The sequence below is a fragment of the Papaver somniferum genome, unplaced genomic scaffold, assembly GCF_003573695.1.
Source record: "Papaver somniferum cultivar HN1 unplaced genomic scaffold, ASM357369v1 unplaced-scaffold_18, whole genome shotgun sequence".
Lineage (NCBI taxonomy): Eukaryota > Viridiplantae > Streptophyta > Magnoliopsida > Ranunculales > Papaveraceae > Papaver > Papaver somniferum.
This window is the reverse complement of record NW_020627707.1, coordinates 6,354,627-6,498,805: the sequence shown is the minus strand read 5'-3', so window position 1 is coordinate 6,498,805 and position 144,179 is coordinate 6,354,627. Positions and strand designations below refer to the sequence as shown.

Here is a 144,179-nt window from a genome sequence, read left to right as displayed (position 1 = left end):
TGTGTGTTGCCCCAAAAATCAGAAATTTCGAGAAAAACTAAAATTTTCTAGTATTGCAACAACTATATTCGAAAGATAACGTATTTTCCTAAATCTCCGAATATAGGTTGGCTAACCTTCTATGACGGCCTTTTGAACCACCTAGAGTCATGTCATGGTTGGTTTTGAACCTGTCACATTCGGAAGTTCCAAATTTACCAACCTTCCGATTTTGCCAATTGTACAAATTCGGAAGCAAAATATAGTGCATAAACTCCCGAATGTGATTCAACATTACACAGTTTCATGTTGTTATATTTGACTCCAATATAAGTCATCCATAAAATCATAAAGATAACTAAGTGAACTCAAATATAAAAATAGTCATTCACAAACCATAAACGTAATGTACGAACTAAAAATCCGATCCAAACCACATAATCCAACACAAATATAAACACACATCTAAGTTAAACCAAGTCATTTATTTTTGTTCCCTTTGATTTTACATGACTTGCTCGGGTTTGACGGCCACCTTCACCTTCACCTTCAGCACCTTCACCTTGAGCTCCAGCACCTTTACCTCCAGCGCTCGATGAAGCTCTAGTTCTTTTAACACCCTTTTCTGTTGGTCTCTTTTGTATCCTTTTCTACCCAAACTGAGCTGCATAATCTTCATTATCAATATTATCAATTAGGTTTCTGGCCTCTTTTACCTTCACAAGGGGCACGGGCAGTCCACTCCTGATGCATGCAATTAACATCTTGGAAACACACTTGAAACGATTTTTCTGCTTTTATACATGACATAAGATTTACAACCTATGATTTATAGCATAATTATTGAACGAAAATAAAATAAGAATACGCACCAGTCTATCGTAACCACTTGGCTTGTCTTTGATGATACAATTATAAGTTGCCGCCTCAGAAATAGACTTTGATTTCAGTTCACGGATTAACAAAGAGATGGGATACCGAACGATACCAAGGTGTATATCCAGGAGCATTTTCATAACCTGTAGTGACAACTCTTTGACCAGGGTTGATAATGTAGTCGGTCCTCTTATCCCAGTGTTCTGGTACGGATGGTGGAACTGAGTGAACTATCGTCAAAGTGTCACCACTAGAGGAACATTCATCCAACTCCAGACGACATTGATCATCCTTGACAGCTTCCATTGGTACTTTTTGGACATAAACGTTTTGCTGCATCACCCTTGATGGGTTGTACATCACATACCCTATGGGGTGCCACAACGGTCCAAAATAAAGGAACAAGTCCGACCGACCGTTTATATGTCCATTAGCTCGGTCTTCCTTATATGGATCAAAGCATACATCTGAGGCCTGCATTTGATCCAAAACCTCCCTCATGCGGACCAACTGCGGTTCTTTTGACCTAGAACAGTTGTCTTCAAACATCCACTTTGTTCCACTAGGAGTACCTTTGCGCCACTCAGCTATCTCGGTCGCCAACTTTAGGATAGGGAAGTGAAAAAAAGATCCATGTCTGTATACATACAAAAACAACTATTAGGAAAGTGAATCTAACAATATTGTTTATAATCGAAATCCGAATACAAACATTCAGAAGAAATGTAACTAACTCTCCCACCGAATACGACATATTCAAAAGATAATCATATTTCTTTTCTACCGAATCTACATCAAATGTAACTCAGGAAACTCTAGTTTGAACTATATATAATCGGAAGAAATGTCAAATACTGGTTCCCCGAATGTAACATATTCAGATATATAAAAAAAACACTAACCTACCGAATGAGAAACATTTGGACACAGAAGAGTCTGAGTTTTTCGCCGTATATAATCGGAAGCAAACACAAAACATGTACTTACGAATACTCAACATTCGGAAGAAAAATAAAAAACTAAACCTACCGAATATGCAACATTTAGACACAGTATATACTGAAGTGTTCAACCTGAATAATCGGAAGATAAGTTTAACGATAAATTCCCGAATACATCATATTCGGAAGTAAATGGAAAACGTATATGACGAATACTCACATTCGGGAGACCTAAAGATATGTTTTCTACCGAATATTCCTTATTTGGTAGACAAAAAACTCTAAGTTGTTAATCATATTTTCTACCGAATAAACATAATTATTAATGGAGTAATAGAGACGATAAAAACCTGCAATAGAGACACGTTCCCTCCAACTTGGATGGTTGCTAGCCTCGACGCCTTTCTCAACTCTTTCATCAAATATGCAAGGCATGTCGTGCCCCAAGAGTAATCACCGACTTCATGGAGAGGATCAAGAAGTTGTATAAGGTTGGCGTCAATACAATTTCTAGTAGTATTGGGGAAAATGACACATCCCAATACACAAAGGAGATAGGCGGTGGACGCTTGGTTCACTTTCTCATCGGTTAACGTTCCCTTCTTTTCTTTATCCAAAATGCCTCGGTACATACTCATCAATTGGTTAATGTTGATCTGTCTTGTTTTGTAAGATGCATGCCTCATGAACTCAGCTGTTGTTGTCTCCTCATCCCAACCTAAACACTTTTTAGTTAGAACATAAAGTTGTGTCCAGCTTAACTGCTTTGTGTAGTTTAACTTGACAGCTGTGCCTTGGACAGGGAGGTTAAGAATCTGCACAACATCATCCGGGGTAATCGTCATTTCCCCAAAAGGAATGTGGAAGGTGTCGGTCTCGGGATACAATCTCTCCATAAACGCAGATATAGCCACATGGTCATGTTCCAACAAAGAGTTCTCGAAAGCAGGATACAACCCCGAGTTGTTTATAATCGTCTTGAACCTTTCACATTCACCGGATAAAGGCCATTCCAACATTTTCTTTTTGGGGCGGCGGGTTTGAGCCGACGAACATCATCTTGATGAAACTATTAAAAACACGACAAATGTTTAGAGTAAATATTACGATAGAACACATAGACAATACGATAAAAAAAATATACGATTATTATTACCTCGGTTTCGTATATATCTTTGGCCCAGGAGTCTTTGTATCCAAATAACAATCTTCCTCCATCCTACGGTAGCCCAAGGATTACGCCTTTAGGAATATCCCGCACCTTCAAGTGGTCAGGGACAAGATGTGATGCTTTCTTAGCAATATCCTTCTTTTCACCTTGTACACATTTTTTTCCTTTCTTGGTACCACTAGGTTCTCCTCCTTCTTGGGTGCTACTTGGTTGTCCTTCTTCTTATACTACTGGAACAATTTCATCTTGTGGTTGTGGAGCACTTGCTCCTTGAGTGCCTTGTGGAGCACTTGCTTGTGGAGTGCCTTGTGGAGCACTTGCATCTTGACTTGTATTTTGAACTTGTAATGTGACCTGTGGAGCTTCAGTTTCTTGAACTTCTTCAGTGCCTTGTATTGCACTTGGATCCACGACTTGTTGAGTGTCTTGTTGACCACTTGGTTCTACACCTTTATCTTGAGCACTTGAAGTTTCCTTAACACTCCTTTCTCTCCTACCACTAGCCATGACTTTCTTTATTCCTTTTACACGAGCCCCTAGGTCAGGTTGCTTAGCTCGACTTTGCCTAAACAACAAAATAAAGAACAATAGTTTTAAAAAATACACAATCGGAATACAAAGTAAAAATACAATACCCGAATGTAAACATTCGGAAGCAAAAATAAAATCATTGTCCCCGAATACACAACATTCGGACGGTAAAACATAATATTATCTACCGAATATGCATCAATTGAAGTTCAGGAAACTCTGAATGAAAAAGCGGTGGTATAACAACCACACCCAATATTTCGATTAGCAATCTGTATGGACTAACTCCAATATACTTTCTAGAAAATCAACTAGACAGTCAGACTCAATCTAGAGAAAAGTATATCAAGGAGTTAATATCTCTTGATTTGATTTTACTCAAGAAAATATAAATTTGTGAGTCTTTATCAAATACAAGGATAATAAACTTGGATGTTACCAAAGACCAATATCCAAGGATCAATAAATATCCAATCAACAACCAAAGGTTGGATTTCACAATTGATGTAGTTTTGAAAGTGGTAAGTAGAGTATCGTTCAAACTCGGACTTGTAAGATTCGATTTCAGACTTAATAAAATATATACAATAAAGTTGTCACAGTATCGAGAGGTACTGAGACTCAGGATTCCACCAAATTCCATTCATGTGATTCAAATAATAATTCCAATCAATTATAGATCAAATATTAAAAATATGGACTCTTATTCTTTGCCAAAAATAGATTTTTGAAAAGCAATGACTGTAAATCAAAAGCATGATGTATCAAAAATACATAGACCAAGCATACACCATCAAACGAAATCACACCCATTCAATAAAAATCATAAATCGATTAAAAATCAATGCAAATAGTCATAAAAGAATTATTAGAATTACCACATGCGTGAAATAGGGCTTCCTCCGTCATCCCAGTGTTGGGGTTTAGCTTCTCATATCAAAAACAGGCTCAAAAGAATAAATCATGGCTCAAAAGTTGTTTTTATTGAAGGGATGATATGATTCAGTGAATATGCGACGACGTACTGGCGTTACAGAGTTCATTGTTACAGGAGGTGTGGCTAACTGAAGATAAATGTGGCTGTTCAGTTGTTACAGAGAGAACACTGTACCAGTGTTGCGAATTTGAGACGCTTTTCTTCGTTCTGCAACGCTTGTTCTTCTTCAGCAGCAGCAGAGACAGGTTTCCTGTAATCTCTGATTCTCGCCTCCTGAGATCTCCTCTCGACCCCAAACTCTCGACAGATTTCGATTATTATTTATGGGACTCGACCCATCCTTTTATATCACTCAGAAACCTCCCGAATTGAATTAAATTCCTTTTTTTGTTTCTTGGCAGTCACGAAAATAATCTCTTCTAAAAATTGTTTCACGCGTTTCTGGGATTCCAAACTTATCTCAAACTCTTCCTTAGATAGATACCAATCTTTGGGAAGTTTTGTAGCACTTTAATCTCCCTAGAATTCCAAAAATAGCTCCAAACAGGGACCCGTGTGTAACTTAACCTTGATTTCCTTTTTCCGGCTATTCTAGCCAAATTCAGCCCATGAAATCACCCATATTAGCATTGTATATCCATATCACGTCCATCCCATGAAAATAGGCCATTGAATCTCATTAAAACACGTCCAATAATCCAACCCTAAATCTGCCAGAACTGTTGTAACTTTTTCCCGCCATTTTTTGCATTTGAATTTTGAAGAAGATGACCTCCCCCTATCCAGTTTTGGTGTCCCTTTAGCACATGCCCGAAATGGGTTACCCCTTATCCAAAGTGAGAGTCAGTATAGTAATTTTGTCCCACGAGCACAAAAACCGCTTTTCGAGCCAATTTCGCCGCAAAAGCTTATTTCTCCAAAATACCTATAAAGACATAAAATAACCAAAATAAGTACAAAATCGAGCACTAAAAATATATACAATTGAGATCATATTAGACACAAAAATGTGTTTATCAAATACCCCCAAACTTATTATTTGCTAGTCCTCGAGCAAAAATAAAATAAAAATAAAATCCTAACTCACTAACGCAGGCACCGTCGATCGCATTTAGCGTATGCAACAAGCCTTTAAACCCCTAGGTGGCCCTAGTGGCCGAGTTATAGTCTCGGGAGGGCTTACAAGAGATATACCCACAAAACCTTTATACTCCAGACCCTAGCTATCTATACAGAACCTTGGAAGGCACTAAATAATCTCCTTGGTTGGCATACTTATTGACTACAGGAGGAAGTACCCTGATGCGAAATTCCAATTGTTGTACACGAGTTTGCACTCAAGCATACTAAAATTCATAATAAGTGACAGATCTCTACTCAGATAGTCGCACTATGGACATCAATATCCGGAGTCAAAACTAATCACATGGATAGATTAAGAGTTGGGTATAGAAAAACGTAGATGGTTTTGATGTTTACTAAGTGAACGGCGTTTCCCATATCTGTCTGAAGGCCTCCGACAAAATGAACCTATCCTAATGGATTGAGATACTAGTCTGACTAATATCAACACACTGGCATATACAAGGGTACCAGTGGTCGACTTTATTGAATTTATTCCTTTTGGTCAAATGGTCTGGTCTCAAAAAAAAAAAATTTCAACTTTTTGGTAACTACCATTTTTTTTCATCTCTCTTTTTCTTTTTCAATTTTTTTTTCATAGTATCTCAATCACTCTAATTCACCCTAGCATTGATAACAACTTGAATCGTGGGCCCCACCTATCACTTAGAGAAACATAGTTTAAAAACAAAATAAAATAAAAATAGAAGTGAAAAGGACTCAACGAGATATGGTGAAACTATCCTTATTTCTAACACCTGAGCTCTGTGCTTTTATGAATAGACTCTTCTAGATGTTGCCATCTAATCAGATTGGTTCCTCAACTCCTACAACCAAAATTCTTCCATCCACTTAGATTGGTTAGTGCAATCCTAAATAGGCATAAATTTCTAAGCTTTGTAGTTTATTTATTCATACTGCAACTAAAAAGTTTCTCCCATACCCCCAAACTTAAATCTAACATTGTCCTCAATGTTCTAAAGATGAAATTAAAAGCATGAACAAGGAAAAAATGTTACCATTTGAAGCAAAAGAGATAAGGAAAGATATTACCGTGTCGCATGAATATTGGGTTACCTCCCAAGAAGTGCTAAGTTTAAAGTCTTCATCCAGACTAAGCAAGGATTAGTCACCACGTAGAATCATATAGTAGTAGCCGAAATAACTGTGGGATCAAAAAGTGTTACCCACAAGAAGAGGAATCTGTAACATACCAAGAAGATACCGAACATACCCTTGCTTAAGACAACTACATCTAGTTGTGGTTCAGGTTCAGGCTCTATAAAAGGGTCTAAATAAAAGGTTTTCATCGGTTGTATTCCCTCAAAGCTAAGATCCGGTTCAGGTATTAGAGTCTGGAAAAACTCAACTAAGAACTTAGAAGCACATAACAACAACCTGAATAATTGGGGATCCTCTAAGTCAATTAGATTTGACTCACAAAGTTGACCATAATAATGGTCATTCTTAAGAAAATGTGTCGACCCTAATATCCTAAAGTAATTAGGTTTAGTCTCAAAACTTAATATCCGACACATCTGAAAATCATATGTTCCCACAATTGGAAAAAAAGTTTTTGGTGGGAAAACAAAGTCAATCTTGGTATCATAGCCTGGGTTAACCACATCAACCAGAGGATGGGTTTCTAACAACTGAGCTTCTCTATGGACATCATTAGGTTCAGTAAAACATGTATGAAGATAATCTTGTAATATGGTTGAGGCATAAATGTCAAGTCCTACACGAGGGAACTTTCTAAAAGTTAAAGCACATGGAGAATGATAATCACCCCCAAACTTAGAGTTTTCTGTATCTCTAGAAAGACTAGTCACAACTTCCCTAATTTCTAGGTCATCAGATTCCTGGAAATGGTCAATTGATTCTTCTAAGTCAGGTTCATCCTCACTCATCTCTACGAGTTCATCTTCTTCGTCTAAGACTATTGTTTCTAAATCGCTAGACTCTAAAACATTATTCTCAGAATAAACTCGTTCCTCTAAATCATTATCGGCTTTGTAAACAGGAAATACTACATCGTCTAAAATGAGGGTATCTCTAGTCAAATCCTCGTCCTTTTGAATAGGTGAATAATTATTAAAATTATCGGGATCTGAACCAGAAATAACACTATCATCATAAATTTCATTTGGAGTAACAAATTCCTGATCACTATGCCTACATATTTCAAATTCTTCATCAACACTATCCTCGTCATAATCATCATAATAGCATGAAAATGGTTGAACCTCATCTAAACAAGTAGTGTTACCAATTTTATCCTCGTCATCTTGATTATGCAAATAACTATCCTCATTTTCAAGGGTACTATTGGAATCACTGTATTGGAAAGTAAGATTATTTCGAGCAAGTCTTTCGTTCGTCTCAGCCATCAGCTTGAGGGATTCCTCTATAGAAAGTTCACTCATTATTGTAGTTCTTTCGTCTATAATTACACTATTCATCTCAGCTAACTTACGCGTCGACTCAGCTAACTCCCTGAGGGACTCTTCTAAAGGAGGAATAGGAACAGAGGGATCATAAAAAGGACTACTTTTCAATAGTTTGATTGTATCCTCTAGAGACGAAGAACTAGTACTATAATCTTCTTGCTCGTAAGACTGATGTATGTGTGGATAGTAATTGGGCTCACCAGGGTATGACCCATATCCTTCCAAAGGATGGCGTTCCCAAGCACTATTCCCAACATGGTCATAAAAAGGATGATGTCCATATTCAAATTCAGGTCGATAACCATTGTATTGGCTTCTATCATACCAGTTCGACATTCTTAATTACAAGGGAATTCTACACAATCACAAACAAGGCTGACTCGACCAAAACAAACCTAAATTTCTAGCAAACAAAAAGCATGATGGCTCCACTTAGATTGTCACTAGACCAGCTTCTATTCTTTCGAAAAGGAACTCGTTACAATCTGAGCAAACCCCTCTGGAATCAATCTGAGTCAAAGTAAGTTGAATCAAGGCGAGGAAGCTCAGTGGAGCTTTGATACCCAAGGCCTCACCGGTTGCAAGGCGGCGCAGTCACGCATTCAACTCACAGAAACCGTCAAGAACTTCGAAGTATGCTCAAAAGAGTAACCAATATTCTTCGAACGACTTTCCTATTAAGCTCGTTACCCTATAGGTCTCGTTCTAGTAAAAAATTTAGGCTTAGGTTCGCGTTTGGTTTCTTGTTCCTAAGGCGGGCAAGAAGAGAACAGTGATGAAATCTGAACCCTTATCTTGTATGGCCAGTCCTTGCCCTTTACTAGGAATTAAAAGCAACCGTATTCAAGTCCTCAACATATATTCACCTTAAGGAATACAATAAACCCGCTGACAGGGGATTCGCGGGTGTTTCGAAAAACTTACCTCCCGTACCAGACGGGCGAAGAACCGCTAAAGTCGACTCGGGCCACAACTCCCATGTTATGTACGAACTCGAGGGGCCGAGGTGATATCGTAATCACCGTCCTTCCCTGCACACAGTTTGTATTTAAACCAACCCTTCCTTAGGGTTTAAAAATAATAATGTCCAAAGTCCAATGTCCAAGTGTCCAAAAAGAAAAGAAAAAATTACAAAAATAGCAAACCCTAATACAGTTCTCTCTCTCTCTTTTTTTTTTAATAAAGAAAAATAAACAAACCCTAAAAAAATAAAATATCTAAAAATAAATTGTCTTCTTTTCCGTTCTTTTCGCTTTAATCTTTTGCTCCAAGTCTTTATGCTTCAAGTTCCAGTCTTTACGAAATCACCAAACTCCTTGGCTCAATTCGCTTTATGATCCAAAACCTGTAGACAAAAGACAAATACCCAAAAACGTAAAAAAGAACAAAAATAATAAAAACCTAAAAAATAAAAAAATAATTAAAAAAATAAAAGAAAACTAAGTCTAAAAACCCTAAAAGCAAATCCGCGTCGGCGGCGCCAAAAATTGATGTAGTTTTGAAAGTGGTAAGTAGAGTATCGTTCAAACTCGGACTTGTAAGATTCGATTTCAGACTTAATAAAATATATACAATAAAGTTGTCACAGTATCGAGAGGTACTGAGACTCAGGATTCCACCAAATTCCATTCATGTGATTCAAATAATAATTCCAATCAATTATAGATCAAATATTAAAAATATGGACTCTTATTCTTTGCCAAAAATAGATTTTTGAAAAGCAATGACTGTAAATCAAAAGCATGATGTATCAAAAATACATAGACCAAGCATACACCATCAAACGAAATCACACCCATTCAATAAAAATCATAAATCGATTAAAAATCAATGCAAATAGTCATAAAAGAATTATTAGAATTACCACATGCCTGAAATAGGGCTTCCTCCGTCATCACAGTGTTGGGGTTTAGCTTCTCATATCAAAAACAGGCTCAAAAGAATAAATCATGGCTCAAAAGTTGTTTTTATTGAAGAGATGATATGATTCAGTGAATATGCAACGACGTATTTGCGTTGCAGAGTTCACTGTTACAGGAGGTGTGGCTAACTGAAGATAAATGTGGCTGTTCAGCTGTTACAGAGAGAACATTGTACCAGTGTTGCGAATTTGAGACGCTTTTCTTCGTTCTGCAACGCTTGTTCTTCAGCAGCAGCAGCAGCAGAGACAGGCTTCCTGTAATCTCTGATTCTCGCCTCCTGAGATCTCCTCTAGACCCCAAACTCTCGACAGACCTCTATTCTGATTTATGGGACTAGACCCATCCTTTTATATCACTCAGAAACCTCCCTAATTGAATTAAATTCCTTTTTTTGTTTCTTGGCAGTCACGACAATAATCTCTTCTAAAAATTGTTTCACGCGTTTCTGGGATTCCAAACTTATCTCAAACTCTTCCTTAGATATATACTAATCTTTGGGAAGTTTTGTAGCACTTTAATCTCCCTAAAATTCCAAAAATAGCTCCAAACAGGGACCCGTGTGTAACTTAACCTTGATTTCCTTTTTCCGACTATTCTAGCCAAATTCATCCCATGAAATCACCCATATTAGCATTTTATATCCATATCACGTCCATCCCATGAAAATAGGCCATTGAATCTCATTAAAACACGTCCAATAATCCAACCCTAAATCTGCCAGAACTGTTGTAACTTTTTCCCGCCATTTTTTGCATTTGAATTTTGAAGAAGATGACTTCCCCCTATCCAGTTTTGGTGTCCCTTTAGCACATGCCCGAAATGGGTTACCCCTTATCCAAAGTGAGAGTCTGTATAGTAATTTTGTCCCACAAGCACAAAAACCGCTTTTCGAGCCAATTTCGCCGCAAAAGCTTATTTCTCCAAAATACCTATAAAGACATAAAATAACCAAAATAAGTACAAAATCGAGCACTAAAAATATATACAATTGAGATCATATTAGACACAAAAATGTGTTTATCAAAATTGATCGATACAAACGCACAACCTATGATATTTCAATTATATAACAAAATATAATGCGGAATAGAAATAACACAGACACCAGAAATTTTGTTAACGAGGAAACCGCAAATGCAGAAAAACCCCGGGACCTAGTCCAGATTGAACACCACACTGTATTAAGCCGCTACAGACACTAGCCTACTACAAACTAACTTCGGTCTGGACTATAGTTGAACCCTAATCAATCTCACACTGATTCAAGGTACAGTTGCGCTCCTTACGTCTCTGATCCCAACAGGATACTACGCACTTGATTCCTTAGCTGATCTCACCCACAACCAAGAGTTGCTACGACCCAAAGTCGAAGACTTTAGTAAACAAATATGTATCACACAGAAAAAGTCTACAAGGATAGATAAATCTGTCTCCCACAGATAAACCTAAAAGTTTTGTTCTGTCTTTTGATAAAAATCAATGTGAACAAGAAATAATTGATAAATCGGACTTATATTCCCGAATAACAACCTAGTATTATCAATCACCTCACAATAATCTAAATTGTATGGTAGCGAAACTAGATATTTCGGAATCACAAACGATGAGACGAAAATGTTTGTGATTTCTTTTTATCGTGCCCTATCGGAGATATAATCTCAAGTCAATTATTCAATTGAACTCGTATGATAGAAAATGGCAAGATCAGATCGCTCAACTACAAGAGAAGTAGTTTCGTATGGCTTCACAATCCCAATGAAGTCTTTAAGTCGTTAATCGACAGGGTCTCGAGAAGAAACCTACGATTAAAGGAGAATCGACTCTAGCAAACCAACTAGTATCACACAGGAGGTGTGGGGATTAGTTTTTCACAGTTGCTAGACGTCTCCTTATATAGTTTTCAAATCAGGGTTTGCAATCTAGGTTACCTTGGTAACAAAGCATTCAATAATCACCGTTAGATGAAAAACCTGATTTATCCAAGCTAATATCTTTCAACCGTTAGATCGAAACTTAGCTTGTCACACACAAATGAATTGTATTAATTTAGGTTTGAGTAACCGTGCCTAAATGTGTACATTGGTTGGTTCACAAATGGTTGGCCAATGGTTAGCCATATGAGTGCTTTCATATTAACCGTATTCATCTTTCTCATAACTAGTTCAAATGACTCATAAGAACTAGTTCAAGAGTTGTTCAATTGCTTAGGTCTTTATACATAGACACAATTGAAAAAAAATCGGTTTGATTCATTTGAATCAATTCATGAACAATATACCCACGGTTTGCAAAGATTGCATTCCTTATAAATTATTATTTTAAGTCCATGAACTACCGATTTGAGAAATAACTAGCTTGGGTATGCGTATGGGTATGCGTACCTTAGCTACCGGATTTTGAGTTGGTTTTAGTTTCCAAACTCAGCAGACTTTTTCGGGTGAAAAAGTTCCGCCAGTACGCGTACCTAAGGTGACTGGTTTTTGAGTTCGTAAACTCCAAACTCAGCAGACTTTCACGGACGTGAATTTTCGCCAGTACACGTACGCGAACACACTATATGCTTACATCCATAGGTGGTTACATATTTTCAACTCTACATTTCAATCATTGAAACATTCTTCTATAATGTTATAACAGTCGCTAGACATAAAGAATCGATTGTCGTCATCAAAGCTATTTTCAAGATTGAAACATCATCATGACTTTCGTCACGGGTAAAGATGAAGATGGTTAAAGCAAAATCTTACCAACACGTATTTCGAGAAAAAGATAGGCGAGTAAACTCGGCTCGAAATAGCAAATGTGTATGTATGAAAACTATCATACTTATACGACTTTGTCTCAAGAGTAGTAGATAGAGTAGATAGACTTTTGAGTGATAAGATGAGTTCAAGTCTCCACATACCTTTTGGTCGGATGAAGTTCCACTGGCTCCTTGAGTAGTTCTTCGTCTTTGCAAGATAATCGCCATGGAGTCTGGAACTCAACTATTCCTAACTATCCTAGACCGAGACTTAGTCATAAGTATACTAGAAATCAAGACATATAGTTTTGATCACTAATATTGACAAACATGCTTGAGATAGCAACGCATGCGAGTTCGACCGAGCAATGCTCTAACACTAAAGTTTATAGCCTATATAATCGGACGTAGATAATTATATTTTCAACCGAATACACTATGGCCCCAAGATGTTTTCAGTTTGAAGAGTTTACATTCGGAAGTATACCACATACGATAAACTTCTGAATATACACCGGACCCAAAATGAGATTTTTCCAAAATCACCATTTTTGACTATTTATCAAAGGATACATTTGGTGGTAACATAATCTCCGAATACTATGCCTCTACATCAAGACATTAAGGAGTAAAAATAAATCTTAACTTTCGAATGTACCAAACAAAAGTTACAGGAAGAAATGGTTCATGACATTCGAGAGTATGCCTAAACAACTATCTCCCGATTGGGTGAGTATCGATCAGAATTGAAGAACACGACTACATTCAGAAGTCTATAAAACATGCATATCTCCCGAATCTGGTTAAAATCAGAAAACCCTAGATATTTTTTTTAGCGATTCGTCGAATTGAAGCGACATAAACCCAAAAATTGTTAGAAGCTTACCTAATTGGAGCCATATGAAGTTGCTGGAGTGTTTGACTTTCAGATTCGCCACCATCAACTACTCCAACCGCTGTAACTCCTTCGCCGTCGTCGTGGCGTTCTTCGTCACCAACAATCTCTTTATTTCTTGCTAAAATTCCAATTTTTGGATCGATACCGCGAGGAACGATTTTAGTTTTAGGTCTGTGGGGTTCATTTTCCTTACCCATTGTTTTATAAATGAATCAACGATATTTTACTTTGGCGATTCACGACGAAGACGATGAATTGAAAAAGAGGAATTTTTTTCCTCCACAATCGGGAGTGAAGGGGGAAGAGCTGAAGAAGAAGAAGAAGAAGAAGAAGAAGAAGAAGAAGAAGAGTTGAAATGTGAAGAAAGGATTTTGATTTGATTTTGATTTTCTTTTTATTGCAAGGGCATTTAGGTAACTTCAATGTGCTATAGGGTATCCCTTAACTAGTTCCCTTCGCTAGGTATAAATTGTTGGCCCCTAAATTCTTTTCAGTGGCCCCTAAAAATGTCAGGATATTTATCTTGGCTTGGTAAATCATAGTTGCACTTGCATCATTTTTCTTCACAGCTATTTATAGTTTTCAAGTTGGTTTAGAATACTGTGATTTGGTTTGTACTTTGTATGAGCATGATTATCTTTTCGGGATAGAAACGTTATGTCCAATTTCCAAGTTGGATTAGCCACCAGTTTCCATATCCACTTAACAAGGATATACTGAACCTGAAAGTCGCTGGAAATTCACTAGTCCTTGGCAGAAAATAAAACCTATGAAGTCCGAAATCTGAAGTTCCATTTGTTTTTCTTTATTTGTGTCTATCAAATCAAACAATACGGAAATAAAATTGCAGCATCATGTAATTCATCCATAACCAGTTAGATTAACACTTTCAAAATGGGCTTCAATTGATTCCTTTATTTAATAATTCGGTTTTTTCGGTTTGAGTTTTTTTCTAGTTTGGAACCGACAATAGTTGACAGTAAGTCGAGGTACCAAAGTTTTTTCTAGTCTTTTCTCTGGACAAAATCCAAGTCGCAAACAACAAATAAACATCATTTTTCTCATTCCCTCCAATGTCAAGAAAAATTTCGAAAATTTGACCTATTTTTTTTTTTGATCAGAAGAGAGAGCATTATTAAAAGATAGAAGAATGTACTATACTACCAGAGGTAACAGCATCTTTAACTTTAACTTTCACTTCCTCGTAGACAAATTCACGGAAGCAACCAAACCCAACATCTTTTAACGATGAAGGTGGTCTTCGACGAAGACAATGGCGATAGAGATAATTGAAATATCCACAAAGCTTACTTACCATGACCTTGTGATTATCCCATCTCTTAACAAGTTCTTGCAACATAGATACCTCATCATTTTTCTCTTGAATAGCTGGTAAAACTTTACAGCTCAAGTATTTCTTATAAATACCTTTGTATCTATCATAAAGCTCTTTATAATAATCGTAAGGAGGTTTCTGAGGGCACATATCGTAAACTGTTGTGTACAGCGTCGAAACAATCTCCCCATCCAGTGGTGATTCAGGGACACCTTCAAGAATATTAATCAACTTTGTTATCCCCTTCTCAATGATTGACCATCCTTCCTCCAACTCCACTAATCTCAGGGCCATCGTGCTCAAATTACCTCACCTCCAAACGAAACTCAGACAATTGTAGAGAGACCGGAGAAGATAAAGAAGAAAAGAAAGCTAATGAGAAAAACTTGGCGCAATCAACTGGTTTTTATAGGGAAAAACAGGGAATCCCTTGTTGGAAACAATTTCCTTTTTTTTGGTAGAGTTTCTAAATTCTAACAAACGTGTAGAGTTACACTGTTGGACTAAAATTAAGTAAACAGAAGAAAAAGGAAATCTTCTGCTAGCTAGTAACAAAATCCTTGTCCCTTTATACAGGCTAGTTGCTACCCCTTGCGTGTTTCTCCTGAATTGAAGACTCAAAAGACGTCATCACCTGTGTCTTGGAAGAGATGTTGCACGCCTATTTCAAAAGGTGGCCTGGGCATCCACTCTTAGAGAAGCATGACTAAAGCTCTCATCTGTAAGTGGTTGTGGAGGTTTAATTAAGAAAGCTCTTAGGAGAAACTCTAATGTTTTTTGATATGGCTCGACAGGTTTCAATGAAGAAACTAAACCTCTCAAGCACGCTCATGGAGGTGGTCTACGGAAGAAAATCCAAAACACTAGCTACTGTTTAAAGGCAACTCCTCTATCAAAGTGGGAGATGGTAACTCGGTGCATGTTTGGGAACATTGGGTCTCAAATTGCCTCGACTAAGAAATAGACTATTTTCAAATGTGCATCAACTGTTAATGCAGATGAGAGCTCTTAGAACTTAGGTCTTAGCAGAAGACCTTTCTCAGATTCAAATAGAAGTTTGCACCTTAACTATACTAATCGAGAACTCTTTTAGTGGAATGGGTGAAGACACTATCACATGGAACATAGATAAATCAGGGTTACTCACTGTCAAAACTTGGAAGAAAACCACGGCACAAAGCTAGATCATGGCCTTGCAACATAGGATTCTTTCTAATGGCTGGTGTACCACACAAGAATAGTCACCGTGGATACTATCTACAAGAGACAGAAGCTGTTGATAAATGGGGTTTTCTTTGTTGCTCGAAGGTGAGTCCACAACTCACCTCCTCTTTCATTGCAGAGCGCAAATTCTCTGCTCAGGTTTGGGACTACTTCGTAAACAGTGGTGTTCCTTCCTAACCACATGTACTCCATAATCCACAGAAGGAGATGTAAGTTAGTGCACCTCTGGTCCCCCTTATCACTACTGCTATATGTTGTTCTATCCGGAAATGCTGAAATGCAATTGTTTTAGAAGACGCTATGCACCAAAGCTAAGGTCGACAAAGTAATCAAACAAGCCAATATCCATGCCTTTTGTTTGGCGAGAAATAGTGAAGCTCTTAAAGGTTCTAGTTGAGATTCTGTGTTAGCTAGATGGGACAGTTTCTAATGAATGCTGCAAATTTCTCAGGTACCTTTGAAGATAATAGATACTAAGCCTACTCTTATTCCCATTGAGATTCTGTGTTCTGATCTAGAACTTCCGTGCATAGATGCAGAAAACAACAAGGCCATAGCTCCAATTTTAACTTCTTCCTGAACAATGGGGATAAGATCACTAGGCCTACTCTTATTGTATGAATGGAAGCCTGCTACAACTAAGTTTGGAGAACACGACTTTCAAATGTTTTACACTCAAGTCCCATTTGTGTCCAGAAATCATATACAGATAACTACTTCTCTTTCTCAGCATACATAACCCAATTCATAGATGACTGTTTAGTGAGTCTGCGACAATTACTCAACTACTTAACATGTGAATCATGTGTTTGCTAAGTTTAGCTAGTGTAGGTGTTGGCTCAAATGCCTTAGACAGCAGAGAATGCAAGACTGTGCCGTGCAACTTCATGGATCCACAGCTTAATGTCTGCTAACTTATGCTCTCTCAACAATTGTAACTAACCTATCATTAAAACTGGAAAGGCAAATATGCATAGGAATAACAATTTACTACTTACTATGAGGGGATAAAGCTACTCAAGCAAACTAAACCCCTGACTTCTAACAGATTATGACAAATTAACAAGAAAAGGAAAATCAGAAAATACCTTACACATTGCAAGTCTCCAAGTTTCTTTCTTCTTTATCAAAAGGACAGCAGGCCAGAAGAATCACAAGCCCCCACTCTAACAACAGAAAACTGACCACTTATAGAGGTTTTAATTTTTCTTTCTCGTCCATGTGAATGGTTTTGAATCAATTCTTCAAAGAAAACACTGAAACTTTACACCTTCAGTTAGATTTTGCAAGAAAATGTATGTACCTCCCATAAACACCATTGCAAAAGGATCCGCATCCATAACTCATTCTCCAACTCGCTGAAGAAGAGACAAAAGCCAAGGAAATTGCAAACTCACAGAGTCACAGTTAGAAAGAAAACAACCTACAAAACCTCTCAGGGTTGAATCTAGCAATTCACAAATCTTTTTAGCAGAAAACCCAACCAATAATAATCTTTGTTTATATTTAAATGAAACAGAGAAAAAGAAACAAAAAATGCAGTATATATAATTCAGATTCAGATAATTTAACAGTTCTAGATTTCAAAATGGGTTTCAAATTTTCAATCTATTACTTTCTGAAATTCAAGACATTTGATTCCACAAACAAGATATTGGATCTGAAATTGATTACTTGCTTTAGAAGATTGATAGAACTACTAATTACATATATAATACCCTGATCCCAAAACAGAAACTACTAAACTAAATCTAAAGAAACCCTAATTTCCTAAATCTAAAGAAAACAGAAAAACACAGATTAAGAACTAGTAAATTTGGTAACAGCTTTGGTACCCTCAGAAACAGCATGTTTGGCTAATTCACCAGGAAGAACAAGACGAACAGCAGTCTGAATCTCACGAGAGGTAATAGTTGGCTTCTTGTTGTACCTTGCCAATCTAGACGATTCAGCAGCAAGTTTCTCAAAGATATCATTAATGAAACTGTTCATGATTCCCATAGCTTTGCTTGAAATACCAATATCAGGATGAACTTGTTTCAACACTTTGAAGATGTAGATCTTGTAAGTCTCAACAGATTTCTTTGATTTCTTCTTCTTCTTATCTGTTGAGGAAGCATCTTTGCTTGGTAATTTCTTCTCAGCTCTGGGTTTCTTTGCTGCTGGTGCTTTCTCAGCTTTCTTTTCTTCAGCGGGTTTCTTCTCTGCCGGTTTCTTCTCTGCCGGTTTCTTCTCTGCTACTTTCGGCGCCATTTGATCGGAAACTTGGACAGAAAATGAAATGCTTTGGAGAGAGTGAAAAGAGAGAGTGAAAAGAGAGAGTAAAGGTGTTGTGTTGGGTGTGAAATTCGGAGGAGAGAGTTGGGTTATTTATATAGGGGGTTGGTAGAATATGATTGGTGCACTTTGTTTCATACGGATCGACAGTTCCACCGTTGATTGTTTTAAAGATAATGAAAGGCTGAGATGTTTTAGGATTACTGAAAAGTTGGGCGGGATGTTCAAAGTTTTGGGGTTGGATAGTTTCACCTCACCCGTTTTTCGCTAGTTGTAAAGTCATGGTTTGCCGTATTATATACTACCACTCCGGTTCTGGAAAATGTGTTATTTTTACTTTTTCATTCTAGCTTAAAAGTAGACTAAATTAAAAAAATGAAAGTAACATTTTTCCAGAAATGGAGGGAGTATGATATTGATGGTATTTGTGCACTATTGGCATATATTGATGCAGCTTGATATTGATTGATACCGAATAGAAAATATACCGGTTAAGACATGTTCAAATTTTAATTTTTATACGATGAAGATGTTTTTTACCTGGCTAGTTTGAAATGTTGAAGATGGTGTCCCCCTAATCCAGTTTGGGTGTCCCTTTAGCAATTTGGGCTGAAATAGTAATTTTGGGTGGAAATAGTAATTTTTCTGGGTTCTTCCAGGACATTTCTGGGATGTTTCCGGTGCACTTCTGGGGTACTTCCGGTGCGCTATCAACGGAGCTCCAAACGTCGCATTTTAAACCAATTTCGCCTCAAAAGATTATTTTTCCAAAAACACCTATAAATAAATAAAACACCATAATAAGTATAAAAATGGGCACTAACAGTATATACAAATGAGATATATTAGACACATAAATACGTCTATCATTTGGCACGACAAGTTTTGATGGACGACTTGAAACTCACCGCTAACCGCCATATGGTACCGGTTGGAGAAGCAGCGGTGTTAAGGCCAACGGGTAGACCACCTACCAACATGGATAGGAAGGAAGAAAGGAAAGAGTTTAAGATTGTAATGAGTACCCAAAGAAACCCGTTGATGAGTAACAAAAAAAACTTTTTTCAACATGAGTATGAAGACGTCAAATATGAAGAGGCGCCGATTCCAAAAAAAAAAGGATCGACCAAATAAGGGGGAAAACGGGACAAGTAGCGCACATCCAAGACAAATGATCCAATCGTTCCTTCACAACTTGAGCATGAAAAGGCACCGGCTAAGAGGAATAGGGGTCGACCAAATAAGGGAGAAAACGGGACAAATGATCCAATCGATCTTTTTCAAAAAAGTCAAGCGCCTACAATAAACGAGGAGCCAAACGATCTCATCATCCCTTCTCAAGAGAGTTAAGTGAGTACAACACGAGTATCAACGATACGTGCATGGAAGGGATAAGCAAGACAAATGGGTTCTATGGTGACTCTAAGGGATGCTCTTGGTGATGGAAGCACGCCTAGGGATGAACGAGGTAGACCCCATCGAACGTTTTACACCATATTCAAGGAGTATTATTCGAAACTTCTTGAATTCATTAAGCCTTATGTCTTATCTACCGACGATGTGGATGCAGATGGGAATTGTGTTGCGTTAGAAAAATAGGTCATATAAGTTTGGAAGACGATGAGAAACTAACCCAATGCCAATATTTTAGAAATACGATGGCCTTACGCCTACAAGATGACAAGGATTTTTACATTTCGATGATGAATGAAGGATAAAGAAGTGAGATTTGATTAAATGGTTGCTACTGTAAATGGCCAAAGAGGAATAGACCAATTACCCCAGAGTATTGGATGAGCATGCCTCTATGTGGTCATGTCTTGGCGGAAACGTGGAGTTGCGTTGTTCATTTATTTGGTAAGGAAACATATTTTACATACGCACCGAAATACACCATTTGGTATGAATAGCTTAAGGATCGAAGAATTATTTTATTCAACTATAACAACATTCATTATATCGGTCTTAGACTACGTGAAGATTGTCCATTACCACCGGTGTGTAGGTTTCATGAGGATTCAATGCCACCAAGGAATGGTGGAAAAAATACGAGCCCAACATGAAGTGGTGGGAGGAGTTGGTCGGGCCGGATCAAATGAAGGGTCTCCAAGTGTTGGAATGAATATTTTCCTTTTGTTAAGATCTTGAACTATCAGATACTTATATTTTGCGGCTTTCATATATTGTATGTTGCAAAATGAACCGAGCTTAATGAATGAAAGTGATTTGTCTTTTTTGGGTACGTTAGACTCATGAAATTTGTAACATAATCGGTCTTCTAATATATTGTTAAAGTACAATTTCGAAGGTAGTAAGCTCAACTTTTTCAGAATCGGTTTAAATTGGAACTATTATAAACCGATTCAGAATACAAAGAGGAATCAGTTTATGCTGCAAATATTATGAACCGATTCTGAACAAACCTGCCTGGGAATTCTTTCAGAATCGGTCTGTGTGGACAATAATGTAATCTGATTCTAGATGAAATAAGTTATAGAAAAACAAACAACTTTTAATTCCATAATCAAACTACATATGGTCCAGCATGATCCGATTGTGGTCCATTTCCACTTTGCATAAACTCTAAAAATTTAAACTAACACGGACTAGACTACCACATTGATCTTGTAATTGCATAAATATAAATTTCTCAATTTCTTAGTGCGAGATTCAACTATCAATGCGGCTTCGAAATGATAAAACGGCTCTCCTCTCCACTTGGTATAAGCATCTTGTGCCGCAAACCTTTTTCTTCTGTGCCTAGCGAGAAACTCGTTGTACTTGGAGCACAATTTCTTAACGTGAATCGTCCTTGAACAAACATAATCGGGTCGATAATCATTATGGCGTGGTTTCTTGTACTTATCGCTCATCTTTTTAACGAAAGGACCCCAACCAACTTGAATCCAAAATATACTCTCGTGTTGATGTTCTTTGGAAAGATACTTGATTATGTAATAATTTTTAACTCATTCGGTCTATTCCTCGACATCCTTCAATCTTTCCCTTAGTTAGAATTGGTCTTGATCTCATTTCTTTGCCTTGAGTACGTCTTTTTCTTTCATAGCAGCACTCGACGATGATGTGGTAATTCGTTTGGTTCTCTTAATTATGTTTTCAATTGAATTGGTAGTTGTTGAGGGGTGATTTTAGTTTTGGTTCAACCCGTCCTAGCTACACCAAGTGACCTCAGCTTTCTAGGAATAATAAGAGAGAGAGTTGCCTTTCCATTGTACCTTGTCCTTCCTTATATAGACTTTCCAAAAGCCCCTTCCTTTTATGACATCATGCCACATGTCCTAAACCTCCTTATTTACTTCTATTTCCATCCCTACCTTAATATAACCTCCTTCTTATTCATTAATCCCTTCCTTGTCCTTTCCACCTCATGGGTATTTTCTCATTGGACTTGGGCCAAGTCCCCATGTCTCATGTTAGGTTTTCCACCCCTTTTGGGGGAACCCTAAGCCCGTTAAGGGGTATTATTTTTCATGTATCAACATTAGTCCCTTACTGTTAGGTTAATTGTAAAATAACCCAATAGTCATGGGATTTCTTTTTAAGCAACCCCCACATTTTTCTGCTCGAGGCAGTAAGAGTGAGAATTCTCTCTTTTTTATCGAATCCACGATCCTGGGTGGCGTTTGACCTTCCCCATCGTGCAAGTTTTTCCTCTCTTTCAGTTTCTGCCGGTTATTGTTCCCTACTTCGTAACCGCCACGTTCGAGCTTCAGGACTCCTATATATAGATCCATCGATCTGTTCCTTTCTTGTCTTTTCCCTTTACAACTTTTCTCCTCTACTCATACCTAAAACACATACACGCGCCATGTCTAGTAGTTCTTCCGATAGCAGTTCATCTGAGGAATCTGATGAGTCTGGGGAAAGCATGAGCGCGGGTTCCGAAGAGGCCGAGTATACAGAGCAGGACGAGATTCTTCTACCTCCTCCAGGAGATGGTCAGACGTATAAAATTGCAGATTTTATCAGTGACTCCGATCTAAAACGCGCCTTAAAGCTGAGGGGGTTCCGCGTAGGTAAGCGCGTTGTTGCTCTTGATGATGTCTTCATTCCTCGTCTTCTAAACCCTCATGAGTTTCCTTATCCACCTACTCCCGGGTGGCTCTTGCAACTCGAGTCAGATACCATGGACGCTTTCGTGTTCAAGAAGGTGCCACGAATGGCCATTCACTGTGGAAACTATGATCTCCCCGCCATTGACATTCGTTCTAAATCAAAAACCCATCCGATATGGCCGAATTGGACATCTTATATTCGCTCCAATCCCAGCCACGCGACGATTCTTCGTAAAGCAGGTATCGACGAAGCCATATCCTCGTCTCTGAAACGTGAAATGAAGAGGTGCAGGCGTGATCTAACGCGACTCTTCTGTCGTTGGGATCCTCCTGTTCATACTCTCTATAATGCATGGGGGGAAGCAACCATAGTCTTGGAGGATGTGGTCGCCCTCACCGGGTTACCTATTCATGGTAGTCATTCATATGACGAGGCGGCAGTTTATGGAGCGCTGCCCGATGAGGAGAAGTTGTTGTGGAATTACCTGTTGGACTCTAAAGATGCCTCTCAGAATGAGATGGTGAGGAAGGAACAGATGCCAGGGAAACAGGAAGAAAAACAGGAGGTTGCAGGCGTGGGCAAGAAAGAAGTACCATCGTCTTCGGCACGTCGGCAAGGTGAACGCTTGCTTACTAGTTCTATCCTGCTCATGAAGAAATTCATGGCTCGTCAGATCCTTCACCGAAGGCAGGTCCTGAATGAGTTGCTAAGACCCACCGACGCGCTTCCTTTCCTATCTGGATTAAATATTGGGCTCCGCGATTGGTAGGAGGAATAGTGCTCCCTTCCAAGCGGAAAGAAATGAACCCTCGTGACGAGTTGGCCGCTTACATCCTACTCTGGCGATGTGTTTGAGTATAGTCCCCAAGATACAATCAAGAGCGAGCTCGTGCCGATGGCAGTGTTGTTATCTCGCGGCGTTTCGTTCCCACTTGCGCCGATGTTTTTGGGTGGCTTGTATCACCATTTGGATTTGTTCTGCCAAGACCTCCAGACAGTTGGTTCGTCCCATAAAACCGAAACCTACATCTCAGCCTCTTTCATGCAAGCGTGGTCTTGGGAGCATGTTTCTCCGTACGCGCCTGATCCTAATGAGTTAGCAATCCACCGCGAGGAAGATGTCGAACATGATGATAGCTCGGTTAAGAAGGTTCCAGTTACTTATGGTTATCCTCGGATGGCCCTTTGGAATGGCAGAGGGAAAGTACCCAAGGGCGATATAGCTCAATTCATAGATGTGGCTAAGGATTTTGTGTCGTTTCCTTATCAAGATGGTCGATCAGGTCCAGCGCATTACGATTTCACCGCGTCTTTTGACACAAATTTGGACTCGACAAAACCCTTGGCGAAGTCATATTTCGATTCAGTGATGACGGTGTTGCCTGGTTATCTTCCTGGTTTCCATGCTGGTAAATTTATTGCCATGTCTTATAATCCCGACAGCACGGCTCGGCAAGTTGGGTTTGACCAGGGAATTCCCCAAAGGTTCCCTCCCTGGGGAAGCTCTGATATTGGGGACGTAGTTTCCAGTTTTGATCATTTTGTCTTCAAAGGGCCAGTACGTTTGGGTGATCAAGGGATCGACTTTTCGTTTAGGCAACCTATCCCTGAGCGCCCTTTAGGAGTCACCGAAGGCGCCCACGAATACCAACTTTTCATGTGTCGTCGAGCTTTGAATTTCCTTTTGCAAGAATCGTCTCCTCCTCGCGACTTATCTTATGAAGACCTTCGGGCACTTCATGCATCTGGCAGGATCAAACTTGATGATACAATAGCTGCACTACATCGCCTCGTTCCCGCTACCAAGGGTCGTCCTTTATAGACTTTGGTGACTACTTGGACTCCTCCCGAAGGTTGTGACCCCATAAGGCCGAAGAAAGGATCAAAGTCATTTTCTGACCGCAAGCCCCCCCGACTGGATGTGCCTAGGACAGCTGTTAGCCCTTGGGCGACACAGGTACTTGTCGCCCTCTCGCCTATTCTTTATTATTATTATATTTTTTTAATTAAGAGAAAGTGCGGGAACCATATTCTCAGGAAGCTCATATCTCCAATCCTGTGGGGTGGAAGGCCCCTTATTACGTAATGGAGGAATGCCTGAACATGACTCAGAGTAATTAGACTGAGAAGATCCTTGCAAAGAACACCAGGCGAGAAGCAGCTAAGTTGTCTGCTCCGCGCCCTGTTCTTCTGCTAATATCTCATCTCTACAACCTCAGCAGGCTCGTCGGAGAAGCGCGTCACAGCCTCCCCGGAGCGTTAATGGCAGTCCAACCCCTCATTTGTAGACCAGTTGAGGAATCTTGGGGTCAATATTTCCGAGGGGACCAGTTGGGTATCCCCGCATCTTCACATATCATCAGTTCACCCTCTTCGGGCTGAGACTCTTCATGCTAGAGGCGGACCTCCGGTGTCTCCTAGTGTTGTTTTGCAATCGATGAGCCCGTCTGGGTCTAACCGGTCAGTTTTTGGTGGGTCCTCATCCCACGTGGCACCACCCGTTGGTGATCCTGAAGGTAATTTATACAACCTCCTATTTAATACGTGTGTTTGTTTTTATCATTCCTCTCCTCTTTATTTCTCTTTTTTTTTATATAAATCTGAGTTATTCTTCGCAATGGTGTTCATCTCTCATTTTTCTGGTTCCGCTAGTGACTCTGAATCATCTTATAGTTCTTCCGCGTCTCGTCCTAAACCTGCTGATTTTACGCTCGATTCATCAATTCCTGAGGTTAGTCTCTTGTCTTTTCTCTTGCATTGTATTTTCGCTTGCTTGCTAAAACTTCCCCCGTTGGTACTAGGATATGGGTAACAAACGCAAAGAGACCGCTAATCCCGCAGGCCCCAACACGGATGGTGTGCGGCGTGTAGTCCCTGGTGGTGACGGGTCTACTAAACGCGCTTGGATGGATTGTAGTGGTTCTTCCACTCCTTTGGAAAAGCAGACTGGTATTCTTGACGTACCAGCCACCCCCATTGTGCCAACAAATCCCGAGGACGCGCAGCTACGTTTCCCTTTAACAGTGAGTGCTGCCGAGGCTGGGGTAGATCCTGCCACCCATACACTAATCCACAGATTTTGGGTGCCAACTGTTTTCACCGCTACTTATAGGGACATTATGGAGCGTGGCGGCAGTCACATGGTGAGGGCATATCTTCTGGACATTCGCACTTTGTGCTACATGACTAAAAAACTCTTGGAAGTCGCCGACCAGCTCACGCGGGTAGGGGATGATCCTGTTGATGCGGCGATAATGCGTGGCTGAGAGACTACCGTGCGGTCAGCAGTCAACATTAAGTTCCCAATAAGGTGGTTGGAGGAACTGTTGGTGAAGGTGAAGATTCGTAATGATCCTCGTGTTCGTCTCACAAGTCAGATTTCTAAGCTGGAGGAGGAGCTTGGGAAGCGTTCCAAGACGACTGTCAGCATGAAGAAAACGCTGAATCAATTGGTCGTTGATGTGGGGGTGTCTAGCGACGAGGTGATTCGGTCTGAAACCGTGGAAGAGACGGTTCGTGCGGAGCTTGAGAAAAAACGACAGGAGTTGTCAGCGCTTCAGATCGCTTAATGCACCGCTTTTATCTTTCTGTTTCTTTGGTTATATTGAACCCTCGTTTCTTGGATAATTTTTCATTGTTGGCGTTTTTATTTTGTTTTGTTGTGGGATATTAAGATTATGTTTGGTTGGTATTAATTTTGAAAAAGTGGGGGTACAACAACCACACCCAATATTTCGCTTAGCAATCAGTATGGACAAACTCCAATATACTTTCTAGAGAATCAACTAGACAATCAGACTCAATCTAGATAAAAAGTATATCAAAGAGTTTATATCTCAATCTCTCGATTTGATATATACTCAAGCAAATAGAAATCTGCGAGTTTTTATCAAATACTAGAGAGATAACTTGGATGGTACCAAAGACCAATATCCAAGTGTCAATCAATATAAATCAACAACGAAAAGGTCGGATATTCTAATTGATTGAACAATGCACAACCTGTGATATTTCAATTATATAACAAAATATAATGCGGAAAAGAAATAACACGGACGCCAGAATTTTGTTAACGAGGAAACCGCAAATGCAGAAAAACCCCGGGACCTAGTCCAGATTGAACACACACTGTATTAAGCCGCTAGAAACACTAGCCTACTCCAACCTAACTTCGGACTGGACTGTAGTTTAACCCCAATAAATCTCACACTGATTCAACGTACAGTTATGCTCCTACGTCTCTGATCCCAGCAGGATACTGCGCACTTGATTCCCTTAGCTGATCTCACCCACAACTAAGAGTTGCTACGACCCAAAGTCGAAGACTTTAATAAACAAATTTGTATCACACAGAAAAGTCTATGATAATAGATAAATCCGTCTCCCACGAATATACCTACGAGTTTTGTTCCGTTTTTTGATAACTCAAGGTGAACATGAACCAATCAATAATACCAGGCTTATATTCCCGAAGAACAACTCAGTATTATCAATCACCTCACAATAATCATAATCGACGCAGCAAAAAAATATATTTCGGAATTACAAACGATGAGACAAAGTTTGTTTGTGATTACTTTTCTATCTTGCCTATCAGAGATATCAATCTCAAGCCAATTATTATAACTGTACTCGTACGATAGAAACAACAAGATCATATCACACAACTACGATAAAAGTAGTATCGGTCTAGCTTCACAATCCCAATGAATTCTTTAAGTCGTTAACCTGGTTTAGAAGAAGAAACCAAAGGTTAAAGGAGAATCGACTCTAGCTTAGCACAACTAGTATCACACAGAATGTGTGGGGATTAGGTTTCCCAGTTGCTAGAGTTCTCCCTTATATACACTTTCAAATTAGGGTTTGCAATCAATGTTATCTTAGTAACAAAGCATTCAATATTCACCGTTAGATGAAAACCTGATTAGATTCAAGCTAATATTTCTCAACCGTTAGATCAAAAACTTAGCTTGTCACACACAAATAAAATGTTCAATTTTGGGTTTATGAACCGTACCCAAACATTAACATTTGTTGGTTCAACAAGTCAACCAAATGGTTAGCCATATGATTACTCTCATATCAACCTTATTCTTCTTCACCATAACTAGTTCAAATGACTCAAATGAACTAGTTAGAGAGTTGTTCAATTGCAAGGAAATCTTATGTAACTACACAAGATACAATTGAAGTAAAATTGGTTTGATTCACTCGAATCGGTTCATGAACTTTATAGCCACGGTTTGCAAAAGCATTCCTTAGTTTATTTAAATATTAGTTCAAGAACAACCGACTTTAGATATAACCTTCTCAAGTTCGCGGACTGGGTTCGCGGACTTAAGCTCATGGAAGGAGTACACAAACTTCAGTAGAAAATCTCGGGCCGAGAAGTTCCGCAAGTTCGCGGACTGAGTTCGCGGACTTGGCTCACGCCACTTCCAACTTCACTTGATCAACAAAATTAGCAAACTTTGGTTCAAGGAATATGAGTTATGCATATATGTGTTTCCACAATAATGCTTATATCCACCAATGATTATGTAATCAAAACTCTCATTTCAATCATTAAAACATTCTCAGAGAACGTTATATAGCCGTTATTCACAAACCATTTTTCGCTAGAACAATTTTCAAAGTGATTGAAACATAACATGACTTTCGTCACTTGGTAAAGATGAATTTGGCTAAAGCGAAAGCTTACCAACACACATTTCGAGAAATAGATAGGTGAGATAAACTCGGCTCGAAATAGCAAATGTGTATAATGAAAGTCTATATATCAAAACGACTTTTATCTCAAGAGTAGGAGATAGCACTAGTGGAAAACACCAATTCCGCGACCGCCAGAACACGTCATATATATGAGTTAAACGACCTGTTCTAGGGTTCTCTGAATGGGTCGTTTATAAAACGTTTTTTAATTGCACGACCCTAACTGCGTGGGTCTCTGAACAGAGACCGTTTCTTACGGTAACTAGATGCTGACCCGCGATGTTGGTCGTAGATTTGAATTATAATATAAAAAAATACAGATTCAGATCAGCTGAAATGTCTGAATGGCTGAATCTGAATTAATCTTACTAGCATTTTAGTCAAACATCCAAGTCAAATTAAGTCAACAGTCAAGTCAAGTTAAGTCAAACTACAGTAAACTCAAATTAATGTCAAACTGAAATTCAAATGCAACCTCAAATTTAATTGAAATTCAAATGCAACTGAAATTTAACTGATATTCAAGTGCAACTTCAAATTTAACTGAAATTTATAATCAAAATGACAATTTTAACATTCATTCATTTTATCCATTGGGTTTAAAATTACACAAAAAAATGATGAAACTATGTGTTCAGAAAAATACATTTCCAAGCTAGCTAACAACAAAACAATAAGCTCATCCGATGATGAACTTTGCCAATACTTCATATATCAAGTAGAGCAATGTGTTGTGTCCCTGGTTCACATACGACGAAGACAATCGTTCCTGCAAAGCAAAACAACATCAGTACAATGACCTTATTCAGTTCTTAATACACGGTAGAACAAAATAAGTTACAGAGTATACTTCATAATCTCTTTTAACATAAGGTCAAGTCACAAACAAAGTGAATAAAGCAGTATGAAGATAAGGCAGTACAATTGCTGGTGGTTAAATTGTTTGCTTCCTCAGTATGGACTATTTTACTAAAGAAACAACAAAAAATCTTTCTAAGGCAAGTAACAGATAAAACTCAAAATCAAACCATTGGCATTTTGGTGTGCGCAAAATTGAACTCCTAAATTAAGACAAAAAACGGCTCACAACTGCCCACAGGGTATTACAGTAACCCCAATGCGGCAGCTACAATTCGTAAGCATCAGATTTGAAGGGACTTGTGTGCAGTGTTCCAAACAAATATGAATCTCAAACAAGAATATAGTTACAACACCCATTAGCACTGCATTCAAACTGAACTAGATGAGAGGAACTTGTGAGCATGATCAAGAAAATTTGAAGTATAGGACATTGGTGCAACTAAATTCATCCCTATATATGGTTATAGGGCAAAAACATGATACAACCACAAACCTTGACCATAAAATGGTTCAATGTGTACCTCTGGTGATAAAATGAGTTTGGTGTTGTAAGCCTTGGAAGTAGCTGCTCATTGCGATGACCTTCTGAGTTCAATGAAAGTTGTAAGAGAACATTTTAGATAATGATTGTATCCAATTATAGATAGATAATTTCACAAAAAAGAAGAGAAAAGTGATTATGTTGTTTTTACCTTGTTAAACAACTCAAAAATTGTTCTTGCAGGAGGAACCCATTCATAGTTGCAAAGTGGAACTCCCGAGGCTTCGTCACCTGATGTTTTGAGCAACAGTAAATACTTAAACTCGTTAATACTAATAATAATAAATGTTATCTCAACCTCACATGCCGGTATCAAAAACTAAGAAAGCTAAATTGATCGACCTTTTTATTCAAGCTCCTCAAGCTCGGCTGCGCTTTTCACTTTGTAAGAGCGAACGCGATTAGCTGTTTCAAAGTCAGGTCTCATGGGCCTTGTAAGAGTAGTGTAGGATACATCTAAAGAAGTCAAGCCGCATCATCCTGGATTAAAGAAAAACAACCAGTTACCTTTTCGTCATCGTATTTCTTGGCCTCGACTTCCTTCTCCTCCTTATTTTGGGATCATCTCTTTCCTTGTTTGCTTCAGATGCTGCTTCATAACTCTGTAACCAGAATATAACATTAACCATGAGAACGATTCTGATTATCCTAAACCAAGTAAAAGTAGAAAATATCTAAGAACAAGCCCTAAGTACTCATGCTTGATACAAGACATAAGCTAAAGATAAAAGAAAAGAAACATAGGATTCACCTTGATATCCACCATTACCATTTCCATCATGGTAACCAGTAAGATGCACTTTACAACCACTGATCAATAATTTAAAAACAATTTCATCTTCCTCCTCATCAAACACCAAATCCAAATGAATCGATTCTGTCAACCTTGCTCAAGGATTTTCACATTGAGGAACTTGTCAAAAGGATCAGCCTGTCAACAAGTTGAAGTTTAGAAAAGGTCAAATGATGCAAATAACATTCCTTACAAAGAGTAAAATGTTGAACTAAGCTATAAGCTATGAAATATGTTGTTTGTGTTGGACAATGGCACACTCACCTATTATCAAATTCATGTAATAAAGATGCAGAATAAGATTCTCACGGCAGAAGCTAAGGTGAATATTTAGGCATCAGATATGGATATTTATCATGATTGACAGACAGAGACCTTAACGTTTATCAGATTTGGACACTACATATGCACATAGGGAATGCACACAGATCATTCATTCCCTAAAATCATTCACTGAAAACAAAAGAGAGACCTAAAAATCCATGGTAATGAAATATAAAGGTTAAACTTCTCATGTTAATAGTTTGAAATATCTTTTTTACATACCCATATGATGCAAGCTTTCTAAATTTATTAAAGTAGTACCGAGAATAAAAAATTTGATACAAAAATGTAACAACTAGTCATACTGTCTACACGGTTTCTAGCTTATATAGATAACAAATTGAACATCTTAAGTAATAAAATCATAAACTAAAATTAGCGAACCACTTTAGATACGCAATATTTATGGTACATTCAATGAAAACCAACTACAACTTGAACTAAAAGATGACAAATTCACACAAAATTACCAACCCATCCCAATATCTGACACCTAACACAGTTTCTATCACTTTTTACTCAGAGTCTTAACATCACTTTGTAATATGATGGATAGAGATGGTATGACCTGCTAAACAAGAAAAATGGTGGGACTGATATGATATATATGAACTAATCAATTACTTATATCATAGCACAGGATATCATCAGTACTCACAAGTGACAGCAGTAAAGGTGGTAGGCTGTAGATATATAGACTTCATAAATCTCACTTTTCTTTCAATAAGAATATGCTACTCAATTCATGAAATCCAAACTACTACAATTACGAAAGCAAGTTTCATATGTTAAGTAAAAATCAGAATATATAATCTACCATTCCAAGTATCTACCAGAGGATCCTTCCATATCAATTGAGACAAAATTAGTCAGCAACTAAATCAGTTAACAACTGAATTTAAACAAACCCCAAATTCAGATAAAACTTTCACATCAAAATCAGTTACAATTAAACATATCCACCAATTACCTAGACCCGAATATAAAATCAAGTTTAATGAAAAGAAAAAAAAATTAAAACCCAAATTTTGTACCTGATGAAGTTTGTAAAATCAAACCCTAATAACCGCACCAAATTGAGAAATCAACCTGAAATCAACCAATAATCGAAATATGGTTAAAAACCATTGAAGAGAATCAACCAAATCAACAAAATGAAAATAAATTTTTTTAAAACTCAATTTCTGTACCTGATGAACCCTAATAACCGCACCAAATTGAGAAATCAACCTGAAATCAACCTGAAAACGAAAAATGGTTAAAACAATAAAGAGAATCTACCAGATCAAAAAATAAATTTATAAGAAAAGAAAATAAGAGAACTTGAATTCAAACCCTAACTCTACCTGATGTTGTTTGAAAAATCAAACCCTGTACAAAATAAAGAGATGTGAAGCTTTCTCGAGTTTCCATTAGGTTTCTATTAGGTTTTCAAGTGAAAAAATTCATGGTGAACTCTGGTTCGTGGTGGTGGTGAAGGAAGAGGTGGTGTTCTGCTGCGGATAAGGTTTGGACGAAGTGAAGTGAGAGAAAGATATCGAGATATATATAGGCTCGATAATACAGATGTTCAATCTTGACCATGCAAAATGAAACGACCAGATCTGAAGCGGAGGTCAAGGGTCGTCGAACCGATAGCTCATTGATGGCAAAATAGTAAATAACCTTTCTAGTTCAGAGACGGCTGATTAGCCTCTCAGAATTTTTCCGTGTTTTTACCAAACCAGAGACCGCTATCTTTGGTCAACGGTCTAACTACAGTCAACGAGGGTCTCTGATGTGGGTTGCTAAATACCCATTTTCCACTAGTGTAGAGTAAATAGACTTTTGAGTTATAGATAAGTTCAAGTCTCCACATACCTTTTAGTCGATGAAGATCCACCAGTTCCTTGAGTAGTCCTTCGTCTTGTATGATGATTGCCATGGAGTCTTGAGCTCAAATACACTTTCTATCCTAATCCAAGACCTTAGCTCCAATATGATAGTAATCAAGACTTATAGTTTTGATCACTAATATTGACAAATATGCTTGAGATAGCAACGCATGCGAGTTCGACCTAGCAATGATCTAACAATCTCCCCCTTTGTCAATTTTAGTGGCAAAACTATTAATACATATGGAATACAAAAAATAAATTAACTTTTGTAGCTCCTATTCCACATGCCTAATCTTCAACATTACTCGAAATCTTCGTCGCTTCCAAGTACTCCAATGATCCCAAAGGTTGTAAGTTTAGCATCATCGTGGTTAAAAATCCGTAGCTATAACAACAAGAAAACAATAGTTCTCAATCATTGTTATACAGTGTCATAATATCATTATACAACGTCAAAGTTCAATTGTATCACAACTTCAACAACAATACTATGGTGATATGTATCATCCCCCCTTAGTCAATACTCCATCTCACATGGAAACCACTCCCCCTTACATAATGATCCGAAAACCATATGTATTTGTAGTGTGAACTACATATTAATTCTCCCCATTTTTGTCAATAAAAAATTGGCAAAGGTACAAGAACGGGATCCTAATGAAATTTCCGAAAGAAACATTTCATGACCAAAAGAAAGAACACACGTCATCTTATTTAGATGCAATCATAAAGCTGAAGATACATGTATTCATCAAGGAGTTTAAAGATACAAGATAACTCCTATAATATTCCACAGACGCACTCCCCACAAAGATTTGGCAATTAAGCGCAAGTTCAAAAAGAACTCTCCCCCATAATATGTCATTCCCAAGGGAACCACAATAGCGACCTTTATTTGGAAAGAGAAAAGAAGGATTTCTTTGGACATAACAAATCACATACAAGTATGAATTTGAATCCAAAATATTAAATTAACCACAAGAAGTTCATGATTAATTTAACCGAAAATGCTCAACACAAGTAAACTTATGGAGACTTAAGAGCGCTCAATTAGATTATTCACAAGTAAACCCATAATTAATCTAATTGAAATATACAACCAAATTAACCACAAAAGTAATCAATTTAATTGGTCATACTCACATAAGAGAGTCTATGGAGCAATGACTAAGTTAAACAAACAACCCAGTCATGAACGCTCAAACATAAGAAGACTTATGGAGTCATAACTAATTAACCAAACAAGATGATTAATTTAGTTCAAAATGCTCAACATAAAGTACCTTACGGAACAACAACAAGGCTAATCATAAAAATAATCAACTTGGTTGTTTCGTGCTCAACATAAGACACATTACGGAGCCACACAGTAATACATAAAATATGGATCAGGGAAGATCAATACTGCAGAATACACAAGGATTCATTCTATTTTCCATCACTATTTGCACAATGACATACATTAGACATAATCCTTGCAAACAAAAGATTTTAACATATCTTCCACCAATAATTGACAATATAGGCTTAACTTTTGTATTTGTCAAAAGTCCATTCATTCTTTTATCAATACATGCATATCGACATACGAAAGACTTTACTTTTGACAAGGTATGAGACAATCATAGTTCACGGACGCAAACACACATATTCCATAACAATATTGCAATATATAAAACCATAAAGATTAATACTGCAAAAATCATCTTCCAAACAACTTTAGAATTCAAACCAAAAAATCTAAAAACATGAAGATGAAAACATTGGATACAACTATGTGTAATCACAATAATGGCTATTCCAAACTCTAGTAATCCTTCTCAAATACAAGAATAAATTCTCATAAGAAATTTCCTAGGCATCAAGACAAACTCGCAATGCAGATATAAGATGATTTGTCCGTAGAGGGTAGAATCAATCTTTTTCGCCCGGATTTATACCAAGAATAGCTACCAAAGGCGTATAAAAATATTTTCTTAACAAAGAAGAATATACAAAGTTAGTAACGACCATGCATCATAGTTCACATAAAATGATTGTGAACATTCAAGAATCCCATACTAATGCGTACTACTGCCCATTCTTGAACTTCCTCCTTTGTGATTCACCAACAACATTCTTGTAAAAGCTACAAATGAGCTTAGAAGAGTACTACTCCATGAATCCAAGTTCCCAAGTCCAAGAGAAGTGGAACAAGTGCGACAAAACGGAGCAAAACACTCAAAAACAAGAGATAGGACAAATACCAATCTTAACTCATCTAAATTCAAGGTTTCTCATCTCCATTTTGAAGATAATTCAAATAGGAAGAGAGTGCAAAAATAATGAGGTCAATCCGAGTTCGGACGAAGAAGTTGCGACCCAAACAAGTTTACCGAATATCGACGTCAAGTATGCATATGGGTTTGCAAACGAATTTTCGTATCCTGGAGCAGTATGCAGACGGGGTTTGCGAACTTAAACCCCTGGATTTTGGTTTTAAATTATGTTATGCATACTTCGTATGTGTACCATGAAGTCCAAACATCCCGAACTAATGTTTTCAAACCTAAACATTTAAGAACCTTAAACACAGATCAAGTTAGGTAGAAATGAACGATAATCAAGGTACATGGATCATTATAAGTACTCAAACAAGTAATAAAAACATAAAACTTGCTCTAGTTTATAGACATACCTTTTTAGAAGAATCCAGTTGAATTCTACAGCCTTACCGAACATAATTTGTGTGCCTCAATTATTGTGCTTCCTCACCGTATACATAGCCATTTCTTGGTGAGGATGCACTTTCAACACAAACAAGTTGTGTTCAGGTGAACAATGTATTTCTCACCATGGCACCAAGAAAGATTTTCTTTCCAACAACTCTTAAATCTTGTAGTGTTGAGAAACACCCAAGGAACTGTTTTTATAAGTTTATCAAAGAACTTCAAGAGAACCCAAAAAGATATGTGTTTCTGATTTCTTGTTTTCCAACTTATAAAAAACAGTTTCTGCAGATAGTTTTTAGTATTGCGAAGGAAAACTCTTTTGATAAAAAGAGACATCCTAGATTCTTCATAAAAGAAGAAAATACTACTATCTTGGTAGGAAGTATCAGGATTTGAGCAACGAATCAATTCATGCTTTGAGGTGATACGCTCAGATGACTGAGATTTAAACTCATCTTGTAATTCGTTTAATTTATCACAACTAATTGGATTACGCAGAGGAGGAGCATTGCTCTCACTGTTTAGTGAATCAATATCAACCTCAGCATGAATTTTATTCATCATAACTTGATTTAGCCTGACAAGAGATTCTTTCTCTTTCTGGAGATGTATAACTCAACATCAAGAGATAAGGTCTCAAGCTTCTTTTCAAGCCCTGAAAACACTTCAAGGGATTTTAAACCTGGTGGAGGTTTAGATAGAATTTCTTCTACAGATTTTATTAAATCAGTCATGGAAGAGAATTCTAAAATCCCTGGATCTAGTGGTGCATTTATTGAGATAACACTTCCGTCCATAGAGTCAGATCGCTACAAACACATACTTATAAGGTCTTGAACGTGTTTGCCTGCTCTGATACCAATTGAAAAAGTGGGGATACAACAACCACACGTAATATTTTGCTTAGCAATCTGTATGGACAAACTCCAATATAATTTCTAGAGAATCAATTAGACAGCCAGACTCAATCTAGATAAAAAGTATATCACAGAGTTTATATCTCAATCTCTCGATTTGATATATACTCAAGCAAATAGAAATCTGCGAGTCTTTATCAAATACTAGAGATATAACTTGGATGGTACCAAAGACCAATATCCAAGTGTCAATCAATTTAAATCAACAACCAAAAGGTCAGATATTCTAATTGATTGAAAAACGCACAACCTGTGATATTTCAATTATATAACAAAATATAATGCGGAAAAGAAATAACACAGACACCAGAATTTTGTTAACGAGGAAACCGCAAATGCAGAAAACCCCGGGACCTAGTCCATATTGAACACACACTGTATTAAGCCGCTACAGACACTATCCTACTCCAAGCTAACTTCGGACTGGACTGTAGTTGAAACCCAATCAATCTCACACTGATCCAAGGAACAGTTATGCTCCTACGCCTCTGATCCCAGTAGGATAATGCGCACTTGATTGCCTTAGCTGATCTCACCCACAACTAAGAGTTGCTACGACCCAAAGTCGAAGACGTTAATAAACAAATCTTTATCACACAGAAAAGTATAGGATAATAGATAAATTCATCTCCGACGAATATACCTACGAGTTTTGTTCCGTCTTTTGATAACTCAAGGTGAACATGAACCAATCAATAATACCAGAATTATATTCGCGAAGAACAACTCAGTATTATCAATCACCTCACAATAATCTTAATCGACGGAGTTTGTTTGTGATTACTTTTTTATCTTGCCTATCGGAGATATCAATCTCAAGCCAATTATTACAATTGTACTCGTACGATGGAAACAGCAAGATCAGATCACACAACTACGATAAAAGTAGTATCGGTCCGACTTCACAATCCCAATGAAGTCTTTAAGTCGTTAACCTGGTTTAAAAGAAGAAACCAAAGGTTAAAGGAGAATCAACTCTAGCTTAGCACAACTAGTATCACACAGAATTTGTGGGGATTAGGTGTCCCAGTTGCTAGAGTTCTCCCTTATATACACTTTCAAATCAGGGTTTCCAATCAATGTTAGATTATTAACAAAGCATTCAATATTCACCGTTAGATGAAAACCTGATTATATTCAAGCTAATATTTCTCAACCGTTAGATCGAAAACTTAGCTTGTCACACACAAATAAAATGTTCAATTTTGGTTTACGAACGATACCCAAACATTAACATTTGTTGGTTCAACAAGTCAACCAAATGGTTAGCCATATGATTACTCTCATATCAACCTTATTCTTCTTCACCATAACTAGTTCAAATGACTCAAATGAACTAGTTAGAGAGTTGTTCAATTGCAAGGAAATCATATGTAACTACACAAGATACAATTGAAGCAAAATCGGTTTGATTCACTCGAATCGGTTCATGAACTTTATAGCCATGGTTTGCAAAAGCATTCCTTAGTTTGTTTAAACATTAGTTCAAGAACAACCGACTTTAGATATAACCTGCTCAAGTTCGCGGGCTGGGTTCGCGGACTTAAGCTCATGGAAGGAGTACACAAACTCCAGCAGAAAATCTCGGGCCGAGAAGTTCCGCAAGTTCGCGGACTTGGCTCGCGTCATTTCCAACTTCACTTGATCAACAAAGTTAGCAAACTTTGGTTCAAGGAATATGACTTATGCATATATGTGTTTCCACAACAATGCTTATATCCACCAATGGTTATGTAATCTAAACTCTCATTTCAATCATTGAAACATTCTCAGAGAACGTTATATAGCCGTTATTCACATACCATTTTTCGTCAGAGCAATTTTCAAAGTGATTGAAACATAACATGACTTTCGTCACTTGGTAAAGATGAATTCGGCTAAAGAGAAATCTTACCAACACACATTTCGAGAAATAGATAGGCGAGATAAACTCGGCTCGAAATAGCAAATGTGTATAATGAAAGTTGTAGTTGCAGGAAATCCTACACTACGCCCCTCACAAGATTTCATTAACATTCAACTCATTTTAGATTAACAATCTTAATTTTATTGATGAATCTTTGAACAATATTACAAGAAAAGATAAAGGAATCAAGAATAACCACTGCTCTAGATTTTCTCTCTCATATTTACTTGCTTCTCACTCAGAAAAGATCTCTCTCTTTTCCTTTACAACTGAACGGCTATTTATAGGGATTTACATAGTGGATGACAGCTAATCTGTCCTTTATTTTCGGATATGGCTTGCGACATTCTCGCAACCTTACAAATGTTAATCTTGAAAACTCTCTAATTTTCACAGGACTATCACATTTTTCTCATGATTTAGCTGACGTCGTTTATTATGTCATTTTTGAAATTGTTCTGCGACACTGTTGTGTTGTGTTGTTAATAATTTCGCTGAGGCATTATTGCTGCGAGATTCTGATCCTAGATCTTGCCTCTTCTCATATCTTCTCTGCGAAGTAGAGAACGATGTGAGAAATGCCGCAGCTGTCCATCTCTTCATATTCTGCATTTATCACACGTATCCTTTCTTCCAACTATTTCTTGACACGTCTTCTGTAACCGCTGCTTTTCAACCGCTCACGTCTTTTCGTATTAATGGTGTTTATTTTTTCGAGTAAAAAAATCTTCTCTATATATTCTTCTTACTCTTCTTTCCATTTTCTTTTTACTTTCTCTTCTCTTTTTACTCCCTCATCTCTGCAACTCTATTGTTCTTCCATAAATTCTGCCATTGCAACTTTTTCTTCTTTCTTCTTCTTTTAATCTTTTTAATTTCTTCTTCATCTCCATACTGTTCCCTCTGTAGATCTTCACTGTTCGTAACTTTCTTCCTTTTTAATTTTTACGAATTAATCTTCCTACTGGTGTTTTCCATGGATTCATCGAGGTTAGTTTTATTTTTTCTTTCTTATGGGTTTTGCTGAAATTGATCTTGCTTACTGCCTTATTTGATGATGCTGTTTATGTGATTCCCATACTGTTGTTATTTCAGCAAAAACGCCTCTAACACCAAATTTAAGGTTCAAAACCCTAATATTCCCAGATCGTAGCATAAGATTGTTGTAAACAAAAGAAAGTGCGCGAATCAGAACGTAGTAAGAAACATTATCCTTTTCTAATAACAATATTATTGCCTCTGTTTCTTATCTGGATTGTAATTCGCAGGGTGATAAGGATGCCAACAAACCTCTCAAGAAATCTCGCCACCTAAAAACCGTTGAAACCTCTGTTCCATTCCACTTACTTATCTCTTCACAATCTCCTGCGACATCTTCGCAAGTTAAATCATTATCTCCAATTCGCGAAAAGGTTGCCTCAGATTTCATTTCTTCAACTAACCTTTCAATGATTGAAACCCCCCTTATTAATCCTTATGTGAATGAAACTTCTTCTCCTCCTATTGATAATGTTTCCCAACCTTCTATCATTGCAAGTTCTCTACCTGAGCCTCTTCCTTTTTCGAAAGAAACTGTGGAAGGAATAGATATTGCTTTCAAAGTTTTGTCTGAGGTCCTGGATGATGGCAAGAAGTCTCCCATTGAGCCTGTCAAGTCTGATATTTGCGAAATTCTGAGTAAGTATTTTGGCTCTGACAGAGCTGCTTCGCAAACAGATTTGGAAAAAGAGTGTAATGCTCTTCGTCTCGAAAATCAAAAGCGCCAGATCGTTTCGCTAGATCGCGACAATCTTCGCAAGAAGAATGATGAACTGAGAGGTATGATTTAATTATTTGTGTCTTCAATTTTCCTTTCTAATGATTTTGTCCTTTCCATATTTAATTATCCTTGAAATCCCTCTTTCGCATGTTAAGCCTTAAACCAGAAACGAATAATGGAGAGATATCAATTTGAATCTGTTGTTGAAGAAGCCCGTGTTGATAAAGAGATTTTGACAGATCAATATAACCAATTAGATAACCTCTATTCATACTCTGTTTATCATATAAATAATCTTACCAATGAAAATACCCAATTAGTTCGGAGGCAATATTTATTAAGTAATGAAATATCTCGCCTCTCTTATTCTTTAACTAAAGCTAATCTAGGGATGGAATCTTTATCAGATGGGAATAAAACTCTATCTCAAGAGAAGCGAATTTTTTTAAATAAGATGGCGATATCTTCGCAACAACTTAGCATCCTTCAGAAAGTATGTGATGACCAAGAACAGTCTCTTCGCTCTTTGAGAAATGAACTTAAAAAAGTAACAGAGTCATCTATCGCTGAAAGAGATACACTCATTCAAGGTAGAATAGCTTTAAGTGTAAAGGCGAACCAACTTAAAGAATAATATTCCAAATTAAAAGAATCTTATTCTTCTCTTGAGAAGAAAAATGCCTTTCTTATTTCTAAAGAGAAAAATCTTCAGTCTTGACTTAAAGGTTTAGTTGGAGATAAATTTGATGATGCGATGGACCGTTGGGAGAATAGTTGTCTGACCTTGATTCAACACCTTATTTCGCAAAAGGAAGGTAGTCATAATAGTTTTACTTCCTTAACTATCTTTTCTTTTTCATATCTTTTTGAGTTCTTCATCTTACTGAAATTTTGTATTCTACTTTTCGCAGAGTCTGAGAAAAATCTTCATTCCTCCATTTCTGTTTTGGAGGCTAAATATGCCAAAATTCGCAAAGAAAATGCATTACCCGTCTATGTCCTTACTGGTTCTCGCGACCGAGCAGAAAGAAGACTTGATTATCTTGCTTATTTTAAGGATATTCAAGATAGGAATCATCAGAGAGCACTTCTTCGTCAAGTTCATCTCCGGGATAAAGTTCTTGTGAATGATATTTTACTGTCCAAATCTCTTCCTCCTACATCAATCGAACCTTTGAAAGTAGATGATGATGAAATTCCTCGTCTTGCTGACAGTGATTATGATTATGAAAGTGGTGGAGAGAATAGTCTTTTGGAAGATAGAGAAGAGATCCCTTCTAAGGAAGCAACTGCTGGTGCTAATCAAGATGAAAACGAAAAAGAAATCTCTTCTAAAGAAGTAATTGTTGGCGACATTCAAGGTGGCGGCGAAAAAGAAGTCCCTCTCAAAGGAATTATTGTTGGTGAAGATCAGAATCGAAATGAAGAAGAGGTTGGCGATAATGAGAACATTGGCGAAGAGCGTCCATTGTCTCCTTCTACTGGAATTAATACTGAAGCATGAGCTTCTTATCTAGTTTTATCTTCTTGAATTGCTTCATCTTTATTATTTCTTGCGAATAGTATTCTTCAACCAACTTTGGAATTAATTGGTGAGAAAGATAATGCCTCTTGTTTACTGATTCCCATACTTTCCTCTCATTATCTTTCTTGCGAGAAATGATATGTTATGAATACTTATAAATATTTTGTTTTGTCATGTGGTCTTATTTTGCCTTCCTAATTAAAGGTCTTATTATGCCACCTCTTGTCATTGCGACAAAATCGCAGGACGTCCTTGCACTTTCATGCAAAAACCCATTGATCTTGCCTTAACTTTTTCTTTTGTATTATTGCCTCTTCAGGAATGTTGCGAAAATATGATAGGCCTAAATATTCTTGCGAAAATAAAGCCCCATTACATTGCCGTCTTGCGACGAAATCACAGGACGTCTTCGCACTTTCATGCGAAAACCCATTGATCTCGTCTTATCTTTTTCTTTTGTATCATTTCCTCTTCAGTATTGTCGCACAAATATGACAATCCTTAATACCCTTGCGAGTAAAAAGCCTCATGACATTTGCGTCTTAAGACACTTATCAGCTCCCTAATGGAGGGTGCCGCCCTTATCTTCCCCCTGGTTGCCCCTTCAAAGAGGCGTACCTCTACCATACAAGTTTGGCTCCTCCCATCCGGTCTTAACAACAACCAGTTGTTTTCGCAGCCTCTTATCCCTTTTACCTATAGGGTTTGTGGTTACGAGACTGCACCCTAAGTGGGGTTTTCTTCCGGCCGAGTGCATTATAAGCCAAGACTTGTCAAGAATGGAAAGGTACGCTCCAGACGCCCCTGGCACTCTTGACTCATCCGTATACCTCGGCGCCTTGATCAGATTCTTCACTCCTTGGGAGAGTCCTTATTACCTTAGTCGCCCAACCTAAGTCATATGCTTAAGCTGAGAATCCAAGGTGCCTCTCCCAGATGGGATTTATTGATCCCAAATCTCCATGACTCAGGTTCCAGGGGCGGTGTAACCTTTTCCCTGAGTCATGCAACATGTACCCCCTTATATGACGTACTTTAGGTCTTACATTTGCCTCTTGCGACATTTTATTCGCGAACTAGGGTGTACGCCATAAAGGTTCGCCCCTTTATTTTATGTCATTGTTCTATGATTATCTCTGCGAAAATTTCGCACATGATGATCTTGTTTTGATATGAATAATCTCGCAACTATTCTTTCAGAATCCACAACTTCTCAAAGCTTCTTATGGATAATATCTTTTTAAGTACAATCTGTTCCATGGTCTGTCAAGTCTATGACCAATATCTTTACCTTCTGGATCCATTAATTTATAAGCTCCTGTCCCAACTATCTCCTTAATGATGTAAGGTCCATCCCATTTTTTCGCTAACTTTCCACCATTTTCTCGCTGATATATTGGTGTCTCTCGCAAAACTAAATCTCCTGGTTGAAATTCGCGTACTTTGACACGTTTATTATATTCTCGGGCTAATCTTCGCTGATAATTCTCCATATGTTGTAAAGCTCTTTCTCTTTTTTCTTCTAACTCATCAAGTTTGCTTAAGATCAAACCCGCACTAAGATTTTTCTCCCAAGCTTCTCTCTTTGTTGTCGGAATAACAACTTCTGTTGGTAACACCGCTTCAACTCCGTATGTTAAACAAAAAGGTGAAATTCCAGTAGCTTCTCTCCTAGTTGTATTATAAGCCCATACTGCATTATGTACTTGTTCGCACCATGCTCTATGATGTCCTTCTAATTTCTTCTTTAATATATCTGCAATTGTTTTGTTTGTTGCCTCTGCCTGCCCGTTAGCTTGTGGATATAGAGGAGTAGACTTTCCACATTTTATTTTAAATGCATTAAGTAACATTTCTATGTTCTGTCCTTCAAACTGTTTCCCATTATCAGATACCAACTGCGCGAGAATTCTGAATATGCAAATGATATTTTCGAATATGAATGTAAATATATCTTTGTCGCGAATATGTTGTACTGCTTTTACTTCTGTCCATTTTGTGAAATAATCTGTCGCGACTATTAAGTATCTTCTTTGTCCAGATCCTGGTAAAAATGGCCCTACAATATCTAAGCCCCACTTTTCAAAAGGCCATACACTGGTTGAAGATGACAATGGTGCTCCAGGTGCATGTATTTTCTTTCCGTGCCGCTGATAATCTTCGTAACGTCTTGATATTTGTTTTGCATCTTCGTGCATGTATGGCCAGTAATAGCCTTGCATTTTTTCTCTATGTTCCAAAGATCTTCCCCCGCTATGATTGCCAGCATCTCCACTATGTAACATTTTTAGCACCCTTTCTCCTTCTTCTCGTGTCAAACATCTGAGTGATGGTCCATTAAAGGATTTTCAGTATAGCATCCCATCTCTTAATTCATAATTTGTTGCGCGACTTTTTAACTTGTGTGCTTCCAATCTATTTCTTGGTGTTTCTCCTTTCGCCAAATATGCATGAAGTTCTATTCTCCAATATGCGATATTGTTCGCTTGTTCTTCTTCTCCACCATCTATTATCATCATGTTCACTTCTTATTCTTCTTCTTTATTGATTGATGGTGACAGAAGTGTCTGTATTTTTATGCATCTCGCAGTTGGATCTGTCATCATGCTTGAGATGAAAGCAAAAGCGTCTGCGAGTCTGTTATCCTTCCTTGAAATGTGCCTCTATTTTATCTTTGGGATTTTCAACGAGCTTTTTGTATTTCTTCAAGGATGGTTCATTTGTAGTGTACTCTCCCTTTATTTGGCGAATAACTAGCTGTGAATCACTAGTGATCCTGGCATTTTCTAGTTTCATATCTATTGCGAATTTTAAAGCATGTATCACAGCTTCATATTCCGTTTCGTTATTAGTGGATGCGAATTCCAATCTGAATGAAAAAGCCATATTCGTTCCTTTTGGCGAAATTAAAACAATTCCAACCCCATTGCCTTCCCCATTTGATGATCCATCTACCAATATCTCCCATATATTTGGTTCTGTTAATAAGTCTTTTGGATCTCCATGTTCTTCTTCTATATCCATCATCTCTTCCACCGCTTCATCATCTTATAAAGGAAATTCTGCTAAGAAATCTGCGACAACTTGTGATTTTGGTGAAGATAATATTTCATACTTGATTTCGAAATGTCCTATTTGTGCATTCCATCTCTCCACCCTACCTGATCTTTATGAATTCTTCATCACTGATTCAATTGGTATTTTTGTTAGCACCCTTATTTTGTGTGCTTGAAAATATATGCGAAGTTTAAATGCGGCGTATACTAATGCTAAAATTAGCTTCTCAATCTTTGAATAAATCCTTTCTGCAACATTAAATGTTTTGCTGATATAATAAATGGGCTTTTCCACTCCTTCATCCGTTCGCAATAACACATGATGGACACATTTTTGTGTCCAATTTGTCTCGATTCTATATATTGATAGTGCTCATTTTTGTACTTATTATGGTGTTTTATGTGTGTGTAGGTATTCTTGTCCAATAAACATTTTGGAAAAATCGGCTCGAAAAGTTGTCGAAAAGCGCACCCGGAGGACACTTGCTATTCGGACTCTCACTATGGATAAGGGGTACCCGAATTACTAAGGGGCACCCTAAGGACATCCCAAAGGCACCTGCTATCGGCACCCCTACTCTGGATAGGGGCACCCTTCTTCTTCACATTTCAAACACATTTTTTTGGCGGGAAAATGAACCCACACACCTGCAGATTAGGGTTCGGAATTCAACAGAGTTTTAGAGAGATTCAAGGTCTGATTTTCGTTGGGCTGGACTTCCTAGAACATTACAGGGTTGTTACGTGTGTTTGGATCGAATGAATTGGGCTGAATAAGCCGGGAGAAGGAAACATAGGTGTAGGAAGTTCACGGCTTGTAGCGAACTTCTGGATTTGGTTTTGTCTGAGATACAATCGTATTTGGTTGTCGCTTTGGAGTCAGTTAAGCCTGTTTCTATAAAACAGGACTGGTAAGTCTGTCAGATTCGATAAAGTCGTGAGATTTCGTCGAGTTCAAGCTAAACAGAGTTTAAGGAAGTTTCGGGATTTTCTTCAACTATAATTGGAAGTTACGTGAAGTATTAACAGTATACTGATGGATATGATTGAGGATATCATCATTTGGAGATTCTGGTACGTTGGATTAAACTTGGAAGACGCGTGCATAGAAAGCTAGAGAGAATTATTCTCGGGACTTGCTGTGAAAGAATAATCAAGATAAACTTGAGTTGTTTAGGGTTTACTTGAGAGTTGTTGCCTATATATAGGTTGGTTGCAAGTCATAGAAGGGTGACGAACAATTTGGGGTAGTTTAGATAACCACAGAAAGCTCAAAATTGAAATTACAGACATTCAGTTCTGCTGGTGTAGGGGAAGAACACGAAGAACATACTACTCCCGGAGACAGTCGTTTCTTCTACAGCAGTTTAGAAGAAAGAACACGAAGAACATACTACTCCCAGAGACAGTCGTTTCTTCTACATCAGTTTTCATATATCGTTTCTGTAACAACTGTTTGTAACGCTTATACACCGTTGCAAACTGTCTGCTTAACTAGTTCTCTTGTTTTTCACCCTTTTGAGCTATGAAAACCTATTTTGAGTATGTGAATAATATGAGGAGCTAAACCCCTTAGCCGAGGCGACGGAGGAAGCCATTGTTCCATGAAAAGTGGTATATTTCTATTTTAATTAATTCTTGCAATTTTTTTTTATGATTATTTGCATGGAACTAATATTGGAAAATTGATTTTTATTGAATGATTGTGATCCATTTTGATGGAGCATGCTTAGTTTAAGACTTTTGATGTTTCATGCTTGATGTATACAATTGTTACTTCAAAAATCTACTAGAGGCAATATATTAGAATCACTTTAAACGCAAAGAATTGCATGAATATTGATTAGATTAAATCACTTCATTGGTCAATGGTGGAATCCTGAGTCTCGGTGCTTTTTATAATCTTGATAACAACTTCATCTTGAGTTTTTATTTTAATTTAAGTTTAAAACAAATCTTCACAAGTCTGAGTGAACGACAACCTTTTACCACTATCTACAACAACATAAAAAACCACATCAACACAGCGCTTAAAGCATGTGATGTTGTCGCAAGATAGATCAATAGTTCTTCTTCTGGTTCTGCCTTTTGTAAAATAAATGTATTCATAAAGTGTTCTTTGATCCCTTGAAAAGCTTTAAGTGACAGATAAGTTCAAGTCTCCACATACCTTTTAGTCGATGAAGATCCACTAGTTCCTTGAGTAGTCCTTCGTCTTGTATGATGATTGCCATGGAGTCTTGATCTCAACTACACTTTCTATCCTAATCCAATACCTTAGCTCTAATAGGCTAGTAATGAAGACTTATAGTTTTGATCACTAATATTGACAAATATGCTTGAGATAGCAACGCATGCGAGTTCGACCGAGTAATGCTCTAACAATCTCCCCCTTTGTCAATTTTAGTGGCAAAACTATTAATACATATGGAATATAAAAAATAAATCTTTTGTAGCTCCTATTCCACATGCCTAATCTTCAACATTACTCGAAATCTTCGTCGCTTCCAAGTACTCCAATGATCCCAAAGGTTGTAAGTTTAATATCATCGTTGTTGAAAATCCGTAGCTATAACAACAAGAAAACAATAGTTCTCAATCATTGTTATACAATGTCATAGTATCATTATACAACGTCAAAGTTCAACTGTATCACAACTTCAACAACAATACTATGGTGATATGTATCACTCCCCCTTAGTCAGTACTCCATCTCACATGGAAACCACTCCCCCTTACATAATGATCCGAAAACCATATGTATTTGCAGTGTGAACTACATATTCCCCTTTTTGTCAATAAAATTGGCAAATGTACAAGAATGGGATCCTAATGAAATTTCCGAAAGAGACATTTCATGACCAAAAGAAAGAACACACATCATCTTATTTAGATGCAATCATAAATCCGAAGCTAAATGCATTCATCAAGGAGTTTAAAGATACAAGATAACCCCTATAATATTCCACAGCCGCACTACCCATAAAGATTTGGCAATTAAGCGCAAGTTCAAAAAGAACTCTCCCCCATAATATGTCATTCCCAAGAGAACAACAAGAGCGACCTTTATTTCGAAAGAGAAAAGAAGGATTTCTTTGGACATAAAAAATCACATACAAGTATGAATTTGAATCCAAAATATTAAATTAACCACAAGAAGTTCATGATTAATTTAACCGAAAATGCTCAACACAAGTAAACTTATGAAGACTTAAGAGCGCTCAATTAGATTAATCACAAGTAAACCCATAAATAATCTAATCGAAATACACAACCAAATTAACCACAAAAGTAATCAATTTAATTGGTCATACTCACATAAGAGAGTCTATGGAGCAATGACTAAGTTAAACAAACAACCCAGTCATGAACGCTCAAACATAAGAAGACTTATGGAGTCATAACTAAATAACCAAACAAGATGATTAATTTAGTTCAAAATGCTCAACATAAAGTACCTTACGGAACAACAACAAGGCTAATCATAAAAATAATCAACTTGGTTGTTTCGTGCTCAACATAAGACACATTATGGAGCCACACAGTAATACATAAAATATGGATTAGGGAAGATCAATATTGCGGAATATACAAGGATTCATTCTATTTTCCATCACTATTTGCACAATGACATACAATAGATATAATCCTTGCAAACAAAAGATTTTAACCTATCTTCCATCAATAATTGACAATATAGGCTTAACTTTTGTATTTGTAAAAAGTCCATTCATTCTTTTATCAATACATGCATATCGACATACGAAAGACTTTACTTTTGACAAGGTATGGGGCAATCATAGTTCACGGACGCAAACACACATATCCCATAATAATATTGCAATATATAAAACCATAAAGATTAATACTGCAAAAATCATCTTCCAAACAACTTTAGAATTTAAACCAATAAATCTAAAAACATGAAGATGAAAAATTTGGACATAGATATGTGTAATCATAATAATGGCTATTCTAAACTCTAGTAATCCTTCTCAAAAACAAGAATAAATTCTCATAATAATTTTCCTAGGCATCAAGACAAACTCGTAATGCACATATAAGATGATTTGTCCTTTGAGGGTAGAATCAATCTTTTTCGCCCGGATTTATACCAAGAATAGCTACCAAAGGCGTATAAAAATATTTTCTTAAAAATAAGAATATACAAAGTCAGTAACGACCATGCACCATAGTTCACATAAAATGATTGTGAACATTCAAGAATCCCATAGTAATCCGTACTAATGCCCATTCTTGAACTTCCTTCTTTGTGATTCACCAACAACATTCTTTTAAAAGCTACAAATGAGCTTAGAATAGTACTACTCCATGAATCCAAGTTCCCAAGTCCAAAAGAAGTGGAACAACTGCGACGAAGCGGAGCAAAACACTCAAAAACAAGAGACAAGATAAATACCAATATTAACTCATCCAAATTCAAAGAGGAAGAGAGTGCAAAAATAATGAGGTCAATCCGAGTTCGGACGAAGAAGTTACAGCCCAAACAAGTTTACCGAATATCGACATCAAGTATGCATACGGGTTTGCAAACGAATTTTCGTATCCTGAAGCAGTATGCAGACGGGGTTTGCGAACTTAAACCCCTGGATTTTGGTTTTAAATGATGTTATGCATACTTGGTATGTGTACCATGAAGTCCAAACATCCCGAACTAATATTTTCAAACCTAAACATTTAAGAACCTTAAACACAGATCAAGTTAGGTAGAAATGAATGATAATCAAGGTACATGGATCATTATAAGTACTCAAACAAGTAATAAAAACATAAAACTTGCTCAAGTTTATAGACATACCTTTTTAGAAGAATCCAGTCGAATTCTACAGCCGTAGCGAACATAATATGTGTGCCCCAATTGTTGTGCTTCCCTCACCGTATACATAGCAGGGCATTTCTTGGTGATGATGCACTTTCAACACAAACAAGTTGTGTTGAGGTGAACAATGTCTTGCTCACCATGGCACCAAGAAACAGTTTCTTTCCAACAACTCTGAAATCTTGTAGTGTTGAGAAACACCCAAGGAACTGTTTTTATAAGTCTATCAAAGAGCTTCAAGAGAACCCAAAATGATATGTGTTTCTGATTTCTTGTTTTCCAACTTATAAAAAACAGTTTCTGCAGATAGTTTTTAGTACTGCGAAGGGAAACTCTTTTGATAAAAAGAGACGTCCTAGATTCTTCATAAAAGAAGACAATACTACTATCTTGATATGAAGTATCAGGAATTGAGCAACGAATCAATTCATGCTTTGAGGTGATACACTCAAATGACTGAGATTTAAACTCCTCTTGTAATTCGTTTAATTTATCACAACTAATTGGATTACGCAGAGGAGAATCATTGCTCTCGCTGATTAGTGAATCAATATCAACCTCAGCATGAATATTATTCATCATAACTTGATTTAGCCTGTCAAGAGATTCTTTTTCTTTCTAGAGGTATAACTCAACATCAAGAGATAAGCTCTCAAGCTTCTTTTCAAGCCATGAAAACACTTCAAGGGATTTTAAACCTGGTGGAGGTTTAGATAGAATTTCTTCTACAGATTTTATTAAATCAGTCATGGAAGAGAATTCTGAAATCCCTGGATCTAGTGGTGCATTTATTGAGATAACACTTCCGTCCATAGAGTCAGATCGCTACAAACACAGACTTGTAAGGTCTTGAACGTGTTTGCCTGCTCTGATACCAATTCAAAAAGTAGGGATACAACAACCACACTCAATATTTCGCTTAGCAATTTGTATGGACAAACTCCAATATACTTTCTAGAGAATCAACTAGACAGTCAGACTCAATCTAGATAACAAGTGCAACAAAGAGTTTATATCTCAATCTCTCGATTTGATATATAATCAAGCAAATAGAAATCTGTGAGTCTTTATCAAATACTAGAGAGATAACTTGGATGGTACCAAAGAACAATATCCAAGTGTCAATCAATTTAAATCAACAACCAAAAGGTCAGATATTCTAATTGATTGAACAACGCACAACCTGTGATATTTCAATTATATAACAAAATATAATGCGTAAAAGAAATAACACAGACACCAGAATTTTGTTAACAAGGAAACTGCAAATGCATAAAAACCCCGGGACCTAGTCCAGATTGAACACACACTGTATTAAGCCGCTACAGACACTAGCCTACTCCAAGCTAACTTCGAACTGGACTGTAGTTGAACCCCAATCAATCTCACGCTGATCCAAGGAACAGTTATGCTCCTACGCCTCTGATCCCAGTAGGATAATGCGCACTTGATTGCCTTAGATGATCTCACCCACAACTAAGAGTTGCTACAACCCAAAGTCGAAGACGTTAATAAACAAATCTGTATCACACAGAAAAGTCTAGGATAATAGATAAATTCTTCTTCCACGAATATACCTACGAGTTTTGTTCCGTATTTTGATAACTCAAGGTGAACATGAACCAATCAATAATACCAGACTTATATTCGCGAAGAACAGCTCAGTATTGTCAATCACCTCACAATAATCTTAATCGACGCAGCGAAAAAAGATATTGTGGAATCACAAACAATGAGACGAAGTTTGTTTGTGATTACTTTTCTATCTTGCATATCGGAGATATCAATCTCAAGCCAATTATTACAATTGTACTCGTACGATGGAAACATCAAGATCAGATCACATAACTACGATAAAAGTAGTATCGGTCTGGCTTCACAATCCCAATGAAGTCTTTAAGTCGTTAACCTGGTTTAAAAGAAGAAACCAAAGGTTAAAGGAGAATTGACTCTAGCTTAGCACAACTAGTATCACAAATAATGTGTGGGAATTAGGTGTCCCAGTTGCTAGAGTTCTCCCTTATATACACTTTCAAACCAGGGTTTGCAATCAATGTTAGCTTAGTAACAATGCATTCAATATTCACCGTTAGATGAAAACCTGATTAGATTCAAGCTAATATTTCTCAACCGCTAGATCGAAAACTTAGCTTGTCACACACAAATAAAATGTTCAATTTTGGGTCTATGAACCGTACCCAAACATTAACATTTGTTGGTTCAACAAGTCAACTAAATGGTTAGCCATATGATTACTCTCATATCAACCTTATTCTTCTTCACCATAACTAGTTCAAATGACTCAAATGAACTAGTTGTTCAATTGCAAGGAAATCTTATGTAACTACACAAGATACAATTTAAGCAAAATCGGTTTGATTCACTCAAATCGGTTCATGAACTTATAGCCACGGTTTGCAAAAGAATTCCTTAGTTTATTTAAACATTAGTTCAAGAACAACCTACTTTAGATATAACCTGCTCAAGTTCGCGGGCAGGGTTCGCGGACTTAAGCTCATGGGAGGAGTACACAAACTCCAGCAGAAAATCTCGGGCCGAGAAGTTCCGCAAGTTCGCGGACTGAGTTCGCGGACTTGGCTCGCGCCACTTCCAACTTCACTTGATCAACAAAGTTAGCAAACTTTGGTTCAAGGAATAGGACTTATGCATATATGTGTTTCCACAACAATGCGTATATCCACCAATGGTTATATAATCTAAACTCTCATTTCAATCATTGAAACATTCTCAGAGAACATTATATAGCCGTTATTCACAGACCATTTTTCGTCAGAGCAATTTTCAAAGTGATTGAAACATAACATGACTTTCGTCACTTGGTAAAGATGAATTCGGCTAAAGCGAAAGCTTACCAACACACATTTTGAGAAATAGATAGGCGAGATAACCTCGGCTCGAAATAGCAAATGTGTATAATGAAAGTCTATATATAAAACGACTTTTGTCTCAAGAGTAAGAGATAGAGTAAATAGACTTTTGAGTGACATATAAGTTCAAGTCTCCACATACCTTTTAGTATATGAAGATCCACCAGTTCCTTGAGTAGTCCTTCGTCTTGTATGATGATTTCCATGGAGTATTGAGCTCAACTACACTTTGTATCCTAATCCAAGACCTTAGCTCTAATAGGCTAGTAATGAAGACTTATAGTTTTGATCACTAATATTGACAAATATGCTTGAGATAACAACGCATGCGAGTTCGACCGACCAATGCTCTAACAATCTCCCCCTTTGTCAATTTTAGTGGAAAAACTATTAATAAATATGGAATATAAAAAATAAATTAACTTTTGTAGCTCCTATTCCACATGCCTAATCTTCAACATTACTCGAAATCTTCGTCGCTTCCAAGTACTCCAATGATCCCAAAGGTTATAAGTTTAGTATCATCGTTGTTGAAAATCCGTAGCTATAACAACAAGAAAACAATAGTTCTCAATCATTGTTATACAGTGTCATAGTATCATTATCCAGCGTCAAAGTTCAATTGTATCACAACTTCAAAAATAATACTATGGTGATATGTATCACTCCCCCTTAGTCAATACTCCATCTCACATGGAAACCACTCCCCCTTATAAAATGATCCGAAAACCATATGTATTTGTAGTGTGAACAACATATTAATTCCCCCCCTTTTTGTCAATAAAATTGGCAAAGGTACAAGAATGGGATCCTAATGAAATTTCCGAAAGAGACATTTCATGACCAAAAGAAAGAACACACATCATCTTATTTAGATGCAATCATAAAGCCGAAGCTAAATGCATTCATCAAGGAGTTTAAAGATACAAGATAACCCCTATGATATTCCATAGCCGCACTACCCACAAAGATTTGGCAATTAAGCGCAAGTTAAAAAAGAACTCTCCCCCACAATATGTCATTCCCAAGAGAACAACAAGAGCGACCTTTATTTCGAAAGAGAAAAGAAGGATTTCTTTGGACATAACAAATCACATACAAGTATGAATTTGAATCCAAAATATTAAATTAACCACAAGAAGTTCATGATTAATTTAACCGAAAATGCTCAACGCAAGTAAACTTATGGAGACTTAAGAGCGCCCAATTAGATTAATCACAAGTAAACCCATAAATAATCTAATCGAAATACACAACCAAATTAACCACAAAAGTAATCAATTTCATTGGTCATACTCACATAAGAGAGTCTATGGAGCAATGACTAAGTTAAACAAACAACCCAGTCATGAACGCTCAAACATAAGAAGACTTATGGAGTCATAACTAATTAACCAAACAAGATGATTAATTTAGTTCAAAATGCTCAACATAAAGTACCTTACGGAACAACAACAAGGCTAATCATAAAAATAATCAACTTGGTTGTTTCTTGCTCAACATAAGACACATTATGGAGCCACATAGTAATACATAAAATATGGATTAGGGAAGATGAATACTGCGGAATACACAAGGATTCATTCTATTTTCCATCACTATTTGCACAATGACATACAATAGACATAATCCTTGCAAACAAAAGATTTTAACCTATCTTCCATCAATAATTGACAATATAGGCTTAACTTTTGTATTTGTCAAAAGTCCATTCATTCTTTTATCAATACATGCATATCGACATACGAAAGACTTTACTTTTGACAAGGTATGGGACAATCATAGTTCACGGACGCAAACACACATATCCCATAATAATATTGCAATATGTAAACCATAAATATTAATACTGCAAAAATCATCTTCCAAACAACTTTAGAATTTAAACCAATAAATCTAAAAACATGAAGATGAAAACATTGGAATATCTATGTGTAATCATAATAATGGCTATTCCAAACTCTAGTAATCCTTCTAAAAAAAAGGAATAAATTCTCATAAGAAGTTTCCTAGGCATCAAGACAAACTCGTAATGCACATATAAGATGATTTGTCCTTAGAGGGTAGAATCAATCTTTTTCGCCCGGATTTATACCAAGAATAGATACCAAAGGCGTATAAAGATATTCTCTTAACAAAGAAGAATATACAAAGTCAGTAACGACCATGCACCATAGTTCACATAAAATGATTGTGAACATTCAAGAATCCCATAGTAATCCGTACTACTTCCCATTCTTGAACTTCCTTCTTTGTGATTCACCAACAACATTCTTGTAAAAGATACAAATGAGCTTAGAAGAGTACTACTCCATGAATCCAAGTGCCCAAGTCCAAGAGAAGTGGAACAAGTGCGACAAAACAGAGCAAAACACTCAAAAAAAGGAGACAGGATAAATACCAATCTTATCTCATCCAAATTCAAGGTTTCTCATCTCCATTTTGAAGATAATTCAAATAGGAAGAGAGTGCAAAAATAATGAGGTCAATCCGAGTTCGGACGAAGAAGTTACGGCCCAAACAAGTTTACCGAATATCGACATCAAGTATGCATACGGGTTTGCAAACGAATTTTCGTATCCTGGAGCAGTATGCAGACGGGTTTTGCGAACTTAAACCCCTGGATTTTGGTTTTAAATGATGTTATGTATACTTGGTATGTGTACCATGAAGTCCAAACATCCCGAACTAATATTTTCAAGCCTAAATATTTAAGAACCTTAAACACAGATCAAGTTAGGTAGAAATGAACGATAATCAAGGTACATGGATCATTGTAAGTACTCAAACAAGTAATAAAAACATAAAACTTTCTCAAGTTTATAGACATACCTTTTTAGAAGAATACAGTCGAATTCTACAGCCGTAGCGAACATAATATGTGTGCCCCAATTGTTGTGCTTCCCTCAACGTATACATAGCAGGGCATTTCTTAGTGAGGATGCACTTTCAACACAAACAAGTTGTGTTGAGGTGAACAATGTCTTGCTCACTATGGCACCAAGAAACAGTTTCTTTCCAACAACTCTGAAATCTTGTAGTGTTGAGAAACACCCAAGGAACTGTTTTTATAAGTCTATCAAAGAACTTCAAGAGAACACAAAAAGATTTGTGTTTCTGATTTCTTGTTTTCCAACTTATAAAAAACAGTTTCTGCAGATAGTTTTTAGTACTGCGAAGGGAAACTCTTTTGATAAAAAGATACGTCCTAGATTCTTCATAAAAGAAGACAATATCTTGATAGTAAGTATCAGGAATTGAGCAACGAATCAATTCATTCTTTGAGGTGATACACTCAGATGACTGAGATTTAAACTCCTCTTGTAATTCGTTTAGTTTATAACAAGTAATTGGATTATGCAGAGGAGAATTGCTCTCACTGATTAGTGAATCAATATCAACCTCAACATGAATATTACTCATTATAACTTGATTTAGCCCGTCAACAGATTCATTCTCTTTCTGGAGGTATAACTCAACATCAAGAGATAAGCTCTCAAGCTTCTTTTCAAGCCCTGAAAACACTTCAAGGGATTTTAAACCTGGTGGAGGTTTAGATAGAATTTTTTCTACAGATTTTATTAAATCAGTCATGGAAGAGAATTCTGAAATCCCTGGATCTGGTGGTGCATTTATTGAGATAGCACTTCCGTCCATAGAGTCAGATCGCTACAAACACAGACTTGTAAGGTCTTGAACGTGTTTTCATGCTCTGATACCAATTGAAAAGTGGGGGTACAACAACCGCACCCAATATTTCGCTTAGAAATCTGTATGGACAAACTCCAATATACTTTATAGAGAATCAACTAGACAGTCAGACTCAATCTATAAATAAAAAGTATATCAAAGAGTTTATATCTCAATCTCTCGATTTGATATATACTCAAGCAAATAGAAATATGCGAGTCTTTATCAAATACTAGAGAGATAACATGGATGGTACCAAAGACCAATATCCAAGTGTCAATCAATTCAAATCAACAACCAAAAGGTCGGATATTCTAATTTATTGAACAACGCACAACCTGTGATATTTCAATTATATAACAAAATATAATGCGGAAAACAAATAACACAGACACCAGAATTTTGTTAACGAGGAAACCACAAGTACAGAAAACCCTGGGGACCTAGTCCAGATTGAACACACATTGTAGTAAGCCGCTACAGACACTAGCCTACTCCAAGATAACTTCAGACTGGACTGTAGTTGAACCCCAATCAATCTCACACTGATCCAAGGTACAGTTATGCTCCTACGCCTCTGATCCCAACAGGATACTGCGCACTTGATTCCCTTAGCTGATTTCACCCACAACTAAGAGTTGCTACGACCCAAAGTCGAAGACTTTAATAAACAAATCTGTATCACACAGAAAAGTTTAAGATAATAGATAAATTCGTCTCCCACGAATATGCCTACGAGTTTTGTTCCGTATTTTGATAAATCAAGGTGAACATGAACCAATCAATAATACCAGACTTATATTCCCGAAGAACAACTCAGTATTATCAATCACCTCACAATAATCTTAATCAACACAGCGAAAAAAGATATTACGGAATCACAAACGATGAGACGAAGTTCGTTTGTGATTACTTTTCTATCTTGCCTATCGGAGATTTCAATCTCAAGCCAATTATTACAGTTGTACTCGTACGATAGAAACATCAAGATCAGATCACACAACTACGATAAAAGTAGTATCGGTCTGGCTTCACAATCCCATTGAAGTCTTTAAGTCCTTAACCTGGTTTAGAAGAAGAAACCAAAGGTTAAAGGAGAATCGAATATATCTTAGCACAACTAGTATCACACAGAATGTGTGGGGATTAGGTTTCTCAGTTGCTAGAGTTCTCCCTTATATACACTTTCAAATTAGGGTTTGCAATCAATGTTAGATTAGTAACAAAGCATTCAATATTCACCGTTAGATGAAAACCTGATTAGATTCAAGCTAATATTTCTCAACCGTTAGATCGAAAACTTAGCTTGTCACATACAAATAAAATGTTCAAATTTTGGGTTTATGAACCGTACCCAAACATTAACATTTGTTGGTTCAAAAATTCAACCAAATGGATAGCCATATGATTACTCTCATATCAACCTTATTCTTCTTCACCATAACTAGTTCAAATGACTCAATTGAACTAGTTAGAGAGTTGTTCAATTGCAAGGAAATCTTATGTAACTACACAAGATACAATTGAAGCAAAATCGGTTTGATTCACTCGAATCGGTTCATGAACTTATAGCCACGGTTTGCAAAAGCATTCCTTAGTTTATTTAAACATTAGTTCAAGAACAACCGACTTTAGATATAACCTTCTCAAGTTCGCGGACTTAAGCTCATGGAAGGAGTACACAAACTCCAACAAAAAATGTCGGGCCGAGAAGTTCCGCAAGTTCGCGGACTTGGCTCACGCCACTTCCAACTTCACTTGATCAACAAAGTTAGCAAACTTTGGTTCAAGGAATATGACTTATGCATATATGTGTTTCCACAATAATGCTTATATCCACCAATGGTTATGTAATCTAAACTCCCATTTCAATCATTGAAACATTCTCAGAGAACGTTATATAACCGTTATTCACAGACCATTTTTCGTCAGAGCAATTTTCAAAGTGATTGAAACATAACATGACTTTCGTCACTTGGTAATGATGAATTCAACTAAATCGAAAGCTTACCAACACACATTTCAAGAAATAGAAAGGCGAGATAAACTCGGCTCGAAATAGCAAATGTGTATAATGAAAGTCTATATATCAAAACGACTTTTGTCTCAAGTACATGAGATAGAGTAAATAGACTTTTGAGTGACAAATAAGTTCAAGTCTCCACATACATTTTAGTCGATGAAGATCCACCAGTTCCTTGAGTAGTCCTTCGTCTTATATGATGATTGACATGGAGTCTTGAGCTCAACTACACTTTCTATCCTAATCCAAGACCCTAGCTCTAATAGGCTAGTAATCAAGACTTATAGTTTTGATCACTAATATTGAAAAACATGCTTGAGATAGCAACGCATGCGAGTTCGACCGAGCAATGCTCTAATAAATCTTTTTATTAGCATTGCTTAAGTTTTACCAGCCTTGACTTCATGATTTAGTGATGCGTTGGTTGTTCATGCTTACCCCCCCTCCCCTGTTTTACGATTGAATGGGGTTAGTGGGTTATTATTTAAGCGCACATATACCTTATTCCTTCTTGTCTTGTTTCGGATATATGGATTTGGGTGGGTAGGGCTTGGGTTAAGCGCGCCTACTCCCTCCTTTCTTTTTTCAGATAGATGGGGTGAGGTGGGTAGGGCGTAGGTTAGACGCGCCTACTCCCGCCATTTTTTTTTAAGTAGGTGGGGTGGGTAGGTCGTAGGTTGAACACGCTTACTCCCCCTTCTTTTTCGAATGGGTGGGGTGGTAGGGCCTTGGTTAAACGCGCCTACCCCCTTTCTTTCATTTTTAGATAGATGGGGTGGAGTGCTTAGGCGTAGGCTAGACGCGCCTACTCCTTCCTCCATGTTTTTCTTTTAATAGGTGGGGTAGGTAGGTCGTAGGTTGAACGCGCTTACACCCCCTTCTTTTTTGAATGAGTGGGTTGGGTTGGGTAGCGCTTTAGTTAAACGCGCCTGCTCCCTTTCTTTCATTTTCAGATAGATGGGGTGGAATGGGTAGGGTGTAGGTTAGACGCGCTTACGTCATCTCTCTTTTTTTTGTGGTAGGATGGGGTGGGTAAGGCTTTGGTTATACGTGCCTATTCCCTTTTTTTTTCAAATAGATGGGGTGGGATGGGTAGGGCTTTGGATAAACGCACCCACTCCCTCCTTTTCTTTTCAGATTGATGGGGTGTTGTGGATAGGGTGTGGGTTAAACGCACCTACTCCCTCTTGGTGGGATATCCTGTTGGGCGCCTTTGACATTCCCGTAGCCTTTTGTATATTCGTCAGCCGACCAGGCGCCTTTGGCATTCCCGTAGCCTTTTGTTTATTCGTCAGCCGACCGGGCGCCTTTTGGCATTCCCGTTGCCTCTTGTTTATTCGTCAGCCGACCAGGTGCCTTTGGCATTCTCGTAGCCTTTTGTTTATTCGTCAGCCGACCGGTGCCTTTGGCATTCCCGTAGCCTTTTGTATATTCTTCAACCGACCAGGCGCCTTTGGCATTTCCGTAGCCTTTTGTAGATTTGTCAGCCGACCAGACGCCTTTGGAATTCCTGTAGATTTTGTAGATTTGTCAGCTGACCATGCGCCTTTAGCATTCCTGTAGCCTTTTGTAGATTTGTCAGCCGACCAGGCACCTTTGGCATTCCCGTGGCCTTATCACATCGTATTTCTTATGATTTTAAAAGAGAAATTATTCTTACCATAACAAAAGGGGTTGTTTACAAGCTAGGTGTGATTCACCCTTTCATATTCCTTTTCTTTTCTTCCTTTTCTTTTTTTGGGGAGGAGGGGGGGGGGGGGTTTCACTATTTCCTGCTCAGTGGCGGGGAAAGGGGTTGTATTCAATTGTTTGCTTTGCTTCCTCGAGTTCTCCAGAGGCGCATTTTCGTTCGAATATGCTCCTTATCGTGAAACATTCCACCGTCGGATGTGCCAACCTCTGATGGTAGTGGCAATATTTGGCCGCGTTCTTGTCCATCTTGTTGACGTCTATCACTGTTGGGGGCAGCTGGATTTCCTTTCTTGTGACCCATTGGTTCAGGAGCTCAATCGCGTGCTCTCTACTGCAGGGAAGGGGAGGTGGTGAATTTGAGTCTTGCCTAGTCCATCCGCTCCTCCTTTGGCCTCCATCGACTGCTTGAAATTGGTCTCCTCTCTCCTTGTTAGTATTAGATAATACATTACGTGGTACCTCAGATATGGTACTCAATGTGTGGCACCAGGTAGGGTCTGTGGGTGCTTCTTCCACACAGTCAGCGATTCTTTCAGCTGCTTCGTCTAGCTCGACGAACGTCTGAAACCTGAAGTTGATCAAACTTCTTTTGAAGACTGGTATCATCCCTCGCACACATATTTCAACGAGCTCTCCTTCACTGATGTCTTCATGACAATCTAGTGCCAGTCGTCGGAACCGCAAGATGTATTTTCCTATTTCCTCTCTTGTTCGCTGACCGCTCTTGCTCAAGTCTATTGACGTGATTTTCCTCTTGGATGAATAAAATTTCCCAAGGAAAACTGCGGACATGGTTGGCCAAGAATCTACACTTTCCGCCTTTAAATTGTCGTACCATGTGAATGCCGTGCCTGTTAGTGACTTAGGAAATTCCCTTAAGAACAACTTTCCGTCGGAGGCATTGTCATTCATTGTCGATAGGAATCGGCTAAGGTGTTCCCGCGCATTTCCTTGTCCATCATACGTCTTGAATTTTGGAGAAGCATAGTCTTCGGGGTATTAATATTCTCGGATGCTTGCTGGGTACGGGCTGCTCACGAGGCAGTAATTGTATTGTTTTATCACATGGTAATTTTGATCCAAGTACTTTGCTATCTCTTCCTGCGATGTCGTAATCTTGACATTTTGGCGTCCTTCGCTCTTTGTTGCTTCATTGGGAGTACTTTGGCCCGCTATTACTGCTTGCGCTATCCAACCCTCTATCTCCTGTCTTCTTTGCAAGCGTTCATCTAGCTCCTTTTGTATGTCTTGCAGAACCGGAGATGAGGGTTCCGGTAGTTGGATTACTTGCGTGTTTTTCTCCTGAGTTGCGCTTATCTCTCTATCTTGGGGTCCGCGTCCTATCGATTGCTTGACGGTGTCTTGGGCTAGTATTTCTTCTTCGTTGTCCTCGTCGTCTATTGTTACTTCGTCCATGTTGATGGGCCAATCGGTTAATTGCTTTTTCGCTGCGCCTGAGCTAGTGCTTCCGAGATACGCCATGGTGAGCTAGGCACGAGCCTCCGAGTGTGGTCGCCAAATGTTTAGGGGTGATTTTAGTTTTGGTTCTACCTATCCTAGCTACACCAAGTGACCTCAGCTTTCTAGGAATAGTAAGAGAGAGAGTTGCCTTTCCATTGTACCTTGTCCTTCCTTATATAGATTTTCCAAAAGCCCTTTCCTTTTATGACATCATGCCACATGTCCTAAACCTCCTTAATTATTTCTAATGTCATCCCTTCCTTAAATAACCTCCTTCTTATTCATTAATCCCTTCCTTGTACTTTCCACTTCATGGGTATTTTATCATTGGACTTGGGATTAGTCCCCAAGTCCCCATGTCTCATGTTAGGTTTGCCACCCTTTTGGGGGCACCCTAGGCCCGTTAAGGGGTATTATTTTTCATGTATCAACAGTAGTTGACGATGATGGAGTAGTTCTTTTGCATCTTCCAAGTATGTGTTCGTATGAGTTGGTAGTTGATGATGATGAATTTGACATCTTTGAATGAAAAAATGAACAATGGAAAAATATTTTTTTGAATAAGGTAGTGTATGATAGAGAATAGGCTATCCTCTTTATATACACAAGGGACCAACGACTATAATTTCAAAAAAAAAAAGGTCGTTAACAGTCACAATCGGAATATATAAACGCGGGAATAATTCGGTTCTTCATTTATCTAAAATTATGAACTTGAACCCAGAATCGTTTTATGTGTGCATTAGCGTAAACCGATTGTGTTGATGTTCATCACGTCAACCCAGAATCAGTTTATGTAGGTGTATAATAAAAACCGATTGCTTATAACATCAACTACAATCGGACTAATCTAGTGCACACATAAACCGATTCTGGGTTGATTTTCAAAAAAATTGATGAGTGAATTTCAAAGATTTAGAGTTAAATCATTGTTGAGTTCCTCTTAGAAGAAATGGATTAAAGGGATTTAACTCAACCAATTGAATTGTTTGTTTTCGAGTTTTTTTTCAAAACCCAAAAAAAAAAAAAAGAATTTCAATTATTGTTTGTGATTGATTAGGTTCTAGTTTTGATTTTGATGGAAATTGAAAAAAAAATTGGGTTTTGATTAATGATTTTTGTATTTGTTAATTGAGTGATTATGATTATGTATTTGTTTTAGAATGATTAATGTTTATTTAAAGAGTAATTTAGTATTTTACTGTATTTTAGAAACCCCATATCCTTTTGTCTAGGTTGGTTGAAGAAATTCATATGCCCCAAATAACCACACTAGGCCCCAAACTATCCAGGATTTTTTATATTTTTTAATTTTGCTTTTAAATCAAAGCTCTCAAACCACTTGAGTTTATATTCTTCTACCAACAAAAACTCATAAGTTATCACAATTTTCACATTAAGATCCTTGTCTTGTTTGGTACTTACGACAACCAGTACACATTTTCAAACCGTAGTGTAAGGTATGAATTCCTCCCTAGGAACAATTATATATGTGGGATGAGCTCTACAAATCTGGCAAAATTGAGTTGACTTGGTGATTTTGTTTTCATTCAAATTTTCTCTTTGATTTACCAGTTTTGCATAATTTGTGATGTTATTTTGATATCGTTATGATTATGTAAATTTCCTTCCTCTCTTTTAAATCTGTAACTATATATCACTTATAATAAATGCCTCTTTTAAATCTCTATCTTTACACAAATGACCAACATCTTTTCTTTATAATATTATGCAGTCAAAGTTGCACAAGAACTACAATCCTCAAAACTATTGCCACCTTCTAGTTGCTTCAAAATTTGCTTCTTTGAGTTCCTTAGCAACATATACATATCAAGTTATACGGCAAAGAACGACTTCAAATCTTGCAGCAGCATACTGCACTTCGTGTGCTCTCTTTTACCCAGGTAGTCACATATCATTCTGATGTTGATGGGGACAAACCCTCTGACTTCCAGATACTCATGCAGAGCTTTATGCAGTTTCTCATCCAAATCACCGCAAACAAAGAAAAAAAAACCAATGTTAGGGTTATCTTTCTTGTAGTCCCAAAAAAACAAGATGCATAAATCTCATATGGCTTAAATAAACAAGATGTTACCGAAAATTCGGCATGGCTTTCCAATCACCAGTTTATATATTGAAAATTTCCTGGCTTGTCATTCTCATTTTTACCCAGGATTATGTTTGCTTAAACTATATGAAGCAGTAATCTTATATTTTTGTCACATATTATGATTAACCATTTGTGAGAACAATTTTGGAAGCCTTTGTTTTCGAATAATTAAGCAGTTGCATGTAAATCATCCAACAATTTTGTCTCTCATCTTCTTCATCTTTTTTAATGGATTGTGTGTCAAAATGTCTTTCTCATGATGTTATGTGATAAATTTTGCGGCATAATTGAAATGTCTCATTGATAAAAAAATAATATTTAACTAAATTTAGCATAGGTACTCCACTTATAAGGAAAAAAATTATGATTTATTAAGTTTTTTCAATACGATAATTCTACTGAAAATTATAAAGAATCTCTGGAGCATCAGTCAGATTCGTGAAATCGTTTCTTCAAAAAAATAAATTGTGTTTTAGATTCGATGTTCAACAATCTACAAGTATTAATCGGATATGACTATTCTGGTATAATTCGTGTATAGTTCACGTATGATGTGCTCATCTGCTAACTAGGTGAGGATAATCTGAGGACTATATATTTGTGGGGAGTGTGGCTGTGCAATATTTAGGTGAGGAAAATACATTTAAATAACCTCTCATTGATGAAGTACTAAGTTGTGAAAGTTAATGGTATCATCGAAAAAAGTTGGTCTGGATCTTAAGGCCTAATAATGTTTTTAGGTGTAGTTCATGATAATCCCTATTCGAAACCTTTATCAATCTACTAACACATATGGCTTTATTGAGCAATGTTTAAGGAGGGATAAATCACATAGGCAAAGGAAAACTTCAAATCTAGCAAAAAGAGACAAGTAGAGACTAAAGGGAGAACTTATCACCATATTAATTATATGGTTTTAAAGTCTTGGTATAATGGAATTTTAGGTACGGTAAAAATATTATGCACTAGCATAACAACCATTGAGTAGATTGATTATTCATTCTAAATGGTCTAACTTGAGTATTCTCTCATAAGTTGTTATAAGCTACGGATCTCCAACAACAAGATGTTGAACAAACACAGGTAAAACATATTTCAGAAGTTGCCCTTATATTTTGTCATCAATGTAAAGTTATTCATCAACTATATGTTTACTGATTGATCAGTACCATAAGCTTGAAACGTACTGATTTGGCATGCGTGTAATACGTAATTTCGTATGTGACAAGAAGCGAGAAATAATTTTTATTTGTCGTCACATATAAATATCGGCCTAGCCATTGTGTTTGTTGTTTAAAATTGAAAAAAACCTTATAGTATTATCATTCCACATCGTGAGTTCTCCTGGTTGTTTCGGTGTTTGTTTAATTTACCGCTGGACTTGGTTGTCTGTTCATGCTTTGATAATTGAGCTATCTATTAAAGTTTGGATGCTTAAAGAGTGTGAGACGCTTAATATGGGTGCACGGGTTCAGCTCTTCGTCTTTTTTTCTTGTCTCGTTATCTTCACCAATAAGACATTGACAAGTGTAACTTCATTAAGTCGTTTCTGAAATTAAAATAACGGGATCCCGCAAGAAGAAGCATAATAAAGATTCAGGATACACTGAAGCCTTCGTTCAACATTCTCTGTTCACTTCCTCCTGAATTTTAAATATCATTTCTCGGTGATGGGCTCATATCAAACACCACCACCGTATAACGAAGAATTTGATTCACATATTCAGCCTTTGCTGCGCTTTTGTGCCGTGCGTTGTTGTTGTGTCAAAAAAGCAGTTGCATGTTTGGTAAAATTTAAGATTAAATATCATATTCAACTATTGTTGTTGTAGCAAATGACAAAAACATACACGTAATTCGAAATAGTTTTTTTTCTTATTGGGGTGATTAACAATTAAAGTTATATATATATATATGTTTATCAGTATTATTTTTATATTGTTGTTAAAACATATTATTTTATTATTTTTATATTGTGGTTAAAACTAGAACACTTTTTATTACAGTTATAATTTAAAAAAGAAAACTAAAATTAAGCAGCTATTTAATATTTGCTCTTATTTTTATTATTGATAAACTAAAGCTAAAATTTATTTTAAAAGGAAATATAATAATTTATATAATAAAATATAGGGAACAAAAAATTGATTGTGTTTGCATTTAAGGGTAATTTATTTATTTATAAAATAAAATAAGGATAATTAGAGATAAATCACGCATAAATTAGGTGGGAACAAAACTTATGCTTTTGTAGATGTTAAATGCTTCTCCTCTCCGGCTTTTAAAAATTGGAAAATTTTAGAAGTGCTTTGGATAATAAACACTTTAAAAATCGTTTACCAACCACCTGTGTCAAAAATTATTACCATACATAGTTGTTCCGTCTAGGCTTAGCACCCATGCTCTAGAAATTTTCCAAATTTATATAACTATGAATTGCAACACATTTAAGCATATTGTATTAACTAGATAGAGAAAACATATTAATCCGATGTTGATCTAATTTCGTGTAAAAATCTTCTCTTTTTTTTTTCCTTTAAATGTTCTTAAAAAAATTAAGAGAAACAGAAACACACAATTATTGCAGGAATAACTCAAACACACAATTATTGCAGGAATAACTCACATAAGTTAAGGTGATTCTTCATTGGAATTATAAACGTTTTTTACTAAGCACAATGTACTATCAAGGTAATGATGTTCATTGGCTCATGTGAGAAACATGAAGACATAACTGTTAGAGCATAGCCCGGTTGAACCCATCAAGCGTTGGTATGTCAAGTTTGGTTATATTTTAGTGAATCAAAACTCATCTAAGAATCGCTTGATTATGTACTACAGACAACTTCGCTTAGATTAGACTAGAAAGTATAGGAATGTTGAGACATATAAGTATTACTCGAAGACCTGAAGAACGTGAAGAAGTAACAAACTACAACGAAGACATCATCCTTCCTCTTAAGTTTAGTAATATTGACTTGAACTGTTTCATTCTTAACGTATCTTTGAAGTCGTGCTTTATTGAAAATGTAGATGGGAAGCTGTGTATGAGACATATTACTCTAGTAGTGAGACATGATCATATGATCATAGTATTAGGGAATTAGATTATGAAGTATACCGCTTATCTTTTGAACTTCGTAGATATGACATCGACATAATATTATAATGTTGTTATGATTATGTGTATGGGTTATGGCGAAAATTTCATCCTAGTAAACAATCTTTTACGTTCGTTTAATTCATGAACTTTTTTTATGAATTGAAATAGAAATTGCTAGGCTTATTGGTATGTTATTCATTGCAAATCTCTGGATTACCAATATGTGTGAGATGGTAGAACATCTTAACTTTGTTATGTATCTTGATATAACTAATCAAAATGCCTGACTTATGATTTGGTGTGACTAGTTTTCATTAATTAGTGTAACTGATCCTAAGTAATCACCATGAGATGGTATGATCGATATTTGTAATTTGTGTGACTGATCCTAGTAATTGGGGTGACCGATCACAGAGAGTTGTGTAATTGATCATTGTAATTAGTGTAACCAGTCCTAGTAATTGGTGAACCGATCCTGGTAATTGGTGTAACCGATCCTAGTAACTGATGTGAACGATCACAAGCAATACCATGTGTTTATGGTAACCTGTCCTGGTAATTGATGTAACCGATCCTGCTAACTGATGTAACCGGTCCTGGTAACTTGTGTGACCGATCACAAGTGTTTCCATAGTTAAGGTATAACTGGTACTAGTGATTGGTAGAACCGATTGAACCCATGTATGTGATTTGATATTTGATCAATCACATAGTTGTCTTGGAGTACAGATGAACCAATTTTAAACTTGTTTGGAAGTGTGGTATAATCGATGCCAAGATTGTAAATATGAAAGAGGATTTACAAAGAGAAAGATGTCAACATACTTTGAACACGTACAATAACTCTTATCTTTTATTGTTCAAAGATATTCCTTATTACTCAAGGAGATCCTGTGCCGAAATAAATTAAGAATCTTTTAATTAAGGTTGTTAGTTTTATATGCTTTAATTACCAGCAATTAAATGCATATCTCTAGAGAATAAAAATTAGTAATGTGCATTTACTAATTGGAGATTTTCTATTGAGAGATTTCGGAAATATTGGACAAGCATTTATTGGAATTAGGAATACCGAATTGTTTCATTCATTGCATATCTTGAGAATACTTTCGGTTTTGGAAATTCCTTGTTTTCCAAACATCCTTGGTCTATAAATACCTAAGTTTGCATTTCTGGCAAACTATCCTAAGAGCCAGGAAAAATTCATCTTTTTGTTGTTTTTAGTGGAGCCGTCTATCCGGAGAGGAAAATACCCTAATTAGGCGAAATCTCTTATTACGACCGCTCGTTTAAAGATTTATGTCGGATCAAGAAGCTCTACGAGTACCGTTGGTGGGAAACTAGATAATTGCAGTGTTATTAGTTTTTGATTTGATTTGATTAACTAACGGTTGTTGAAACTTTAATTGCACCTAGTTTGTTTATGCTTGAAAATCTTCTCTTCTGATATAAGATTCACTCAAACTAGATCGAAGTATCGACGGGATCTTTAGACTGTTTGTAGATCTAAAGACATATTGTGATAATCCATTGTTAACAAACTCCGTTATGTATGTGATTGATCACAAGAGATTCAAGTGGTGTTGTGCAGGCTTTAATTGAAGATTAAAATAAGATTTGAAGACGAAGAAGATTTCTTATTTGGTTTCTCATATCTTTGTGTTGCACAAACCTTGATCGTCTGGGATCCAACTAGAATTATATTTATTCGATTGATTAATTGCGTGAGATCAACATCGCTTTATAGTTTCTCTTTGAGATCTATATTGATTTCTTGCGAATCTAGACTTGATTATTTCGGTAGTTAAAGTTAGATTGATCTAACCATGCAAAGGAGTTTATTAGCTTAAATGAAAGAGCCTTTGCATATGTCTTGAGATATCTTATCTTAAAGAATCAATATAGTTGTTACCAAACAGATTTGTTGTTCCTTTACTGTTTGTAATACGATCCAAAGGAATTGTTCCAGTGCGTGCACTCATCGAAGTCGGAAGCGCAGGGATACTGAGGAAACTGAGTGAACTAAGGGTAGTTGCTTGGTCTCAACTATACGAAGTTGGTTTACATTTTGTATGGCGGCTTAATTCTGAGAATATTCAATTCTGGACTTGGTCCCGGGGTTTTTCTGCATTTGCAGTTTTCCTCGTTAACAAAATCCTGCTGTGTGATTTACTTTTCTATTCCCGCAATTATATTTGTTTATATAATTAAAAATAAACTGCACAAACGTTAACTCCGTAATACTTGATACTGATCCTATAGAGTTTGGTTAAGTATGAACCTATTATCAAGTAATCACACTTTGGTAGTCGTATTGTCTCGATCTCGTATCCATAGACAATCACACAAAGTGTGAATACCAATTTGTCTTATTGTATTGACTCTGTCCATAGACAATCACTTTCGGTAAGAGGACTTATAGGTGGATAAATAAAAGATTGTGGTGTATTTGGTTACCCTCGACTTTTCAATAACCATCATACAGTCCAACCTCGATAAACGAATGTTTGATAAATGAATAACCTCGCCAAATGAATAATTTTCTCTATTCCCTACTTGGGCCAAGGTGATAAATGAATAATCTCGCTTAATGCATTAATGAATAAAAAAATTTGAATCCTTAAAGGCCCTATGGAAATATAAACGAATAAACATTAAATTATATATAAAAAATATATATAAGAATAAACCAAAATACATAATCACTAAATTTTACATAAAAATATATGTAGAAATAAACTGCAAAAAATTCATTTATGGTTGATTGTCTTTTTCTTCCAACCAAACCAAAATGCATCACATCCTTAATTTTATGCAATGCTTGCACAATTTCTGGAATATTTTGCTTGTGTTTTAGCAAGTAATTTTTTTAAATGACTACCGCTTGAAATGCATCTTCAGATGACATATTTGATACGACACTATTATCATCTGGTTTAAGATCATTCTCATTATTAATTACTGACTCCATAATTTCTTTGTATGTTGGAGATTCCATAACTGCATCATTATCCTTAGGATAGTTTAAAAGATGTTTGACGTCCATCACATTTTTATAACGTAAATTAGAAATGACACCAGTTAATCCTTGGATATCTTCTTCTAATCGATCATTTTCTAGTTCCGGAACATCAATATCTTCAGACTGAATTTTACAATGACGGAAACAATTTGTAATTGTTTTTTCCGTCACATCAAATATATATATCCAGCCATAGTAGCAAAATTAATAGCATCCAAAATCTTAATCTTTTCAAGATTTGGTGGGTCAAATTCAAGGCTTTGCAAGATGCTAGAATAAAGACGACGTCAATAATGAACTTTGAATGCTCAAATAATCCCAACATCACATGGTTGAATTTCAGATGTCGTGTTAGGGGGCAAGAATTTTAACCAATACCCTCTAGGTACATTTGTACATCTTATCGTGTACAATTTAACTTTTTAATTAAGAAAATATTGTCTAAATGAATAAATAAATAACCCCGCTAAAATGAATATTTTTTTCTTGGTCCCGAGGGCATTTATTTAATAAACCCATTAGAAAAAAGGCGTTGGTTTTGACATATCTTTTCTTGGACTGGATATCAGTTGATTGCTAAGGGTGGGAGTTGGGTAGGTTAGTTGGGTTGGAAGGCTTGGCCGATCCAGACACGAGCTAGAATCTCTTTGCCCAAATTGCCGCCTAACCCCTGGAACTCATGGAGGTGTTGCACAAGTTATATTTCTCGGGTTACCCAGGTTTTTTGGATTGGCCCAGCTTTGAAATTTAAGCCGTAGTTATCTTAATTTTAGTCTTAAAATTTACTTTAATTTAATATGATAAAAACAAATTTTAGTATTAATAACATTTAGTTAGCATATTTATCTTGAATTTCTACATACTTAAATTTCTTTACAATAATATAAATAAATATGATATTGAGTTATTAATAAAAAATAGATATAGATATAATTTTTATTTTTTTTATTAGATTTGAAGGTAATGGATAAAATAAATCTAAAATAGATAAATACCAATTAGGATAAAATTATTAAGATTAAGGGAATAGCGAAAAGTATGGCGACGCTGACTTAGTCAATGAACCAAATTTCTTCGCCTTCTTCGTTAAATCTAGACCTGTTTATTTCGATTCTCTTTTTAATCTTACAAATTATTATGTTTTTCTTCTAATCTATCATGTTTTAATCAGCTTTGATCTTTGATTTTTAACCTAATTTATCAGTTGTGAAATTTCTAGTTGTGCCCTAATATTTTAGTTTTTGTTTTTATTATCTAATATTCTTTATATTTATATTTATTCTTTTGTTGTCTTGTGTTAATAGTATTTTTATTCTTCGTGTATTATAAAACATACTAATCTGTTTCAATCCATCGGTTTTAAGCCTTGATTGATATTCCCTAATTGTTAACTTCTTAATTTGTTTTCCATAATAGGTCATGAGCTAAAAGAGGTGCAGACATAGAGTTAATGACACATCATCATAAGATTTAATTAAACAACAAAGATTTGGAGAAGTTGGATAGCAACTCATATTGGGTTTGGTTCATTGAATCTTCAATTTATTTAAAAATAAATAAAATAATAAGTTTTGGTTTAAGGGGAGAAAGTAATTTGTGAAGAATCCTTTTGTGAGATGCTTCTGCATATTGAGATCCTACCTAGAGTAGGGATTCAATTCTGAAAAAACGAGGGTACCCAAATACACCACAATCTTTTTGTTTCAACCTATAAGTTCTTTACCGAATGTGATCGTCTGTGGACAGAGTTGAGACAATCCGAAAATTCGGTTCACACTTCGTGTGATCTTCTATGGATACAAGAACGAGAGAATACAACAACAAATTGTATTACTTGATAATAGGTTCGGTGATAACCGAAACTCTATATATGATTACTATCAAGTATTACGGAGTTAACGTATTTGTGTATTTTACTTTACTGTAATAAAACAATTATAATGCAGAAATCAAAGTAAAAGACACGGCACGATTTTGTTAACGAGGAAACCACAATTTTTTTTTCATAACTTTGTGAAGCTTAGGAATATGTATAACACAATTCATATTTTAATGGATAGTTAGGATAATTGGTTGGAAAACAGAGAGCAAGTGGTTTCCTTGCACACAAATCAGTTTAAAAGTATATATACTTATTCTAAGCCTTGTAATGTCGATATTGATAAAGTTTTAAAAGATGTGCATCCAATTATTACAACTGATATGAATATCGATTTAGTAGGTATTCCTACTATTGATGAGATTCTCTCTACTGTTAAGAATATGGCTCCTTGGAAATCTCCGAGTCGTGATGGTTTTCCGGCGGGTTTCTTTAGGGATAACTAGGAGGAAATCTATGTTGAGGTTATAATCATGTTCAAAGCTTCTTCCGAAATAACTATCTTCTTAAACAGATGAATCACTCCTTTATTGCTTTAATTCCTAAAGTTAATAGTCCTTCTACTCCAAACGATTTTAGACCTATTAGTATGAATACGGTTTTTAAAATTATTTCAAAAATTTTAATTAATCGTTTAAAACCTCTTCTCGACTCCCTTATCTCTCTTTTTCAGTTTGCTTTCATAGCAAATAGGCAAATCCAGGATAACATTATGATTAGTCATAACATATAGGTATACACGACAAACTTTCCAGCGAGCGATAGAATGTTCATCGCTCGATGGTCGAATCATCGCTCGTTGGTCATTCCAGCGCCAACGCTAGTCAAGCCATCGCTCACCGGTCTGATCATCACTTATCATACATCATCCAACGGCTAAATTCCCCCTATAAATACCCATTTCAACTCACACCAACCCACCTTCAAATTCATTTCAACATTCCTAGTGCTCGCATAACCGAAGTGGATTTCACTCCAGAAGAAGATATTTCTCTAATTCGATGTTGGGTTTCAGTTGCAAGCTATAGAGATTTCAATTTAGAGACTTTTAACTTATGGGACACTGTGTTTCAAAGGTTTATGACGTTAAGTCACGTAAATTCTAGAAGAACAAATGAGTGTCTTCAAAATCGTTATTGTTTCATCAATAACGATGTTAGAAAGTATCAGCAAATTATGTGGTTGATAAAAGGGGATAATCCCGGGTTGTCAAATGAAGAACTAAAAATTAGAATTTAGTTAACTATATGGTAGTAGAACAAGTTATTGCGTAATCACAGAAGTCTGAGACGAAGAACTTATGTGATTACTTTTTATATCTTACCTATCGGAGATAAATCTAGAGTAAATCTTAGAGAAGATAAAACTCAATACGATATAACAAGTAAGATCAAAATACACAACTACAGAGAAAATATATATGAAGATCAATCAATCATGATATATTATCGAATGAATCTAATTGTGTTTCAAATAGAGTTGTTCAATTGTTCATCATTGGATATAAATGTATATGAACCAATTGAAACAAAATCGGTTTGATAGTAATTGTACAAAGTACTTATACAAGAATCAATTCATGAACATTTAGCCACAGTTTGGAAAGCTTGCATTTGTAGGATCAGAATTTCGCGACAACGATACGCTCGCGAAATTCTTAACAACACATTACAAAAATTCGCAGAGCACTTTGAGAAACGACACAATAGGTGATATTAGCTTAAACATAAGAAAAATGTAATAACTTTGCGAAGATTAGAAGATCTGCGAAATTAACATTTGTAAGCTTGCGATATCATCGCAAGCTAGATCCGAAATTAGGGGAAATCTTAGTTGTATATGAGTTGTCATCCATTAGGTAGCATCCTATATAAAGAGAAAGGTAGGAGAGAGAAAAGTAACTTGTATTATCATTATCTTTTTATTTTTCCCCAAAAACCAGAGAGAGAGAGAGCTCCAAATACTCATTAATGGAGTCTCAATGTAATTCTTCAATGATCATAGTGAAACCTAACCCCGTGGATGTAGATCAAATTGATCGAACCACGTAAATCTTGTGTCTTATTTTCTATTTTCATTATTTTTATCTTTATTTTCATATCAAATAATTTTAGATCTAGAAATTATAGTCATGATAATACAAGGGGTGTGTTGTGGGATTTCCTGCAACTACATTTTGGCGCTAGAAACACTACCTGTTTCTTGTTGGTTTGAAGGAGATTCAAATAAATTAGCTATTGTGCATCTAGATCTACAAAATTTAGGGTCAAAAGGGGAAAATCCAGCGAACAATTATGGTCTTCAAGCAAGAAATACCATCAGAAGTTCACAAAATCAAAAGATACATAGATGTTAGAGCCGCATCAAAGGTCATGGTGATACAAAGAGCGAAATATAACGAATCATTATCTATTGATTGTTCATACAGAACAAAATCTTTTCCATCTCTTTACTTATATGTTCAAAATTCTAGATCTGGGAGATTTTGAGTGCGAAAGTATTCAACGCATATGGCACAGGTTCGAAGAAGAAAAGCCTAAACAATTGAGATGTATCTCTACAAGAGCGAAGAATCATCTTTCCACAACAAAATACACATAAAAGTGCTGATGGTGATACAAAACGGAATCCGGTGGTGGTCCTTTCCATGGATGTAGCGAAGAGACGAAGAACCAATTTGCAGTAACATTACCTAATTTCACCTGAGTGAAGGCATCGCGTAAGGCAAGGAAACTCAAGGATGAAAGGTAGACCAAGAGAGGACAAGAACTTAGGTGCAGATAAATTCTAAGACGTACACGAAGAAGAAATCAGTGGGAAACATTCCGTGCGAACAAAGAGCTAAAGCACTTGAAACAAGACAAGGCTTAGTACAAACTTCTCTAGATTTTTCACAGAATTGATTTGTTGTTCGCAGCAATGCATAATTGGAGATCTTACCAGCATAAATTATTAATACGCGAAGAAATGGTTCCACAAGTTCACAATGCAAAGAAATGGAACTTAATCTTCTCTACAATGGAGCAAAGACAAGGGGTAATGAACGAAGTATCAATACTACTATAAGATAAATCTAATGGAAATGTGTGCGATGAAATAGAGGTGAAGAGAAAATCAGAGTGACGCACAAACACGAAGAGAATGCAGGGTATTCTTATGCGAAAGAATAAACTCCAACGACAAATACAAGGAGAAATATACGGACAAACACAAAGGAAGGATGGTGCTACGCGAAAATAAAGTAAAAGTGGAAGTAGACAGCATGAACAGCTCAAGGAAACTCACGTCCTTCATGGGGATTATCAAGCATGAAAAGAAGAAAGAAAGACGATAAAAAAAGAGCAAAGTATGCGAAGATGATAGAAGGACGATGATATCCAAGAATAAGAAAGCAAGATCATTACATCACTAACTTGACTAATGAGTTGCAGATACACAACTTAAGTCAGAACAGCAGATCCAAGTTATCAACAAAGAAAAGAACTCAAAGGAGCATAAATCCCCATTCTAGCGGTGCTAAACAAAGAAGGATGACCAGAGGAGCCCCAACAACCACAAATGATGAGCTAGACCAGCATACAAAGAGTTGATGCAAGACCAGCAAAACATGAACTAGAACTATTAATAAAGCAAGGAGATCAAAGGACGAAATCAGGCAGAGGAACTACCACAAAAAATGAATATTAGACCTCCCAAAAGATTAGACGAACAGATAGGACGAAAACAAGGACTTGCTACGTGCGAAGAAAACTTCAGATGCTAAGAGTAAAAGAATACACAACATCGTATGAGAAGGAACAACAATCAATAATGATAAACAATCAGAAGAAAATTAGAATAAAACTCAAGATGTGAAGCACAACTAATCAAAGTATAGAGCGAACAACAAATAGGTCACGAGTTCGAATTCGCAGAGACACATATTTTTCATTTTCTTCTCATTTGCATGGGAGAATAAAAGAATAAGGAAAAAAGTTATGCGTTAATTTCGCAGAGAGGTTCTTGCACAATTGGTCCAGAAAACGGTATGTGCATTCGTGGTCGCAAGTACGAATTCGCCTGCGAACATAGTTTTCTTCTTTTTTACAGAGAGCGAAGAAATGAATAATTTCGCAATATTGTTTCATTATTTCGCAAACAAGAGGCAACACAATTGGTCATCTGGGAAGTTAATGAGTTCATGGTCGTGTGATCAAATCCCAACACTTGCGTATTTTTTCGCACAGATATTTCTTTGATTATTTCGCACAGAAGAGAGTTGATGATAATTTCGTAGAGATATTTCGCAAAGAAGAAGCTTGCGCAGTTGGTCAGGAGGCATGAATGCAAGCAGCAGGTTGCGGGATCAATTCTTGCTTCTCGCATGTTTATTTTTGTTACGCGAAATTTATACAGAAGTGCCTATCACACAGTTGGAATTTGATTACTTCACAAGAACTTTGATTATTTCGCAAGAGAGGCTTAGCACAGTTGATATGGTGCGAGAAAATCCAAGAAGCAGGTCAAGGGTTCAAGTATCACTTCTCACACTTATTTTTGCTGCGCGAAATTCATACATTTCAAGGCATTTATTCACTTCTTTGACAACAACATCGACTCACATGAAAGATAAGTACCACTTCCTTGAACAATTTACTTTATACTAAGAACGAATAAAAATATTTTTGATTTGATTTACAAAAAGTGATTCAATCGCACGATTACAAAGATTTCAAGATTTCAAAGATTATAAAGATTACTAAGATTTCAAGATTACAAAGACTTCAAAATTACAGAGATTTCGAGATTTCAAAATTACAGAAAACTGAGAAAATTCAATTTATATGTTTCTCTAGAATATTTCTTTTGCAGAGAATAAAAAGATTTTTGATTTGATTTACAAAACGCGATAGAATCGCAGAATTACAAAGATTTCACAACTACAAAGATTTCAGAGTTACCATGTATTAGAATTTCTCTTGAATATTTACTTTGCTTCGAATGATATGATATGATGAGAATGAAAGTATGGATGAAAGAAATGACAGAAATGAAAAGATAAATGAGGCAACAAAGAGACGCGAAAATTTCACAGAAACAAAAAGAGAAAGGGGCGAACCTTTATGGCGTACACCCTAGTTCGCGAATACAATTTCGCAAGAGGAAAATGTAAGACATAAAGTACGTCATATAAGGGGGTACCTGTTGCATGGCTCAGGGAAAGGTTACACCGCCCCCGAAACCTGAGTCATGGAGATTTGGGGTCAATAAAGCCCATCCGGGAGAGACACCTTGGATTCTCAGCTTAAGCTTATGACTTAGGTTGGGCGATTAAGGTAATAAGGACTCTCCCAAGGAGTGCAGAATCTGATCAAGGCATCGAGGTACACGGTTGAGTCAAGAGTGCCAGGGGCGTATGGAGCGTACCTTGCCATTCTTGACAAGTCTTGGCTTATACTGCACCCGGCCCGAAGAAAACCCCACTTAGGGTGCAGTCTCGTAACCATAATCCCTATAGGTAAAAGGGACAAGAGGTTGCGAAAACAACTGGTTGTTGTTAAGACCGGATGGGAGGTGTAGTTGCAGGAAATCCTACACTACACTCCTCATATGATTTCATTGTTAATCAACTCATTTTTAGGTTTACACTCTTAATTTTATTGATTAATCTTTGGATGTTCTTACAAGAAAAGATAAAGAAATCAAGAATGATCTCTGCTCTGAACTTTCTCTCTCCTATTTACTTGTTTCTTACTCAAAAAAGATCTCTCTCCTTCTTTACAACTCGAACGACTATTTATAAGGAAATACATAGTGGATGACGTCTAATCTGTCCTTTATTTTCGGGTATGGTCTGCGACATTCTCGCAACCTTACAAATGTTAAATTCGCAAACTCTCTAATCTTCGCAGGACTATCACATCTTTCTCGGGATCTTAGATGACGTCATTTATTTTATCATTTCTGAAATTGTTCTGCGACGCTGTTATGCTGTGTCGTTGATAATTTCGCTGAAACATTGTCATTGCGAGATTCTGATCCTACATCTTGCCTCTTCTCATATCTTCTCTGCAAAGTAGAGAATGATGTGAGAAATGCCGCAGCTTCTCATCTTTTCATATTCTGCATTTATCACACGTATTCTTTCGTCCATTTGTTTCTTGACACGTCTTTTGTAACCGCTACTTTTCAACCTCTCACGTCTCTTCGTCTTAATGGTGTTTATTTCTTCGAGTAAAAAAAATCTCCTTTATATACTCTTCTTTCTATTTTTCTTTTTACTTTCTCTTCTATTTTTATTCTCTCGTCTCTGCAATTCTGTTATTCTTCTGCAAGTTCTGCTGTTGTAACTTTTTCCTCCTTCAATCCTCTTATTTTTTATTCATTCCCATACTCTATATTCAAACATGGCTCCAAGTGGTCATAAATATGAAAATAATTTACAAGATGTCCAAAAAGATCTTGCTGATAAAGGTTTCACACTCTCCACCATTCCTGGTGAAAATGCCAAATCAATTCTTTCTGTCAAACTTTTCTCTGATCAGTATTGTGATGATCAATCAATCATAATTTCGCTAGGTCATATTCTCGCAGGTCTCCCTATTCCTCTTTATAACCCAGATCTTCCTTTATTTTATGAAATTCTCGCTCACTCGGGATTTTCGCGAGTTATCTTCCAACTGAGTGGGGACTGCATCCGTATGATGCTAGAGTTCGCTAATCGTGGTGCTGGTAGAGGATCTCTTTACTCCAAAGAACTTAGGGATCCTAAATTCTCAAACCTAGAGATAGTTGCTGAGAAATACACAATAGCGAATTTCTTTGAGAACTATGAACTTATCTCCATGAAGAAAGATAATACTCGCTGGGGTATTCGCTTAAAAAGGAAAGATAACATTGATGAAGCCAAAGTTCTCATGCAAGATATTGACTGGCATTCTGGTAAAAACACAACTCCTCGCCAATCTAAAGATGATAAATGGTGTGTTTTTCCTTTAATGCTAAAAGGACCCTACATTGCTGAATCAAATGTTCTTCCTGCGAATCTCGCTGCTTATCAACCTTGGGTTTTCTCTTGGCCCGAAAAGGAGAAAGAGGTATGTTTCTTCTCATTTAACTTACTTTATATTTCTTTATTGATTTTTATTATTCTGTTCGCTAACTCTTTCGGCATTCCGCAGATCCAAAAACTGAAAGATAGTTATAACAGGACTGGGAAATCTAGTACTCTGTTAGCTCTTCGCTCCTGCACGTATGAGGTAAGAAATTTTCTCTTATGATTTTAAATTTTCTTCAATTTTCTCTTTTGATTTTAAACAGTATATTGTTACTTCCATGCTTCCATTTCTTATTTCTGTCTGTGTGTGAAGATTATTGCTGAAGTAGAAGAATCTGCCGATGTTGCGAAGATTGGTGATAAAGGTAAAGGTGCTCTTCGCAGGGAAAAATCAACTGGTCCTCCAAATAAAAGGAAAGTTCATTCTTCTTCTATGGTTAAGCTTTCTGGCCTCTTTTCTGATTCTCTACAAGGAATGGGAGATATCCAATTCGCAAATACCTGCAAATCTCTCGCTACCCTTTGCGATGTCCCTTTACTAGATGGTGATAGCTCTCTTCGTGGAGTTTCTAGATCAGTGACTCCCGACTTCTTGCATTCTCTCAATAGTCTGGTATACTTTTATCCTTTTACTCTTCATTGTTATAACTCAAAATTTCTTTATATATTAATATTTTGTATATCTTTTCACAGGATGGAAAAGATTTTTTTGCTGTTGCCTCAGATCTAGAGAGAAGACGCGAAAATCTTGAAAAGAAGAATCTTCAATTTCGCAAAAAAGAATGAAGAATTGGAAGCTGAAGTTAAAGGTCTTTGCGAGAAAATAGACAATTAGAAATTGATTCTTCTTCGTATAGGAACAAAATCTCTAGTCTTCAACAAGCTAATAATCAGCTTTACGGTATGTTACTTTTCTCTTTTCCCTTTACTCATTCATCCTGTTGTTTTATCTTATTTAAATGATCCTTTTTGCAGACATTTATGGTCTTTCTGATGAAGCTACCCATCTTCGTTCATTTCCTAATGCCTTGGATAATGATACCCTTCTTGAGCGTCTTAACAATTCCTTAAATAGCTTCCCAAATGATAGAATTTCATCTCTTTCTCTAAATGAGCTTAGATCTAAATTTCGCCTCTTAGAAATTGATCATAGATCTAGTTTAGGCTTAGCCAACCGATTTAAGCGTCTCCTTATTGATTCTAAAGAGAAAACCAATGAGTTAAGAATCAAAATTAGGGTCTCATAGATGATAAGGATCGTATCTCTGATCAAGGTGCCAAGGCTTTGGCGAAATTCCAAGAGGCTCTCCTTGAAGTTCAACTTGAACGAGATGAAGCTAACCGCAAGAATATCGAACTCTGCGAAAGGGAAAATCAAATTCTTTCTCATATTCTCATAAGTAGTGAGGATGAATTTGTTTGGGCTGCGAAAATTTTAGATGATGCTAGAAAAGATTTAGGCGTAAATGTTAGTCTCCAAGTTGAACATACAGCCTTGATTAGAGATATGATTTCTGACAGAGAAGGTTGCTAACTGCTCTTTTTTACTAATCTTTTGCTTCTTATGAATTCTCATCAAGTTAATAATTGATTGTCTTTTGTTCGCAGATTCTGAAAATAAATATCGTGAAAAGATTGAAGAACTTGAAGCTGAAAATGAGGAACTCACAAAGAATCTTTCTTCTCGCAACGATAAGTATTCTAGATTGAAGTTTCAAATCAAGATCACTATTGCAAATTTTAAGAATGACGCTATGCATTTTCGCAATCAAACTATCCAAATGGTTTGTGACGATCATAATATCCCAGATTCTGATTATCCTTGTCTTTTAGAAGAAATCCCACAGAATACTCCCAGTTTGATTATCTCTGATAGCGAAGCTGACGATAAAGAATCTGATAGTGATGGAAGTTCTGATGGTGATGAAGATTCTGACGCAGACGAAGAAGGAAACAAGTCTGATGAAGATAATGAAGTATTAACTAAGAAATAGTATTTACTTCTTTCTTTGATTCTTTGTAATACTTGTATATTTATTTCTTCTTTCTGTATATTTGTGTTTCTTTCATTTGACCTGCATTAATTAAAACAATTCTTCTTTGCAATACAGTTAATCAATACAATCATTAATTCTAGAATCTTTGAGTAAATCTCTCACATGGAGACAAATAACATTTTCTAATTTTATACATTCCCATACTTGCCTCTGCTATTTGAATCCAAATGAGAGATTTCATAAAAAAAATCTTATTATATAACTTTGCAATCTTATGCGAAGTGAATTTTGTTTCTTTTCAAAATCTCATTCCTGTGTGGTCTTATTTTGCCTTCCTAATTAAAGGTCTTATTATGCCACCTCTTGTCATTGCGACAAAATCGCAGGATGTCCTTGCACTTTCATGCAAAAACCCATTGATCTTGCCTTAACTTTTTTTTTGTATTATGGCCTCTTCAGGAATGTTGCGACAATATGACAGGCCTAAGTATTCTTGCGAAAATGAACCCCCATGACATTTCCGTCTTGCGACGAAATCGCAGGACGTCTTCGCACTTTCATGCGAAAACCCATTGATCTCGTCTTATCCTTTTCTTTTGTATTATTGCCTCTTCAGGATTGTTGCACAAATATGACAAGCCTTAATATCCTTGCGAATAAAAATCCTCATGACATTTGCGTCTTAATACACTTATCAGCTCCCTAATGGAGGGTATCGCCCTTATCTCCCCCTGGTTGCCCCTTCAAGGAGGCGTACTTCTACCATACAAGCTTAGATCCTCCCATCCAGTCTTAACAACAACCAGTTGTTTTCGCAGCCTCTTATCCATTTTACCTATAGGGTTTATGGTTACGAGACTGCACCCTAAGTGGGGTTTTCTTCAGGCCGAGTGCAATATAAGCCAAGACTTGTCAAGAATGGCAAAGTACGCTTCAAACGTCTATGGCACTCTTGACTCAACCGTGTACCTCGGCGCCTTGATCAGATCTGCACTCCTTGGGAGAGTCCTTATTACCTTAGTCGCCCAACCTAAGTCATATGCTTAAGTTGAGAATCCAAGGTGCCTCTCCCGGATGGGATTCATTGACCCCAAATCTCCATGACTCAGGTTCCGGTGGCGGTGTAGCCTTTCCCTGAGTCATGCAATAGGTACCCTCTTATATGACGTACTTTAGGTCTTACATTTGCCTCTTGCGAAATTGTATTCGCGAACTAGGGTGTACGCCATAAAGGTTTGCATCTTTCTCTTTCGTCATTTTTCTCTGATTACTTTCTGTAAAATTCATTATCTCTGCGAGAGTCTCGCAAATCATCATATTGTATCTGAATTTCGCAATTTCAATTTTGCCATTCAATCAAATGTATTTTTGAGAATTTTGCTTATTGCGAGAGTATCGCAACAACTTAATCATTCATACATTTCTTGTTTCTATTACCTTTTTCATCCTCAGCTTCTTTATTATTTTCTGCTACTACTTCCTTAGTAGTGGTATGTTCATTATTTTTATTCTGAGCTAGCATTAATTTGGGAACATCTCTTCTCCTTTCCTTTCGATTGTATCCACCATCAACCTCTCACTTCTTTGTGTCTCTTTGATTTTGTGTCGCCAATTTTCCTTCTTGTTTGCTCTTCCTTCGCAAGATTCTATCTCAGTTTCGTAACACCTCTTTCCTTCAACCCAATCTCTCTTTATGATTCCTACACCACTGGGGTGAGGGAATTTGATGCACTGGTGAAAAGTTGAAGCTACACCTAGAATCCCATGTAGCCAAGGTCAACCAATTAACGCATTGTAGGGTGATTCTACATCAACGACACAGAATAAGATTTCAGAAGATATTCCCTTCAATGGAATTCGCATAGTAACCTCCCCGTTAGGCTTGTTAGCAGTACCATTAAAATCATATATGTTATATGTTGATGGTATAAGATCATCATCTCTTCCACCCATGGTTTTATAAGTATGATAAAATAAGATGTTCACAGAGCTTCCAGTATCAATTAGATTTCTATTGATTGCCCATGAATCTTCAGCTTCATCATCCTCATCTTCTTTCGATTTTGGATTAATCTATAATTTCACTACCAATGGATTGTCATGCACCTCTTCTCCTTCGGGAATTTTTTTTGCGGTAAAAGAAATGATATGTTTCTGCCATTCCTCTAGTGGTGAGATTTTCACAATATTCATAATTTCTCTTCCATCATTATCTCTTGCGAACACTCTACTCAAAACATTATCATGAAAATCTTCAATTGTCTTATATGAATGTACGATAGAGTGACAGAATAGATTTTTTGCTTTTGCACCAACTTCTATGAAGAATGTTTCTTTCTTTTTCATCGTGTTTATTTTGTGATGTTCTGGTGGTGGTGGCAGTGGTTGAGATTGTGGATGCCCTACCAAAAAGTCGTTTAGTTTTCCTTGATCTATCATTCTCAAAATAATTCTTTTTACATTTCTGCAATCATTTGTGGTATGTCCATGAAAATGATGATAAGAACAAAACTCATGAATTCTGTGGTTTGGAGGTGGTTCCGTTCCCATGTTCCAAGGTGTTGGTATATTCTCCATAAAGATTATAGCTTCCCATATCTTCTCCACACTTGCATTTAGAGGTGGCATCTTCATTTCTTCCAATACTACCTTGTGACCTCCTTGTCCTCTATTATAGTTTTGTCTTTGACCTCCATAAGTTTCTTGCGGTTGATCGAATCTTTGAATCTTGTTATTTCCTCCACGATTGTAGAAATTTCTTTCTCTTTCGTACTCTTCTTGATCTCGGCTTCCCATAGCTACCAGTTTCTGTTGATTGTTACTTGTCACCTTCTCTTGTTGTACTTGCGAAGTATTCACCATTGTGTTTATTAGCTTGGGTAATAAGCTTGCATTCGCTGTTTGTGAGCTGGTGTTCGCAACTGGATATGATTCCATTTCATTTTGCCTTTCCTCTAGAGCAATGTATTCTTCTTGAAGTTCTCACAATTCAGTCATTGTAATCGTATTCTTGAGTCTGAAAATTTGGACTACAATAGGTTTGTTGCAAACATAGCATTGATAAATGATAATATAAGATATCTCTCATCTACACGGCCAGCCATTTCGCTACACATAGTTCTCCATCTTTTAATCAGGTGTTTCAAACTTTCGTTAATCCTTTGTTTTAATCCAAACACATCTTCTATAGCAGGTCGCGAGGAATTATTACTTATATACGCCCCCAAGAATGTAGTCTGCAAATGATTGAAGGAGGTTATTGTGTTCTTTGGTAGACCTTCAAACCATTTTAACGCCTCTCCTGTTAAGCTGGATGCGCAATATTTGCACAATACAGCATCATGATTTTCCCATTGTAACATGCACCTCACATAGGCTTTAATGTGTCGAATTGCACAAGTTGTTCCATCAAAAATGCTGGTTGATGCGGGCAAATTGTATTTCGGTGGTATTCCTCCTAATTGTACTTCCCTTGTAAATGGAGTTTTCGCAGCTTCTTCTATTGCTTCATCCAATTGTCTTATACCTACTTCTCCTCTATTATTTATCATTCCTCTCATTTCTTCTAATTCTTTCAAGATTTGTTTATTTACACCTGAATCTTGATCCATTGGTCTCTTTAATTTCGCCTCTCTTCTTCTGCGTTCATGTCTATCTTCTCTCGCGAAATTTTGCATTTCTTCTTCATTATCCTCATCTCGTCTTCTTATGCGATTCTCTTCCTCATCTCTATTTTGAATTCGCATATGATGATGCCTTTCATTTTCCCCTCCATGATTTTGTTCATTTCTTATCAATTCAACTCACTGTCTTTCAGCCATCCTCTTTACTCTATCATACTCTTCATTAAGATTACCGTTATTCCGGTTTTGTGTACGTCTTCTTTCTCGATTGTCATGATTTTTCTGGTGAATTGTCTCTTGAAGCTCTTGTTCTTCCATTTCCGCTATCAATCTTTCACGTTCGCAGATTAAACGTGCTTGTTCAGCATAATGTCTTTCAATTTCTTCTTCAATTGTCTGTTGATTTCTTTGAGTTTCTCTCACATGTAAAATTCTTCTTCCTTCTTCTCGATTTCCTTCGCCATCTTGGTCATTTCGTCCCTGATGTTGTTCGTTCTCTTGATTTCCACCATTTTGCCTATCATCAAAAGTTTCATTTTGTGGAGCGTAACGATCATCAACTCTTTCTCTATTTTCGCGATATTCTTCATTAGGATTTGATATTTCTTCTTGAATATTGTTTCCAGCATTGATTGTGGGTGAGTTTCGCCTCATTTCTCTTCAAGTCGATCTTGAATATGATTTTGTAATACTTCTCGATCTTCTATTCTGTAGTCTTATATTCTCCATACTTAATTCGTGATTTTGCCTTGTTAAATTTGCACGTTCTTCTGCCTCGGCTCTTCTTTCTTCATGTATTCTTCGTCTCAACGTTTCTAATGCTCCAATTTCCTCATCTCCATGAAGTATTCCTTCATCTACTTCTTGATTTCTCTCTTCCTGTCTATAATTTTGTTTTGTTCCTCTTCTTCTACTTCTTCTGCCGAATTTGATTGCCAAGTGTGTATGCTCACCCTATCATAATCTGTATTCCTCCCTTGAACTAGTGTTTGTTGAATTGGTGGTTGAATTTGATTTTCTCTATTACTTCTCATTCTATTAGATTCTCCCATTTCAATTCTTTCTCTTCCGTCAATTCTTTTGCTTCTTCTAACAGTAGTTCGGATGTATTTCTTCTTCTAGCCATTTCTTCAATGTTAACAGTATTGCAAGAAATTATGGAAAATTCTTAATCAATCACTCCAAATTTTCACAAATCTCAATATCAATCTTCAGCTTTTTCTAAAATAATCTTCAACACGTCCTTGTTTCTAGCGCCATTATGTAGTTGCAGGAAATCCTACACTACACCCCCTCAATACACTGCTGAAAAGAAATTTTCTAGCATTGAAGAGAGTATCAATAAGTTGACCCAACATCTGATGAAAAATGAGAAAGCGACTGATCAGCGAGTCTCCGCTCTAGGACTACAGATGGGTCAAATTTGCGATGCACTGAATACAAGAGAAAAGGGTAAACTTCCTAGCCAACCCCAACAAAATCCAAAGAGGATATTTCAAGCAGGCACATCATCTTGCGAAGAAACCTCACCCGATCAAGTCCATTCCATCACCACTCTCCGAAGTGTTAAGATTGTTGAGAACAATATAGGCATGCCACAAACAAATGAATTTGAGCCAAACTTAGCACTGCCTACACCACCAAAGGAAACCTCCAGTTTAGAAAAAGAGTCCGAGCACATTAGTGAAGCCGAAAATCCCACTGCTGTGAATGTCCCTCTACCTCCTAATGCTCATGTTGCTCCATATCCTCAGAGGTTAGTTCGCCAACAGATAAGCACCCACTACAATGAGATGTTAGAAATGTTCAAAAGAGTCAACATCAACATTCCTTTTCTTGAGGCAATCAAGAAAATCCCTGCATATGCCAAATTCCTCAAAGACTTGTGTACTCAAAAGCGCAAGCTTAATGTGCACAAACGTGCTTTCTTAGCTGAACAGGTGAGTTCCATCATTCTGAACAAAACTCCACCCAAGTTTAAGGACCCAGGTTGTCCAACAATCTCTTGCACTATCGGAGAACACACGATCAATAGAGCTTTATTAGATCTAGGTGCAAGTGTGAACCTCCTGCCATATTCTGTTTATGTGCAGTTAGGTCTTGGAGAGTTGAACCAACACCCATAACTCTCCAATTGGCGGACCGATCCGTCAAAGTCCTCGTGGAGTGGTAGAGAGATGTTTTGATTAAGGTTAAAAATTCTATTCCTGTAGACTTCATTGTCTTAGACACTCAACCTGTACAAAACCCAGACTGTCACATTCCTGTCATTTTAGGACGTCCTTTCTTGGCGACGTCCAATGCGATCATTAACTGTCGAATGGAGTGTTGAAATCTTTTGGAAACATGACTGTAGAATTGAATGTGTTTAATGTTAGTCAACAGCATGTGATCTTGATGATGAGGATGTACATGAGTAATATGATGAGAGTTTGATACAAGATTCACTGACGAATTTATCAAGATCCCTTGCAAGCATGTTTGGAAGATGACTTGGAGTTGTGTGATGATGAATACATTGGTGAAGTCCAATCTTTGCTCGAATCTGTACCTCAATGGACATCACTGAATGGCAGACTAAAGTGGAACAACTCCCACTTTCTGAGAAGTCTGTTATATCTTCGGATGAGTCTCCTAAGGCCAAACAGGAATTGAAACCATTACCTGATACTTTGAAGTATGCATTTCTAGGTCCTTCTGATACTTTACCTGTTATCATTTCTTCACGATTAAACATAGAACAGGAAAACAAGCTTTTAGAAGTACTTGAGGAGCAGAAAGAAGCCTTAGGATGGACCATCTCAGATCTCAAAGGATAAGTCCCACCATTTGCATGCTCCACATTAATCTTGAAAGAATGCCAAACCATCTAGGGAAATGCAAAGGAGACTTAATCCTAACATGAGAGACGTTGTTAAGAGTGAGATCTTGAAGCTACTTGATGCGGGTATCATATATCCGATTTCAGATAGTAAATGGGTTAGTCCCATTCAAGTTGTGCCTAAGAAGTCAGGCATTACTGTAGTTCGGAACGAAAAGAATGAGTTAGTCCCTTCACGTACAACCACAGGATGGCGAGTATGTATCGACTACAGGAAGTTGAACACAGTAACAAGAAAAGATCACTTCCCCCTTCCCTTCATAGACCAAATGCTAGAACGTGTGTCTGGACACAGTCACTACTGTTTTCTAGATGGCTTTTCCGGTTATAACCAAATTCACATTGCACCGGAAGATCAGGAAAAAACTACATTCACGTGTCCATTTGGGACATTTGCTTTTAGACGTATGCCCTTCGGGCTGTGTAATGCACCTGCTACTTTTCAGCGTTGCATGATGAGCATTTTTTCAGACATGATAGATAGTTTTCTCGAGATCTTTATGGATGATTTCTCTGTGTTTGGTTCCTCTTTTGAAATGTTTGGACCATCTGGTCCTTGTGCTGTCTAGATGTAAGCAAAAGAATCTGATTTTAAACTGGGAAAAATGCCACTTATGGTAAACTCCGGCATAGTTCTAGGACACATCGTTTCGGAAAAAGGAATTGAAGTAGATAAAGCTAAAGTCGACCTCATTCAACATTTACCACAACCCCACTCTGTGAAGGGGATTCGATCATTTTTAGGTCACGCTGGTTCTACCGGCGATTCATCAAAAACTTTAGCCAAATCTCAAGACCTTTGTGTAATCTACTTGTCAAAGATGTTGTCTTTAACTTCGATGCTGCTTGTGTGAAGGCGTGGGAAGAACTCAAGACTCTCCTACCTCAGCTCCTATTGTCCAACCACCCAACTGGAACTACCGTTCGAACTCATGTGTGATGCCTCTGATTATGCCGTTGGCGCTGTTTTAGGACAGCGTGTTGATAGACTACCATATGTGATATACTATGCTAGTAAAATAATGATGCTCAACTCAATTATTCGACTACCGAGAAGGAGTTACTTGCCGTGGTATTTGCATTAGACAAGTTTAGATCTTATTTGATAGGATCTAAGATCATCATATACACTGACCATGCGGCTTTGAGTATCTTCTTTCTAAGAAGGATGCTAAAGCTCGCCTTATTCGATGGATACTCTTATTACAGGAATTCGACATCGAAATCCGTGATAAGAAAGGTTGTGAGAATGTGGTTGCTGATCACTTGTAACTAGTGAGTCTATTGATGAATCTGAGCTGATTAGAGAATCATTCCCTGATGAACATTAGATGTCTGTGTCAAACCTTCCTTGGTTTGCCGACATTGTTAACTACCTTGCTACAGGTAGAATGCCCTCACATTGGTCGAGACAAGACCGCTCCAAGTTCTTGGCTGAAGTTAAACATTTCCTTTGGGACGACCCATATTTGTTTAAGTACTGCCGAGACCAAATCATTAGGAGATGTGTACCCGACATGGAACAGAAAGATGTGATATTTGTCATGACCAAGCATGTGGAGGGCATTTCAGTGCCAAGAAAAGCTGCAAAGATCTGCAGTGTGGGTTTTACTGGCCATCGCTGTTTAGAGACTGCCATGAGTATTGTATTGCTTGTGAGCGCTGTCAGAAACTAGGAAGTATCTCGAGGAGAAACATGATGCCGTTGAATCCGATTTTGATCGTTGAGCTATTTGATGTATGGGGGATTGACTTCATGGGTCCATTTCCTACTTCGGAAGGAAAATTATACATCCTAGTTGGTGTTGATTACGTTTCGAAGTGGTTTGAAGCGGTTGCAACCAAGACAAATGACCACAAGGTGGTACTCTCATTTCTGAAGGAGAACATACTTTCACGTTTTGGTACCCCTAGAGCTATAATCAGTGACGGTGGTTCGCATTTCTGTAACAAGTACTTTGAGTCTTTAGTACGCAAGTATGGCATAACCCACAAGGTTGCAACTCCGTACCACCCTCAGACAAGTGGACAAGTAGAAGTTTCTAATAGGGAGATTAAGCACATTCTGGAGAAGACGGTCAACCCGTCAAGGAAAGATTGGTCATTGAGATTGAATGATGCTTTGTGGGCCTATAGAACAGCTTATAAGACACCAATTGGCATGTCCCCTTATCGTATGGTGTATGGAAAGCCATGTCATCTTCCTGTGGAATTAGAACATCGAGCTTACTGGTCTATCAAGAAACTTAACTTTTCTCTCGACAAGGCGGGCGCTTAACGGAAACTTCAACTCAATGAGTTAAAAGAATTGAGGAATGAGGCTTATGATAGTGCCAAGCTGTATAAGCAAAAGATGAAGTTGTTCATGATAAGCGTATTCTGCGCAAGTCATTCACGCCGGGTCAGAAAGTTTTGTTATACGACTTTCGGTTGCATCTTTTTCCAGGAAAATTGCGGTCCAGATGGACCGGCCCGTTCCTAGTACGCACGGTATTCCCTCATGGAGCTGTGGAACTTGAAGATGTCCCCAACAAGAACATTTTCAAAGTGAACGGGCAACGATTGAAACCGTTCCTTGAACCACTTCCCCTGACATTGAGACGACCGATCTGGAGGATCCCGTCTATGTGGCCTGATTGGTCCACCCTTGTACATAAACCAGGTTGAACATTCCATTTTATTTTTCATTTTCTGTACAGTTCTTTCTTCTGCACTTTTTAAACATTGAGGACACTGTTTAATTTAGGTTTAGGGGTGATGATCACTACATATCCTTATAACATGCTATAATCGAAAAATAGAACTCTTCCTTTTTGAAAAAAAAAAATCAAAAAAAAAATAAATTAAATTAAAAAAGAATTGAAAAAAAACATAAAAATGGAGCTCATTTACCTTGAAATGTTGACTCTTGTGCATGTATGTAAACATAAGGATTCTTAGTCTAGATATTTAGGCACCCTGATTCTAGCACAATTCACATAGTAATAAGAAACTTGCACGCGCACGATCTACCAATACATGTATAGCCTCATCCTTGAGGTGTTCTATCGGAAGTTTTAGTTGCCAATCACTTTAGAATACTGAACGAAACTTGACTAGCTTGTTCTTTGGTTGGTTGGGATAGAAGGTGGAGGTTACATTAAGAAAGACAACCATCGAATTTAACTGGGTGCATCAAAAAGGTCTACCTCTTGCAAAGTGTCATGTAATTTTTTGTTTCTTTTTGCTTATGTATCAAAAGAGTTACCATGTTGTAAATAATGCTCTCTCAAAAAAAAAAAAAACGATGTATATATTCAGAAAAATATCAAAAAAATAAAAGAAAAAAAAATAAAAAAAATCAAGTATTTATCAATTCCATCCTCTCTTGTTCCAAAAATAAAAGAGAGTAGTCAATGTAAATAAGAGTCATCTTTTTTGTTTTTGTGTTATAAGCAAGGAAGGGTGTATGCCATTGATGTACAACGCGAGTAATTGTGAAATACCTCCAACTCATTCACAATTCTCGTAAAGTCCGCACAGCTAGCTAGATTTCGACCTCGGTTCTTAGCCTTAGAAACTATCTCTTGGTGATTAGTAGTCATAACATCCGATCTTTCTTTACACGTGTAGATACACTTTACACTCTTATCACATGTCTTTATTTGTTATCAGTGCTAGGATTGTGCCTTTGATAGCTAGATTGACATCTCCATTTTGCTGTGAGCTTCTACTGTCTTGCACATGTCACATTTCATGGAATCTGAGCTTATATTTTGTCCTAGAACTTTGTAGGTACGTTCTAAGCAAACCTTCACGAGACTTCAACTCGTCCACTAGGGACACTTAGCGGTTTAAAAGGCTTATTGCATTCAGAGACCAGCGACAGTGGTATAGGTAGGATTTCCTTAGTTTTGTTTTACTTGAGGACAAGTAAAATTCAGGTTTGGGGGTATTTGATGAGTGCCAAATATTGTATATATTTGCACCTTTTTATTGGCATTTAACTCATCTTTTGTGCGCCAACGCTCCATTTTATCCCATATTCTGTGTTTTCGTTGTTTTCAAGAATAAATACTTTTCTCAATTAATTTTGCATTTTTAGGTACTAAATAAAGCCTGGTTAACTCACGGAGCGAAAAGAGCAAAGAAACGGTAAAGACTCCCGCAGAAAGGAAGCGAAGAATGATGTTTGCAAGAGCCGGATCAACTAGAAGTGGGCTTGAAGAGGAAAAATTGTTCTTAAAGAAGATATGGTCTTGGCATACCCAAGGTCCAAAACCCTTACCCAAACCCATTTCCAATATCCATACCCGCCTAAGCTCCAAGCCGTCAGATTCGAGTCATCATCTCTTCATCCTACGACGCATCTTTGCTGGACATCAAACTTGAAGATCCTGTCAAACACCACAACAACTAATTCTATTCTCAGCCGTCATTTTTAATGTATTCATCATCCAACGGTCGGTCAAAGCTTGTTCTCATCTTGCCGTCCGATTCATTTCATCATCCATCATCCTACGGCTGAGCTTCGCAAATCATCAAAGTGGATGCACCCGCTCAACACCTAAGCATCAAACCCATCGAACCAAAACAAATACCCACCTTCTTCTTCCCCAAAATTCCATTTCCCCAAAAACCTCTTCCTCCCCCGACAGTTGCAGACCTCACCTCACCCATCGCCACCATCACCTCCCCAGCCCGACCATCATCAGAACAACCATACCCTAGTTACTCTCCTTCTTGTTCTTAGCACCCACCACTCTTAGGTGCTACATCCAAGACAGAGATGGAACTAGGGTGTCACAGTGGAGAGAAGAAGGAAATTGGAGCAGCGTTCGAGTAGCAGAAGAAAGTTGAAGCATGGGTCATCGCTCAATTGCAGAGGGGACAACAAATTCAGAGGGTATGGTGAGTTTTCCCCAAATTCCTATAAACCCTAATTTTGTTAAATTTGCGGGTTTGTTGTAAAAACCCTAATTGGGTGTTCTGATTATAAATAGGAAGTGAGGGTGTAACGTTTTGGGCATGCCTGGGTTAGCCAGAGAAAGCCAATAGAGGCCTGGACTAGCCAGTGCCCTCAAGGTTCTATGTAGTTTAATTTCTGTTTGAACTTCAATTTCAATGCAATTTTAATTCTTTGTTTGATTTTCAATTTATGTTTTAATGTTCTAATTCCTCTTGCTAGGGTTGAGATGAAACCCTAGCTTAACATTTGTTATTCATGCTCGCTCTTGTCAGTAGCCATGATGTGTTTAAATGCTCATAGTGAAACTCCATCTTAGGGCTTCAACACTAGCCTTTCACATTGGATGTCAGGCATCCATTGTAGTTAGAATCATCAAGTGTTGCTGAACTGCAACTCATGCTTAATTTTATATACTGTTATTTTGGTTAATTGTGCTTTAACTAGACAGTTAATGCTTAGGAGGAGTACCTTAGTTGTGATAGGAGATTTCATATCAAAATGACCCTTGCTATATAGAGGATTGACATCCCTCTTGCTAGTGGTTATAGAAAAACAATGTTACTGTCAGTGATGAATAATCAGTGTGAGTTAGAGGTGGATTCAAAGACCTTGGTATTTTGTTTACATTTGTTTCCAAATTCTTGCTTCACTGTTTGCTTCTAAATTCTATACTTCATTTCCTTTGGCTCATTGCCATTGTAACTGTCATTTGCCACTGTCACTCTTTGCTTCATTAGTTCACTGCTCAGAGAATTAGCTTAGGAAACTTCAATTCACACCCTAGTCCCTGTGGATTCGAACCGTATTTGCACAAGCTACAACCGACACCGTGCACTTGCGGTATAACCATGTAGGCTTCTCTTATACTCTTATTTCATACATCTTTCCCAGCCTACCATGCAACAATCCTGAAGAGGCAATAATACAAAAGAAAAAGATAAGACGAGATCAATGGGTTTTCGCATAAAAGTGCGAAGACGTCCTGCGATTTCGTCGCAAGACGGCAATGTCATGGGGCTTTATTTTCGCAAGAATATTTAGGCCTGTCATAATGTCGCAACATTCCTGAACAGGCCATAATACAAAAGAAAAAGTTAAGACAAGATCAATGGGTTTTTGTATGAACGTGCAAGGACGTCCTGCGGTTTTGTCGCAATGACAAGAGGTGGCATGATAATACCTTTAATTAGGAAGGCAAAATAAGACCACACAGGAATGAGATTTTGAAAAGAAACAAAATTTACTTAGCACAAGATTGCGAAGTTATACAATAAGAATTTTTTTATGAAATCTCTCATTTGGATTCAAATAACAGAGGCAAGTATGGGAATGTATGAAATTAGAAAATGTTATTTGCTTCCATATGATATATTTATTCAAAGATTCAAGAATTAATGATTATATTGATTAACTGTATTGCAAAGAAGAATTGTTTTAATTAAAGCAGGTCAAAATGAAAGAAACACAAATATACAGAAAGAAGAAATAAATGTACAAGTATTACAAAAAATCAAAGAAAGAAGTAAAGACTATTTCTTGGTTAATCCTTCATTATCTTCATCAGACTTGTTTCCTTCTTCGTCTGCGTCAGAATCTTCATCACCATCAGAACTTCCATCACTATCAGATTCTTCATCGTCAGCTTCGCTATCAGAGATAATCAAACTGGGAGTATTCTGTGGGATTTCTTCTAAAAGACAAGGATAATCAGAATGTGGGATATTATGATCATCACAAACCATTTGGATGGTTTGATTGCGAAAATGCATAGCGCCATTCTTAAAATTTGCAACAATGATCTTGATTTGATTCTTTAATCTAGAATACTTGTCGTTGCGAGAAGAAAGATTCTTTGCGAGTTCCTCCTTTTCAGCTTCAAGTTCTTCAATCTTTTCACGATATTTATTTTCAGAATCTGCGAACAAAAGACAATCAATTATTAACTTGATGAAAATTCATAAGAAGCAAAAGATTAGTAAAGAAGAGCAATTAGCAACCTTCTCTGTCACAAATCATATCTCTAATCAAGGTTGTATGTTCAACTTGGAGACTAACATTTATGCCTAAATCTTTTCTATCATCATCTAAAATTTTCGCAGCCCAAACAAATTCATCCTCACTACTTATGAGAAGACGAGAACGAATTTGATTTTCCCTTTCGCAGAGTTCAATATTCTTGCGGTTAGCTTCATCTCGCTCAAGTTGAACTTCAAGGAAAGCCTCTTGGAATTTCGCCAAAGCCTTGGCACCTTGATCAGAGATTCGATCCTTATCATCTATGAGACCGCTAATTTTGGTTCTTAACTCATTGGTTTTCTCTTTGGAATCAATAAGGAGACGCTTAAATCTGTTGACTAAACCTAAATTGGATCTATGATCAATTTCTAAGAGGAGAAATTTAGATCTAAATTCATTTAGAGAAAGAGATGAAATTATATCATTTGAGAAGCTATTTAAGGAATTGTTAAGACGTTCAAGAAGGGTATCATTATCCAAGGCATTAGGAAATGAACTAAGAAGGGTAGCTTCATCAGAAAGACCATAAATGTCTGCAAAAAGGATCATTTAAATAAGATAAAACAACAGGATGAATGAATAAAGGGAAAAGAGAAAAGTAACATACCGTAAAGCTGATTATTAGCTTGCTGAAGACTAGAGATTTTATTCTTATACGAAGAAGAATCAATTTCTAATTGTCTATTTTTCTCGCGAAGACCTTTAACTTCAGCTTCCAGTTCTTCATTCTTTTTGCGAAATTGGAGATTCTTCTTTTCAAGATTTTCGCGTCTTCTCTCTAGATCTGAGGCAACAGCAAAAGGAGCTTTTCCAGCCTGCGAAAAGATATAAAAAATATTAATGTAGAAAGAAATTTTGAGTTATAACAATGAAGAAGTAAAAGGATAAAAGTATACCAGACAATTGAGAGAATGCAAGAAGTCGGGAGTCACTGATCTACAAACTCCATGAAGAGAGCTATCACCATCTAGTAAAGGGACATCGCAAAGGGTATCAATAGATTTGCAAGTATTTGCGAATTGGCTATCTCCCATTCCTTGTAGAGAATCAGAAAAGAGGCCAGAAAGCTTAGCCATAGAGGATTCAGGTGGAGAATCTTCAGTTGCAACAAGATCATCGTTATCCTCATCACCCTTGTCACTTTCAGAATTTTCGTTAGGAGGAACATTTGAAGGAGAAGAAGAACAAACTTTTCTTTTCTTTGGAGGAGGACCAGTTGATTTTTCCCTGCGAAGAGCACCTTTACCTTTATCACCAATCTTCGCAGCATCAGCAGATTCTTCTACTTCAGCAATAATCTTCACACACAGATAGAAATAAGAAATGGAAGCATGGAAGTAACAATATTATTTAAAATCATAAGAGAAAATTTCTTACCTCATCTGTGTATGAGCGAAGAGCTAACAGAGTACTAAATTTCCCAGTCCTGTTATAACTATCCTTCAGTTTTTGGATCTGCGGAATGTCGCAAGAGTTAGCGAACAGAATAGTAAAAAACAATAAAGAAATATAAAATGAGTTAAATGGGAGAAACATACCTCTTTATCCTTCTTGGGCCAAGAGAAAACCCAAGTTTGATATGCAGCGAGATTCGCAGGAAGAACATTTGACCCAACAATGTAGGGTCCCTTTAGCATTAAAGGAAAAACACAACATTTATCATCTTTGGATTGGCGAGGAGTTGTGTTTTTACCAGAATGCCAATCAATATCTTGCATAATAATTTTGGCTTCATCAATGTTATTTTTCCTTTTTAAGCGAATACCTCAGCGAGTATTCTCTTTCTTCATGGAGATAAGTTCGTAGTTCTCAAAGAAATTCGCCACTGTATACTTCTCAGCAACTATCTCTAGGTTTGCGAATTTTGAATCCCTAATTTCTTTGGAGTAAAGAGATCCTCTACCAGCACCACGATTAGTGAACTCTAGCATCATACGGATGCAGTCCCCACTCAGTTGGAAGATGGCTCGCGAAAATCCCGAATGAGCGAGAATTTCATAAAATAAAGGAAGATCTGGGTTATAAAGAGGAATAGGGAGACCTGCGAGAATATGACCTCGCGAAATTATGATTGATTGATCATCATAATATTGATCAGAGAAAAGCTTGACAGAAATAATTGATTTGGCATTCTCACCAGAAATGGTGGAGAGTGTGAAACCTTTATCCGCAAGATATTTTTGGACATCTTGTAAATTATTCTCATATCTATGACCACTTGGAGCCATGTTTGAATATAGAGTATGGGAATGTATAGAAAGTAAAAGGATTGAAGGAAGAAAAAATTACAGCAGCAGAATTTGCAGAAGAATAACAGAGTTGCAGAGATGAGATAATAAAAATAGAAGAGAAAGTAAAAAGAAAAGTGGAAATAGGGGGTAAGAAGAGTATATAAAGGAGATTTTTTATTCGAAGAAATAAACACCATTAAGACGAAGAGACGTGAGCGGTTGAAAAGCAGTGGTTACAGAAGACTTGTCAAGAAATAAATGGAAGAGAGAGTACGTGTGATAAATGTGGAATATGAAAAGATGAACAGTTGCGGCATTTCTCACATCATTCTCTACTTTGCAGAGAATATATGAGAAGAGGAAAGATGTAGGATCAGAATCTCGTAATGACGATGTTTCAGCGAAATTATCAGTGACACAATACAACAGCGTCGCAGAACAATTTCAGAAATGATAAAATAAATGACGTCAGCTAAGATCACGAGAAAGATATGATAATCCTGCGAAAATTAGAGAGTTTGCGAAATTAACATATGTAAGGTTGCGAGAATGTCGCAAACCAAATCCGAAAATAAAGGACAGATTAGCTGTCATCCACTATGTATTTCCTTATAAATAGTCATTCGAGTTGTAAAGAAGAGAGAGATCTTTTCTGAGGAAGAAATAAGTAAATAGGAGAGAGAAAGTTTAGAGCAAAGATCATTCTTGAGTTCTTTATCTTTTCTTGTAAGACCATCCAAAGATTAATCAATAAAATTAAGAATATAAACCTAAAATGAGTTGATTACTAATGAAATTACATGAAGAGTGTAGTGTAGGATTTCCTGCAACTACAATAAAAGCATTGCGTAAGCATTTCATGGCATAAACATCGCATACACATTTCATAACATAATCATCACATAAGCATTATGTTCGCATAAGTACTTTACAAAACTGTACGGAATAATGTTGCAGAACTTCGCAATAATATCGTAGAATTTAGCAGAATTATTCAGGATTACTCAGAATTTCACAGGATTATTCAGAATTTCGCAAGATTATTCAGAACTTCGTAGAATGATTCAGAACTTCGCAGAATGATTCAAAATTTCGTAGAATGTGTCATAATTTCGCAGAATGTGATTATTTCGAATGATGTGATTATCTCGCTCAATTATTTCGCACAATTATAAGCAACTTGAAGAGATTATACTATCGCATTAGCACAAAACATGAGACAGATGCAAGATAAGAATGAAGAAACAATTCGCACATTCAACATTTTCTCAAGGATTCTACCCTCATAGATAAAGAACAGAGGCAACTATGGATTACCAAGAAAACATTTTATGTTCTTTATCTTCTCGGCAAGAATCACCAAAAATGGAGTAATAATTTCGCATGAATAAAGGCAATACTTATTATTCTTATTCAAGGACGGATACTTCTTATATTTCGAGGATTGAATACTTTTTATACTTCATCAAGGATACTTCATGCTTCTTATACTTCTTCAAAGGTACCTCATACTTCGCATACTTCAAAAGATGATACTTCTTATTTACTTCGCAACATTCCGGAACTTCACAAAAGAATAGAGGCAAGTACGTACTTTTCAATCCAATATTCTTTCGCTCGTTCCTTCATCAACAAAGATCAAAGACTACTCCAACAACACGTATCTCTCTCCAACAACTAGAACAATAGATTTTTTTCCTGAAGATCGCTCTTCAAGCAATATTCAAGAAAAAGAGGCAAGATGTAGGATCAGAATTTCGCGACAACGATACGCTCGCGAAATTCTTAACAACGCATTACAAAAATTTGCAGAGCACTTTGAGAAACGACACAATAGGTGATATTAGCTTAAACATAAGAAAAATGTAATAACTTTACGAAGATTAGATGATCTGCGAAATTAACATTTGTAAGCTTGCGATATCATCGCAAGCCAAATCCGAAATTAGGGGAAATCTTAGTTGTATATGAGCTGTCATCCATTAGGTAGCATCCTATATAAAGAGAAAGGTAGGAGAGAGAAAAGTAACTTGTATTATTATTATCTTTTTATTTTTCCCCAAAAACTAGAGAGAGAGCTCCAAATACTCAATAATGGAGTCTCAATGTAATTCATATGTCATTCAATGATCATAGTGAAACCTAACCCCGTGGATGTAGATCAAATTGATCGAACCACGTAAATCTTGTGTCTTATTTTCTATTTTCATTATTTTTATCTTTATTTTCATATCAAATAAGTTTAGATCTAGAAATTATAGTCATGATAATACAAGGGGTGTGTTGTGGGATTTCCTGCAACTACAACATTCCTTAATATACATAAATGTTTTAGTTCATGAGTATGAGAATAATACATGACTGATTTTAGAACTTAACCACTGTGTTTGCAAACCAGGTATGCAAACAGCAGCTCCAGATCTTGGCCTGTCCACCAGCCGTTCGCATACCAGATACGCAAACAGCCGCCCCGGACCCAACTCATGTGAAACCGTTCGCATACTAAGTACGCAAACAAGGTCTAGGACCTTTACAGATAAAACCGTTCGCGTACTGGGTACGCAAACAAAGTTCCCGGACCTGAATCATACCAAAACAGTTTTCATACTAGGTATGCATACCGTGTTGTATCCAGACAAGGTTAATTGTTCTAAACTCCCATTTCACTCATTGAAACATTCTTGGAAGACGAGAATAGCAGTATCACACATACTATAAGCTTTCAAGAAATTTTCAAGTGATCGAATGATCAATACGAAACATTCCAAGTCGACATCAAATGATTGTCTCTCACAAACTATGTCATATGTTTCAAGGCAATTCTCACATGATCATCTTTTGACTTAATATTTAGTTTCCAACAAATAATCGTCTCCAACTAAACTCGTCAATAATATAATGAACATAGATAAAGCAAAAAGCTTCCAACACATATTTCGAGAGATAGATAACCAAGATAAACTCATCTCGAAATATCAAAGGTGTATAATATAAAAGTCTATATAGATGTACGACTTAGTCTCATTAGAAGATTGAACATAATAGACTCATTTTTAGTATGAGATATAATTTTTAGTTCTTCATTTGACAACCCAGGATTATCCCCTTTTATCAACCACATAATTTGATGATACATTCTAACATCGTTATTGATGAAACAATAACGATTTTGAAGATACTCATTTTCTTCTTGAATTTACGTGACTTAACGTCATAAACCTTTGAAACACAGTGTCCCATAAGTTAAAAGTCTCTAAATTGATATCTCTATCGCTTGCAACTGAAATCCAACATCGAATTAGAGAAACATCTTCTTTTGGAGTGAAATCCACTTCGGTTATGCGAGCACTAGGCATGTTGAAATGAATTTGAAGTTGGGTTGGTGTGAGTTGAAATGGGTATTTATAAGGGGGGAATGTAACTATTGGATGATGTCTGATAAGCCATTATCAGACCAGCGAGCGATGGCTTGACTAGCGCTCGATGGACATTCTATCGCTCGCTGGAAAGCCCGTCGTGTATGCCTATATGTTATAATTGACATATAGGCATATGAGTTTGGCACTTTGGCATACCCATAGTGGGTGCATATATGGTATATGAGTTTGGCTTGTGCACAGGAATAGGCCTAAGGAAATAACCAATTATGGATGCCTATATCGGCGTTTCTCAGCAAAGAAAAAAGATAAAACACCAATTATTGAAACAATTTTATATAATTATACTATGGTTCTTCGGGTTGGGTGGGTTGCTCTGTTTAGAGATATTTATGTCTATGCCTTCCCAAATTTAATTCGGGTTTATAAACTTTATACCCAAGCTTATCAAAGAAAATGGAAATACATTGCTCATACTCGTTCGACGTTTGGGTTGGGTATGGGTTTGGTGGGTTGGCCCAACCCAAGTCCCACACTCATTGATTGCAAGCTACTTTGCGGACTAATCTCAATTTTGGATGCATCAATATATATCTTGTCTTGGTAATTCATGAATCATAGTTGCACTTCCATTGTTTTTCTTGAAAGTTATTTTATAGTTTTCAAGTTGGTTTAGAATACTGTTACTTCTTTTATTTTTGCTTTTTTGATCAGACAGCAGCGGGAAATGAACCCCTAACCTATAATTTGGGAGTTCAACTCCCAGCCAACTAGACTAATCCCACTTGGTTAGAATGTTGCGATTTGGTTTGTACTTTGTAAGAGTCGTGTCATCATGCCACATGATTATCTTTTCGGGATAGAATCGTTATGTCCAATTTTCAAGTTGGATTAGCCGCCAGTTTCCATATCCACTTAACAAGGATATACCTACTTAACAAGGATATATACTGAACCAGAAAGCCGCTGGCAATTCACTGGTCCTTGGCAGAAAATAAAAGTATAAAACCAATGAAGTCCAAGTTCTGAAATTCCATTTGTTTTTCTTTATTTGAGTCTGTCAAAAGCGAACAATACAGAAATAAAAATGCAGCATCATGAAATTCATTCATAACAATTGATTCATTAACACTATCAAAATGGGCTTCAATTGATTCATTTATTTAACAAATCGGTTTTTTCGGTTTGAGTTTTTTCTAGTTTGAAACCGATAATAGTTGACAGTAATTCCAGGTACCAAAGTTTCTTCTAGTTTTTTCTCTGGACAAAATCCAAGTCGCAAACAACAAATAAACATCATTTTTCTCATTCCCTCCAATGTCAAGAAAATTTTCGGAAACAGTCTTGATCAGCTTATCAATTTCACCTCCTTCGCATTCTTTGATTTGACCTCCTTCACGTTCTTTAGTTATCAACGAGATAACATCATCTTTAACTTTAACTTTCACTTCCTCATAGAAAAATTCACGGAAGCAACCAAACCCAACATCTTTTAACGATGAAGGTGATCTTCGACGAAGACAATGGCGATCAAGATAATTGAAATATCCACAAAGCTTACTTACCATAACCTTGTGATTATCCCATCTCTTAACAAGTTCTTGCAATATAGATACCTCATCATTTTTCTCTTGAATAGCTGGTAAAACTTGTTAGAGTAAATGTGTGAATTACTGCTTTACTTTCTACTGTCTTAGTTCTTACCATGTTGGGTAACAGTCTCATCAGTCTTATCTTCATTGTACTGTGATGAGTCATGTTTATCTCTTTCTTTTGTTGTGATAAGTCTGTCTGTACTTTACTTGCTCTCCAAACAAAACTTCTCTATATAAAGAAGTTCTCTCATGTGAAGTCTTCATGACAACAACTTATCAATATATCAGTTCATTGAATTCTGTCATGGTATCAGAGCTTACGGACAATCTTGTGAGCTGGATGTCCCAAACGCTTATGCCAAACTGGTGAAAAGGCAGTAACTGAAAGAAGAGTTGTGGGTTGCTGAGATGTTGAGCTAGTGATTGGGTAAAGATTGTTAGTTTTAAGACCCTCAGCTAGCACTTGTTCTGTAGCAATATCTTAAATTTCATAGCCCCATGGTGAGAATGAAATAGTACAATTATGTTCTTCTGTGAATTGCCCTACAGAGATGAGATTCCTTTGGATGGTAGGCACAAAACATACATTGGACAAGGTAAAAGAAGCAGTGGAAGTATGAAGAACTGAATCACCCATTTGAGTTATAGGAAGAAAAGTTCCATTACCAACCATCACCTGAGCTGACCCATCATAGGTTGTAGTGTTAGTAAGCAGAGAAGCATCATTTGTAAGGTGATGAGAAGCACCAGAGTCAGGTAACCAATCAGTAGCAGCTGGATAGACAGACATCTCAGAGAAAGATGTTGCATTTACTTGAACTCAAGTATGTGCTTGAGGTTTAAAGGCCTTAGATGGTGGTGTTTTAGGTTTTGAATAACGAGATGGGGTATATCTGTATTTGCAAACACTAGCAGAGTGACCAATTTACTTACAGATCTGACACTCCATAGAGTCATAATCAACAAAGTTGTAGGGTGTATTAGATCTATAAGAATTAGAACTAGCTCCAGAACTAGAACCAGTAATAGAACCAGAATTGAAAGTCTTCTTAGCGAAAAATACAGATGAGGCAAGATCTAATGCTGCTGTAGATTCGAGTTCTTGACTTTTCAACCACTGCTCTTGGTTGATAAGTCGTGATGTAAGAGCAGCAAAAGTAAATTATGTATCACGATTTTGAATAGCAACAACAAAATCATGATAATCTTTGCCTAAACCTTGTAGAACATGCATAGTAATATCACTTTCAGAAACAGGTTCATTAATAGCAGCTAAGGAATCTGTGATGGCTTTTACCTCTTGAAGATAATCACCCACAGATTTAGATCCTCTTCTCATATTATACAGCTGATTTCTAAGTAAAGACTTACGAGCAGGAAATTGATTCTGAAATTTAGTGTTGAGATAAGACCAAACCTCTACAGCTGTAGTACATCCAAGAACAGCTATTGCAATAGGTGGTGAAAAGGTAGCATTGAAACAGCTATTAACAAATCGATCCCACTTTAACCACTTCAGGTAAGAAGGATTTGAAACAGCTTCAGCACCAACACCAGTAGTAACTGCAGGAAGAGGTAAAGATCCATCTAGATATCCAAATAGATCTATACTGATAAAAAAAGAAAACATTTGTGATTTCCATACCAAGAAATTGGTATCAAGTTTGAGAGAAATAAAGTGTAGGATTGAAGTAAACGGTAAATCTGTGGTAACTTCATAGTGAAGAGATGTAGTAGGCGGCGGCGGCATTGTAGTTGAAGAAGAGATATTCAAGTTTCAGTGAAGTTTGTGTAAAATTTGATAAAGTTTAAGGTGTTATAATGAGGGCAGCGGCGGAAGCAAAGTAAAGGAGAGCCCTTAGATTTTCAAAAATTTAGTAGATCGCATCCCTAGGAAATCTGATACCGCCTTGGAAGAGATGCTGCACGCCTATTTCAAAAGGTGGCCTGTGCATTAACTCTTAGAGAAGCATGAATAAAGCTCTCACCTGTAAGTGGTTGTGGAGGTTTAATTACGCAAGCTCTTGGGAGAAAATCTAACGTTTCTTAATATGGTTCGACAGGTTTCAATAAAGAAACTAAACCTCTCAAGCACGCTCATGGAGGTGGTCTACGGAAGAAAATTCTACTGTTTAAAGACAACTCCCCTATCGAAGTGGGAGATGGTATCTCAGTGCATTTTCAGGAACATTGGGTCTCAAATTGCCTCGAGTAAGAAATGGACTATTTTCAAATGCAGATGAGAGCTCTTAGAACTTAGGTCTTGGCAGAAGACTTTCTCAGATTCAAATAGAAGAAGTTTGCACCTTAACTATACTAATCGAGAACTCTTTTAGTGGAATGGGTGATGATACTATCACATGGAACATAGATAAATCAGGGTTACTCACTGTCAAAACTTTCCATTCAGAAATCCAGAAAGAAAACCACGGCATAAAGCTAGACCATGGCCTTGGAAGATAGATTCTTTCTAATGGCTGGTGTACAACAAAAGAATAGTCACCGTGCATACTATCTACAAGAGACAGAAACTGTTGATAAATGGGGTTTTCTTTGTTGCTCGGTAGGTGAGTCCGCAACTCAACTCCTCTTTCATTGCAGAGCGCAAATTCTCTGCTCAGGGTTGGGACTACTTCGTAAACAGTGGTTGACTGGTAGTCTCCAATGGTTCCCTCCTAACCGCATGCACTCCATAATCCACAGAAGGAGATGTAAGTTAGTGCACCTCTGGTCCCCCTTATCACTACTGCTATATGTTGTTCTATTCGGAAATGCTGAAATGCAATTGTTTTAGAAGACGCTACGCACTAAAGCTGAGGTCGACAAAGTAATCAAACAAGTCAATATCCATGCCTTTTGTTTGGCGAGAAATGGTGAAGCTCTTAAAGGTTCTAGTTGAGATTCTGTGTTAGCTAGATGGGACAGTTTCTAATGAATGCTGCAAATTTCTCAGGTACCTTTGAAGATAATAGATACTAAGCCTACTCTAGTTCCCATTAAGATTCTGCGTTCTGCTCTAGAATTTCCATGCATGGATGCATAAAACAACGAGGTTTTCATTCCATAGCTCCAATTTTAACTTCTTCAGGAACAATGGGGATAATATCACTACGCCTACTCTTATAGTATGCAAGAAAGCCCAAGAATGTATCTGCTGCTACAACTAAGATTGGAGAACATGACTTTCAAATGTTTTACACTCAGATCCCATTTGTGTCCAAAAATCATATACAGTATACATACAACTACTTATCTTTCTCGACATATGTAACCCAGTTCATAGATGACTCTCTGGTGAATCTGCAACAATTACTCAACTATTTAACATGTGAATCATGTGATTGCTAATTTAGCTAGTGTAGGTGTTGGTTCAAAGTTGGGCCTTAGACACCAGAGGATGCAAGACTGCCGTGCAACTTCGCAGATCCACAGCATACAACTAAGTTACACTCTCTCAACAAATGTAAAGGAAAAATGCATAGGAATAACAATTTACGACTTACTATGAGGGGACAAAGCTACTCAAGCAAAATAAACCCCTGACTTCTAACAAATTATGACAAATTAACAGGTAAAGGAAAATCAGAAAATACCTTACACATTGCATAGTTCTCAAGCAAGTCTCCAAGTTTCTTTTTCTTTATCAAAAGGCCAACAGGCCAAAAGAAAGAATCACAAGACCCCACTCTAACAACAGAAAACCACTTACAGAGGATTTTTCTTTCCCGTCCAGTTAACAATTACAGCATCCATGTGAATGGTTTTGAATCAATTCTTCAAAGAAAACACTGAAACTTTACACCTTCAGTTAGATTTTGCAAGAAAATGTATGTACCTCCCATAAACACCATTGCAGCAGGATCAGCATCCATAACTCATTCTCCAACTCGTTGAACCCACTTCGCAGCATCCAGAAGAGACAAAAGCCAAGGAAATTGCAAACTCACAGAGTCACAGTTAGAAAGAAAACAACCTACAAAACCTCTCAGGGTTGAATCTAGCAATTCACAAATCTTTTTAGCAGAAAACCCAACCAATAATAATCTTTGTTTATATTTAAATGAAACAGAGAAAAAGAAACAAAAAATGCAGTATATATAATTCAGATTCAGATAATTTAACAGTTCTAGATTTCAAAATGGGTTTCAAATTTTCAATCTATTACTTTCTGAAATTCAAGACATTTGATTCCACAAACAAGATATTGGATCTGAAATTGATTACTTGCTTTAGAAGATTGATAGAACTACTAATTACATATATAATACCCTGATCCCAAAACAGAAACTACTAAACTAAATCTAAAGAAACCCTAATTTCCTAAATCTAAAGAAAACAGAAAAACACAGATTAAGAACTAGTAAATTTGGTAACAGCTTTGGTACCCTCAGAAACAGCATGTTTGGCTAATTCACCAGGAAGAACAAGACGAACAGCAGTCTGAATCTCACGAGAGGTAATAGTTGGCTTCTTGTTGTACCTTGCCAATCTAGACGATTCAGCAGCAAGTTTCTCAAAGATATCATTAATGAAACTGTTCATGATTCCCATAGCTTTGCTTGAAATACCAATATCAGGATGAACTTGTTTCAACACTTTGAAGATGTAGATCTTGTAAGTCTCAACAGATTTCTTTGATTTCTTCTTCTTCTTATCTGTTGAGGAAGCATCTTTGCTTGGTAATTTCTTCTCAGCTCTGGGTTTCTTTGCTGCTGGTGCTTTCTCAGCTTTCTTTTCTTCAGCGGGTTTCTTCTCTGCCGGTTTCTTCTCTGCCGGTTTCTTCTCTGCTACTTTCGGCGCCATTTGATCGGAAACTTGGACAGAAAATGAAATGCTTTGGAGAGAGTGAAAAGAGAGAGTAAAGGTGTTGTGTTGGGTGTGAAATTCGGAGGAGAGAGTTGGGTTATTTATATAGGGGGTTGGTAGAATATGATTGGTGCACTTTGTTTCATACGGATCGACAGTTCCACCGTTGATTGTTTTAAAGATAATGAAAGGCTGAGATGTTTTAGGATTACTGAAAAGTTGGGCGGGATGTTCAAAGTTTTGGGGTTGGATAATTTCACCTCACCCGTTTTTCGCTAGTTGTAAAGTCATGGTTTGCCGTATTATATAATACCCCTCCGGTTCTGGAAAATGTGTTATTTTTACTTTTTCATTCTAGCTTAAAAATAGACTAAATTAAAAAAATGAAAGTAACATTTTTCCAGAAATGGAGGGAGTATGATATTGATGGTATTTGTGCACTATTGGCATATATTGATGCAGCTTGATATTGATTGATACCGAATAGAAAATATACCGGTTAAGACATGTTCAAATTTTAATTTTTATACGATGAAGATGTTTTTTACCTGGCTAGTTTGGTCCTAACATGGTTATTTGGGCATAGCACTAAAAACAAAAAGGGTCATTAAAAAGTAATTTCTAGAAACCCCTTATCCACTTATTTATGTTAATGGTTAATAAGCCCTTATTTATTAATGATGAATTAAATTAATATTAGTTAAATTAATTAGTGTTTGAGTTTGATCATGTTAGGATTAGAGTAGAAATGCATTTCCTCCTTTAAGGTTTGGAGGCAAAGAAGAAGTAGAGGGGAAAAAGGAAAAACTAGGGTTTGTGATTTTCTTAACGAAAATAAAACTTTATAGTGACGATGAAGACTCTAGTAGTGATGAAGAAGTGGGTGCATCAGATAATCTGGATTTCGATCCTACCGAATATCAACCAAAGAATGCTTGAGGATATTGTTCAAGCACAGAAACAATATAGACGCGAAAAAGAAGCTGATAATGCTTCCAATGGGCAGGTATGAGTTGTAACGATCTACAAACATGTATTTGTACTTTATCATCGCCCGAAAAAGGGAAAAGATTTCAAAAAATTTACTCAGAATCGGTTTATTTGATAGCATCACATAAACCGATTCTGTGTGAAAACCCCAAATTGGGAACGTCAACCGGTCGTTGTTCATCACTATATAAACCGATTGTAGTAAAATTTTGGAGCGATAGGTACGTGATGAAAATCGGTTTTTGTTTGTGATGTATATGTGTCGATTCCTCTACTTGAATATTCACGTAAAATACACAAAGCTCATAATCGAGTTATTTACGTTTATATGTAATCCGATTATTCAGAAGAAATGTTACATGAAGAGTGAGGACATGAATCGGATTACATGTAACGCAACGGAACCCATTATGAACTTTGAATTTTTTTTCTCTGAAATCATCAGGTCCTCAATCAGATTTTATAATTGCACATGTAAACCGATTCTTGACAATCGGTTGTCTCGATTCTTAGACATAAACCGATTCTTGACAATCGGTTGTCTCGATTCTTAGACATAAGGCTAAGATGTTTTAGGATTACTGAAAAGAAGGGGAAGGTTTTGTGTTGGGCGGGATACTCGAAATTTTGCGGAAGGAAGGATTTTTTTTCTTTTTAATAAGAAAAGAAGATTCATCGATAGATTTAGATAAGGTTCAGGTCTATTCCTATGCCCTGGCTAAAAACTGATATTTGGCGTATATGCGCCCATTATGGGTATATCAAACTGCCAAATTCATATGCTTAGACATACACGACGGAGTTTCTAGCGAGTGATAGAGTGTCCATCGCTCGATGGTCATTCAAGCGCTCGCTGGTCACTCCAGCGCCAGCGCTAGTCAAGCTGTCACTCGATGGAAATATCAACGCTTATCAATTCCGCATCCAATAGCTATAATTTCCCCCCTCTATAAATACCTAATTTCAATCTCATATCAACTCACACCGAATTTCTAAATCTCTCTAGAATTTCTTAATCTTTCAATCTTTTTCAAATCTAAAACTATTACACCTCCTCTACAATTCTATATTTTCTTGTAAAATGGATTCACAATCTCAAAGTCAAGGCAAAGGTAAAAAGATCCGAGTCTGTGGTACCAAATACAACATTATGATAGAAGATGAATGTATTTGTCGTAATTATGTTTTTTTACCCAAGATTGTATCGATGGTGCACAATAACAAGGATCCTTGCCATACCCATTGCATACAATCGAGACTACCTAGCATTCCTGAGATTCCCATGTCCTCATTCTCCCTCAATATTTGTCTAACATATTCGTCGGTTGGTTTTCGTAAATATGTTGGACCAAAATGATTAATCATTACTTCACAAAACAATGAAAGGTAAGTGTAAGAAGTTGTTTTACTGATACGAAGGTACTCATCGTTCACATCCGCTGGAGTGCCATAACCTAGAATCCTTAAAGCCAAAGTAACTTTTTGTTCAGGACCATGACCTCTAATATTCAGTGCATCAAACTGATAATTGAATTGAGGTTCTACTTGACAAAGCTCTCAATAATCTTTTTCACCAGATGATGAGGCATGCGGAATCGACCTTGAAAATTTTGATCAGAGTACACACAATTTGGAAGAAAATAATCGTGCATCAGCTTTTGGTGGTAAAATTTCCTCCCTCGATACGTATATCTTCTTGATAATACTTCTTTGGACTATGGAACTCTTGATATTGACCCGTATGTACAAGTATCAAAATTTCGATTAGTTTATTATATTTGATTAGTTTATTATATTCAGCTTCCTCTTCGTCAATTTCTTGCAACCTCGTACTATACCTTTCTTGCTGTAATCTGAACCGATTCATAATAATATCCCTTTCTTCATTGGATCTCGACATTGATGATTATGAAATTTAAAATTGAGAATATAAGTGAAATATTTGTAGAAGTAGGTGTGATTTATCTGGAGAAGTAAGTAAAAGGACAATTGAGAATATAAGTGAAATATTTGTAGAAGTAGGTGTGATTTATCTGGAGAAGTAAAAGGACGTATATATAGGAACCATCAGGGGGAAATATTCGTTGCAGAATAACTACTGGTCGATAATCATAGTATCGCCAGAGTTACTATTTAAAGCGCGCGAGAGAGAGAATAACGCCAGTGATAAAGTCATAATCGCTAACGATAATGTGATTATCGCTTGCTAGAAAATCTATCGCTTATCGGTTTTCCCATAGTGGCGCAATCCGTTTGCCATGCCAAACATCATTTTTTTGGCATGTACATAGGAATAGGCCTTACACTTTACGTTGAGTTCATCTCTAATAAGAGATTTCAACCATATCAGAAGATCCGAGTTCTAAAATTCATCAACTCTAAAATTCCTAGCCCTTTTAGCTAAGCTATTAGCAACTTTATTATATTCTCTATGCACAAAAGTGCATTTCCAATTTGTAAAAACTTTCAAAAAAAATCATGTAATCCCTGGATTACATTATTATTTGTCCATTTGAGATAACCTAAACTACCATTGGTAGCATTTACTACATTCAAACAATCACCCTTCAAATGCAGATTCTGCGTTGCTTCAACTTTTGCCCACTTAATAGCTGCAAGTGCTGCCAAAGCCTCAACTTGTTCCTCATCATTAGTTATTCCATGGATTGATTGTGCGCCCCCACAGTGACCTGCATCATTAAAAGTTGTTAATCCTATTCCCATGCACTGATTCTCTTTCATAAAAGTTGCATTAAAATTAAATTTCTAAAAGCAATAATCTGGTAAACTCCATGGTATTACAGATCTGCCATGACTTGCAGCATTTTTACCTGCCAAAATTCTCATAGAATTTGCATTCCATTCATTAACATCTTTATTAACCTGGCTTACCAGATTATTCACTGCACTTGAGCATTGTTAAAAACCACATTGCATCTAAGATTCCATATTTGCTAAATAGCAAAACTAACAAATTGAATAAATTTATCCTGCGACTCCCTTTGATTACCATTAGGTTGAAACCAGCTAGTAATCCAATCCTGCAGATTCATATTATCAATGTTACCTACAATATTTGAATCTAAAGCAAACCACAGTCTTTTAGTAATCTCACACTCAATGAAAAGCTGATTCACAGTTTCAGTATCCCTATGACAAAGAGGGCATTCACAAGGGATAGATGAAACAAACCTAGATAATTTGCTTCTAACATAGACACAATCATGCATACACTTCCACAGAAAATGCTTTATTTTCTGTGGGAGGTTAAGTTTCCACAAAAATTTCCAAGGGAAGTTATCATTTTCACTACCATGAATGTCCTGCATAATGCATTTGTAACCTGACCTAACACTGAACTGGCCATTGTGAGTTGGTTTCCATCTAAGTATATCCTTTCCATTAGAGGATATTCTGATTTGACAAATGTCACTAACTGTGACGGACCAGAAAATTTTCGCTTCCAACGGGCCGGGTTACATCACACCTTATACAATAACCATTCATTGAGATAAAGTACAATGAACAAGATGTAGAGAATTCCCGTTTTACAAAACACACCCACAGTTTATTTAAGGTTTTTAGTATCCAACGTTATCCAATCATCGTAAAAATTTTACAGAAGCTGTATGACTCATAAAACTAAAATATATCCAAAAATCAAAGTATTTTAATGGGCGGTTAAAAAGATGTGTTTACTTGAACTAGACTGATTGCACTACGATCCTGCAGAAATCAGTCCCGATTCACTCACACTTCGGGGAATCAAGACTAATCTAATATTCGTGAAAATTATACAGCAAGTATGTTATAATGTAATAAACAACATATCCAAATTTCAGCTACAACCGATAAGTAGATAAAGAGAATCACGATAATCACTGAAACTATCCAGCATTTTAGTCTGCAGAATGCAGTCACGTTTGGCTCACACTTAGGGGTACCTACAATGAGCAAATCTTCTTCAAAATTTTATACATTAATTTCATTGAAATCCAACCGTTGGATCTCAATATATCAATAAAACAAAAACAGACTTTTATAGGGTTTACAAGTGAAAAATATCAAGTTAGCAAATCTCTTCATCACGACCTGAATTTGGGTGGAATTACACAAACCCATTCAACCATTTACTTTGAATATGACATTATGAACATATATGAGGAAAATCCTCAACTTTCATAAGAACCCTAAATCTCATATCTTGTACTAAGAATGAAATCAAATCCAATCATCATTAAGAATGAAATTGCTGACTAAAATTTCGATTACCTTTGCTTGTAAACCAACCACATAGCTTGGAATCATCAACTCCACATCCCTTGCCTCACCAATCTTTCAAACAATTTATTCCAGTTCTCGGTTTGAGAAAGACGAAACTAAAAATTGTTTGAAAGAAATAGGAGAACAGGGAAATCTTAGCCTCTGATTTTTCCAACAAAACATGCTCAAGTTCTTCTTAGCTAACCACTGAAAAGAGAAGAGAAAAATGTTTCTCCTAAAAGAAAACTCGTTTTCTTGTTTATATCATTTAGTATGAGAAGACCAAAGTGCCCCTAGCACTTCTCTACTTGACATGTGTTTCACATGCATGTGAACTATTTGGGCACCCAAGGGTTTGTAATGAGGCATATTTCTATATGTAGGTGTAATATTTATTTTCTGAGGCAACCACAAAGTGTTAAATACACTTGAATGATAGAGATTTAGGCACCGTAGGTGCTTAAATTGACTAAACCCGAGAAAAAGGTTCGGAGTGTTACACCATTAACCCCTTAAAATGAACTTTGTCCCCAAAGTTCAAAATAGAATTTAGAAGTAAGGAGGATTACCTGTAGTCGCAATGCAATAAAGCGCTGACGAGTCTCAAACTCACAGTCCCGAATGAACCGGAACTGCTCTGATACCAACTGTGACGGACCAGAAAATTTTCGCTTCCAACGGGCCGGGTTACGACTCGCTGGGCAAGCTACGACTCTCTGATACGCCACTCAAGGAGCCAACATTACCAATTTTTTCATACCGCATCGGTCTTATACCAAGCAAATGTTCGTCGGTACCTTCAACGATTCCACTACCGAGATTTAAGGGTCATCGTAACCAACAAATGATCTTCATCATTTTGCTGTGAGGATACAAGATCTCTTGCCAGAGTAGTCCGATACCAGCCACCGTTATCAAACAAACGGTCTTCAGGGTTTCCACCCGTAGATGGGGTGCCAATTAAGGCCTGACAGAACGCGCCGTTATCAAACAAACGATAATTCAATGCCAGGGTAGTCTGATACCAGCCACTGTTATCAAACAAACGGTCTTCCGGATAGCCACCCGTAGGTGGGGTGCTATTTCTGGCCTGGCAACTCACAGTACTTGATCAAGCTCAACGGACAATCTTTCTCAGATGATATGAACCACTCAAGGAGTTAGTAATCATCTCTAGATCGATGGTATGAACTGCCATCATATGCAGCAACCATCCTTTATCCTCAGATGGTATGATTCAGCTCACACGATAACAACCATTGCTTAACTCCCAAGTCGAGGCAGATGATATGAATTACCTTGAGCGATAATAATCATCTCTTGTCTTGTGGTAGGAGTTAGATGATATGAGTTATCTCGAATGGTAACAATCATCTCTATCACACGTGTTAATCGGACAGATGATATGAATTACCTAGGATGGTAATAATCATCTCTTACCAGGTAGTATGAATAACCAGTAAACTGGCTACAACTACCTCGAGAGGGTTGCAATCATCTCAAACTGATGGTATGAACTGCCAAGCAGCAACCACCCCTCTTAGACGATATGAACAACCATGTGCTGAACCGCAGAGCGGCTGCCTACGTACCCCGAAAGGATCAAGCAAGACCGTAGTTCGTCAAATTTCTTTAGATAATATGAACTACCCTTATCAGTAGCAATTATCTCTTATCATCAACAATTATCCCATACTTGTCACATTTCAACTGATTCACTATATCCCTGTTATGTACATAACTCAAAGCACCGCCTCGATCCACAAAAATTCCATAATATAAGTTCGTACTAAAATGAGAATAACCAACAAATGACTAAATAATCAGTGAGAAAACGAACACATATAATGGGTGTGATTCTAGCTATTTTAACAAATGAATCATTCAAAAAGAAACTATTACATGTCGCTAGGGAGTTAGACTTTAAGTGAATCTATCACTGATGATATTACTTTAGTTCTCAAGTAAGATGTATTCTTTTTGTAAATACAATCCAAATAAGGCATTAACATTATTGACATGTCTGCAGAGATTTATCTATAGATACTTTTGTTTGTCCTCACATTCATCCATTCATTTCATTAAACACAATGACAAATATTTCAGCCAACAGTTCAAAATAGGATCTATTGATCTGTACGAAGGTACTAGTTCACTATAAACAATGGACCAAACGAGGACATGGTACAACAAACTCAAACCAGTTATTGGTCAACAAACAAATTACGAAAGATAAAGGATGTAGGGCAATCATTTAGAGAACGCAAACATAGTGACCAAGGATGCATTATACAAAGTCTAGTATACCAAATTTAGTTCAAACTCCTAGGATCGTTAATCCAATTCAAGGTAACTACTGCATAGTATTTCTTCTCACAGCCATATATTAATTCAAGGCAACTAAATCATTTTCAGACTTAGTTAATCAACTATAACCATCATCTAAGCATTTAAAGACCAGTCCCATTATGAGCATTCATCAACTCAACATGGGAACAAACAAGTCCCCATTCTAGCTACTAAACGTTACAAAAAGCTAAACATGGGTGTATAACTATTTACCCATAAGGCCACTTATGATCTAAAATATTACCCCAAATATGTACAGTAAAATAAAATTATTACAAGCTAACGACTCCTGGATTTAAAAGGAATTTATTTTAAAAGTTACAATGAATTTGCTATCACGCCCAAGCTATATAAGCTAGACCAAACCATTCACACCACTACACTCGAGGTTAATAATCCGATAACCATTCATTCATGAGCAAATCCTTATTAGTTTACCGATACGACAACCAAAAAACATCATGGACTTAGTATTAAACTATAATATTAGCATTAAGGTACTACGTAATTCCTTCACACCTTTCATACATTTTTGGACTATCAAACATGTTTTGTTTCTCCTGCAACTTACATCACACCTTATACAATAACCATTCACTGAGATAAAGTACAATGAACAAGATGTAGAGAATTCCCGTTTTACAAAACACACCCACAGTTTATTTAAGGTTTTCAGTATCCAACGTTATCCGATCATCGTAAATTTTTTACAGAAGCTGTATGACTTATAAAACTAAAACATATCCAAAAATCAAAGTATTTTAATGGTCGGTTAAAAATATGTGTTTACTCGAACCAGACTGATTGCACTACGATCCTGCAGAAATCAGTCCCGATTCACTCACACTTTGGGGAATCAAGACTAATCTAATATTTGTGAAAATTATACACCAAGTATTTTATAATATAGTAAACAACATATCCAAATTTCAGCTACAACCGATAAGCAGATAAAGAGAATCATGATAATCACTGAAACTATCCAGCATTTTAGTCTGCAGAATGCAGTCACGTTTGGCTCACACTTAGGGGTACCTACAATGATCAGATCTTCTTCAAAATTTTATAGTACTTTCACTGCACGACTAAGTCTTACATACATTAATTTCATTTAAATCCAACCACTGGATCTCATTATATCAATAAAACAAAGACAGACTTTTCTAGGGTTTACAAGTGAAAAATATCAAGTTAGCAAATCTCTTCATCACGACCTGAATTTGGCTGGAATTACACAAACCCATTCAACCATTTACTTTGAATATGACATTATGAACATATATGAGGAAAATCCCCAGCTTTCATAAGAACTCTAAATCTCATATCTTGTACTAAGAATGAAATCAAATCCAAATCATCATTAAGAATGAAATTGTTGACTAAAATTTCGATTACCTTTGCTTGTAAACCAACCGCATAGCTTGGGATCATCAACTCCACAGCCCTTGCCTCACCAATCTTTCAAAATATTTAATCCAGTTCTCGGTTTGAGAAAGACGAAACTAAAAATTGTTTGAAAGAAATAGGAGAACAGGGAAATCTCAGCCTCTGATTTTTCCAACAAAACATGCTCAAGTTCTTCTTAGCTAACCACTGAAAAGAGAAGAGAAAAATGTTTCTCCTAAAAGAAAAGTCGTTTTCTTGTTTATATCATTGAGTATGAGAAGACCAAAGTGACCCTAGCACTTCTCTACTTGACATGTGTTTCACATGCATGTGAACTATTTGGGCACCCAAGGGTTTGTACTGAGGCATATTTCTATATCTAGGTGTAACATTTATTTTGTGAGGCAACCCCAAAGTGCTAAATACACTTGAATGATAGATATTTAGGCACTGTAAGTGCTTAAATTGACTAATGAGTTTGACTGAACCCGAGAAAAAGGTTCGGAGTGTTACACTAACAGTATCCCTATCAAAAAGACAGTTAAGAATCTCAACATTCCATTGCCATGTTTCCTGAACTATTAACTGATTAACAGTTTTCATATCTCTAAAGCAAAATTGGCATTAAAACAAGTAATTCTACTAGGTACCCACTTATCTTTCCAAATTTCAATAGAAGCTTCATCTCCCAGCAATGGTGTTTCCTAGTCAATTCTAATCCCTTGCAAATTCCTTTCAAATCCAGGACACAAAATCATTGTTGGTAGCATGCAGGGGATTAAAATAAAAAAAGTACTTATGACGCAGAATCTGAACCCATAATGCATCTGGTTCACTAAGCATTCTCCAAACCAATTTGGCCAGAAAAGCAGTATTAAGATGTTCAATTTTCTTACATTAAGACCACCTAGTTTAATAAGTTTTGAAATATTATCCCAATTTATAAAATAACCAACTTTGGCAGGACTTTTCCTATTACACCAGAACTTCCTCTGAATAGAATCTAGTTTATCTGCCATCTTTTTTGGCATAGGGAAAACTGAGAGATGGTGGGATGCCAGAGTTCCTAGGGTAAACTTAATAAGAATAGTTTTCCCAGGTTGATTCAGATATTTCCCTTGCCATGAAGCTAGTCTATTTTCACAGGACTCTCCTAGATGTTTAAAAATCTCCATTTTATTCCTTTGAAGTAATAAAGGAACTCTTAAGTATTTTTATCAGGGGACCAAGTTTGCCTCATATGTTTTTTTCTTTTTTTTTTCTCTTGAAAAGGAAGGATATGTTGGGAAAGGAAAAATATTAACAAAAAATATAAACAGGATCAAGGTAATCCTATTGAACCATTAAAAAGAAAATCGAAAAGGCTCTATAGCAAAAAAGCTATAGTGTCCCAAGCGAAAAGGCTCTATAGCAAACATAGTTGACACTATCTCGAAAAAATGTGAAAAATTAAAGAGTCTGGTGATAATTATGTACACTTATCTCAGACCTCATTATACACTTGTAGAGTTCACCTTTTTGAACTATTTCCAAGGTTTAAGTTTTAGTAATTATGTGAGTTTTCATTTTAATGGTACAGTTTTCCCCTTTGGTTGTCTGAATTCTATTTGTGTCGGATGAATGCATGTACACTTATTTTCCTCTTTGGTTAGCTTGAGGAAGTCGTTTTAAATTATTTTTATCTTCTTATTGTACATATGAAGACTCAATCACTTCTTTATACTGTCAGGAACTAGATGAATGTGGAGATGATGAATATTCAGATTGAGATGCTCAGGTAATAATGCTCGTTTCAATAATTGTTTATTTGTGGTTGTCTTTTTATCTTCATTATGTACAAGGAGATTCAATCACTTCTTGATGCTGTCAGGAACTAGATGAATGTAGATCGTAGATATTCAATCACAGTGTTCTGTAGAGGTATGTGTCTTCGCATACTCATCATGCGTATGGTTTTTCACTTCCTATGGTTTATTTGTTCGTCTCCATGTTGATGTAAGCAATGAAATCACTATGAAAATGTAGTTGATATTCTTGTCTTGATGATGGATCTGTATTATGTTCGACTAGTCATATAACCTAGCATATAAGGTCTGACATTCTACTCGTATTCTGAATGTAGTTCGATTCCTTTATGGATGTCGTTTCTCTCTTTCAAATGGTCTCATGAGGGTCACTGATGTCATGGATGATGATAAGATCATTGTTGCTGCTGGATAAGTTAATGTTGCAAAGGGTTGTGCTTTTGCAAATTTTTAGGACTTGTTTCACTTCTTATTAAGAAACGTTGAACTTGTTAATTAGCAGCCGAATCATTTTTGTTTTTTATGAGTTTGGACTAAATTAATGAGTACAATTCAACGTAATAGAGTTGCCATTTTGTATTGGATGAATCTGGTTTTATATGGAATTTGAATTTGAATTGTAATTTGAATTGTCATTTGAATTTCAGTTGAGTTTCAGTTTACTGTAATTTGAATCTAAATCAGAATTGTTTCAGCCCAGCCAGAATGACAGCGGTCAGCCAGCCAGATCTGACATATATATTTAATATTAAAATAAATCAAATGTATGACGTCATACAGATGTCGTGCTTAGTGGCATTATGAAAGCATCCTTATTTAGGAGCACATTGAAAGTTTCGTTTCAAAAAAAGACACTGAATCTACGGCACTTTCAGCATCACTCTAATAGTGTCTTTTAACCCTCTGAATTTGTCCACAACTATTTTCCACCATAAAGTAGTCCACAAGGATGTGCACTTGCTACCCCTACCCATTGGGCTTTCAAGCCTAAATTTTGAAGCCCAAAATTTCCTTCAAGCCTAATTTTGCTTTTTTACTACCCCTAATAAGACTTTGCTTCCCCTTAGTCTAGTTTCTAGCTTCGCCGCTGTCTGTATCACCAAAATCTTAACATCATCCAGAGATTCCCCCCCCCCCCCCCCCCCCCCCCCAATGAACCTTGTTGTTTATTTCCTTCCAAATCCCCCACAAAATTGTAAATCAAATTAGCTTCCAAATAATGGTTATTCTCTTGCTAACGTTGAAGATCTTCCAGGAATCCAGTAATACCTTAAAAATTTACGGCATAGTCCACTGGATCTTTGGAAGATAAAAAATAGTCCCATAGAGAATTTTTCCAGCTGTAATGAATAAATAGATGTTCCAAATCCTCATCCTTCACGTTGCAAAACACATAAGAAGTTGTTTGAACACTGAGTCCTACTTCTTGGCATGCATCTTGTAGGTAGCGATTGATGAAGAGAAGCTCACGTCATGAATAATACCTTAGGGGGAATAAGTTTATTCTCCGGGTGACCCGAGAAGTATTGTTCTTATGTATCTTCCATTAGCTTCTCATATAAATCCTTAGATTTAAACGAACTATTCAAACTGCATGCTACTCCGTTAGTTAGGGAGATATTTCTTAGTCGTCTAGAAATTCAGGCTTCCGAGGTTAATAGGCTGTAAACCAAAGTCAACAATCTTATTGGTAAGGTTAATGAAAAATGAAAAAGCGGGGGTACAACAACCTCACCCAATATTTCGATTAGCAATCTTTATGGACTAACTCTAATATACTTTTAAGAATCAACTAGACAATCAGACTCAATCTTAATAAAAAGTATATCAAGGAGTTAATATCTCTATCTCTCGATTTGATCTTTACTCAAGCAAATAGAAATCTGCGAGTCTTTATCAAATACTAGAGAGATAAACTTGGATGGTACCAAAGACCAATATCCAAGTGTCAATCAATGTAAATCAATAACCAAAGGTTGGATATTCTAATTGGTTGATCTTAACGTACAACCTGTGGTATTTCAATTATATAACGAAATATAATGCGGAATAGAAATAACACAGACATCAGAAATTTTGTTAACGAGGAAACCGCAAATGCAGAACAACCCCGGGACCTAGTCCAGATTGAACACCACACTGTATTAAGCCGCTACTGACACTAGCCTACTACAAACTACTGACTCAAGGTACAATTGCTCTCCTTACGTCTCTGATCCCAGCAGGATACTGCGCACTTGATTCCCTTAGCTGATTTCACCCACAACTAAGAGTTGCTACGACCCAAAGTCGAAGACTTGATAGACAAATCCGTCTCACACAGAAAAGTCTATAGGATTGAATAAATCTGTCTCCCACAGAAATACCCAAGATTTTTTGTTCCTTCTTTTGATAAATCAAGGTGAACGGGAACTAATTGATAACCCGGACTTATATTCCCGAAGAACATCCTAGTATTATCAATCACCTTACAATAATCTAAATCGTATGGTCGCAAAACTAGATATTGTGGAATCACAAACGATGAGACGAAGATGTTTGTGATTTCTTTTTATCTTGCCCTATCAGAGATATAATCTCAAGTCCATTATTCAATTGAACTCTGTTGATGGTGGATTTTAGTTCAGGGTTAAAATTGTAAAATACAAATTTAATACGCTGACATCCTGCAGAGGATAAGGCTATCTGAGTGATGAATACTTCTTCACTTTACTAATTCACCTAGAATGGAGCATGTGGCAACAATCCCAGTATTCTGTGAATTAAATACATAAAATTCATCCAGGTTGGAGCATGTGGCAACAATCCCAAATACCCTGTGAATTTTTAGCATTATTTATAATGCATGATTAGCCTTGTATTTCCTGTGCTGTTCCCGCAGAACTCTCATTATTGGTGCGGCATGACGACTGAGTATTGTTCTCAGCAGAGTAACACGAATCTCCAAGTGTCAATAGTGAGGCATGCACGAAATACCCGTACAGACTACATCTCTCGGTGTGTTATACTAGCCCGATTTTGAGCATATTTAATTCCCCAAGGGAAATCTGGACTGTCCATGTCAGTCTTAGAAACAATCACGACCACGCAAGTTGGCCGCATGATTTAACCAGCCTATACGATCCCCAACAGGATCAGGCTACCACCTTAATGACCACCAGCAGGCCCGTTTATCCCCTGATCGGTCGAATGCATGCTACGCCCCCAAAACAACCACCGAACGTCAGCCTAAAGTAGGATGGTTGGGTTGGTGTGGAGCAGCTTGGAAAAGCTTGTACGCGCAAGACTGCCAATGTCGGTCTCAAACAGATCGCGACCGTCCAACTTCGCCGTCCTAGTTGGACGACATAGATCGTCTGGTGGCTGATCGATCAAGTGTTGTTATACATTCTGGCGGGCCCACTCTCTACCCACACGATCTAATTCCCCAAGGGAGGAGCATGGCTTGCCAAATCGTTTGTTTGAAGTTGCATGCGCACGACCGATCCAAAACCCTAATTAGGGTTTGTGGCATGTTACATGTGTCGCTAATCGATCACGAGCGTTTATCTTCGCAAGCTTGGATGGGGGGTGCAGATATAGACTTAAAAGGTCCCGAGCATGTCAACATAATCACCTTGGGACCATCTACATGCACGGCCGATCGGCCAAGGAAAATCATGGCCGAATGCCTCGATTCATGCGCCCAAACTAGGCATGTTGCGTGGTCTCCAATTCCTTTGCGGCAATGGATTTTTGCCGCAAACCGATCTCAACCACTCAACTTTGCCGGTCAAATTGAGTGGCTTAGATCACACCTTCATGAGACAGTGAGGTACGGACGTGTACACCGACAAGCTGTTTACACGCATGCCCGGTCGGTCCTGCCAAAAACGCCTCTCATGCTTGGTTTCGACCAAGCTGAAGAGTGATGCTTGCGCACCTCTTCAAAACCCTAAAACACTATCAACGGTCGCAGATGAGCTTCATAGATCATCTCGTCCGTCCGACTCTACCAGCTTGGTCGGACATCCCAAGCTAGGAGTTAAGTGGACGATAAAGTGTCGCGGAGATCACCATCCGTCACCCTACCACATGGAGTGATCGGCCAAGGGAGGGCTTGCCTGCGCAGCCTCCAAACGATCACTCGAAGATGGTTGGACATGATCCTATTCCAAGATGCTTAGTTCGCGACTTATCCGGACATGCTTTGAAACGACAATGCTTCATGCATGCTATTTGCGATGCATTACATACATCAAATGTACACGATATTTCATAAATATCGATTTCCCAAATAACTTAGTTATTTAACCTAGCACCTTATGCTACCTTCTGTGGGTCCCACGATCCACACAATCGAGACATCAAGCATGTCACAAACTGGGGGATACTTACTGGGGTATTGGTCTGGCGGTTTACAGCGTGCACCGTGCAACGCACCAACACAAAAACGTGTCAGGAAGACATGGACGGTTAGTGATGATGGGAGAAGTGGTCCAAGACTGATCGTGAGACACTAACGCGACTCTGTTGCTCCATCACTCCACTTCCTCCACTTCCCACGAGAGACGAGGGTTAGGCTCAATGACTTGTATAAATAGGTTCTCCTCCCTATTTCCAGAAGAGACAGAAATCAAGTGTTGATACAACGTATTCAAACACCCAGAGTTGATTGCTTGCATTATTGCAATCCAGTTCGATATTCTGATACAAGTGATAAACATCCAACACCTCCACAATCTCAACACCTTCTTCGCTTCCCTTCCTAAGATCAACCCCATCTCCTTCACTTTGTGACCGAAGCAAGTCTGGAACGACCATTTCTTGGTTTAGGCCAGAATTGTATAGATTGATCTCTCGAATCAGAAAGCACTCCCGTGCAGTGCATTTGTTTAGGGTTTAGATTCGTTTCTCATCCACACACCCAAATTTACCAAAAACTACAGAAACAGTTTTCAACCATAAACAATTGGCGACCAAAGTGGGAGATTAATCTCTCGGTTGTGAAGTCCATTTCCTCAATACAAATTCAATCTTTCTGATTTCAGAAATGGTGGATCTTAGGTCTGGATCAGCAACCAATCCCAATGGAACCAGCGCTGACAACACTCTTGGGTTGATATCCCGATTGGTGGTGTTACTGTGAAGCATGTCAGTGCAATTAATGTATCTCGTGGAATTACATCCTCAACCACCAGCAGGAGGCGATATCCCATTGGGAGTGACGCCTCCTATCACCAGAGCCAGAGCAGCTGCAAACCCCGGCATTTCCTCGAGTGTAACGCCTCTGACCGTCACCAAGGGAACCACCACTCCTCCCTCAGGACGAGGGGCCAGAGGATCCAAGGGAGGACAACCACCTATTACTATGGTGAATTTGATGGAGAGACAAGAAATCCTTGCTAAGGCACAGATGGACATGGCTACAACTCAGAAAGAGGTACTCACTTTCCTCATGACCTTAACTAATCGGTTGCCACAATAGCCAAGACATCCCCTGGAGCCAACAAGGAACGCATTCAACGCACCTGAAAGAGGTACCTCAGCGGCGCGGCCCCACATGAACGAAGAAACTCATGTGGCTCCTGCGCGTCCAAGAGAAAGGGACCAGCCATCCAACTTCATCACACGCGAGGACCTGGAGAGATTCCTCGAAAACCGTGGAAAAGTAAATCCAATAGGTATGTACCAACACCAACCTCCATACCCTAAAGACGTGCAACGGATTCCCCTTCCCAGAGGATATACCTCTCCTCAATTCACCCTTTACGACGGTACCGGTAATGCTCGTGAACACATCTCTCGATTTTTGGAGTATTTGGGGGAGCATGAATACAATCATGTTCTACGCCTGAAAGAGTTCTCGAAATCACTTACTGGAAGGGCATACACCTGGTACAACAACATCGCACCAAACAACATATTCAATTGGGGGGAGATGGTCAGTGCTTTCTACAGAAAGTATTTCTTCGTGTCTGAGCAGATCACCTTTTCAGACCTGGGGAGAGTCTCCCAGCGGAACAACAAGCATCCGAAAGACTTCATTAAGAGGTTCAGAACTCAAGCATTGGATTGTCATGATCTGAATGTCACCGAACGCAAGTTGGTGGAGTTGTGCATTAACGGGATGGTACCCATATACCATGCTTTGTTAGAGAATCTGGGCTTCCAAACATTCTCTGAGCTCCATGAAGATGCCAAACGTTCAACCACAACCGCCCCAGCATTGTTGGAAAGAACCAGGGTTGTTCGAAACGAGGATTCACGTGAGAGTCGAGGGAGTAGGAGTCTCATCAACAAGCAGTACAACACTGGTCCCTCTGTGAGCGTGGTGGACGAAGGAGGAAAAAGGAAAGCTTCAGCAACGGAACAACAACCCAAGCGTGCGGCTCCGGCGCATACAACTTCGTCCCGAAAGGGAACTGTCAAGACTCCTACACAAGAAGCTGAAGATACAGGCTTCCTATTCTCCATGAATGAAGTAATGGAGCTCTTGGAAGCATGGATTCAAGACGATGATATCAAGCTGCCTCCTATCAGACGCCCGCCGACTGAGAAAGACATGACGGACCCCAAATACTGTCGTTACCATAGGTTTGTCCATCACCCGACCAAGGACTGCAACAAATTGAAAGAAATATTCATAGAAAAGATAGAGTCAGGAGAACTCCAGTTGGGAAACGAAGGTGTTCATAGAGATCCTCTTCCTATCAAGAGCTGCATGATTTCCGGGGATTCTGTTTGCAAGACTGTACAATCTATGATGGAGCATTTGTGCGAAATTTTATACCTCTCCAAGGCACAGCGTCAAGACATATTCGCAGCCCTAAATCATATCGTGTCAGGCAGGCGTTTGTATCCAGAAAAGGAAGCAGTCTCGAAACCTCAGTCTTTCCTGGAAGATGCGAGCAAGGGGAACTGGGGACTCTTAACCGTCACTCATTTGAAGGATGTCGAGTTCGATAGAATATTGATTGATACAACCTCCGAATTCAACATCATCACTGTCAAGACCTTGAAGGCGGCAAGGATTTCGAAGCAGGAAGCTACTCGCAGCCCAACCGTGATTACGAATCCAGAAGGAGAACTTGGAGATGCCTATGGATACATCGATCTTGAAGTCAAATTAGGCGATTCCTTGACGCAAGCAAAGTTCTACATAGTCAAAGAACATCCAAATTACGACATGGTCCTGGGACGCTCTTAGATACACGAAAACAAGGCAACACTGGGAGTATGTCCTCTGCCAGTTTCGATACCCGAAAGAATCTCCAACAAGCCGTCTGAACCTGAAGACTATCTGTTTCCGTATCTGCAGCTCACCGATGTGACACAACTTCCTGGAGAGAGCCCATCAGCATACATTAAAAGGTTTCGAGCTCAAGTAAGTCTCATCACACAACCCTTTTTGCAACCAATCACCCCTCCTTCTAATAAGTCTTGGGGAATCGCTCCAACCAACAATCCAACCCCCTCTAAGATATGTGAATGGGAGGCCGGTCCCCTCAAACGTTTTATCAAGAGTTTAGAAGCTGACTCGATCAAAGGCGACAAGGCCAATGACCGGGTATTTGTACAACACCTAAACCCATTTAGAATTGGAGACCTGGTGACTAAGACGACTGTGTTCAAAGTTGGGAGCATGACGGTGAAAGTGACCACCCAGCCTGACTCACCCATCGAAAGGGAGGATAAACCGTACTTCGTAGCAGATGTTATCCTAGGTGGGTACTGCAAGCTCATCAACACTGACAAACTGGAAGGCGTAACAGTTCACTCACGATGGCTCATACCTTACAACACTTAAGACGCTGTGCTACCACTTTTCCAGCGTCCTCCATACTTGAAACGCTGTGCTATTTCTTCCAGCGTATTTCTTCCGCAATTTTCTTTTCACATAATATCTGTAATTCTTCCAGAAAATGATTGCACTACTTGCATTCATAATTAGGGTTTTCAACTTTCAATTTTTCAAATTAATTGAAATATTATTTCCATCTAGAAATTTCTTTACCCCCTAAAGGAAGACACAAAATTCTGAGTCAGCCTAAATCATCATTACCCACTAGAGCAGGCTAGGAAGGAAACCCTAAACAAACATTTTGTATTTTTTGGAAGATGTCGGGGAAATAGAATATGTGCAGAAGAAGGAAGACGTTTTGGGCCATTTACCCCAGCAAGACCAGGGAGATATCGCGTCAGGAGCATAAACAGGTCTGTGGTATTTCATTATGACATTCTCTTTTTCATTGCAAGAACAACATATGATCGCATCTGATATGTCCATGTTGGAAGATTTACATCAAAAAACAATGAGAAACCCTTATTCAATCAAGCAAGCAAAAAGGACCTTAAACTCAGCCGCCACTGAGTGCAAGGAAAATGTTCACAAATTATGAGAAAATATTCGAAAGGAGAAAAAGAAGCAAAGAGGTTTAGTCATCAAGAAGGTCGAGCGCGTCTTCATTGCCGCTAGAGCCTGCTTCAACACCGTCATCATCGTGGGCCGATACTGATTCTTCCTTTGGATCTGCCTCAGCTTCCACTTCGGATATTTCTGCAGCAACGTTCTCCGCCTCAACATTAGCAGGGACAGCTTCCACATCTTCCTCAAAAGCCACTGCAACATTGGGGATTGTGTTGATCAGACGCTCGGGTTCGTCTGTGTCAGAATCGAGGATTATCACACCGTCGTGTATTGGGTAATCACACTTATCTCCACTTGGAGGACATTTGTGTTCAACCCTCCGCCTCTTTAAACGTGCTACAAACCTCTCAGCTCTTGCACTCACTGGTACTTGCGACGCTTCATCATGCCTCCATTGCTCCTCCATGTCGATTGAAGCTGGAAGGGCACGGATACGTCCTCTGGCGATGCGCAGATGCAGAATGGACATCCCATGTATAACACGACCGACTTCATGAAGTGGGAGGTCGATTTTATCCATTACCTCCTCGTGCGCATCAGCTTCAGGCTTGTTGACTTCAAAACTTTTTTATGGAGAAGTTATAGAATGGTCATCACCGACCGCTTCCATGATAAACTGCAAAGAAGGAGAAGTTATGACTGCTCACCAAAAAAAAATTCATCATCACCGGTAAATCAGAAGATCAGATAAGCGCGGAGCAATACCTGGGATATAGAAGAAAACGATTATTTGATAGGAGGAGTCCTTAGAATTTTCTTTATATTTCACAAGTCAACAGAATCCCAGGAGGAAAAGGAGTCTTTACTTGCCACCTATAAAGGCTACTGATTCGGGATAGTAATCAACAATACTTATCGGATATACAATGCTTATCAGATGTATTTGAGAGAAGCCGCCGTATAATAGAAGGGAGCGCACCCAGTCCAAGAAACCGGCCAAGCTCTGTCCAGATATGTACAGAAGAAACCGAAAGGAACCAAAGCGGCTCGCCTGACCAAGTTCTGCTTCCTTCACAACCCTAATCAGGTTTGACCAGCTTCAGGACAACACCTGGCGATGTCTATAGAAGCGGTAAATATGTATCTACTTTAGCTTGGTCATTTCAGTATGCAAATTTGTCACCATCTCATGCCTACCCCACAATGATGCAACCATTATGTGCTAGGCAGGGGACTTAATGTTGATGGTGGATTTTAGTTCACGGCTAAAATTGTAAAAGCTAAATTTAATACGCTGACATCCTGCAGAAGATAAGGCTATCTGAGTGATGAATACTTCTTCACTTTACTAATTCACCTAGAATGGAGCATGTGGAAACAATCCCAGTATTCTGTGAATTAAATACACAAAATTCATCCAGGTTGGAGCATGTGGCAACAATCCCAAATACCCTGTGAATTTTTAGAATTATTTATAATGCATGATTAGCCTTGTGTTTCCTGTGCTGTTCCAGCCGAACTCTCATTATTGGTGCGACATGACGACTGAGTGTTGTTCTCAGCAGAGTAACACAAATCTCCAAGTGTCAATAGTGAGGCATGCACGAAATAACCGTACATGCTACATCTCTCGGTGTGTTATACTAGCCCGATTGAGCATATTTAACTCCCCAAGGGAAATCTGGACTGTCCATGTCAGTCTCAGAAACAATCACGACCATGCAAGTTGGCCGCATGATTTAACCATCCTAGACGATCCCCAGCAGGAGCAAGCTACCACCTTAATGACCACCAGCGGGCCCGTTTATCCCCTGATCGGTCGAATGCATGCTACGCCCCCAAAACAACCACCGAACGTCAGCCTGAAGTAGTATGGTTGGGTTGGTGTGGAGTAGCTTGGAAAAGCTTGTAAGCGCAAGACTGCCAAAGTCGGTCCCAAACAGATCTCGGCCGTCCAACTTCGCCGGCCTAGTTGGACGACATAGATCATCTGGTGGCTGATCGGTCAAGTGTTGATATACATTCTGGCGGGCCCACTCTCTACCCACACGATCGACTTCCCAAAGGGAGGACCATGGCTTGCCAAATCGTTTGGTTGAAGTTGCATGTGCATGACCAGATCCAAAACCCTAATTAGGGTTTGCGACATGTTACATGTGTCGCTAATCGATCACGAGCGTCCATCTTCGCAAGCTTGGATGGAGGGTGTAGATATAGACTTAAAAGATCCTAAGCATGTCAACATGATTACCGTGGGCCCATCTACACGCATGACCGATCGTCCAAGGCCAATCATGGCCGAATGCCTCGATTCGTACCCCCAAACTAGGCATGTTGCGTGGTCTCCAATTCCTTTGCGGCAATGGATTTATGCCGCAAACCGATCTCAACCACTCAACTTTGCCGGTCAAATGAGTGGCTTAGATCACACCTTCATGAGACAGTGAGGTACGGACGTGTACGCCGACAAGCTGTCTACACGCATGCCCGGTCGGTCCTGCCAAAAAACGCCTCCCATGCTTGGTTTCGACCAAGATGAAGAGTGATGCTTGCTCACCTCTTCAAAACCCTAAAACACTATAAACGGTCGTAGATGAGCGTCATAGATCATCTCGTCCGTCCAACTCTACCATCTTGGTCGGACAGCCCAATGATGTATTTTCAAAACTTGTTGTGAATAGTGGTAAGAACTGGGGTTCTTTTCGAACTTGTGAAGGAGATAATTTTTTTTTAGATTTAAATAAATTTTATAAGTGAAGCAAAATAGCAAAGTGATTGGAATATTTTTGGAGAAACTGGGGCTAAGGATTCCACTTTTTCTACCAATTTAAAATGATATTTCTAATATTATTATGCAAATTTTTCCTTTTAAATAGTTTTAATTATTGCAAAAATGGATTTTATAAAAGAATAAATGTAAGTTAAAAGCATGGAATATCAAAAACTCTAAGTCAAGCATATACCATCAATTAAAATGACAACTATTCAATAAAAATCCTTGGAAAAACTCTTTGCTCAAGGCAAATAATTAAATATAATAAATTTCATAAATAATTAAAAGAAATTATTCATTGGCCGAATAGTTTCCTCCGTTGCCCCAGAGGATGGGTTTAGCTCATCATTGTGTAAACTTGCTCAAAATTGATATTCATTGCTCAAAAGATGTATACAAGGATGAAATGGAGAAAAATGATAAAATCGGATGTTTGCAACGTTTATAACTATTGCAAACACCGTTACAAAGAACGATATCCCTAAAGTGCATTAGTATTTAGAGTACTACGACCCACAATCGACAGTCGTTGTCACTGTTGACAAACGAATGTCTTGGTTAGTGTGTTCTTTGCGTTCGTCCCTTCCAGCAGCAGAAGAAACTTTCTTCTATGGAAGTTTTTCTATCGATTCCCTTGAACTCTGTGTTGCTCTATTCTATCCCATCTCACTTGCCAACCTTTCTAGTAGACCCAAGGAGCATACTTATACTCAAAAACACACTGAAATCCATCGCTATAACTCCAAATATCCTTCATTACTCGGGCAGTGAAGAGAATATTTTCTTACCATTTTTGGAATTTCACACGTAAACTTCATTGCAGCACGCTCCAATTCAGCTTATACACGCCTCAGAATTCGTCTAACGCTAGCAAAACTTCTCCATGCACATCAGAAACATATTTTTGCTCGTGTTACAGTCCACGTACTCTGTTTTGGGATTGTGAATCACACCGAGAATTCCATCCAAAGTTAATCGATCCTGTCACTCATACTGTGTTTATTAACCTATATCACATCTCTCTACCAAATTTCATCCATTGAATCGACCCATGACCCCTTCATTTTCTCAATTGAAATTCTTCCAGAACTGTTTAAGTATTTCCGCCAAAATTCAGAATTTGAATTCTTGAAGATGACTGCCCCCTAACCGTCTGTGGAGTGTAACTAGCAGGTGTCCAACTCAGGTGCCCCTTATAAATTGAGGTGCCCCTTATCCAAAACAGAGAGTCCGAATAACAAATGTCCTCCGGGATGCTCCCCATAATTTTTCGAGCCGATTTTTCCAAAAAAAATACATACAAACACATAAAACACCATAATAAGGACGAAAACGAGTACTATCAATAGAGATACTGAGGACAATTCAGACACAAAAATGTGTCTACCAAATACCCCCAAACTTATTATTTGCTAGTCCTCGAGCAAATTTATTCTAGAAAGAAAAATCATTTGAACCCCTAGGTGGCCCTAGTGGCGGAGTGTTGTCTCCGGAGGGTTTACCAGAGGTGCACCCACAAAACCTTTACTCCAGACCCTAGCTAATTATGCAGAACCTTGGAAGGCACTAAAGAATCTCCTTGGTTGGCATACTTATTGACTACAGGAGGAAGTACCCTGACGCGAAATTCCAATTGTTGTACACGAGTTTGCACTCAAGCATACTAAAATTCATATAAAGTGACAGAGCTCTACTAAGATAGTTTCACAATGGACATCATACTCGGAGTCAAACTAATCACATGAAAAGATCAAGAAGATGGAAAAAGAAAAATGTAGATGGTTGAAAAGTGAACGGTGTTTCCCATATCTGTCTGAAGGCCTCTGCCAAGATGAACCTAACCTAAATGACTGAGATACCGGTCTGACTAATATCAACACGACTGGAAAATACAAGGGAACCAGTGGTCGATAATCCTAACTCTAAGTCAACATAACTGGCATATACAAGGGTACCAGTGGCCGACTTTATTGAACACACATTTATTTAAGAACTAACAACATGATTAGATCTTGTGGATCCAAGTGCATGCTTCTTATCAGCAGATTACATGGTAATTCCCGTGGATCCTGCATTCCACGCTTATTTAGGCGACGGAGACAGGGAGAACACACACATATTGCTATCCAAGTGTTAGTATTTATTCCGATTGGTCTGGTCTAAAATAATAATAATAATATTATTTTTTTTTGTAAAAGGTACTCAGTCACTCTATTTCACCCTAGCAATGGTAACAACTTGAATCGTGTGCCCCACCGAATCACTTAGAGAAACATAATTTAAAAATAAAAATAGAAACAGAAATGAAAAAAACTCAACGAGATATGGCGAAACTATCATGTTATTTCTAACACCTGAGCACTGTGCTTTTATGAATAGACTCTTTAGATGTTTCCATCTAGTCAGATTGGTCCCTCAACTCCTAAAACCAAAATGCTTCCATCCACTTAGATTGGTTAGTGCCATCCTAAAATAAGCATAAATTTCTAGGCTCTGGAGTTTATTTATTATGCAACTAAAAAGTTTCTCCCATACCCCCAAACTTAAACCTAACATTGTCCTCAATGTTCTAAAGATAAAATTAAAAACATGAACAAGGAGAAACTGTTACCAATGAAGCAAAAGAGATAAGGAAAGATATTACCGTGTCGCATGAATATTGGGTTACCTCCCAAGAAGTGCTAAGTTTAAAGTCTTCATCCAGACTTAGGAAAGGTTTAGTCAACTCGAACCATATAACAGTAATCGGAATAACTGTGGGTCTTCAAAACCAAAAAGAGCTGACAAAAGGAGACTGCCACAAGCCATAGAGTGATAGTCTTCCTTAAACAGATGTGTCTAATCTCCTAAAATAATTAGGTTTAGTCTCAAAACTTAAAAATTGACACATTTTAAACTCATATGTTCCCACAATTGGTAGAAAAGTTTTTGGTGGGAAAACAAAATCGATCTTGGAATCATAGCATGGGTAAACCACATCAACCAGAGGATGGGTTTCTAACGACTGAATTTCCTTATGGACACCATTAGATTCAGAAAAACGTGTATGAAGATAATATTTTAGAATGGTCGAGGCATTGATGTCAAGTCCCAAGTGAGGGACCTTTTGAAGAGTTAAAGCACACGGAGAACGATAATCACCCCCAAACTTAGAGTTTTCGGCGTCTCTAGATAGACTGGTCACAATCTCCCTAATTTCTAGGTCATCAGATTCCTGAAAATGGGCAATTGATTCTTCTAAGTCAGGTTCATCCTCACTAATCTCTACGAGTTCATCTAAGACTACTATTTCCAAATCGTTCGAATCGAAAACAGAATTCTCAAGATAAACCGGTTCCTCTAAACCATCATCATATAAAGGATTATAAGAGAAAGTTTCTAATAATAGCTCATTAACTAAGGTGTTAATCAAAGTTACTTCCTCCGATCCATTAATAAGTTCATCAAATAATGGATTGTCCAATACTCTGTAAGCTAAAGGATCATGAACTACATCGTCTAAAACGGTGGTATCTCTAGTCAGATCCACATCCTTTTGAATAGGTGAATAATCATTAAAATTATTGGGATCTGAACCATAAATAATATTATCATTATGAAGCTCAAATGTAGTAACTAGTTCCGGATCACTATGCCTATAAATGTATGATTCTTCATCAATATTATCTTCATCATAATCATCATGAACCTCATCTAAAGTAGTGTCTTTTATTCTAACCTCGTCCTCTAGATTGGGAAAATATTCACTATTGATATCAAGGGTAGAATTGGAAGCACTATTTTGGAAATTTAGATTATTTCGAGCAGCATTAGCTAACTGTTCATTTTCTGCCTCTAAACGTGCTTGAATTTCACTGAGCTTAATACTTATACGTTCACAAGTCTTATTGAATATCTTAGACCGTTGTGTACTCTCTTCTCTTGAACTAACTGCACGTTCATACTCCCTTCGAACTTGTTGGTAGGTTTCTTCTAGAGATTGAACAGGTTTAGAAATGTCATAATCAGGACTAGTGTTTAAGTAATTTTCCAAAAACGCATGACTAGTACTATAATATTCCTGATTTTCTTGCTCGTAAGACCAATTCGTGTATGGATAGTAATTGGGATCACCATGGTATGAACCATAACCTTGAAAAGGTTGGCGTTCCCAACTACTATTCCCACCATGGTCATAAAAATGATGATGTCCATATTCAATTTCAGATTGATACTCCTTGTATTGGCTTCTGTCATACCAGTTCGACATTCTTAATTACAAGGGAATTCTATACAATCACAAACAAGGATGACTCGACCAAATCAAACCTACTGATTTCTAGCAAACAAAAAGCATGATGGCTCCACTTAGATTGTTTCTAGACCAGCTTCTAATCCTTCGAAAGGGAATTCGTTACAATTTAAGCAAACCCCTCTGGAATCAATCCGAGTCAAAGTAAGTTGAATTGAGGAGAGGGAAGCTCAGTGGATCTTTGATACCCAAGGCCTCACCGCTGTACAAGGCGGCGCAATCACGCATTCAACTCACAGAAACCGTCATGAACTTCGAAGTATGCTAAAAGAATAACCAATATCCTTCGAAATTTTTTCCTAACAAGCTCGATACCCTATAGGTCTCTTTCTAATCAGATTTTAAATCTTGGTTTCGCGTTAGGTTTTGTTCTCCTAAAGATGGCAAGAAGGGAGCGGTGATGAAATCCGAACCCTTATCTTGTTTAGGCCAGGCCTTGCCCTTTACTAGGAAAATAAAGACAGTCCGGTTCGTCCTCAAACAATTAGCACCTTAAGGAGTACAATAACTCGCTTGCAGGGGATTCGCGAGTGTTTCGATTGGAATTACCTCCCGTACCAGACGGGGGATGAACCGTTGTTGTCGACTCGGGCCACGACTCCTATGCCGTGTGCGAACCCGAGGGGCCGAGGTGATATTGTAATCACCGTCCTTCTCTGCACACAATTTAATATATATATATTTTTTTAATTTGACCCTTCCGTAGGGTTTTAAAAAAATAAAGTCCAAGTCCAATTTAAAGTTCAAAAAGAAAAAAAATAAAAAATAAAATAAAATTACAGTTTTCCTCACACACTCTAAAAAAAAAATTAAAAACTAAATCCTAAAATTGTCCTCTTTTCTTCTCTTTTCGCTTTTCGCTTTAAGCTTTTTCCTCTCCAAGTCCTTAGTTTTCACTTCGAACCTGCAAAATAAAGATAAAAAGGAACGTAAAAAGGAACAAACAATTTAAAAAAAAATAAATAATAAACCTAAAAAAAAATTCTACCTAAGCACAGGTCCGCGTCGGCGGCGCCAAAAATTTGATGTATTTTCAAAAGTTGTTGTGAATAGTGGTAAGAACTGGGGTTCTTTTCGAACTTGTGAAGGAGATAATTTTTTTTTTAGATTTAAATAAATTTTATAAGTGAAGCAAAATAGCAAAGTGATTGGAATATTTTTGGAGAAACTGGGGCTAAGGATTCCACTTTTTCTACCAATTTAAAATGATATTTCTAATATTATTATGCAAATTTTTCCTTTTAAATAGTCTTAATTATTGCAAAAATGGATTTTATAAAAGAATAAATGTAAGTTAAAAGCATGGAATATCAAAAACTCTAAGTCAAGCATATACCATCAATTAAAATGACAACTATTTAATAAAAATCCTTGGAAAAACTCTTTGTTCAAGGAAAATAATTAAATATAATAAATTGCATAAATAATTAAAATAGAAATTACCCATTTTTCATTGGCCGAATAGTTTCCTCCGTTGCCCCATAGGATGGGTTTAGCTCATCATTGTGTACACTTGCTCAAAATCTATATTCATTGCTCAAAAGATGTTTGCAAGGATGAAATGGAGAAAAATGATAAAATCAGGTGTTTGCAACGTTTATAACTGTTGCAAACACCGTTACAAAGAACGATATCCCTATAGTACAGTAGTATTTAGAATACTACGACCCACAATCGACAGTCGTTGTCACTGTTGATAAACGACTGTCTTGGTTAGTGTGGTCTTCACGTTCTTCCCTTCCAGCAGCAGCAGAAACTTTCTTCTCTGGAAGTTTTTCTATCGATTCCCTTGAACTCTGTGTTGCTCTATTATATCCCCTCTCACTTTCCAACTTTTTATAGTAGACCCAAGGAGCATATTTATACTGAAAAACACGCTGAAATCCATCGCTATAACTCCAAATAATCCTTCATTACTCGGGCAGTGAAGAGAATATTTTCTTACCATTTTTGGAATTTCACACGTAAACTTCATTGTAGCACGCTCCAATTCAGCTTATACACGCCTCAGAATTCGTCTAACGCTAGCAGAACTTCTCCATGCACAGTAAAAACATATTTTTGCTCGTGCTACAGTCCACGTACTCTGTTTTGGGCTTGTGAATCACACCGAGAATTCCATCCAAAGTTAATCGATCCTGTCACTCATACTGTGTTTATTAACCTATATCACATCTTTCTACCAAATTTCAGCCATTGAATCGACCCATGACCCCTTCATTTTTTCAATTGAAATTCTTCCAGAACTGTTTAAGTATTTCCCGCCAAAATTCAGAATTTGAATTCTTGAAGATGACTGCCCCCTAACCGTCTGTGGAGTGTAACTAGCAGGTGTCCAACTCAGGTGCCCATTATAAATTGAGGTGCCCCTTATCCAAAACAGAGAGTCCGAATAACAAATGTCCTCCGGGATGCTCCGCATAATTTTCCGAGCCAATTTTTCCAAAATTATTTATTTCCAAAAAAATACCTACAAACACATAAAACACAATAATAAGGACGAAAACGAGTACTATCAATAGAGATATTGAGGACAATTCAGACACAAAAATGTGTCTACCACCCAAGCTAGGAGTTAAGTGGACAATAAAGTGTCGCGGTGATCACCATCCGCCACCCTACCACATGGAGTGATCGGCCAAGGGAGGGCTTGCCTGCGCAGCCTCCAAACGATCACTCGAAGATGGTTGGACATGATCCTATTCCAAGACGCTTAGTTCGCGACTTATCCGGACATGCTTTGAAACGACAATGCTTCATGCATGCTATTTGCGATGCATTACATACATCAAATGTACACGATATTTCATAAATATCTATTTCCCAAATAACTTAGTTATTTAACCTAGCACCTTATGCTACCTTCTGTGGGTCCCACGATCCACACAATCGAGACATCAAGCATGTCACAAACTGGGGGATACTTACTGGGGTATTGGTCTGGTGGTTTATAACGTGCAGCGTGCAACGCGCCAACACAAGAACGTGTCAGGAAGACATGGACGGTTAGTGATGATGGGAGAAGTGGGCCAAGACTGATCGTGAGACACTAACACGACTCCACTGCTCCATCACTCCACTTCCTCCACTTCCCACGAGAGACGAGGGTTAGGCTCAATGACTTGTATAAATAGGTCCTCCTTCCTATTTCCAGAAGAGACAAAAATCAAGTGTTGATACAACGTATTCAAACACCCAGAGCTGATTGCTTATATTATTGCAAGCCAGTTCGATATTTTGATACAAGTCATAAACAGCCAACACCTCCACAATCTCAACACCTTCTTCGCTTCCCTCCCTAAGATCAACCCCATCTCCTTCACTTTGTGACAGAAGCAAGTCTGGAACGTCTATTTCTTGGTTTAGGCCAGAATTGTATAGATTGATCTCTCGAATCAGAAAGCACTCCCGTTCTGTGCATTTGTTTAGGGTTTAGATTCGCTTCTCATCCACACACCCAAATTTACCAAAAACCGCAGAAACAGTTTTCACCGATAAACAAACTCCTACGATAGAAAATGACAAGATCATATCGCTCAACTACAAGAAAGTAGTTTCTTCTAGATTCACAATCCCAATGAAGTCTTTCAGTCGTTAACCGACAGGGTCTCGAGAAGAAACCTACGGTTAAAGGAGAATCGACTCTAGCAAAACCAACTAGTATCACATAGGAGGTGTGGGGATTAGTTTTTCCAGTTACTAGATGTCTCCTTTATATAGTTTTCGAATCAGGGTTTGCAATCCAAGTTACCTTGGTAATAAAGCATTCAATATTCACCGTTAGATGGAAAACCTGATTTCTCCAAGCTAATATCTTTCAACCGTTAGATCGAAACTTAGCTTGTCACACACGAATTAAATTTATTCATTTAGGTTTGAGTAACCGTACCTAAACGTGCACACTTAGTTGTTTCACAAATAGTTAACCAATGGTTAGCCGTATGAGTACTTCCTTATTAACCGTATTCATCTTTCTCATAACTAGTTCAAATGACTCATAAGAACTAGTTCAAGAGTTGTTCAATTGCTTAGGTCTTTATTCATAGACACGATTGAAACAAAATCGGTTTGATTCACTTGAATCAATTCATGAACAATATGAGCACGGTTTGCAAAGATTGCATTCCTTATAATTTATTGTTTATGTTCATGAACAACCGATTTGAGAATTAACCAGCTTGGGTACGCGTACGGGTATGCGTACTTTAGATACCGGATTTGAGTTTACAAACTCAGCAGAAATTTTCGGTTCGAAAACTTCTCTGGGTACGCGTACAGGTATGCGTACCTAAAGTGATTGGTTTACTAGTTTGCAAACTTACAAACTCAGCAGAAATTTTCGGTATGAAAACTTCCGCAGGTACGCGTACTAAACTTGTCTCCTTCACCAATACCGCATGCACACATATTCACGCACTTGGTTTCCGGCACATGGATTTATACACTAATGTGCGAACACACTATATATGCTTATATCCATAGTTGGTAATCTCAACTCTACATTTCAATCATTGAAACATTCTTCTATAATGTTATAACAATCGCTATTCACGACTATCGTCATCAAAGCTATTTTCAAGTTTGAAACGTCTTCATGACTTGTGTCACGGGTAAAGATGAAAATGGTTAAAGCAAAAGCTCACCAACACATATTTCGAGAAAAAGATACGCGAGTAAACTCGGCTCGAAATAACAAATGTGTATGTATGAAAACTATCATACTTATACGACTTTGTCTCAAGAGTAGGAGATATAATAGACTTTTGAGTGACAGAAAAGTTCAAGTCTCCACATACCTTTTTGTCGGATGAAGTTCCACTTATTCCTCGAGTAGTTCTTCATCTTCCTAAGATGATCGCCATGGAGTCTGGAGCTCAACTACATTTAACTATCCTAGACCGAGACTTAGTCATAATTAAACTAGAAATCAAGACATATAGTTTTGATCACTAATATTGACAAACATGCTTGATATAGCAACGCATGCGAGTTCGACCGAGCAGTGCTCTAACAATCTCCCCCTTTGTCAATTTTAGTGACAAAACTATCAATAATATGGATTACAAAATAGATAAAAACTTTGTAGCTTCACGTCCACATGCTTGATCTCCTTGGAGATTCAACATTACTCAAAAACTTCATCTTTTGCAAGCACTCCCATGATTCCAAAGGTTGTAAGTTCAGCATCATAGTTGTTGAAGTTCCTTAGCCATAACAATGAGAAAACAAGAGCTCTCGATCATTGTTATACACATAGTATTATTACACAACATCAAAGTTCTCATATCACAACTTCGACAACAATACTATGGTGATATGTATCACTCCCCCTTAGTCGATACTTCGTCTCAACACGAAAACTACTCCCCCTTACATAATGATCCGAAAACCATATGTATTTGTAGTGTGAACTACATATTAATTCTCCCCCTTTTTGTCACTGAAATTGGCAAAGGTACTAAAAGGGGATCCTAATGAAAATTTTCATGGAGACACTTCAAGACCAAAGAAAAGTACATGTTAACTTTGTTTAGATGCAATCATAAAGCCGAAGCTAAATGCATTCATCACGGAGTTTATAAAGATACAAGATAACTCCTCAAATATTCCACAGCCGCACTCCCCACAAAGATATGGCAATTAAGCGCAAGTTCAAAATAACTCTCCCTCATTTGATGTCATTCCCGAAAGAACAACAAGAGCGACCTTACTTTTACGAGAAAAGAAGGATTTCTTTGGACACCAAAAACCACAAAGTGATTTTGTATCCAAAATTCTCAATTAAACTAACCACAAGTGAACTCATGATTAACTTAATCGGAATACACAACCAAAATAACCACAAACGAATCTATGATTAGTCTAGTTGGAAATGCTCACAAAAGAAGACTTATGGAACCGCACAGTATACACATAAAATATGGATCAGGAAAAGATCAATACTGCGGAATATACACGGATTCATTCTATCTTCATCACTATTTGCATAACGACATACAATAAACATAATCCTCGTAAACAAAAGATTTTAACCTATCTTCCATCAATGAATTGACATAATAGGCTTAACTTTTGTTTGTCAAAAGTTCATCGATCTTGTATCAATACATGCATGTCAACATATAAACGAGATAACTTTTGACAATATATGGGACAATTATAGTTCACGGACGCAAACACACATATCCCATAACACATTGCAATATATAAAACCATAAAGATTAATACTGCAAAAATTATCTTCCAAACCAAACTTTAGAATTTAAACAAATAAATCTAAAAACATGAAGATGAAAATGTTGGACATAGCTATGCGTACTCACAATAATGGCTATTCCAAACCCTAGTTATCCTTCTTAAACAAGAACAAGAATAAAATTCTTTTAAGAAGTTTCACCAGACATTAAGATCTTTGAAAAATTCCTTGTCGTCCCCGAACTCCTTGTCGTCAACAGCCATTGGAACATATGGTTCATGGAGGAAGGAGTCAATACCAATAAACCTTCTTGGCTGATGATGTCGAACCAGGGCCTTCTGAATTTCCAATGATCTTAAAACGCAAGCCTTTATTTGCTGAATCTCTTTTCTTGCCAGCTTCAACTCTTCAAGAACATCAGAAAACTTCTGAGAGTTTGAAGGAACAACTCTTGGATTCCTCACATTCCTTCTTTTTCATTTTACAGTTGGAGGCAATTGAGATTTCTATTTTTCCTTAGTGATTGATGGATTAAGAGTCATATTGATATCTTTCCCATCAGAAGACATGATGCTTGGATTATCCATGAAAGCACGGTTTTGTGAGAGGAGTTCACAACCAAACCTCAACAAGCAGTCTTAAGATATAAGGAGTATTAGAGAAGGAAAAAGGAATGTAGGGTTTCGAAACCTTTAAACAGGTTCATACATGTCCAACTCACAACGCTATAAAGAGTAGAATTGTCGATAATAACCCTCTTCTTTTGGCAAACCGGTCCCTTCCACTATCAAAAGTGACATGGAGGAATTCCAAACCAAACAACACAAAGCTAAAAAAAACTAAAGAAAATTTTATTTTTTAAAGCCTGAGGTGTGCAATATCTTGTCTCTTTTGAACAGGCACATGAGACAAGATGCATAAGACAATACAATCAAGTTGTGCCGTGGTGAACAATAATTTGTCCACCATGATCCTTTTGGTTGGAATTCATGGAACCCTCCCTTTTCATATGTTTATACCATCTTTTCTTATCTAATGGCCTATATCCGTCTTTAGAAACTAATCTCTTCGAGGAAGATAAGATCTTACATACCTTAGCTGTTTTCTTTGCGAGTTTAAGCTTAGTGGCTAGACGATCTTCTCTTCGCTGAAGCTTGTTGACATATCTCATCTTGTGTTTGTATTTGAAACACTTTGAAAACTCATGACCTTTGAGAGAACAATAGGAGCATGTCAACGTATAATATGGTTCAGGCGCCCGAGATGTGCAAGCTGCTAGGCACATAATTGATCCCGAAACATTAAACATAGAGTTTCCAACAGAGGGGTTAAATGATTCTTCCATCTTGATTGGGTTCTCTTCTAAAATATTATCAAGATTGATGTATGTATTGATAAAATTATCAAAATCAATATTTTCACATAGAAGAGCAACATTTGATTTTTTGTCTTCATCAGAATCATAATTGTCAGACATCTCATCAAGTGTCGCAGCAAGACCTTTGTTCCCAGTGTATTTTCTACGATTTGGGCACTCGTTTGCAAAATGACCAAATCCCTTACACTTAAAGCACTGAGGCATATCCTCGTCATCAGTGTCCCTGTTTTTAGGAGGAATACGATTATGAGGTTTAACTGATGCTTTAGGCTTATCTCTAGAGACGTTTACTTCTCTTCAATAGAATCTCTAAACTGTCTTGTGATCATTGGGACCGATTTGTCAAGATCTTCATCTGATGAATCAGTCTCCGAGTGATCGTCTTCAGAGATATACACTTTTTTTACTTTTATCAAGTAATTTTGTGTCTTTTAGTGCTTTCAATGCAACATCCTTAGATTTGGATGAATGCTCGTGATCAAAGATCTTAAGTTTCCCAACCAGCGTATTTCTAGAGAGATTATCAAGGTTATTTCCCTCACCGATAGCATGCTTCTTAGAGTCGTATCCAGATGGCAGCGATCTGAGAATTTTCATCACAATGTCCTTTTCAGGAATAGTCTTACCCAATTCAAAAGATGCATTAACAATTTCAGACACTTTGTGATTAAACTCATCAAATGAATCTTCATCAGCCCTACAAATGTTTTCCCAATCGGAATTAAGGTTTTGAAGCCTAGCTTCCTTTTCACTGGTATTTCCTTCGAATACGGTTTCTAAGATATCCCACACATCTTTAGACCTAGTGCAATTTGACACATGGTGCTGAAGATTTGAGGTAATGGCATGTATGATGGCGTTCAAACCGTCGGAATTTTGCTTTGCAGCAAGTATCTCGGCAGGACTGTATTCACCAATATTCTTGGGAACGGTTACATTTCCTACTGCCACAACGGGAGCATCATAGTCATTAACTACATATACCCATGATTGAAAATCATGTGCTTGAAGAAAAGCTCACATAACAATTTTCCACCATAAGTAATTAGAGCCATCGAAGACTGGTGGTACGTTAATAAAGATAGCACCTATGTCCATAGAGTCAGATCCCTACAAACACAGACTTGTAAGGTCTTGAACGTGTTTGCCTTCTCTGATACCAACTGAAAAAGCGGGGGTACAACAACCTCACCCAATATTTCGATTAAAAATCTGTATGGACTAACTCTAATATACTTTTAAGAGAATCAACTAGACATTCAGACTCAATCTTTATAAAAAGTATATCAAGGACTTAATATCTCTATCTCTCGATTTGATATTTACTCAAGCAAATGCAAATCTGCGAGTCTTTATCAAATACTAGAGAGATAAACTTGTATGGTACCAAAGATCAATATCCAAGTGTCAATCAATGTAAATCAACAACCAAAGGTTGGATATTCTAATTGATTGATCTTAACGCACAACCTGTGATATTTCAATTATATAACGAAATATAATGCGGAATAAAAATAACACAGACACCAGAAATTTTGTTAACGAGGAAACCGCAAATGCAGAAAACTCCGGGACCTAGTCCAGATTGAACGCCACACTGTATTAAACCTCTACAGACGCTAGCCTACTACAAACTAACTTCGGTCTGGACTGTAGTTGAACCCTAATCAATCTCACACTGATTCAAGGTACAGTTGTGCTCCTTACGTTTCTGATCCCAGCAGGATACTACACACTTGATTCCCTTAGCTTATCTCACCCACAACTAAGAGTTTCTACGACCCAAAGTCGAAGACTTGATAGGCAAATCTGTCTCACACGGAAAAGTCTACAAGATTGAATAAATCTGTCTCCCACAGAAATACCCAAGAGTTTTTGCTCCGTCTTTTGATAAATCAAGGTGAACATGAACTAATTGATAACCCGGACTTATATTCCCCAAGAACAACCTAGTATTATCAATCACCTTACAATAATCTAAATCGTATGGTAGCGAAACTAGATATTGTGGAATCACAAACGATGAGACGAAGATGTTTGTGATTTCTTTTTATCTTTCCCTATCGGAGATATAATCTCAAGTCAATTATTCAATTGAACTCCTACGATAGAAAATGGCAAGATCAGATCGCTCAACTACAAGAAAGTAGTTTCGTCTAGCTTCACAATCCCAGTGAAGTCTTTCAGTCGTTAACCGACAGGGTCTCGAGAAGAAACCTACGGTTAAAGGAGAATCAACTCTAGAAAAACCAACTAGTATCACACAGGAGGTGTGGGGATCAGGTTTTTCAGTTGCTAGATGTCTCCTTTATATGGTTTTCAAATCAAGGTTTGCAATCCAAGTTACCTTGGTAACAAAATATTCAATATTCACCGTTAGATGAAAAACCTGATTTCTCCAAACTAATATCTTTCAACCGTTAGATCGAAACTTAGCTTGTCACACACAAATGAAATGTGTTCATTTAGGTTTGAGTAACCGTACCTAAACGTGTACACTTAGTTGGTTCAAAAATAGTTAACTAATGGTTAGCCATATGAGTACTTTCATATTAACTGTATTCATCTTTCTCATAACTAGTTTAAATGACTCATAAGAACTAGCTCAAGAGTTGTTCAATTGCTTAGGTCTTTATTCATAGACACAATTGAAACAAAATGAGCTTGATTCACTTGAATCAATTCATGAACAATATATCCGCGGTTTGCAAAGATTTAATTCCTCATAATTTATTATTTTAAGTTCATGAACAACCGATTTAAGAATTAACCAGCTTGGGTACGCGTACGGGTATGCGTACCTTAGCTACCGGATTTGAGTTTACAAACTCAGCAGAAATTTTCGGTTCAAAAACTTCCACGGGTACGCGTACTAGTATGCGTACCTAAGGTGATTGGTTTACTAGTTTGCAAACTTGCAAACTCAGCAGAAATTTTCGGTATGAAAACTCCCGCAGGTACGCGTACGGGTACGCGTACTCAGCCTGTGTCCTTCACCAATACCGCATGCACACATATGCACGCACTTGGTTTCCGGCACATGGATTTATGCACTAATGTGCGAACACACTATATATGCTTATATCAATAGTTAGTAATCTTCTCAACTCTACATTTCAATCATTGAAACATTCTTCTTTAATGTTATAACAATCGCTATTCACGACTATCGTCATCAAATATATTTTCAAGATTGAAACGTGTTCATGACTTGCGTCACGGGTAAAGATGAAAATGGTTAAAGCAAAAGCTCACCAACACATATTTAGAGAAAAAGATACGCGAGTAAACTCGGCTCGAAATAGCAAATGTGTATGTATGAAAACTATCATACTTATACGACTTTGTCTCAAGAGTATGAGATAGAATAGACTTTTGAGTGACATAAAAGTTCAAGTCTCCACATACCTTTTTAACGGATGAAGTTCCACTTATTCCTCGAGTAGTTCTTCGTCTTCGTAAGATGATCACCATGGAGTCTGGAGCTCAACTGCACTTAACTATCCTAGACTGAGACTTAGTCATAAGTAAACTAGAAATCAAGATGTATAGTTTTAATCACCAATATTGACAAACATGCTTGATATAGCAACGCATGCGAGTTCGACCGAGGAATGCTCTAACAAAAAGGATTCACTGGTCAGGATTTTTTTTGAAGAAAAAGATGAAGTAAATAATCATATTATTTCACTTGAGGCTCGACTTGCGAAAAATTCCTCGGATCTTTAACGTTTACTGGAGACTCCTCCAACTTTATGTAACATCAGTGAATCTGATAAATTGTCCATATTTATGGCCAATTTAAAAATAAAAGAGTTAGAGGAAGTAATTTCCAATGGCACTCACGACAACTCAAGTAAATCTCTTTTAGAAGGCCATAATCAAAGTCTTATCACTTTGGGAATGGATGATCAGTTATTTTCTATGACCAAGACAAAACTGTATCTCCTAGAAAGAAAAATTATGTTGCTAAGCCTGTGCAAACTGACTCTGTTAGGGTTCAGAAACTTTGCTACTTCTGCAAGACAGAAGGACAAGTTCAAAGAAAGTGCAAGCTTATATTTAAAATCAATCAGATCGATTCTACTCAAGATACCTTGAATCTCATCTCAAAAGAAGTTACTGACACTCAAAATATAAAATCTTCGGATTTTTAAACGAAGGATACCGATTCTCAAATCAAGGCACCTTCCATGAATGCAAGTACAACTTACTCATCGAATAGAATAAAGAATATAGGATTTGATACAATCACTAAGAAAAACCTTAGAATGTCGTCACAGACATGTGTTCCAGTTAGAACTCAATTTCTTATAAAATTTAAAGATTTATTAAGGTCAGTCTCGGACTAGGAATATAGCACGGTAATTGAGTATCATAATTCACTAATCGACCTTGAAGATTGAAGAACGTCGACGTTAACTGAAACTTCATCAACAAAGGTATATGAAGACTGGCTATCCCATTTCCTCACATTATCTACCATTTTATCTACTGAGACAAGTCATATGACTTTACTATAATGATGAACATTACAAGAAGAATGCAACAAATTAGAAGTAGTCAAGTTACTTATGTTGAGCACTGCTAGATCGAACTCACAAGTTTTGTTATCTAAAGCTTGTTGTCAATGTTAGATTCACAAAATTATATATTGATTTCTAATTTACTAAAGTTAAGTTTATGACTAAGACTAGAGTATGGTAGTTGA

At 37.3% G+C, this 144,179-nt stretch overlaps 3 protein-coding genes and 2 long non-coding RNA genes across 5 annotated transcripts; all 5 read right to left on the bottom strand.

Annotated features, from left to right (window-relative positions):
- Positions 1 to 17,711: 17,711 nt before the first annotated feature.
- LOC113338052 (histone H2B.3-like) lies at positions 17,712 to 18,468 on the bottom strand. Its single transcript, XM_026583570.1, has one exon. It carries the CDS (start codon positions 18,381 to 18,383, stop codon positions 17,931 to 17,933), a length of 453 nt encoding a protein of 150 aa, XP_026439355.1. The 5' UTR covers positions 18,384 to 18,468; the 3' UTR covers positions 17,712 to 17,930.
- An 11,309-nt stretch (positions 18,469 to 29,777) lies between these two features.
- LOC113337883 lies at positions 29,778 to 32,121 on the bottom strand. Its single transcript, XR_003354477.1, has 7 exons — positions 32,062 to 32,121; positions 31,906 to 31,945; positions 31,750 to 31,804; positions 30,350 to 30,529; positions 30,106 to 30,200; positions 29,941 to 29,979; positions 29,778 to 29,829 (listed from the first exon to the last, which is right to left on the bottom strand). It is a non-coding gene; the product is annotated as an uncharacterized LOC113337883 (long non-coding RNA).
- A 27,562-nt stretch (positions 32,122 to 59,683) lies between these two features.
- LOC113337984 lies at positions 59,684 to 60,511 on the bottom strand. Its single transcript, XM_026583511.1, has one exon. The coding sequence runs from the start codon at positions 60,509 to 60,511 to the stop codon at positions 59,684 to 59,686; it is 828 nt and encodes a 275-aa protein (XP_026439296.1).
- A 44,501-nt stretch (positions 60,512 to 105,012) lies between these two features.
- On the bottom strand, positions 105,013 to 105,756 carry LOC113337755 (histone H2B.3-like). The gene has a single exon (XM_026583349.1). The coding sequence runs from the start codon at positions 105,682 to 105,684 to the stop codon at positions 105,232 to 105,234; it is 453 nt and encodes a 150-aa protein (XP_026439134.1). The 5' UTR covers positions 105,685 to 105,756; the 3' UTR covers positions 105,013 to 105,231.
- A 3,289-nt stretch (positions 105,757 to 109,045) lies between these two features.
- LOC113337779 lies at positions 109,046 to 114,886 on the bottom strand. Its single transcript, XR_003354432.1, has 2 exons — positions 114,685 to 114,886; positions 109,046 to 109,367 (listed from the first exon to the last, which is right to left on the bottom strand). It is a non-coding gene; the product is annotated as an uncharacterized LOC113337779 (long non-coding RNA).
- Positions 114,887 to 144,179: the final 29,293 nt, after the last annotated feature.

Excerpts from the sequence above, each read along its gene's own strand:
- LOC113338052 (XM_026583570.1), bottom strand. The coding sequence starts at position 18,383 with ATGGCGCCGAAAGTAGCAGAGAAGAAACCGGCAGAGAAGAAACCGGCA.
- LOC113337984 (XM_026583511.1), bottom strand. The coding sequence starts at position 60,511 with ATGAATGACAATGCCTCCGACGGAAAGTTGTTCTTAAGGGAATTTCCT.
- LOC113337755 (XM_026583349.1), bottom strand. The coding sequence starts at position 105,684 with ATGGCGCCGAAAGTAGCAGAGAAGAAACCGGCAGAGAAGAAACCGGCA.